At 43.5% G+C, this 144,179-nt stretch overlaps 1 protein-coding gene across 2 annotated transcripts; it reads left to right on the top strand.

The window, feature by feature from the left end:
- Positions 1-53,171: 53,171 nt before the first annotated feature.
- LOC147423310 (phosphatidylinositol N-acetylglucosaminyltransferase subunit P-like) lies at positions 53,172-130,300 on the top strand. 2 transcript variants are annotated; one of them, XM_086502097.1, is made up of 4 exons: positions 53,172-53,458; positions 129,081-129,153; positions 129,268-129,386; positions 129,718-130,300. In XM_086502097.1, the coding sequence occupies exons 1-4, from the start codon at positions 53,284-53,286 to the stop codon at positions 129,837-129,839; spliced, it is 489 nt and encodes a 162-aa protein (XP_086358223.1). In that variant the 5' UTR covers positions 53,172-53,283; the 3' UTR covers positions 129,840-130,300. The 2 variants fall into 2 exon arrangements, with proteins under 2 accessions (XP_086358223.1, XP_086358224.1); XM_086502098.1 differs by lacking the exon at positions 53,172-53,458 and having other exon boundaries at positions 129,059-129,153.
- Positions 130,301-144,179: the final 13,879 nt, after the last annotated feature.

The raw sequence follows: 144,179 nt of genomic DNA, 5'->3' as shown, positions 1-144,179 counted from the left end.
AGCTAAGCTATGCTAATATGATTGATTATGTGAGGAGATGTACATCTTTCTCGTAAGATACTCCTTCTTCCTCTCAATCCACTCTCATACCCTGCTAGCTCTCACCATCTTCGAAGGTGTGTGAGGTCTTGGGTCTGAGAACGGGGATAAATCAAGTTGTGTTTGCTAAGTGTTTTGCTTAGTGCATGAAGATTTCATCTTCATTGCACTAGCTAGTCTTGAAGGAACACAAAGAATTGTATTGTACAATGTCTCTCTTGATGGGAGAAACCATAATACAAAACCTTTTGGAGGGGGGACCGGCTCCATGCAAATCCGGTCCTCAACTGTTGTCATTAGCTTAATTTCTCTCTCTTTTGAAAGTATTGTCGATGCTATCTAACTAGGTGTTATGCTTTTTGTTGCTCTCTCCACCCAAGCACTCTTGTAATTCTCATTAGGAATCTATTCTAATGAAATGCCCACTATGTTCATGCTCATTTCCGCTACACACAAGTTATTAGGCCATTAAATGTTACAAGTGCCATCCAAGTGAAGGATATCAAAACAAGAAAAAAAACTAATGTTTTTTGAACTTGGCACACTTCTGTCAGTTATGACAACGAAATCGTAGCTCAAGACTTTTTGTTCATGCCTTTTGGAACTATGGAAGGAAATATAAACCTAGGGTGCAAGTGGATGTTAGCGACCAAATACACTACTGATTGGGGGACTGGGAGTATCACAACACAGAAACCAACTCTTACCCCTGCCACTCAAGCGATAGTCCCTGATATATCAACTCTTGAGGAAATACAACCCAAAATATTGCATGTCCAAGAGGTTGAACCATCTGTACCTATAGCCCACCAACCCTCTAGAGCTTCAACTTTTGTAGCTGAAACAAGGCATGAGACACACAAAACTCGATGTAATATAACAAAGAAAACATACAAATGGGTCTCTAAAGCTTCTTTAGTTACCATTTTTTACACTAAAAAATAGAAGTATTGTAAGAGACGCCCCACTCGCGCCAAGAAATGTAAAAAAACGTAGCGTTAGATTCTTAAACGACTATTGGAAGCCCAACGCTACTATGAAGGTAATGATCAAATCTGGGTGCCTAAATGTAAATTGTGTTCTTACCTGTCACCTATAGACCCATGTAAGTCATATCTTGTAATGATAAAGTCGATTGAAGCCGTGGAAATGGAAAGATCGCAAATATTATACACCTGATCCGGAGCTAGTTTGGGTACCCAAGCTAGAACGACTTGTATCACTCGGCTCACACATAGAAAAAACAAATGAAGCTTCTCGCTCTTCATGTAGTTCTTCTACAGAAACACAAACTTCTTCACAACTTCCACCTACCACCAAAAGTGTACAAAAAAAACAAGGAAAGAATAGCACCTCCTATTGTAAACTCATTACCTAAAACAACGTTTCAAGTAAAATCATGGGAGAGTACCTTACCACCCTTACAACTAGATGAAACACCTAGGGTGGTGAAAAACTATTGGTCAAAGTCTTCACCCATTACAACTTGGAGCAATTGGTTTCAAAAGGTGACAACATTATTCTCAAAGATATTATCTACCCAAGGAAGGGGGGATTGTTTGCTGAAATCCATTCTTTGAATTGACCGCGATCATCAACATGAACAGGTGTTTCTTGTCCATTATCATTACCTCTTGTCTTTTTTAGCATCCATGTTTGTCTGCTTTGTGATTGGTAGCACAATATTCATCACATTTTCTTAGTATGAAACAGTAGATTCAATATAATTTTATGTCATAGTCCCTTGTCTAGGTTTATGAATCAAGAAGTATGACTAAACTAGTTTGACCAAGATAGACATTAGAGATCTTCTCTTAATACCATGGGAAATGCCTTCCTAGTTATCAATGGTTACTTTAGGTTCTTAATCCGATACTATGAGGCACTGTGTGCAATGTACTAGTGTGGGCTTCATCCCTCTTGACCTTTAGCTTAAGTACGATAAAGGGATTTTACTATTGTGATGAGCTTGAGGAGGGTAACAGTGTCAATATGACCCCCCAAAGTTACAAAATTGAAATGTAGTGAAAAACAAACAAACAAAAAAACAAAAGTGCAAAAAATGTAAAATCTTAAGCTAGAAGAGAAATCCCAGCTTGATTTGTTACTTAATAGAGATCTCTAGTGCCTCTCAACCATTAAATTAGTGACCCTAGACTTGTTTATTTTTTTAACCTTTACAAGTGCTTATGCGTTTGATTATATACAATTTAATGTTTACTGCTAAAAAATTGTTTAATATTCTGTTACAATCAATTTGTGTGCCTATTCATTGCATATTCTTTTTAATTATATAAGTTCTATGAGAATGCAATTACTGTGCCATTTTTGCGTGATTTTGCAGTGTTTGAAGTAAGCTAAAGACATTTAATCTTAGATGCTCTTCCACCTCTATGAACGAGCTTCACCTCACTAGCTTGTGAGGACGGAATCTACATCATGAAGGGGGACATGTTAACCACTTACAAACACTCTATCACCTTCGACAAATGCCTTCTCACTTTATTTGAGTCATGGATCGGGCTTGTCGGTCCTATAAGTGCGTAGGTGATCGTTGATGAGAGGCACACCACTTATCTCATTTTTTGGTGTCTTTCATAATAGTCCAACAGAAAAAGCACTTTGTGTGTAAACATGCGGATGATCTATTTCTCATCATTGTTCTGTATGTAGATGGTTTGCTAATTAGCTGGTCCAAATGAGACACACATTGCTGAATTCAAGGTTGATTTGAATGCTACTTTCAAAATAAAAGACTTGGGGTTGTTGCATCATTACTTGAGAATACAGTTTAAGCAGTGTGATGGGGGTATTGCCTGGTTTCAAACAGGCTACATAGAGACATTACTATGTAAGTTTGAACTTGAGGATTGTAAACCTATTACAACTCCCATGGAAACAGGTTTGAAATTGATTCTTCATCATACTGGTGATCTTGCCAATGTCACTCCTTATGAGACTGCTATTGGATGCCTCATTTATGTATGCAATACAAGTATTCAACTTGCAATCTCACATGTCATCAAATTTATGCCTAGCCTAGGGTCTAAGAATTGGCATATATTTCTTTTTGTGTGGTTATGTCATCAGTCAATGTAAAGAAGGATTTCAAGGTTGGAGGCATTGGGAATCTCCACTTTGGATGTGCATGTTATTTCAAAGTTACTTTTATGGATGTTGAAGGAACCTTTGGTTGTACATGTTCCACCAACAATACTCTCCTTGTAGCTTAATCTTGCTAGGATAAGGCAGAAGAACTTGAGTGTTTCATTATGATATTGTCATTGAGACACCCACTCTTTACAAAGAACTTCTTCTTCATAGTATGCACCAATCTCATAAGAGGCCACGTTGTACTTTGCTTTATGATCTAGTAGAGCTATGCATTTATGCGCTTCTACCGTACATGTTGGAGGCTGGGGACTTACCAAACATTGTGCGCGAGTCACGAATGGCTACAAGCACACAACCAAACTATCCTAGTAAGCTCAAAGGGGCAATGGTGTGTCACTCGCCGCTCAATGCTTGCCCTTGTGAAGGATTCCGTGCCACGAAGAAGAGGGATCCGCCGTCACCACGCTCAACCACCTCGCCGTTGCTGATGCCATCGCAATGCTCAATCTCTCTCAATCTCTCAATCTCTCTCTCTCTCTCTCTCTCTCTCTCTCTACAATGCACATAGAAAACACACAGTAGTCATACAACAAGTGGGAGGAAAAGTCTCTTCATAATCTATGCCTTTCTGTTGTGCATAACCTTTTGCACCAAGTCAAGCCTTGTAACGATCAATTTCACTATCCGACTTACGTTTCAACTTGTAAACCCACTTAGTACCAATCAAAAAGTCCATGTGTCATTTTCTATAAGCGCATCATATTTTATTGCATGGTAGCCATCAATTTTTTAAATTATGTACTTCATCAAAAGATAGAAGTTCTTCCACATCACATAAACTAGAAATAGCCAAAGCATACCAATTTCACACATAAGATGCATGGTGAGAACCTTAATGAGTATGACTAGACATAGATGCATCCAATTTACTATCATGTAAAGTATGCACTAGCCATTTTGGCAAAGGTCTAGCCTGCTCATTCTCAGCCCTTTCCACATCAAGTACATCTGCATCAGTCATAGGCTGATCCATAGCATTTTTAGAAACCCTCATAGGCTATACATTTGCCTCGTTGGAATTTACATTCAAGTTTCCACCATTAAAAGAAGGCAAAAAACTGTCATAAATGTCATGTGAGCTTATATACTCTCTCTAGTACATGACACAAAGGCTGAACAAAATCTTCCACAAACACAACATTTTGTGAAACCAAGATAAGTTTTGTTTGTGGATGGTATAACCTGTAACCTTTGCTTTCAGTAGAATAACCAATAAAAATGCATTAAACAACCTTATCATCCAATTTTTTGCGTTGCGTTTGTAGAACCAAAGCGTAAGCTAAACAACCAAAAACGTGCATGTGATCAATAGATGCCTTTTTATCATGCCATGCTTCATAAGGAGTCATAGACTGCAAAGATTTTGTAGGACACCTGCTAAGTACATAAGTAGCACACATGATAGCCTCAAGCCAAAACAAATGTGGCACAGACTTGAAAAGGTAAACAAGTTAGGATGTGCTTTGTAGCACCACTATCAAAGTACCCATTAGGAAAAATATGAACCCTCTAGGGGCCCTTTGGGATTAAGGTTAATTAGAGGCCAGCCAATAGGAAGAGGGTGGTGGACACACTCTATACCCTCAAAAAAGTAGGGGAACAAGGTAGCCTTACACCTCTTAATGGCCTCTTACCTAGTGAAAAGGTAAGGGAGGTGGTTAGGGGAAAGGGAGGGGGGAGGGGGGGGGGACCACTTTGACCTTTTTTCCCCCACTTTTTGGCCCGGATTTAAAAATACACTAAAAATTTCAAATTTTCAAAAAAATTCAAATTTCAAGTTTTCCCTCCTTAAAAGGTCCCCTAACCTATTTCATGGTCAAAAAAGTATTTTTGACCTCCAAAAGTCAAAAACGTGCACTAAAAAATTGTAAAAAATTAAATTTTTTCAAAAAATTTCAAAACATCATTTTCCACCCTCCAAAGTCTTTCCAAACCTATTCTATAGCTAAAAGTGATTTTCTCTCTCTACAACCCATTTTCCAAGCTCTCCATGGCTGCAACAACCACATGCACCCCCTATAGTCCAACATTATCTCTCTACTAGCTTTCTCCCATCTCCATTGTAGCACCAAGCAAGCTTCTTCCCCATCTCTTCCCCTTGCCCACCACATAGTTCCACACCAAGCTAGCTCCTCTCCCTTCTCTCACCTCCATTACAGCATGAAACAAGATTCTCCTCCTTCTACTTTCATTCACTCGCACTACATGGAAACCTCTACTCCCGAAGGTGGAAAAAGCATCAACTCACATGACTTGCATACCACAAGAACAGGAGGTGTGAATAGTGCATGGGCATTGCAAGGATTCATCTCCAACATAAAGATAGAATGGTGAGAAAACTACCATTGTAGCTTACATTCAGAGCTTAAGATCATCTCCATCTTTAAGTTTATCATGCTGGAGGGAATTAACCTCTTTATGGATTTCAATGTTTAGGCTTCACACCTCATAACATTGGGTGGTGCTATTTTGTTGATGGCTTTGGTGCGCCATCTATAGTTTTGTAGCATGTGATTGAGTCTCACAATGCAAGTAAGTTGTGTTATCTATGGAGAGTCATCAAAGATTTTTCTTATAATTTATTCTTTGTATAGTTGTCATTAGATTATTAGAATGATATCATTTTGTACTTTATAACTTTGTGCTCACATAATCTGTTGTTTACTTACAGAGTCAACTTGTTTTGAGAGGACATGAGCAAGTAACCATGTGCAGAGATGGAAATCACCCTATTTTTGTTCCGTGAGGAACTTTGCACTACCGTGTTAAAAGATTTTGATAAGAATAGTAGGATTTTTGTAGAATCTTGAACCAATAGGTACTCTCTAGGAGCTCTTAGAAAAGCCATCCCTATAGTACTACTATCTTCCCTAGTGTCATAGACACACAAATACTCGTGTATATGAATCTCTAGATGAGAAAGACAAATACTTGTAAGAGAAGCCTAACAGCAACAACATTATCTCCATTTGTAATTATTTTTATGAGGCTGGATTCCTCTATAAATGCAATATAAATATTTCTTTTTGTTAAATGGTGTCGCACTGAGTGAGTATTTTATTTAGATTACTGGAGTTTCATACAGATTTGAGCAATATTGTTGATTTTTTTGGATATTCTGAATTGTCTGTAAGATGTTTGAAGTTTCAAGTCTTAATCATTCCACCATGAAGAAATTCATGCAATATTTTGATTTCAGTTTAATCACTAATGGTTATTCTTATTAAGTGGATTATAACCTTTGTCAAGATGTCCTCATTTGGGGATGTTGAATATATATCAATAGCAACATTTCAAAAGTTGAGAAAGCTAAATTCTTGCTTTCCAAAATGTTATTGTTTCCATACTATTCCTATGCCAAGCTTGACTTAGAGAAATGACAACTTGAGATGGAGGTGTAGATATATAGGGGTGAATTATTATTGATTCTTGTTTCATCATATATATTATAAAGCCTTTGAGTTTCCACCTTTTTGAGTAGTGTTGACAAGTTTTTGGTATCAAACCTTCTTAAATATTCCTATTCATTCGCTATTGGTAGCTATTTATTTGGTATTGTTAAAGATCATACCAATATCTATCACCTTGTGAACTTAATTGTTGAATTGCGGATTTGATTTTTACTATGTAGCTCATTTGGATAGAGAAAGTGTAAACATAAATTATAGATACATGCATTGTTAACATAGAAGATATGTATCACTCGAACCTATATAACTGCTAATCAAGAAACCTTAGGTTGGATACTATAACAATAGGGGTCACATGTGGTTTTAAATACCAAAGAAATGGCTTAACCAAAACATTTCCAAGAACACGAGGCACTACAAGAGGCTATTCATATTAGCGACGCTCACACAACGACGCTCAAAAAAAAAAATCCCGGCGTCGCTATGAGCGTCGCAAATTTCCAAAGAAATTTGCGACGCGCATAGCGACTCTCATAGCGACGCCGACTGGGCTAAAAAAATAACAGAGCGCGCCCAAAAACTCAGATCTCAGATCTGAGTTTTTCGGCGCCCTCAAGCAAGGAGCAGGTAATGCTCTCCCTCTCTCTCTCTCTCTTTTTCTTCTCCACACACACACACACACACACACACACAGAGACACAAACACACACACACACACAAGGAGAGGAAGGAGAGCCAGGTATGCTCCTTCCCTCTCCTCACTCTCATGTTCCCTTCCCCTATTTCTCTCTCCCTCTCTCTCTCTCTCACACACACATAGTGTTTTTGAGAGAGAGAGAGAGAGAGAGAGAGAGAGAGAGAGAGAGAAAGTACAAATATAAACAAAAACGCACACACACATACATAAACAAAGAATGCACACACATTGAGAAAGGAAAAGAGAGAGAGAGCATGCATAAACAAAAAACGCACGCATTGAGAGAGGAAAAGAGAGAGAGAACATGCATAAACAAAAAACGCACACATTGAGAGAGGAAAAGAGAGAGAAAACACGCATACGATCCAAAAAAACGCACACACATTGAGAGAGAAAGAGAGAGAAACTAATTTAACGTCGTAGGAAACTAATTAAAATAAAAATACCTAAAGATCTAGCCGGCGAGGAGTTGAACTCAAGACCTATTATTCAAGAGGGAAATGGCATAACCAATCTATCATACTTGGCATGGGTGATAGAAAGGTTATACCATTTATCTCTTTTTATTGGCACACACATCCACACACGCGCACACACACAAGAAGAAGAGAGTTAGAACGTCGTAGGAAACTATCCTAAAAGACGTTAAAGATTAGGTTAGATGTAGACTTACGTTAAAATAGATTTAGGTTTATTTAAGTTAAATTAGATTAGATTTAGGTTTATTTTTAATTGGATTTACGTTTATTTACACTAGATTTAGATTTACGTTATATTAGATTAGATTTAGGTCTCCATAGACTTCGATGCCTGCATGAAGCGGGTGAAGAAAGCCCTCAATGGAATATAGGGTATTGCTGCCTTCACTCATGGTGGGCTCCGTCGATCCAAAAGTACTGGTGAAATGTCTTCAGAAGATAGGGAAGAAGGTGGATCTTCAGGGCGGCAAGAGTCACTACATCCCCGACACAATGACCATCTAGACAACCTCTAGTCATTCAACAGCACCTTCAAAGTTAGTAACAAGAGCAAGAACGGTCTAAAGGGCCAATTGCTGTCGTCAGATGTGGATGGAGATGAGGCAGCGTCACCGCCGGAAGTTAACTCTCACATCTTTCGTGATCAGAATGCCAACTCTTGCCGAGTTATGTGAAAAATTATGTGTTAAATCAGTTTTAAGGTTCTTATAATCCCTGTTAGTTTAGTTCTTTGTTTTTAATATAACATAATTTACGTTAGATTTAGATTTATGTTATATTAGATTAGACTTAGGTTTATTTAGGTTTACCCACACACATACACACACAAGAAGAAGAGAGTTTTAACGTCGTAGGAAACTATCCCAAAAGACGTTAAAGATTAGGTTAGATGTAGACTTACGTTAAATTAGATTTAGGTTTATTTTTAGTTAGATTTACGCTTATTTACGTTAGATCGAGTCCACGCAAGAATTACTTACGGTTTAGGGTTTAGAGTTAGACGAACAGTGAAAAGATCTACTGTGAAAAGATGTTAAGATGCTGTGAAGTGCTACAGCTAGAGAAGAGGTAAAGGGGTTTTGTCCACTACATGCAGTATCATGTAGACGTGGGTCTGTAGATTTCTTGTACCCACAAATATAGGTATTGACCAATAAAGACGAGATTATAACCCGGTGGTTCTGATCTCCGTGCACCTCTAGACCGAGGTGTGCGTGGATTGGACATGACTAGAGAATGTGAGGTAAAGAGAGAGAGAGAGAGAGAGAGAGAGAGAGAAGACGAAGAATGCGAATAGAATATTAAATTTGTTGTCCAGGTTATAAGATTTTTATCCTCATTATGAGTAGTGACGAGGATGTGGGACCGTCCAACCGAAACACCTATCTCTCAAGGAGGGTCTTATGTCCTTGTAATCAATGCAAGCATGTTGTGCGACGGACAAGACGTGTTTCTTTGCAGCACGTTCGCGAATTTGGCGAGTTCGATCCATCTATTATAGATCGAGTTGTTGCCAATTATAACTCGTCGGACTCTGACGCTGGCCAACAAGCAGCAATCTTGCAACCCAATAGACGTGTTCGCAGGCGCTTTGGTCAAGCAGCATATGTGAGGCCACAAGATGTAGCCTCTGACAGCTCGGGGGATGATCATGCAGAGCACATTCCCAACGAGGCAATGTTTAAGCCCGAGATTGATGAAATGATCGAGACGATCATGGATTCAGAAAGGCTTATCTATGATGATATGAAAAGTGAAGCCGATACGCCATTGTATAATGGAGCACGTATGTCTAGATTGAAAGCACTCCTGGTTCTTCTCAACATGCAGGCAAAGTTTGGATGGAGTGACACTAGCGTCACAGTGCTTTTCAGGTGATCTATTACAATTAGTTTACTTTAATAAAACTCTAAATGTATAATGATCTGATAGATTTTTACACGACTGTATCGTATTTTTATGTTGTGTAGATTGCTTAAAGAGCACATACTACCAGCTGACAATGTGATGCCAGATTCCCGAGATGAAGCAAGAAAGATTTTGCGAAACTTGGGGATGGATTACAATTCTATCCACGCTTGTCCTAATGACTGCATTCTTTTCACAGGGGAATACATAGACATGGAGAAGTGTCCGAAATGTGATTCCGAAAGATATCGAGTAGATCTCCACGGGACAAAAATTCCACAAAAGGTTTTGCGACATTTTCCTCTGCTTCCTCGCATCAAGCATTTCTTCGAATGTAAGTCCATGGCCGCCCTAGCATCATGGCATGAGGAGAATAAATCTTCGGATGGTGTGCTACGAATTCCTGCAGATTGCGCAGCCTGGAAACATATAGATGGAACATGGTCGGATTTTGCCAGGGAAGCTCAAAATTTGCGCTTAGGCCTGGCTATGGATGGCGTAAATCCATTTGGTCAAAGATCAACATCTTACAGTGTATGGCCCGTTGTCATCGTCAACTACAACATTCCCCCGTGGTTGACTACGAAGAAGGGGCACCTATGGCTAAGCTTGATTGTGCTAGGGCGATATAAAGTGGAGAATATGGATGTGTATCTTCGTCCACTATTGGAAGAGCTACAACAATTGTGGATTGGCATAGAGGTGGTGGATATGAGCCGACACACAGGACGACGGAATGCTTTGATCAGAGGCATTCTAATGTGGACCATGCATGACTATCCCGGGCTAACCGAATGCTCAGGTGATCTATTGACACTCCTCACTCAGACACTGTAAATCTTGTTTTTTCCCATAGTTGATCTATTATCATGTGTATACATGCAGGGCTTCAAACAAGCGGATACAGAGCATGTGTCACATGTGGACCTAGACTGAATGCACGTAGGGCGCCCTCACTGAAGAAGCAAATCTACGAAGGTCATCAAGCGTATCTTCCAAAGAATCATGTGTTACGCGACGGCTTTTTGGGAAGAGAGCCACCAAGGATGTCTGCACAAGCATGGTTAGAGCAGAAGGAGATGTGCGATGACGGATTGCCTCCAGGGATGAAGAGACTATCTCTATGGTACGAGTTACGATACTGGCCCCGACTCATGATCAATCACTTGCTCGATCCAATGCACATATTCAAGAATGTGGGTAATCTACTATGGGACCATCTGACCGGCAAGAAAGATACTTTGGGAGACAGAGTTGACCTTAGAAATGTGGATCGTATGCAGCAATATTGGCCGCAAACAGCGTCTAATGGATCGATAAAACTCCCTAAAGCACCATGGATTTTCACAGGAGCCCAAGAACGCAAAGTAAAAGAGACCATTCGATCTTTGCGGACCCCCACTGGCGTAATGCACTCGCTCCGAACGTGTTTTACTAAAGACGGAAAGCTTACCGGTTTGAAGTCACACGATTGGCATAAAATGTGTCAGGTACGTTCATAGTGGACTTTAATATCATTGCATAAAATGTGGACTTTAATATCATTGCTGCACATACTTTACAGTTTATTTTACCGGTTGCCATTGAGGGATGTTTGTCTCTCGACATCCGTAACACAATCTACAAACTTGCAAAGCTGGTGCAATGGATCTCACAAAAGGAGATCAACATAGACTCCATACCATTCGCCAAACTAAATGCTGCGGAGCTTGTGTGCATGTTTGAGAAACATTTTCCTACTACCATGCTAACCATTCAGGTGCATCTTCTTGTTCACATAGTTGATGAGGTGGAAATAGCTGGCACAGTTCATTCCAGATGGATGTTCTTCTTAGAACGTTTCATGAAAACGCTTAAGGGATATGTGCGTCAAAAGGCACGTCCGGAGGGTAGCATGGCAGAAGGTTGGTTGGTATCAGAGTCCCTAGTGTACATTGGAGAGTGGCTAGACGGATTTGATAAAGCCCGGGACACGCTATGGCGAACCATAGATTATGAGCGCATATTTGGGATTGTCATGTGCAATCTTGGTGTTGAGAAGAAGATGACGGAAGATCTAGAGGCTAAAATCAACCGATTTTGCATGCTTCACAATCCAGTGATGCAAAAGTGGATTTCACAATATGAGGATGCAAAGCAAGAGCGACAAAGGGCACGAATCGAGTGGAGACGGGGAAGACGACCATCGATGCACTATCCGACGGGTCTGGAGAGCCTACCAACCTTCATGAGCTTAAGATGGTTGCACAACCAATTGAAAAGCGCACAACAATGCGGTGACGAAGTGACTGAGGAAGAGTGGGAGTACTCTCGGGGTTGCGCGACCAAGGTAAGTTTGCAATGTACGACATGCTAGTGACTTTATTTCTAAACGTTTGAACGGCCACTCATAATCTTTGTTCGTTGTAGTATAACTCATACACAGCAGCATGGTGTAAAGGTCGACATTTTAGGGTGGAACGGATCGACAAAAAGCGTTTTACTCAAGATTGTGGAATCATGGCAAAATTTGAACAGTCTAGTCGACGACGTTCCTCTGATGCAGATCCTGTGGTGACGGAACTCACTTACATCGGCACGCTGCAAGAGATTTTGAGGATCGATTACAGAGGATTTTTTGTCGACTTGTTCGACGTGCAATGGTTCAAGATAATCATGGAGGGTCGCAACGCTACTGTGCGTAGAGGAGAGTCTGGTTTTCTTGAGGTGGATTCTACTAAGAAATGGACTGACCTAAGAGACACTTTCATACTACCAGAGCATTGTGAACAAGTAAGTATGTAAATAGTTAACATCCCCCTTTTACAAGTTATGTGCTTGAAAGCTCTCATGTAAGTTATGTGGCTCTGGCAGGTAATATTTCATCCTACAAAGTCTACATCAAACTGGTGGTACGTCATAGAGGTAGCCCCTCGTAGTGCAAGGACGTATGAAGGCTACCATGTGCCAATCACAACGGCATCAATGGAGGAGATCAGAGAAGATGCTCAATCAGAAGCCGCTGCGGTGGTGCCAGACGAGCATCAAGATGCTACTACTCTCTATGGGGTGCATGCAGAGGAGCTACAAAATGAAATAGAGGATATGTGTTTAAACGGAGAGCTCTATATAGATATAGGAAGTTATGCTGAGTTATGCGAGGATGAGAGAGAGATCTCTTAAAGCCACAAATATTGTATTTGAACAATTTTGCTCCGTGTTGTAAAAGCTCTGGCTCTCTAAGTACCTTCCATGGTGTATAACGCTCTTTTCTACTCGCGCTCACATCTTTTGATTGAAAATTCTGAGTTTTCGACTTGCCTCTTCTATCACTCAATTCATTGCGTCATTGTATTTATATGCCTCATTGCGTCATTGTATTTAATGGTCTTAGCGTCATTGTCTACTCTATTCATTCAATATTAAGTTTAAATATTCGTGTGTTTAATGCAGGTATGGATGATGAGGAGTTTCTTTCTTGTTTGTCACCGCAGCAGAGACAGTGGTACGTGGAGCGTCATCGCTCTGGCGCATCATCGCGCGTTCCTACTCCATCCGCATCTCCCTCTCTTTCGGAGCATTCGGCGCGCTCCGAAGCTTCGGCGTCGACGAGACGATCTTCACACTCGTCTAGACACCGGCGCTCTAGTGGTGGCGGTGGCAGTTGTTGTGGGGATTCCGCCGCCGATGCCTCCACACTGCCTCGTGTTCGACGAGGCTCTTTACCCTCCCCTTCTTTGCCCGCCCCCACACCAGCCACAACATCGCCATCTACGCCAGGTTTTGCGCGGCTGACTGTTCCTAGCAGCTACACACCTCTACCTACTCCGCCAGGAGCCACCCCACTCGACACTCCTCGCTTCGGGGCCCAGACGCCGGTGGAGACACTTGACGTCCGTTCCCCCATCGACACGCCGCTAGAGACCCCTGCCGGGACACCCAGGTTCACGCGTCACCGACCAGAGGGCTTGCCTTACTCCGTCGACTTCAGCGGCGACATCATCATGGATGATGACGGCAAGAAGGTGATCTCGCGCATGCGTGGTCTTTGCTCTCAGCTGTTTAGACACTACATACTAAACAAATGGAGTGAAGTACCAAGTGATTTAAAAAACAGAGTCATCAGCATACTTCATTATGAGTTTTGCGTTCCAACACGAGATCAGCGCTTCAATGAAGACCTAATGAAGATTCGAATGCGCGAATACTGCAAACACAAGCGTTCCGAAGTGCAAAAAGCAATCAAGAATGGGTGGAACAGGCCAGATTGGCTGGCCAAAGAAGATTGGAAGAATGCGAAGAAAGCAGCGCGCGAGAATCCCGACAAGTGGAAGCAAGAAAAGGATGCAGCCAGAGCGCGAGTAGAGGCAGGGAGCTCGCACCACTTGGGGAGCGGTGGATGGGCATCATTTGAGGCCGATTTTGTAAGTGTTTTCGCATTGCTCTTTATGTTCGATAGTTTAGGGTTTATGAGTTTTTTAATTCTAACATAATGAGATCTTTGTATGTTTTGACGGTGGTCGATGACAGGACGTGATCCCACACCGTACGAGCGCGAGTACGCAGGCAGGAAGGGCTTAAACGCCCTGATGGACATTCTCAGTTCTCGCGGCAGCATGGTTAGTATTAGGGTTTACTCTTTTCTATTTTTTGTATTGTTTTATAAATGTCGTTATATGTTTATACTTACTGAAAGCTGTCTTATTGTCTTTTTTTGCAGAATTCGACAGATACGCCGCTTGGACGCGATGAGACGTCTGGCTAGACGACGTCAGTTTAGCCGTAGCTAGATAGCATTAGTTTAGGGTTTCTCATAGCTTATGTATCATGAGACGGATTTTATACATCTTTTTGAACCATGTATATTATTACATTTGTCACCGCAGTTCCTTTTGCCAATCAATTCTTTATGCCTATGATGTTGTACAATTGTCATTATTACATTTGCCAATCAATTCATGTTGCCTATGATGTGTACAATTGTCAATTTTACGCTTGTCAATTTTGCAAACAATGCGTCTTGTGGGTGACTATTTTGGGTCTATTATCTACCCTTGCACTTTTTTTAAAAAGTAAATCAAGTACAATATGGTTGATTGAATGCCCTGCCACCAAAAAAAAATTCTCTCGGGCGTCGCTATAACCGTCGCTATTTATGGCTCTGTAGCGTCGCTATAGTCTTCGGTGTGAACGTCGCTATAACCGTCGCTATAGGCGTCGCTATATGCGTCGCTATAGGCGTCGCTATATGCGTCGCTATTAGCGACGGTTATAGCGACGCATATAGCGACGCCTATAGCGACGGTTATAGCGATGCTCTCGTAGCGACACTATTAGCGACGATTTTAGCGACGCCGGGGGTTATAAAAACCCAGTGTATTTCCATCGCTAACAACGTCACAAGAGCACACAACCTCTTGTAGTGAGGTGAACACAAGGAAGTAAAAATTGGCTCCTTGTTTGGTTGATTTCTAGTGCTAAATGTTCTGAGTGCACAAAATTTGTGAGGCCTTTGACCTTGCGAGTTCACTAAAGTATATGTAACATAGCACATGTGTTCAACAGAAGGGAATTTATATTCTTGTAAAGCTACAGAAACATGTGTAGGTAAGGCCTATAAGGGCTACTTTCAATCCATTGTGGTGAACGGACATGATATAGGAAAATTTGACATAGTGAATACTCCGGACATCAAACACTACAACTCTATCTCATGGCCATACATTAAAACAAAGCCCCTATTTGTCATTTTGAAGCCCCAAAGACCCTCAACAAGAGGGACCACAACGGCGCATAGAATGCCCATCCAGGCTCAAATAGGGACCAAGATATTTCCAAGAACAGGGGATGGACACAAGGAAGTAAAAAATGGTTGATAAGCATGATACAAGGTTTAGGTATCTGCCATTTGGGGGGGGGAGGGGTTGCTATGAACACATTAAACTGCTCAGTTCTATCTCATGGACATGCATTAAAAAAAGCTTGTACTTGTCATTTTAGGGGCCCAGGGACCCTCAACAAGAGGGGCCACAAGGGCGCACAAACTGGCCATCCAAAAAATTTGGATGGCCAGTTTGTGCGCCCTTGTGGCCCCTCTTGTTGAGGGTCCCTGGGCCCCTAAAATGACAAGTACAAGAATTTTGGATGGCCAGTTTGCGCGCCCTTGTGGCCCCTTTTGTTGAGGGTCCCTGGGCCCCTAAAATGACAAGTACAAGCTTTTTTTAATGCATGGCATGATACAATGTTTAGCTATTTGCCATTGTGGGGGGGGGGAGTTTGCTATGAATACATCAATTTGCCCAACTCTATCTCATGGCTATGCATCAAAAATTTTGGATGGCTGATTTGCGCGCCCTTGTGGCCAAATTCTGGATGGCTGATTTGTGCGCCCTTGTGGCCCCTCATGTTGAGGGTCCCTGGGGCCCTAAAATGACAAGTACAAGATTTATTTTTATGCATGGCATGATACAATGTTTAGCTATTTGCCATTGTGGGGGGGGGGGGGGGGGGGGGGGGGGGGGGGGGGGGGGGGGGGGGGAGTTTGCTATGAATACATCAATTTGCCCAATTCTATCTCATGGCTATGCATCAAAAAAAGCTTGTACTTGTCATTTTAGGGCCCCAGGGACCCTCAACATGAGGGGCCACAAGGGCGCGCAAATCAGCCATCCAAAAATTTTGGATGGCTGATTTGCGCGCCCTTGTGGCCCCTCATGTTGAGGGTCCTTGGGGCCCAATTTTTGGATGGCTGATTTGCGCGCCCTTGTGGCCCCTCATGTTGAGGGTCCCTGGGGCCCTAAAATGACAAGTACAGGCTTTATTTTTATGCATGGTCATAATTCAAATGGTGAGTTTTTTTTTTTTTCTAAGTGTTGGACTTTTAGGCTGTTTTCAAGATCTTCTAGTGTTCAATTGGCTCTGAATTTGTCTGGGCTTGTCTCACATAAATTTGTTCATCTCGTCGCGCTCTTCGACTATCGTGTGATGCAAAAAAATCATATCCTACTCGGATTTTCCAAAAATCAACGTGCAAGTTGGCAATTTCTTAAAAAATGATATAAAACAGACATTTCTTACTTTTTCCTTAATCTACGGGCTCGAACGGGCATTAAAACCATGGAATCTGAAAATACTCAGAGAACCAATGTTTTTTATTGTGTTAAGGACTGCATTTCCTACATACAAAACTTTCTCAAAATCTCACCCTAACACCTTCAAAAGTGGCTTCCAAGGAGTGCCCTCGATCAAAAATTGAAACTGAAGGAAAACAATCAGAATGAACTCCTAGACTGTGTACAAACTTTAAAATAACCAAAATTTCCTTTTAAAAAAAGTTATTGCTAAAAATTTAAAAATAGACCACCCTTGGACTTCCCACAATGATAGAAATCAAAAGGTTCAAGGAGAGGTCTGGTGTCACAAGTGCATGGTAGGAATCTAATCGAGGCTTATTCCGTCAAGATCTCTTATACTTTATTATGTCTTCTCATGTACAATCTTACCAAACAAAAACAAACTTACACTTTAAATGACTACAAATTTTATTTAACTTATCAAACAATCTAAAATATGGTAGACCTAGAGTGCTCTTACACATCAACAAACAAAAAAGTCCAAATTTCTTCTCATTAACTTTGATAAACATACATCTGTGAACACTTTACAAGGAGTAGTGTGGTCATAGTTCTTACATCCATTCCATGACATGGTATGCTCCTGGGGTGACCTATCACATAAAAATATCTTTGGTAGGAGTGCGCTCATGTTAGGAAAGAGTGTGTTGCTGCTGATGAAAAGTTTTTGCATTGTCCTACTAGGGATCTCTTCATGTCAGCATAATGATTTTTGGTGTAGTGGGAGCCACATTGCCGCTGAGGAGAGCTTTGTGCCACCGTAAAAGCTTCATGTTATGCCAGTTCCTTGAGCCGTTCTTGCAAACAACGCCACTCAACTAGCATAGCAAGAGGTCACCTTGTAACAAAAACATGTATGAATTCAACATTTGCAAGCTATATAATGAAGACACTTGTTAAGTATATGTTGTACAAATTTGCAAGTATTTCTATCTAGCTGGGAATAAACAATATAAAAATATACATTAGGATGAGACTACCACCCCTAATAAGCATGGATTTGAAGCTCCTACCTGCAAGATGTAACAAAGAAGACTGTTTTAGAGGAAAAGTGGTGACACTTGGCCTCTCTAACCTGCAACCTTTCACTATTTGTGCATAAAAGCAACCTTTGTGCCAAGCACTACAAAACAAGTAGAGGCAACACCTTAGACTTCAAAGTTTATGATAAGAAGAACACAATCAAAAGTAAGAAGTATATTGTTACCTTGCATAAAGAGGTGTTTTATTCAAATATGTGATGGTATTGGCAAGATATTGAAGAATCGTCAACATTCATCTCACCGATGCTACGACGTTCCTGGGCTCTGCTCACCCTCACGTGCGGCCTTCGATGCAAACGTTGCGAACAAGGAGGAGAGAGTGGAGAGAGGCGAACAAGGAGGAGAGAGTGGAGAAGGAGGAGAGAAGGGGGCAGGGAGGGAGAGGGAGGAACATGGGAGGAGAGAAGGGGACAGTGGGAGAGAGGGAGAGAGGGGAGGAGGAGGAGAGAAGGGGCAGGGATGTTAGGAAATAAGACGTAGCTAAATAGATAATTGAGTAGATTACTTAATGGAGAGAGACAAATTTATATACACGAGATTATAGAGTAGAGAGAGAGAGAGTACACACGATATACGTGGTTCACCCAATGTGGGCTACGTCCACGGGAAAGCAGCCACTCAATGGCTTTAGTACTTCAAAACAAGAAGTAGTTTACAAAGGGATTATACCCTTAATGGAGCTCCCGCCTTGCTTCACTCTCACCACCTCACACTCACCTTGTTGCATCAACTTCACACTATGAAATGTGTGTAGAAATGGCCTCCTTTTATAGGCCAAAAGGGCTGCCCTCTCTTATGAGAGACAGCTATGTGTAGCCGCCCTTGTGCGAATAAGTCCAAATCGGACCCTCCAATCCGCCCATGTGTGGCCGCCCTTGAGAAGACAAGTCCACTTTTGAATTCGGCCACCGGCCATTGAATTCGGCCACCGGCCATTGACTTCTGACCACCGACCACCGGCCATTGACTTCCGACCACCGGCCATCGGCCATTGACTACCGGCCATAAGGCCAACCGACCGGTTGTTTTCCGACCACTTTTCGGCCGCCGGCCGGCCATAATATTCCGGCGAAAAAAAAAGTCTCGGGGGCCTCCGCCCCCGAGGCCTTTAAAGTTGCCCCTGATTCTTGTCCGTGAAAATTTTGGTTTTCGGTGAGTGATTTTCCTTCACGCACAATGGCTTCTCCTCATAATGGGGGCCTTACAAATGTGCGCTTTTACCACAGAAAATTACAAGGGTAAATCAGGCTCCATACTTAACAATCTCCCACTTGGAGACTGATCTCCAAACCAAACCTGTGACTGCTTTCCATTCTGGCTTCTTATCCTTGAATGCCGATTGAAGATGAGCAAAAGCTCAACTTCTCCTTGTTGACCACCTTTGTAAACATGTCTGCAGGATTTTCACTTGTATGCACCTTTCCTAGCTTTAGTTGTCCCTCTTCCAAAAGAGTGCGTATGAAGTGATATCTCACCTCAATGTGCTTTGTCCTTGAATGAAAGGCTGAGTTCTTCGCAAGATGGATAGCGCTTTGGCTAACACTGTACAAGACACAATTGTCTTGTTTGAATCCAACTCTTCTAAGAATCTGTGAAGCCACAGAATTTCTTTGCTTGCCTCCGTCATTGCTACATACTCTGCTTCCGTGGTAGAAAGTGAAACCACTTTCTGCAGCTTTGAAGCCCAGCTTACTACTGTGCCTCCAACCGTGAACACATAGCCAGTAGTGCTCCTTCGAGTATCTTAGTCACCTGCCATATCTGCATCAGCATACCCTTCTAGAAAAATATCAGTTCCTCCAAAATACAAAGCATTTGTTGTTGTCCCTTTTAGATACCTAAGTATCCACTTCACAGCTTGCCAATGCTCTTTACCTGGGTTGTCCATGAACCTACTCACAACTCCCACTGCATGTGCAATGTCTGGCCTTGTCCAGACCATAGCATACATTAGAGAACCTACCGCTGCAGCATATGGAACTTTAGACATATAGGCTATCTCCTCTTGTGTCTTTGGACACATATCCTTCGTTAGTTTAAAATGACCAGCCAAAGGTGTAGAAACTGGTTTTGCATTTTGCATTGCAAACCTTTCTAGTACCTTCTTGATGTAATCTTCTTGAGATAGCTTTATTGTCTTCTTCGTCCTGTCCCTTGATATTTTCATACCAAGTATCCTCTTTGCAGCACCTAAATCTTTCATTGAAAAAGATTTGGACAGCTCCTCTTTTAGGTCTTTGATGTCCTGCATGTTAGCACTTGCAATCAACATGTCATCAACATACAACATTAGGATGATGAATTTCCCATCTCCCAAATTCTCCATGTAGACGCAGTGATCCGAGTTGCATCTTGTGAATCCATGATCCAACATCCATCGATCAAACTTCAAGTACCATTGTCTTGATGCTTGCTTTAAACCATACAAGCTCTTCTTTAATCTGCAAACCATTTTCTCCTTACCTTTTACTTCATACCCCTTTGGTTGAAGCATGTAGATTTCCTCCTCTAAGTCACCGTGAGGGAATGCCGTATTTACATCCATTTGCTCGAGATTTAGATCATGAGCAGCCACAAGGCTTAAGACAAGCCTAATTGAGTTTATTTTTACAACAGGAGAAAATATTTCATTGAAGTCAATACCTTTCTTTTGAGAAAAACCTTTTACCACAAGCCTAGACTTGTACCTTTTCTTCCCACCTTCTTCTTCCTTTAGCTTGTACACCCATTTGTTTTGAAGTGCCCGCTTACCTTTAGGCAACTCAACCAACTCCCATGTTTGGTTGCGATGTAGTGAGTCCATCTCCACTTGCATGCTCTTCGTCCATTCTTCTTTGGATTCATGTTGCATAGCTTCTTCATATGATTCCGACTCTCCAGAATCTGAGATCAAGAGATGGTTGAAGGAAGGAACAAACCTTTTGGAGGTCTACTTGCTCTTGTAGATCTTCGGGGAATAGGTTGAGGCTCCTCATTTGGTTGACGTTGTTGCACATTGTCACCGTTTGCAGTCCTTGAGTCTTCACCGTCCTCAAGCTCCATGTACTCATCACCTGTTTCTTTTGTTTGTTTTCTTTCCAAGTAATCTTTGTACATATTTTGTTCGTTAAAAATTACATCCCTACTCCTTAAGATTTTACCATCTTCAGGATTCCATAGGCGATACCCAAAGTCTCCTTCTCCATAGCCAATGAAGAAACACTTTTTGGACTTTGCATCTAACTTTGATCTTAGGCTTCTATCTATGTGCATGAAAGCCTCACACCCAAACACTTTGAGAAATGCATAATTCACCGGTTTACCTGTCCATGCCTCTTCTGGAACTCCCCCATCCAATGACGTTGAGGGTGACCGATTGATTAAGTACACAGACGTACTTACAGCTTCCGCCCAAAGGTCAAGCGGTAGGCCTGCATGTAGCCGCATGCTTTGTGCTCGTTCCATGATTGTCCTGTTCATCCTTTCCGAAATCCCATTTTGTTGAGGTGTCCTTGGGGTTTTCCTTTGCCTTCGAATGCCATTGCTAGCACAAAAGCTTTCAAAAGCTTGGCTGCAATATTCGCCTCCATTGTCGGATCTGAGGCATTTAACCTTGGTACCTGTTTCATTCTCCACAAAGGCTTTCCACCTTTGAAATATGGAAAATACATCGGATTTATTCTTCATGACATAAACCCATGTTTTTCTAGTCGCATCGTCTATGAATGTTACATAGTACAATGAGCCACCAAGTGATGGTGTACTTGCAGGACCCCAAACATCAGAATGAACCAACTCAAGTTTTTTATTTTTTCTTTCATTTCCTGATTTTTGAAATTTTACCCTCTTTTGTTTACCATAAACACAATCTTCACAGAACTCTAAGTCCACTTCTTTCAAACCTGGTAGAAGCTTCTTTGTTTGAAGGATTTGCATTCCTTTGGCACTCATATGCCCAAGTCGGTAGTGCCACACCGCACTGTCAACTTCTGTAGTTGCTGCACAAGCTGAAGGTTGCGTGCTAACAGTACACAAGTAAAGTGTACCGACTTTTTCACCCTTGGCAACCACCAAAGATCCCTTTGAGATCTTCCACCGTTTGTTTCCGAATGCAATGTTGTGACCTTCATCGTCCAATTGTCCTGTAGAGATCAAATTTTTGCGAAGAGAAGGAACATGCCTAACATCTTTAAGCTTCCATTCATTTCCGTTAGCAGTTTTGACAGAAACTGTACCTTTGCCGACAATCTCACAAGCTTCATCATCTCCCAAGTATACATATCCAAAATTACCTTTGGTGTAGTCTTGGAAATGTTGCTTGTGTGGTGTCGCATGGAATGAAGCCCCGGAATCTACTATCCAGGAATTAGACACATTGTCTAATGAGAGAATTAGAGCATCTTGCTCTACTTTACCTGCCACATTGGCCTCCGATGTTGGCTTGTTGTCTTGAGACTCTGTCTCCTTCTTCTTCTTGGACCAGCAATCCTTCTTGACGTGGCCCTTTTTGCCGCAGTTCCAACATTCAAGAACTGACTTTGTGCGTGACTTGCTCCGCCTTGAGCGATCACGACCCTTTTGGTTTTTGAACCTCTCCTTAAGCCTTCCTCTTGTTTCCACTGATAGTGCAGCACTTGATGATTCTCCTGTGCTTCTCCTTCCCATTTCCTCACTTAGGAGAACACCCACAACATCATCAAACTTAAGAGTATTTGTGCCAGAGATAGAATTACTTACAGCCATCACAAGGCTGTCCCAACTATCCGGTAGAGATGATAGTATAAGGAGAGCTCGCACTTCATCATCGAAATTGATTTTCAATGATCGAAGTTGACTTATGTTTGTGTTAAATTCATTTAGCTGTTCTGCAACTGAACCATTCTCTGCCATCTTTAGATTGAACAAGCGCTTCATAAGAAATACCTTATTGGATGCCGATGGTTTCTCGTAGAAGGCGTCAAGTGACTTCATCAAGTCCTCCGTGGTCTTCATCTCCGAAACATTGAAGGCCACCGTTGACACCAAGCTTAACCGGATTGTTCCCATTGCCTTTCGATCAAGGACAATCCATGCTTCATCTGCCATTGTTGCGGGCTTCTTTGCAAGACCGCCTAGTGGCAAATAGAGGTCCTTCTGGTAGAGATAGTCTTCAATCTGCATCTTCCAATGTTGGTAGTTTTTGCCGTTGAACTTCTCAATCTTGAGCTTCCCTTCCTCCGCCATAACTCCCACTCAATTCAAGGAATCCTTTCCTTGAGATAATTTAGCTACGAGCAAACCTTGCTCTGATACCAGTTGTTAGGAAATAAGACGTAGCTAAATAGATAATTGAGTAGATTACTTAATGGAGAGAGACAAATTTATATACACGAGATTATAGAGTAGAGAGAGAGAGAGAGAGTACACACGATATACGTGGTTCTCCCAATGTGGGCTACGTCCACGGGAAAGCAGCCACTCAATGGCTTTAGTACTTCAAAACAAGAAGTAGTTTACAAAGGGATTATACCCTTAATGGAGCTCCCGCCTTGCTTCACTCTCACCACCTCACACTCACCTTGTTGCATCAACTTCACACTATGAAATGTGTGTAGAAATGGCCTCCTTTTATAGGCCAAAAGGGTTGCCCTCTCTTATGAGAGACAGCCATGTGTAGCCGCCCTTGTGCGAATAAGTCCAAATCGGACCCTCCAATCCGCCCATGTGTGGCCGCCCTTGAGAAGACAAGTCCGCTTTTGAATTCGGCCACCGGCCATTGAATTTGGCCACTGGCCACCGGCCATTGACTTCCGACCACCGACCACCGGCCATTGACTTCCGACCACCGACCACCGGCCATTGACTTCCGACCACCGGCCATCGGTCATTGACTACCGGCCATAAGGCCAACCGACCGGTTGTTTTCCGACCACTTTCCGGCCACCGTCCGGCCATAGTATTCCGGCGAAAAAAAAAGTCTCGGGGGCCTCCGTCCCCGAGGCCTTTAAAGTTGCCCCTGATTCTTGTCCGTGAAAATTTTGGTTTCCGGTGAGTGATTTTCCTTCATGCACAATGGCTTCTCCTCCTAATGGGGGCCTTACAAATGTGCGCTTTTACCACAGAAAATTACAAGAGTAAATCAGGCTCCATACTTAACAAGGGAGGGAGAGGAGAGGGAGAAAGGAGGGAGGAGGAAGGAGGAAGAGAGAAGAAAGGTTTTTTTTTTTGGGGGGAGTTTTTTTTTTGAAAAATTGGACTTTTAGTGTTTGTAAGTTTAAAAAAATGTCAAAAAATACTTTTTTGATATGGATATATGTTGGGGGGGAGTTTTAAGTCAAAAATAAGTAAAAATAACTTTTTTTTTTAAAAGTCAAATTTTGGCTCTTAGTGATCCACGTTTTTTATGATGTGGCCACACCTCTTTACTCCCTTCACTTTCAAAAAGCTAGAGAGAGAAGGTGACCTCTTAGGTCCACATCCTACATGTGTCTAAAAAAAATGTTAGAAAAGCCTACTCAAAACTAGCTTCTTGAATGCCCTTGTCCCCTTAACCCTATACACCATTAGCCTTAATCCCTAAAAATTAGGATTCCTTACAAGGCCCATGCAAGGTTCATATTTCTCCTAATGCACACATGGGAATTTGCATCAACTCACATACATGCACTATGAATATAAGGATCATAAGTGCACTCTACACTAAATTCCTTCTTTGCATCTACATCAATATCACAATCTCCTTTCACAGAAGATTCTACAATAGCTGCACTTGTAGTGGAACCAACCTCTTTCTTCTTGGCCTCTTTTGCCTTCAATTTAGGACACTGCTTAATCATTAGCCTTGCAATAATGACAACACATCTTCTTCTTGCCTTTTTCACCAGAATTCTGAGACGAGGTGCTGCCAGAAGCATTAGGAACATGTGATTCGCCACTTGCTGAAGAACCGTGAGAAGTATCTAAATTGTTGTTGCAACCTTTTCTTTGAGTAACAACAAAAGCCTACTAAAATGCATGTTGTTTAGCCCCTTTCTTTCTTGAAAGTTACTCTTTGTTGCAATTAGGGTTGCACAAAAACACACACGGCTTCGAGAAGACAAAGGAAGCTCAAGGCACACAATAGAGAGTGTATTCTTAGTGTGCAATGCGAAGATGAGAAAGCCCTAGAGTGATGGCCCATGGGGTAAAAAACCTCCTAGTGAGGTAAAAATGCCTCGACGGTCCTAAGTGTGTTCACACACGTCACTGCCACATGTATATGGTAACAAATCCCCCTGGGAGTGATGCGGTGAACGAGAGATGGAACATAGAGTATAGGGAAGTGACATGCCTGAGGACATGATCAATCCACAAAGGGGAGTAAGCCCAAAGCTTTGTGGAAAGCTTTAAACTTCTCACGAGACAATGCCTTTGTGAAAAGTTCTGCAAGAAGGTTGTCGTGTGTTGGCACATAAGCCAAGTTGATCTCTCCTGCTGAGAGCCTCTCCCTGACATAGTGGTATGCACCTCAATGTGCTTTGTGAAAGCATGAAAAATTGGGTTCCTCGCAATTGCCAATGCGCTCTAACTATCAGTGTAGATAGTGTTGGCAGTGTCCTGTCCAACACCTAAATCAGCCATAAGGCGTCTGAGCCATACACACTCAACCGTAGCTATAAAGATTGCCATGTACTCAGCCTCACAACTAGAAGTGGCCATAGTAGGTTGCTTCTTGCTCAACCATAAGATACATGAATTGCCGAGCATGAAACAAAAACTACTTGTGGACACTCGCGTGTCAAAACAACTGAAATGAAAAAGCATGTAAGTCTGGTGGCAATGATCCCCCCTTTGGATAAAACAAGTCGAGATGGAAAGTGCCACTCAAGTAGCAAAAGATCCTCTTGACAGTCTTCTAATGCTTAGACCATGGGCTACGCATAAATCTACTGACATGTGAGACTGTAAACTGAATATCTGTCCTCGTGCTGCATACATAAATAAGGCAGTCAATAGCAATTTGGTAAAGAGTGACTGGCAGGATCACCAACATCATGAAGACTCAATTTAAAACCTGTTTCCATGGGAGTGGCAAAAGGTTTGTAATCCTTAAGTCCAAACTTACATAGTAATATCTCTATGTAACTTGTCTGACACAAGGCAATACCACCATCACACTGCTTAAACTGTATGCCCAAGTAATGATGCAAGAGCCTCCAATCTTTCATCTTGAAAGTAGCATTCAAATCAGCCTTAAATTCAGCAATATGTCTCTTATTTGATCCAATGATCAACAAATCATCGACATAGAGGATGACAATGAGAAGTACATCACCCTCACGCTTTACATACAATGTGCTTTCTGTTGGACTATTACGAAAGCATTGTTTGACCAAATGAGTGTCAGCCTTCTCATACCAAGCATGAGGAGATTTCTTCAACCCATACAAAGCTTTCTTACATTTGCACGCTTAATCCTCTTGTTATGTCTTGGCAAAATCGTGAGGCTACGTTACATAAACTTCCTCAAATATATTACCATTCAAGAAAGCAGTAACAATGTCTGATTGATGTACATCCCAACCAAAATGAGCTGCTAGTGCACATAGAAAACGCACAGTAGTCATACGACAAGTGGGAGCAAAAGTCTCTTCATAATCTATGCCTTTTTGTTGTGCATAACCTTTTGCATTAAGTCAAGACTTATAGAAATCAATCTCACCAATCTAGCTTGCATTTCAACTTGTAAGCCGACCAATGGCCTTTTTGCCAAGAGGAAAATCTCATAAAGTCCATGTGTCATTTTCTATAAGTGCATCATATTCTGACTGCATGGCAACCATCCAATTTTTTGAGTTTTGTGCTTCATCAAAAGAAAGAGATTCCTCAACATCACATAAGCTCGACACAGCCAAAGCATAACAAACTGACTGTCATAAATGACTTTGCCTGCAGAATGAGTTTCTCATTAATATTCTTGTTACCAACAAGGAAAGTGTTCATCTCATCTTAATCATGTATAATCTTAATCATCTTTCCTTGTTACCAACAAGGAAAGTGTTCATCTCATCTTAATCATGCATAATCTTCGACTCCAACCCTTTACACAACAATGCAATTTAAGCCTCATTGCGACTTGCATAAAGACCAACTGGAATATCCCAAGCTTATTTTATTGTTTTAGCTGAGTGAATGTGAGGAGTAATAGTGTGCTTCACAAATAATGCATTCAATGCATGAGCATGCACATCTCTAACATCCCAACAAGATTGTTCATCCATAGGCAAAACAGCTCTAGCAGCAACAGTCTTGCCACCAAAACCTGCAACATCCTCAACAGAGCTTGTATCCATAGAATGCGGATGTACATCAATGCCATGCACAACATTCCAAATTCCCTTTGACACAAGAACACGCTACTTCATGTAAGCCCACATTGGGTAGTTATCTCCATTCAAAAACATCTTGAAACCGTATGTGTAGTTGTTAGCCATGGCGAGTGACTAAACCTGATGTGAAAACTGCCTAGAAAGAGGAAAACAAAGTAGGACCAACACGTGCTATGTAGAACAAGCCAAAGAAGACTATAAGGACCCGTTCTCCGTGAAATTCCATCGAAAAAAATTCTACACAAAAGGACAATATTACCTGTGCAGTACTGTCTATAGTGGAAACGGAGGCCGAAATGAGTCCAAATGAAAATTCTGAGCCAACCAAGCTCAATGAACTCACCCGAAGTATTTTTCAACCTACTGATGCTCACCAAAGCTCACACAAATTGGAGAAAGTGAGTAGGCGTGTGCTGGCAATGCTGCAACTATGCCCGAGAGGATGCAACCTACCAATTGTTGGAAATATGGTTGCAGGGAAATAAACACAACTTGGAGAAGATGAAGAATCTCAAGGCACACAACAGAGAGTATATCACTTAGTGAACAATGGAAAGATAAGTTAGCCCTAGAATGATGGGCGAATATTCAATGCACAGGGGAAAAAAACCTCCTAGTGAGGGAAAAAATGCCCTAACGATCGTAAGTGTGTTCACACCACTACCTCATAATAAGCAAGAGCTAAACGGCGTACCAACCAAAATACCCCTCACTTAGAGCACAACAAAAAACATCAAGAAAGGTTTTAGTGCCAAAAGCACTAGTCAACATCCACACACAGACTGAATATGATAGATATCGGGGGGTAAAAGGCAAAAAAACCAACAATGTTTCTTAAGAGTTGTTAACTACAAAAAAATTGTAAAGTGCACAAGGTTACTACAAAGGTCAAAGTCTTTTGTGGATTTTGACTCCACAAGTCAAAGGTTACCAGGTGCAACCAAAGGATCACAAAGAGAAGGCACAATTATTTTGTAAACACGCATCAAAATCCTTACACTCTAGATGAAAGAGACACAAGCTTACACTAAAAAGAAAGACTGCTTGCAGTCACTTCAATGGCCCGCAATGTTACCAACAAATCTAGGGCCAAACATAAACGCTACAAGGAGATCTTAACACCAAAATTCTAAATGAGTGAAATGAGCCTACGAAGACACAATGATATGGATACTTATGGAGGCCCAAAGCTTCTCAACCATAGTTAAGACCACATCACTAATTTGATAGTGGCCTACCCAATCAACAATGGTATCTATGAGATAGCTCCATACCCAAGAGAAGGCTAGTGTCATCTCTACCTCCATTGGTGTCACAAATCTAGCCAAAAAGTTCCTCATGGAGGACTTTTCTCACCAGAATCAACCTAAGATCTCAATTACTCTAAATTTTATTACATAATAAGAGCTATGTTTAATAATGTCAAGCTGACAAGGTGCAATTGGCATTATTAAAGTGGGGTAGTTCCAAATTTCAGCTATTTATGTATGTTTCTCATGCTAGAATAGGTGAGCATAAGAGCCAAAGTCTACTCTATTTTATCGTTGGGGCGGTGTAGGGTCCAACACTCAAACACAAGAGCACTTTGAGATGAGAGGACATATCCATGAAACATCCTTCCTCCTCAGGGGTGGAAACTTCTAAAGCCTTGTCTTAGTTCTTTGATAGTGACACTTTATTTTTAAAGAACTCATCAATAGTCTGTCCTTGCATAGCAGATGGTTTACCATGCACTTTTGTGTATGCATATAGATGTGCCATCATTTATGCATTGCAGACTTTTTTCATGTTTCACACATTTGGTCACCTTATAGTCAACTTAATCATATCAACGGCTCTTGCCTTAGCTTGATAGCAACGTTATACACTACCTTACCTATCTCAACATCCACATCACTCCAAGATCCATTCCGAAAGGCTTGCTACTTGGCTACAATTCACATCTTCCATTTAATTCTATTTTTCAAGCCACATCCTATCATGTAGCCCAATCTAACTATTTTAAATGTATTCTATTACTATCAATCCACTTCCTTTCAAACAAGGCCCATTTAAGAACCTCATTTTTGTAGATCAAAGTTACTTCTTTCCCACTTAATTTTTTTCCCTTTGTTTATTCAGATAAAGACACAATTCAATTATACTGGTAGTAAAACCAACTCCAAGCACTATGATAATTGATATCATAACCTACAAAGAGTGCTACACAATTGCCTTTAAATGAAAAATGACAACTATACAATAGCTCTACAACATCCACCACCTCCATTGGCAATGGAAACCATAGAAGAACATCATTCAGACCCGAAGGACGAAGAAAAACACTTTTTCTATTGGCAAACAATTGATTTTCAATGACAATCTTTCGCACCTAGGTAGCCTTTTTACAACGGCTCCTAAGGACATGCGATCTCCTGAATTTTGAATTAGTAGTGTAATAACACACACTACTCCTCCACCTTGCCATTTTCAAATGAACAGCAAGTTGCCATGGTTTGAATGGTAGTTTATTTAATAATGTTTATGTTAAGAGCTCCTTGCCATAAACTATTGAAAAGTGATGTTGGTAGGGAGCACCCTCTGAAGTAGAGGGCATGTTAATGTTGGGGATGCAACCACATAGCCTACCTCCAAGTTCGCTATTCCGGTCCTTGAATACATTGTTTGGTCAAAAGCATGGTGTAGGAATCCTGTCTCGACGATAGCTAGTGGTGTAACCACCCTCGAGCTCGGAGGGACACATATTTCCCATATTTTTAAAGAGGCATTTTTAGCTTCATTTAGCTAAATGAACCCCAAACCCACCAATAGGAGACCTAGCTCTATGGCTAGGTTCAAACAACCGGACGACACAAAAAGGCCAGGGGCACGCACTGTGCATGCGTTTCATAGCTGAATTAGTCTAAAGAAAATGACTTCACTCTAGACACACCATGGAATTGGGCAACCCCCGCAACTTGGGTGCTCCTCATTAGTGTGAACAATGGGCAGGAACATCGAACACTAGCCTTTGCACATGTCTTTTCTTCAGCGTAAATAGGAGCTCTCAGCTAATTGGCCATTGATTTGGTGTAGAATTTTTGCTTTTTAGGATGCTATTGTCTCATGTGAATAGGGGGTGGGAGGACCGTGTGAGAGAGGCAAGTTTCCTCCGCCCCTGTCTGAACCCACCTATGGCTAGGTTAAGACGGGATAGTGGTAGAGATGGAGTTAGGGGTGAGGATCTTCATTGGCGTGTGTTGATTGGGCAAAAAAGGCACACTACATTTCCAAACCCACCTTCACTTGGATGGAACCCCCCTCCCCTCCAAATTAAGACACACTACATTTCCAGACCCACCTTGAATTGGGTGAACAGCCAACAACAACAAACACCCCCCCGCCCGAAAAAAAAAACTCTTCCCATTCTCGAGCTTGGAGGTGATACATATTTCCTAGATTTTTGGAGAGGCATTTTGCTCCACTATGGGATTGTTGATTCAGCTAAACGAACCCCAAACCCACCACTAGGAGACCTAGCTATATGGATGGGTTTAGATGACCCAGTGGCACAAATGGGACAAGGGCACTGTGCATGCGTGGAATAGCTCCATTGGGCTAAAGAAATGACTTCTTTCCAGAGGTGACACCTCCCCTTAGAAGATGAACTTGGGCGCTCATGGTTAGCATGAACAATGGTCAAGAATGTTGAGCATTGGCCTTTGCACTGGTCTTGCCTTCAACGTAAACAGGAGCTTGCAGTTGATTGGCTGTTGATCTGGTGCATACTTTCTGCTTTTCAAGATGCTACAGTCTCATGTGAATATAAGGGGGGTGGGAGGCAGGGCTGAAAATTGAAGACCTCTCGTGGTATTTCATTTGGAAGACCAAAATGAAAGTTTATCTTCTGGTTTGAAACCTCTAGGTGATGGTTTGTTTTCACACAAATCCCCCAACCAATTTTAACCTTTGGGAGGCCTAATGCCTATTACCCACTACCCATTTTACACTATAGGTTGCCCATGGTTTGTGTAAAACTTACTCGCTTGTAGGTCCAAGCTTATATCAACGCAAGTTGTGGGTAAACTATTCCTAGTATGAGTGGTGGTAATAATTAATTCATGAAGACTTAGGCAAGAGCTGGGTCTTCTAATGTGGAAGATAAAAAATGCAGGTGGGTAAACTATTCCTAGTAGTGTGAGTGGTGGTAAGAATTAGTACATGAAGACTTAGGCTGGCGGAGCTGGGTCTTCCAGCGTGGAAGACCAAAAATGCAAGTGGGTTTTCACTTGCTAACCAAAACTTTTTAAAGACTTCTACAACAACTCTCGAGGTTCATGATTACTCGAGAAGACTTCAAATTTCAGCACTATATTGGGAGGACCTTGAGAGATAGGCGAGTACTTCCGTTTGAACCTGCCCTAAGCTCCCTAATGGTTTTGGGGAGGGTGACAACTTGACCTTGCTACACACAGCTCTGGTACCCAAATTTCGGTGTTCACTGCTTCTCCAAAACTCCCTGACCTTTCTCACTAGGGGTGAACGGGTGGCATACTCGAGGGCCGAGAGGCTAAGGGCTAAGCAGAGTGCGTGCACACACACCATACTTTGTCACAACAGCTAACCATGATAGCCTACTCATAGCCTAAAGATTTCCACCTTGGGTAGGTAAAACTCTGAAATGGTACTTGATCTCATTATTGCTAGCCTACTATGCTATCAGCATGGCTAAATAAATACCACAAAGAAATTGAGGTTGGTGGGTGCTGGGTGCAACCCCTTGTAGATTTAACCTCACTTGATTTACTTGGGTTGATATTAACCATTATATTGGAACTTGGGCTCAATGGGAGTAGTTCCTTTTAAACCTACTCGAACTTGGGCTTGGTAGGAGCAGTTCCGTAGGATTTTAACCTATTGGAATTAAGTGATGGGTTACCTTCCCATTTTTTCCTCATGTCACCACCGACCCCCTTCTGATGATGATGGACGTCCCGACAATACCTGTTGCTCTACCTTTTTCATAAAATCTCCCCTTAGGGCTTGCACACGATCCCGATGACGATTATGTGCCAGGAATGGCTTACAGGGAGTGGCCTTACCTGGCTTGCTGTGACGACTATTGTCATGCCTCTCTGACCTATATATTAAGGTGAGGGGTTCTTCCCTTCTCTTAGACTTGGGTTTGTCTGAGTATTACCGAGGGGTGCTTGGCTCTGCAGTCCACTACCACTGTGTTGATGATTAGCATGGCTTCCACTTTAATGGTTTTTTATTGTCCTCCTTGCTTGTTTACTTCACTCACTTTTAACCACTAATCAAGGTTTGATAACCCTGGCACTGTTAATTACACATCAATAGATGGTTTCTTTTTGCTTCTTGCCTGGTACTGTTTACATACTTACTCACTCTAGTTTTTTGGTTGCTTGACAAAAAAAGTGGCATCAATTCTATGTTTATTGAGCAGGTTGTTACCTAAATGTGGTATACTATGGTAATATGGGGAAACTGATCCAATTGTGCTGATTACTGGTTGATACTCTGAATTATTATAGGATGGTTCATATTCTGGTGGGTTATGAGGAGATTCATGGGAACTTTTGAAAAATTGATGCTTTTTTGCATTAAAATTGATACTTATGGTGAGATTGGTGGCATTACTGGTTATGTTGCCAAAATCTGAATTTGGATTGTTGCAGCTGTTTATTTGGGTATGATACATTCCATTTGCGGAAAATAATGGATCTAATACTTGATGATACTTGTAAAATAACTTTCTCTTCCATGGCATATTCCTTTGACCCTTTACAAGTTTAATCTCTTGATGGTCTAATAAACCTGCTGCCTGCTTACTGGTTACCAGCTGGCTTTTTTTGGTCTTGGATTTCTGGCCTAGTCCTGGTCTTTCTCTGACTAGATCTTACTCTCTTGATCTTGGGTGTGGTTGGAATTATCCGGATCTAGCTCTGGTGCTGACTTACAAAACACCTAACCTTGCTAGGATATCTTGCTTAGATCTGGTCTTTTACAATACATATACCACTACATCTAGTGACGATACTACCATAAAATATATTCTGGTTTTTACTGTTTGCTTTGACTTACAACAGATGAAACCTTCTGCTTGTTGCCTGGATGCCTGGCTTAGTTCTGGTCTTTTTCATATATACACTATATGGTGATGATATTGCCATGAAAACCTCACTTCAGTTTTGGCATACACTATGATTCTGATCAATATGGGTATACTATTACTGTGGCTCTCGCTGATACTTCTCTGGCTTTGGTTGGTACTTCTCTGAGCTAATGGTTCAGCTTTTATTGTAGTTTCAAAGGGAACTCTTTATAGGAATGTAGTATAGTGCTAAAAAAGATGCATAACTTGCTACAAATTATTGGATGACTCAGTGACATCTAGTTCTTGATATCTGGCTTAAAAATAGGTTAAATGATAACCCTAGTTTATTTGGTGTTGAAAGCATGGTGGCATTATTGGTTATGCTGCCCGAAATGTTATGGTTCACATTCAGGTGGGTTATATAGAGAATCATAAACCGACACCAAGTTACTTTGTGGTTTGTTTGGGAAAGGACTCAAGATAGCAGTTATATAGCTGATCTTGACTGATAAGTGATATTTGTTTTGCCCTAGCTTGTTTTTCTTTGATAGATTACTTCTCTGGTTATCAAGATATTGAATGATTACTTATTGAAATATGATAGTGCCGGGAAAACTTGGAGAATTAATCCAGGTGCTACTGATGAAGATTTCGTTTTGGTACTTAAGTATATGCTGTCAGGTAAACATGCCTATTATAGATTCTGCTAAAGTTCTGGCGGGTTAGGTGATCTGGTCTACAACACATTCTTCTGATTTTTCCTGGTCTCTGGATATGGCTAGCTTGGTCAAGTGATAATCCTAGTTGATTTTGGCTTTGAAGGGCTCGACATCGGGATATATTTTAAGGATGAAATTACATAAACTGAGCATTGCATGCAAGCTTTTTTACATACAATGATATGGATTAATCGACATTTTTTACATTAATGGATAATATATAATAAAAGAGAAGCTAAATATATGAGTAAATCTAGCAAAAATATGATGGTGAAAAATCCTTGAGACTTAACTATGCAGGACAGTAGCTAGTCAAAAAAAAATTAAGTTTGACATGGATAACAACTGATGGATTCTTTGAAGCCTGCCATACGTAGCCAAGTCTAACATATCTGTTGTCTTGACTATATGGATGCAGGTGAGAACTCTATCTTGGCCTAAAAAAGTTTTAGCTTGCTGCAGTCCGACTTTGAAAACACTTGATGATTCAACTGGGACAATTCTGATACCTTTGTATTAACTCATTTGAAATGATACTTCATTCTTATTATGTTGTATAGTTATGAATCAAAGACTGAGTTGTTTCTGTACTAATCTTTGCCTAAACATCTTTAGGCAATTGTCTTTTGAACGTCTTGTTCCTTGGTGTGTTTATCTATAAAAGTAAAACAGCTACACACACATAAACACCAGGCCCTCCCAGGCAACTGGGTGGACCGGGATGCTGGCATTGGATACTTCCTGTCTTTAGGCTTGGATTGACCCACTGTCTATAAATCCTTGATTTCTTGACAGGTATTAGGAGTTCTTTCCTTGACTATAGACTGGATTCCTACTCAGGACTATTGTAGTCTTTATGGCTCATTCGGTTTTAAGTAGCAGTTTAATCCAATTCTACTTACCTATGCTTTTGCAAATTGTATTTTGACAATTACAGGTACATGCTACCTATTACTCATATGTTGACTTTTTGGAACAAGAGGACAAGCTTGACATTTATCATCCAAGAACTACTCAATGACAACCATACTTATTTCAAATTGGCTGACAAAGCCTAAAAACTCCTACAGGAGTAATGTCTTCCTTGAGGACTATATTTGATATTGTACATACATTTCTTCCCTTTTAAGGGTCACTCCTATGTAGCTCTTCTATGCTAAAGAAATTTAAAAACTCATCTTCTTGATGAGGCAGTAGGCCCATACACAATGGGCCTATTGCCAAAACCCATTGTGTATGGCGCCTAGGATAGGGCGGTACACACACACACACTTACTCACTTACACTTTGTCACAATAGCTGACCATGATATCCTACTCATAGCCTAAAGATTTTAACGTCGGGTAGGTAAAACTCAAAAATGGTACTTGATCGCATTAGTGCTAGCCTACTATGCTATTAGCATGGCTGGATAAATACCACAAAGAAATTTAGCTTGGTGGGTGTTGGGTGCAACCCCTTGTAGATTTAACCTCACTTGGTTTACTTGGGTTGATATTAACCATTATATTGGAACTTGGGCTCAATGGGAGCAATTCCTTTTAAACCTATTGGAACTAGGGCTTGGTGGGAGAAGTCCTGTAGGATTTTAACCTTTTGGAACTAAGTGATGGGTTACCTTCCCATTTTTTCCTCATGTTGCCACCAATCCCCATATGATGATGATGGGCGGCCCGGCGATACCTGTTGCTCTGCCTTTTTCAAAAAACCTCCCCTTAGGGCTTGCACACGATCCCGATGACAATTACGTGCCATGAATGGCTTGCAAGGGGTGGCCTTACCTGGCTTGCTGTGACGACTACTATCATGCCTCTCTGACCTATATATTAAGGTGAGGGGTTCTTCCCTTCACTTACACTTGGGTTTGTCTGAGAATTACTGAAGGGTATTTGGCTCTGCAAACCGCTACCACTATGTTGATGATTAGTATGGCCTCCACTTTAAAGGTTTTTTATTATCCTCCTTGCTTGTTTACTTCACTCACTTTTAACCACTAATCAAGGTTTGATAACTCTGGCACTGTTAATTACACATCAACATATGGTTTCTTTTTGCTTCCTGCCTACTACTGTTTACCTACTTACTCATTTTAGTTGCTTGACAAAAAGTGGCATCAATTCTATGTTTATTGAGCAGGTTCTTACTTAAATGTGGTATACTATGGTAATATGGGGAAACTGATCTAACCGCGCTGATCACTGGTTGATACTCTAAATTATTATGGGATGGTTCATATTCTAGTGGGTTATGAGGAGATTCATTGGAACATATCATGGAAACTTTTGAAAAATTGATGCTTTTTTGCATTAAAATTAATACTTATGGTGAGATTGGTGGCATTACTGGTTTTGCTGCCAACATTTGAATTTTGATAGTTGCAGGTGTTTATTTGGGTTTATGATACATTCAATTTGCGAAAAATAATGGATGAAATACTTGATGATACTTGTAAAATAACTTTTTCTTCCATGGCATATTCCTTTGACCCTTTACATGTTTAATCTCTTGCTGGTCTTGTAAACCTGCTGCCTGCTTACTGGTTACCAGTTGGCTTTTTTTGGTCTTGAATTTCTGGCCTAGTCCTGGTCTTTCTCTGACTAGATCTTACTCTCTTGATCTTGGGTGTGGTTGGAATTAGCTGGATCCGGTTTTGTTGGTGCTGACTTACAAAACACCTAACCTTGCTTGGATATGTGGCTTAGATCTGGTTTTTTACAATACATATCCCACTACATCTAGTGATGATACTACCATAACTTACCATTTTCTTTGAATTACAATAGCTAAAAACTTTTGCTTGTTGCCTGGATGCCTGGATTAGTTCTGGTCTTTTTCATATATACACTACATGGTGATGATACTGCCATAAAAACCTCACTTGAGTTTTGACATAAACTATGATTCTGACCAATATGGGTATAGTGTTACTGTGGCTTTGGCTGATACTTCTCTGGCTTTGGTTGGTACTTCTCTGAGCTAATGGTTTAGCTTTTACTGTAGTTTCAAAGGGAACTCTTTATAGGAATGTAGTATAGTGCTGGAAAAAATGCATAACCTGCTGCAAATTATTGGATGACTCAGTGACATCTAGTTCTTGATATCTGGCTTAAAAATAGGTTAAATGATAACCCTAGTTGATCTGGTGTTGAAAGCCTGGTGGCATTACTGGTTATGATGCCGAAATGTTATGGTTCACATTCAGGTGGGTTATATAGAGAATCATAAACCGACACCAAGTTACTTTGTGGTTTGTTTGGGAAAGGACTCAAGATAGCAGTTATATAGCTGATCTTGACTGATAAGTGATATTTGTTTTGCCCTAGCTTGTTTTTCTTTGATAGATTACTTCTCTGGTTATCAAGATATTGAATGATTACTTATTGAAATATGATAGTGCCGGGAAAACTTGGAGAATTAATCCAGGTGCTACTGATGAAGATTTCGTTTTGGTACTTAAGTATATGCTGTCAGGTAAACATGCCTATTATAGATTCTGCTAAAGTTCTGGCGGGTTAGGTGATCTGGTCTACAACACATTCTTCTGATTTTTCCTGGTCTCTGGATATGGCTAGCTTGGTCAAGTGATAATCCTAGTTGATTTTGGCTTTGAAGGGCTCGACATCGGAACATATTTTAAGGATGAAATTACATAAACTGAGCATTGCATGCAAGCTTTTTTACATACAATGATATGGATTAATCGAAATTTTTTACATTAATGGATATTATATAATAAAAGAGAAGCTAAATATATGAGTAACTCTAGCAAGAATATGATGGTGAAAAATCCTTCAGACTTAAATATGCAGGACAATAGCTAGTCAAAAAAAAATTAAGTTTGACATGGATAACAACTCATAGATTCTTTGAAGCCTGCCATATGTAGCCAAGTCTAACTATTACCTTTGTATAAACTCATTTGGAATGATACTTCATTCTTATTATGTTGTACAATTATGAATCAAAGATTGAGTTGTTTTTGTACTAATTTTTGCCTAAACATCTTTAGCCGGTCATCTTTTGAATGTCTTGTCCCTTGGTATGTTTATTTATAAAAGTAAAACAGCTACACACACACACACACACCTAAACACCAGGCCCTCCCAGGCAACTGGGTGGACCAGTACACTAGCTTTGGATACTTCTTGTCTTTAGGCTTGGATTGACCCACTATCTATAAAATCCTTGATTGGTTGATAGGTGTTAAGAGGTCTTTCCCTGACTATAGACTGGATTCCTACTCACAACTATTGTAGTCTTTATGGCTCACTTGGATTTAAGTAGCAAGTTCATCCAATTCTACTTACCTATGCTTTTGCAAATTGTATTTTAACAATTACAGGTACATGCTACCTATTACTCATATGTTGACTTTTTGGAGCAAGAGGACAAGCTTGACGTTTATCCTCCAACAGCTACTAATGAAAACCATACTTATTTCAAACTGGCTGACAAAGCCTTAAAACTCCTACAAGAGTAATGTCTTCCTTGAGGACTATATCTGATATTGTACATACATTTCTTCCTTTTCCAGGGTCACTCCTACTTAGCTCTTCTATGCTAAAGAAATTCAAAAACTCATCTTTTTGATGAGGCAGTAGGCCCATACACAATGGGCCTACTGCCAAAACCCATTGTGTATGGCGCCTGGGATACGGTGGGTACACACACACACACACACACACACACACACACACACACACACACACACACACACACATACACACTTTGTCACAACAGCTGACCATGATAGCTTACTTATAGCCTAAAGATTTCCACCTTGGGTAGGTAAAACTTGGAAATGGTACTTGATCTCATTATTGCTAGCCTACTACGCTATTAGCATGGCTGAATAAATACCACAAAGAAATTTAGCTTGGTGGGTGCTGGGTGCAACTCCTTGTAGATTTAACCTCACTTGGTTTACTTGGGTTGATATTAACCATTATATTGGAACTTGGGCTCAATGGGAGCAGTTCCTTTTAAACCTATTGGAACTTGGGCTTGGTGGGAGTAGTCCCGTAGGATTTTAACCTATTGGAATTAAGTGATGGGTTACCTTCCCATTTTTTTCCTCCTGTTGCCACTGATCCCCTTCTGATGATGGGCGGCCCAGTGATACATGTTGCTCTGCCTTTTTCATAAAATCTCCCCTTAGGACTTGCACACGATCTCGACGACGATTACGTGCCATGAATGGCTTGCAGGGGTGGCCTTACCTAGCTTGCTGTGACGACTACTATCATGCCTCTCTTACCTATATATTAAGGTGAGGGGTTCTTCCCTTCACTTAGACTTGGGTTTGTGTGAGTATTACCGAGGGGTGCTTGGATCTGCAGTCTGCTACCACTGTGTTGATGATTAGGATGGCTTCCACTTTAAGGGTTTTTTACTTTCCTCCTTGCTTGTTTACTTCAGTCACTTTTAACCACTAATCAAGGTTTGATAACCCTAGCACTGTTAATTACACATCAATAGATGGTTTCTTTTTGCTTCCTGTCTGGTACTGTTTACATACTTACTCAATCTAGTTTTTTGGTTGCTTGACAAAAAAGTGGCATCAATTTTATGTTTATTGAGCAGGTTGTTACCTAAATGTGGTATACTATGGTAATATGGGGAAACTGATCTAACTGTGCTGATCATTGGTTGATACTATGAATTATTATGGGATGGTTCATATTATGGTGGGTTATGATGAGATTCATGGGAACTTATCATGGAAACTTTTGAAAAATTGATGCTTTTTTGCATTAAAATTGATACTTATGGTGATATTGGTGGCATTACTGGTTATGCTGCCAAAATCTGAATTTGGATAGTTGCACCTGTTTATTTATGTACGATACATTCAATTTGCGGGAAATAATGGATCTAATACTTGATGATACTTGTAAATAACTTTTTCTTCCATGGCATATTCCTTTGACTCTTTACATGTTTAATCTCTTACTGGTCTTATAAACCTGCTGCCTGCTTATTGGTTACCAGCTGGCTTTTTTTTGTCTTGGATTTCTGGCCTAGTCCTGGTATTTCTCTGACTAGATCTTACTCTCTTGATCTTGGGTGTGGTTGGAATTAGCCGGATCTGGCTTTGGTGCTGACTTACAAAACACCTAACCTTGCTTGGATATTTGGCTTAGATCTGGTTTTTTACAATACATATCCCACTACATCTAGTGATAATACTACCATAAAATATATTATGGTTTTTACTGTTTGCTTTGACTTACAACACTACAAGAGGTTGTGTGCTCTTGTGACGCTGTTAGCGACGGAAATACACTGGGTTTTTATAACCCCCGGCGTCGCTAAAACCGTCGCTAATAGCGTCGCTACGAGAGAGTCACTATAACCGTCGCTATAGGTGTCGCTATATAGTGACGCTCATAGCGACGCATATAGCGACGCCTATAGCGACGGTTATAGCGACGTTTACACAGAAGACTATAGCGACGCTCATAGCGACGCTACAGAGCCATAAATAGCGATGGTTATAGCGACGCCCGAGAGAATTTTTTTTTGGTGACAGGGCATTGAATGCCCTGCCACCCATCAACCATATTGTACTTGATTCACTTTTTAAAAAAAGTGCAAGGGTAGATAATAGACCCAAAATAGTCACCCACAAGACGCATTGTTTGCAAAATTGACAAGCGTAAAATTGACAATTGTACACATCATAGGCAACATGAATTGATTGGCAAATGTAATAATGACAATTGTACAACATCATAGGCATAAAGAATTGATTGGCAAAAGGAACTGCGGTGACAAATGTAATAATATACATGGTTCAAAAAGACGTATAAAATCCGTCTTATGATACATAAGCTATGAGAAACCCTAAACTAATGCTATCTAGCTACGGCTAAACTGACGTCGTCTAGTCAGACGTCTCATCGCGTCCAAGCGGCGTATCTGTCGGATTCTGCAAAAAAAGACAATAAGACAGCTTTCAGTAAGTATAAACGTATAACGACATTTATAAAACAATACAAAAAATAGAAAAGAGTAAACCCTAATACTAACCATGCCGCCGCGAGAACTGAGAATGTCCATCAGGGCGTTTAAGCCCTTCTTGCCTGCGTACTCACGCTCGTACGGTGTGGGATCACGTCCTATTATCGACCACTGTCAAAACATACAAAGATTTCATTATGTTAGAATTAAAAAACTCATAAACCCTAAACTATCGAACATAAAGAGCAATGCGAAAAACACTTACAAAATCGGCCTCAAATGATGCCCATCCACCGCTCCCCAAGTGGTGCGAGCTCCCTGCCTCTACTCGAGCTCTGGCTGCATCCTTTTGTTGCTTCCACTTGTCGGGATTCTCGCGCGCTGCTTTCTTCGCATTCTTCCAATCTTCTTTGGCCAACCAATCTGGCCTGTTCCACCCATTCTTGATTGCTTTTTGCACTTCGGAACACTTGTGTTTGCAGTATTCGCGCATTCGAATCTTCATCAGGACTTCATTGAAGCGCTGATCCCGTGTTGGAATGGGAAACTCATCATGAAGTATGCTGATGACTCTGTCTTTTAAATCACCTTGTACTTCACTCCATTTGTTTAGTATGTAGTGTCTAAACAGCTGAGAGCAAAGACCACGCATGCGCGAGATCACCTTCTTGCCGTCATCATCCATGATGATGCCGCCGCTGAAGTCGACGGAGTAAGGCAAGCCCTCTGGTCGGTGACGCGTGAACTTGGGTGTCCCGACAGGGGTCTCTAGCGGCGTGTCGATGGGGGTACGGACGTCAGGTGTCTCCACCGGCGTCTGGGCCCCGAAGCGAGGAGTGTCGAGTGGGGTGGCTCTTGGCGGAGTAGGTAGAGGTGTGTAGCTGCTAGGAACAGTCAGCCGCGCAAAACCTGGCGTAGATGGCGATGCTGTGGCTGGTGTGGGGGCGGGCAAAGAAGGGGAGGGTAAAGAGCCTCGTCGAACACGAGGCGGTGTGGAGGCATCGGCGGCGGAATCCCCACAACAACCGCCACCGCCACCACTAGAGCGCCGGTGTCTAGACGAGTGTGAAGATCGTCTCGTCGACGCCGAAGCTTCGGAGCGCGCCGAATGCTCCGAAAGAGAGGGAGATGCGGATGGAGTAGGAACGCGCGATGATGCGCCAGAGCGATGACGCTCCACGTACCACTGTCTCTGCTGCGGTGACAAAGAAGAAAGAAACTCCTCATCATCCATACCTGCATTAAACACACGAATATTTAAACTTAATATTGAATGAATAGAGTAGACAATGACGCAAAGACCATTAAATACAATGACGTAATGAGGCATATAAATACAATGACGCAATGAATTGAGTGATAGAAGAGGCAAGTCGAAAACTCAGAATTTTCAATCAAAAGATGTGAGCGCGAGTAGAAAAGAGCGTTATACACCATGGAAGGTACTTAGAGAGCCAGAGCTTTTACAACATGGAGCAAAATTGTTCAAATACAATATTTGTGGCTTTAAGAGATCTCTCTCTCATCCTCGCATAACTCAGCATAACTTCCTATATCTATATAGAGCTCTCCGTTTAAACACATATCCTCTGTTTCATTTTGTAGCTCCTCCGCATGCACCCCATTATAGAGTAGTAGCATCTTGATGCTCGTCTGGCACCACCGCAGCGGCTTCTGATTGAGCATCTTCTCTGATCTCCTCCATTGATGCCGTTGTGATTGGCACATGGTAGCCTTCATACGTCCTTGCACTACGAGGGGCTACCTCTATGACGTACCACCAGTTTGATGTAGACTTTGTAGGATGAAATATTACCTGCCAGAGCCACATAACTTACATGAGAGCTTTCAAGCACATAACTTGTAAAAGGGGGATGTTAACTATTTACATACTTACTTGTTCACAATGCTCTGGTCGTACGAAAGTGTCTCTTAGGTCAGTCCATTTCTTAGTAGAATCCACCTCAAGAAAACCAGACTCTCCTCTACGCACAGTAGCGTTGCGACCCTCCATGATTATCTTGAACCATTGCACGTCGAACAAGTCGACAAAAAATCCTCTGTAATCGATCCTCAAAATCTCTTGCAGTGTGCCGAAGTAAGTGAGTTCCGCCACCACAGGATCTACATCAGAGGAACGTCGTCGACTAGACTGTTCAAATTTTGCCATGATTCCACAATCTTGAGTAAAATGCTTTTTGTCGATCCGTTCCACCCTAAAATGTCGACCTTTACACCATGCTGCTATGTATGACTTATACTACAACGAACAAAGATTATGAGTGGCTATTCAAACGTTTAGAAATAAAGTCACTAGCATGTCGTACATTGCAAACTTACCTTGGTCGCGCAACCCCGAGAGTACTCCCACTCTTCCTCAGTCACTTCGTCACCGCATTGTTGTGCGCTTTTCAATTGGTTGTGCAACCATCTTAAGCTCATGAAGGTTGGTAGGCTCTCCAGACCCGTCGGATAGTGCATCGATGGTCGTCTTCCCCGTCTCCACTCGATTCATGCCCTTTGTCGCTCTTGCTTTGCATCCTCATATTGTGAAATCCACTTTTGCATCACTGGATTGTGAAGCATGCAAAATTGGTTGATTTTAGCTTCTAGATCTTCCGTCATCTTCTTCTCAACACCGAGATTGCACATGACAATCCCAGATATGCGCTCATCATCTATGGTTCGCCATAGCGTGTCCCGGGCTTTATCAAATCCATCTAGCCACTCTCCAATGTAGACTAGGGACTCTGATACCAACCAACCTTCTGCCATGCTACCCTCCGGACGTGCCTTTTGATGCACATATCCCTTAAGCATTTTCATGAAACGTTCTAAGAAGAACATCCATCTGGAATGAACTGTGCCAGTTATTTCCACCTCATCAACTATGTGAACAAGAAGATGCACCTGAATGGTTAGCATGGTAGTAGGAAAATGTTTCTCAAACATGCACACAAGCTCCGCAGCATTTAGTTTGGCGAATGGTATGGAGTCTACGTTGATCTCCTTTTGTGAGATCCATTACACCAGCTTTGCAAGTTTGTAGATTGTGTTACGGATGTCGAGAGACAAACATCCCTCAATGGCAACCGGTAAAATAAACTGTAAAGTATGTGCAGCAATGATATTAAAGTCCACATTTTATGCAATGATATTAAAGTCCACTATGAACGTACCTGACACATTTTATGCCAATCGTGTGACTTCAAACCGGTAAGCTTTCCGTCTTTAGTAAAACACGTTCGGAGCGAGTGCATTACACCAGTGGGGGTCCGCAAAGATCGAATGGTCTCTTTTACTTTGCGTTCTTGGGCTCCTGTGAAAATCCATGGTGCTTTAAGGAGTTTTATCGATCCATCAGACGCTGTTTGCGGCCAATATTGCTCCATACGATCCACATTTCTAAGGTCAACTCTGGCTCCCAAAGTATCTTTCTTGCCGGTCAGATGGTCCCATAGTAGATTACCCACATTCTTGAATATGTGCATTGGATCGAGCAAGTGATTGATCATGAGTCGGGGCCAGTATGGTAACTCGTACCATAGAGATAGTCTCTTCATCCCTGGAGGCAATCCGTCATCGCACATCTCCTTCTGCTTTAACCATGCTTGTGCAGACATCCTTGGTGGCTCTCTTCCCAAAAAGCCATCGCGTAACACATGATTCTCTGAAAGATACGCTTGATGACCTTCGTAGATTTGCTTCTTCAGTGAGGGCGCCCTACGTGCATTCAGTCTAGGTCCACATGTGACACATGCTCTGTATCCGCTTGTTTGAAGCCCTGCATGTATACACATGATAATAGATCAACTATGGGAAAAAACAAGATTTACAGTGTCTGAGTGAGGAGTGTCAATAGATCACCTGAGCATTCTGTTAGCCCGGGATAGTCATGCATGGTCCACATTAGAATGCCTCTGATCAAAGCATTCCGTCGTCCTGTGTGTCAGCTCATATCCACCACCTCTATGCCAATCCACAATTGTTGTAGCTCTTCCAATAGTGGACGAAAATACACATCCATATTCTCCACTTTATATCGCCCTGGCACAATCAAGCTTAGCCATAGGTGCCCCTTCTTCGTAGTCAACCACGGGGGAATGTTGTAGTTGACGATGACAACGGACCATACACTGTAAGATGTTGATCTTTGACCAAATGGATTTACGCCATCCATAGCCAGGCCTAAGCGCACATTTCGAGCTTCCCTGGCAAAATCCGACCATGTTCCATCTATATGTTTCCAGGCTGCGCAATCTGCAGGAATTCGTAGCACACCATCCGAAGATTTATTCTCCTCATGCCATGATGCTAGGGCGGCCATGGACTTACATTCGAAGAAATGCTTGATGCGAGGAAGCAGAGGAAAATGTCGCAAAACCTTTTGCGGAATTTTTGTCCCGTGGAGATCTACTCGATATCTTTCGGAATCACATTTCGGACACTTCTCCATGTCTATGTATTCCCCTCTGAAAAGAATGCAGTCATTAGGACAAGCGTGGATAGAATTGTAATCCATCCCCAAGTTTCGCAAAATCTTTCTTGCTTCATCTCGGGAATCTGGCATCACATTGTCAGCTGGTAGTATGTGCTCTTTAAGCAATCTACACAACATAAAAATACGATACAGTCGTGTAAAAATCTATCAGATCATTATACATTTAGAGTTTTATTAAAGTAAACTAATTGTAATAGATCACCTGAAAAGCGCTGTGACGCTAGTGTCACTCCATCCAAACTTTGCCTGCATGTTGAGAAGAACCAGGAGTGCTTTCAATCTAGACATACGTGCTCCATTATACAATGGCGTATCGGCTTCACTTTTCATATCATCATAGATAAGCCTTTCTGAATCCATGATCGTCTCGATCATTTCATCAATCTCAGGCTCAAACATTGCCTCGTTGGGAATGTGCTCTGCATGATCATCCCCCGAGCTGTCAGAGGCTACATCTTGTGGCCTCACATATGCTGCTTGACCAAAGCGCCTACGAACACGTCTATTGGGTTGCAAGATTGCTGCTTCTTGGCCAGCGTCAGAGTCTGATGAGTTATAATTGGCAACAACTCGATCTATAATAGATGGATCGAACTCGCCAAATTCGCGAACGTGCTGCAAAGAAACACGTCTTGTCCGTCGCACAGCATGCTTGCATTGATTACAAGGACATAAGACCCTCGTTGAGAGATAGGTGTTTCGGTTGGACGGTCCCACATCCTCGTCACTACTCATAATGAGGATAAAAATCTTATAACCTGGACAACAAATTTAATATTCTATTGGCATTCTTCGTCTTCTCTCTCTCTCTCTCTCTCTCTCTCTCTCTCTCTCTTTACCTCACATTCTCTAGTCATGTCCAATCCCCGCACACCTCGGTCTAGAGGTGCACGGAGATCAGAACCACCGGGTTATAATCTCGTCTTTATTGGTCAATACCTATATTTGTGGGTACAAGAAATCTATAGACGCACGTCTACATGATACTGCATGTAGTGGACAAAACCCCTTTGCCTCTTCTCTAGCTGTAGCACTTCACAGCATCTTAACATCTTTTCACAGTAGATCTTTTCACTGTTCGTCTAACTCTAAACCCTAAATCGTAAGTAATTCTTGCGTGGACTCGATCTAACGTAAATAAGCGTAAATCTAACTAAAAATAAACCTAAATCTAATTTAACGTAAGTCTACATCTAACCTAATCTTTAACGTCTTTTGGGATAGTTTCCTACGACGTTAAAACTCTCTTCTTCTTGTGTGTGTGTGTGTGTGTGTGTGGGTAAACCTAAATAAACCTAAGTCTAATCTAATATAATATAAATCTAAATCTAACGTAAATTATGTTATATTAAAAACAAAGAACTAAACTAACAGGGATTATAAGAACCTTAAAACTGATTTAACACATAATTTTTCACATAACTCGGCAAGAGTTGGCATTCTCATCACTAAAGATGTGAGAGTTAACTTCCGGCGGTGACGCTGCCTCATCTCCATCCACATCTGACGACAGCAATTGGCCCTTTAGACCGTTCTTGCTCTTGTTACTAACTTTGAAGTTGCTGTTGAATGACTAGAGGTTGTCTAGATGGTCATTGTGTCGGGGATGTAGTGACTCTTGCCGCCCTGAAGATCCACCTTCTTCCCTATCTTCTGAAGACATTTCACCAGTACTTTTGGATCAACGGAGCCCACCATGAGTGAAGGCAGCAATACCCTATATTCCATTGAGGGCTTTCTTCACCCGCTTCATGCAGGCATCGCAGTCTATGGAGACCTAAATCTAATCTAATATAACGTAAATCTAAATCTAGCGTAAATAAACGTAAATCTAATAAAAATAACCTAAATCTAATCTAATTTAACTTAAATAAATCTAATCTAATTTAACTTAAATAACCTAAATCTAATTTAACATAAGTCTACATCTAACCTAATCTTTAACGTCTTTTAGGATAGTTTTCCTACGACGTTATAACTCTCTTCTCTTGTGTGCGTGCGCTGTGTGTGGATGTGTGTGCCAATAAAAAGAGATAAATGGTATAACCTTTCTATCACCCATGCCAAGTATGATAGATTGGTTATGCCATTTCCCTCTTGAATAATAGGTCTTGAGTTCAACTCCTCGTCGGCTAGATCTTTAGGTCTTTTAATTTTAATTAGTTTCCTACGACGTTAAATTAGTTTCTCTCTCTTTCTCTCTCAATGTGTGTGCGTTTTTTGGATCGTATGCATGTTTTCTCTCTCTTTTTCTCTCAATGTGTGCGTTTTTTGTTTATGCATGTTCTCTCTCTCTTTTCCTCTCTCAATGCGTGCGTTTTTTGTTTATGCATGCTCTCTCTCTCTTTCCTCTCTCAATGTGTGTGCATTCTTTGTTTATGCATGTGTGTGTGCGTTTTTGTTTATGTTTGTACTTTCTCTCTCTCTCTCTCTCTCTCTCTCTCTCTCACACACACACACACACACACACAAAAACACTATGTGTGTGTGTGTGTATGTGTGTGTGTGAGAGAGAGAGAGAGGGAGAGAGAAAGAGGGGAAGGGAACATGAGAGTGAGGAGAGGGAAGGAGCATACCTGGCTCTCCTTCCTCTCCTCGTGTGTGTGTGTGTGTGTGTGTGTGTGTGTGTGTGTGTGTGTGTGGAGAAGAAAAGAGAGAGAGAGAGAGAGAGAGAGAGAGAGAGAGAGAGAGGGGAGAGCGTTACCTGCTCCTTGCTTGAGGGCGCCGAAAAACTCAGATATGAGATTTGAGTTTTTGGGCGCGCTCTGTTATTTTTTTAGCCCAGTCGGCGTCGCTATGAGCGTCGCTATGAGCGTCGCTATGCGCGTCGCAAATTTCTTTGGAAATTTGCGACGCTCATAGCGACGCCGGGATTTTTTTTTTTGAGCGTCGCTAATATGAATAGCCTCTTGTAGTGCAACAGATGAAACCTTCTACTTGTTGCCTGGATGCCTGGTTTAGTTCTTGTCTTTTCCACATATACACTATATGGTGATGATATTGCCATGAAAACCTCACTTGAGTTTTGGCATAAACTATGATTCTGACCAATATGGGTATAGTGTTACTGTGGCTCTGGCTGATACTTCTCTGGCTTTGGCTGGTACTTCTCTGAGCTAATGGTTCAGCTTTTACTGTAGTTTCAAAGGGAACTCTTTATAGGAATGTAGTATCGTGCTGAAAAAAATGCATAACCTGCTGCAAATTATTGGATGACTCAGTGACATCTGGTTCTTGATATTTGGCTTAAAAATAGGGGGCGGTTATGGACTGAGCTCAACGGAGCGAGCTTTGGAGAGAGCTTTTTTTTTTTCATCCCACCACCACTACCTTCCATTGCCACCCCTTAGGACCCATTGCCACCACCAACTTAGCCCACCACTGGTGGTTAGTGGTGCTAACTTACTACCACCATATGTGCCACCCCTAATCCTACCACCATAGCCCATTTCCGTCCCTCCCTCCAGTGGAGTAGCCAAGAACCTCCTCCTCCTTCTGTGTGTGTGTGATCCCCCCCCTCTCTCTCTTTCTCCCCTCACCTCTTCTCTCTCTATCAACCCTCCCCTTCCCCGCGCCTCTCTCTCTCTCTCACTCACTCACTCTCACTCTCACTCTCAGTTGGCCCCTTCCCTTTTCTCTCTCCCCCCCTCCCCCTCTCTCCCTCTCATGATCCCTCTAACCCATCCCCTCTACTGGCATCTCCTCTCTCTCTCTCTCTCTCTCTCTCTCTCTCTCATCCGCCCCTCCCCTCTTACTTCTCTCTCTCTCCATCCCTCATCTTTATCTCCCCATACCCTCCTCTCTTCTGTGTGTGTGTGTGTGTGTGTGTGTGTGTGTGCGTGTGTGCACGCGCTAATAGAAAGAGGGAAATGGTATAACCTTTCTATCACCCAAGTGTGGTAGATTGGTTATCCCAATTCCCTCTTGAATAACAAGTCTTGAGTTTAACTCTCGTATCTTTGAGGTCTCTTGGGATAGTTTCCTACGATGTTAAAATCCTCTTCTTCTCGGGTGTGTGTGTGGGTGTGTTAAAATCCTCTTCTTCTCGGGTGTGTGTTAATAAAAAGAGGAAAATGGTATAACCTTTCTATTAGCCAAGTGTGGTAGATTGGTTATGCCATTTCCCTCTTGAATAACAATCTTGAGTTCAACTCAAGTAGTTGAGGTCTCTTGGGATAGTTTCCTACGATGTTTAAATCCTCTTCTTCTTCTTCTACTTCTTTCCCTCCCTCCATATCTTCCCTCTCTCTCTCTCTCTCTCTCTCTCTCTTTGACATGGGTAGATTACCCCTTTCCATGTGACTGGAAACACCCTCCTTGTCTCTCACACGGACCGAGGTCACTCAGCTCATCAGAGAGGACTTGATTCAGCTAGACACTAGGAGGACATGGATAGAGCCTATGGTTGTGCATGGCACAAAGAGGTCTTTCTACATAGAGCATCTCCTTGAGCTTACAGAGGATGGTTTTGTGACCAGACCCGCCTGACTGAACACTCATCTATCCTATGGATTACGATGTGTTATTGGACAGATACACACATCATCACATCAGTTAGAGATTGAGGTTGGCAAATTTAGAGGAGTACCATCAGAGGCTAGGGTTGAGAGCAGCGAGGTGTGGCTGGGGGCTGGGGGGGGAGAGGGAGAGAAGAGAGAGAGAGAGAGAGAGAGAGAGAGAGAGAGAGAGAGAGAGAGAGAGAGCGAGAGAGATTGGGGGGGTGGGGGGGGGGGGGTGGGGGGTGGGGGGGGGGGGGGGGGGGGGGAGGAGGGGGTAGAAATTGTGAGAGGGGAGGGGGGGGGGGGGGGGGGGGATACCTTCTTCTCTCTTTTTCTTCTATTTATTATAAAGAGGGGAAGAGTGGGGGGGAAGGGGGTGCTTTAGGAAAAAAAAGAAAAAAAAACACCCCCTTTTCCCCCCACTCTATCCTCTTTTCAAGAAAAAAAAAAGAAGGCATTCCCCTCCTCTCCCCTCTCTCTCCCTCTCACAATTTCTAACACCCCCCCCCACCCCCCCTCCCCAAATCTCTCTCTCTCTCTCCTCTCTCTCTCTCTCTCTCTTTTCCTCCCTCCATATCTTCCCTATCTCCTCCATCTCTCTCCTCTCCCTCTCATCTCTCCTCCTCTCACTCCCACTCTCTCTCTCTCTCTCTCCCTCTCTCCTCTCTACCTCCCCCCCCGCCCCCCCCCCCCCCCCCCCTGCCCACACCTCACTCTCTCTCAACCCTAGCCTCTGTTGGTACTCCTCTAATCTGCACAGCTCAGTATCTATTGATGCGATGATGCGCGCATGTGTCCCATGTACGCGCAAGATGTGCCTCATGCTTATGAACAATAGGTGCCAACATCCGTGATAGAGATGATTCATGTGTAGGGCTCTGTAGGTCCCCCCCCCCCCCCCCCCCCCCCCCCCCCCCCCCCCCCCCCCCCTCTCTCTCTCTCCCTCACACACACAACACACACACACGCACACTAACACACACACACGCACACACACAACACAACCCTAACCTCTGATGGTACTCTCAATCTTCTCGCCGCACACCTCTAAGTGATGTGATGATGTGTGCATCTTTTGAATAACACATCGTAATCCATGGGATAGATGAGTGTTCATGTAGGCAGGTATGATCACAAAACCATCCTCTGTAAGCTCAAGGAGATGCTCTCTGTAGAAAGCCATCTTCGTGCCAAGCACATGCATAGGCTGTATCCATGTCTAAATGAATCTAGTCGTGTCTAATGAGTTGCGTGATCTCGGTTGTGTGAGAGACAAGGAGGGTGAGTCTAGTGGAGAGAGAGAGAGAGAGAGAGGGGGGGGGGGGGGGGAGGCATGAGTATAGAGTGATAGGAAAAGAGAGAGGAACAAGGGAGTGGAGGACCTCGTGGAAGGGAGGCGGGTTGCTGGAGGAAGGGAAGGCAATTATATGAGTAGATGGAGAGAGGAGGTGGAGGATGTTGGAGGAGGAGGAGCAAGGGAAGAGGAGGAAGCACATGGGCATCGAGAGGAGGAAGGGGAGGTAGGGACAACAATCCTTTAAAAAAAAAAAAAAGCTCGCTTCGTTGAGCTCGCTCCAAGACCTAACTCTCTCCTAAAAATAGGTTGAATGATAACCCTAGTTGATCTGGTGTTGAAAGCCTGGTGGAATTACTGGTTATTTTGCCGAAATGTTATGGTTCACATTCTGGTGGGTTATATAGAGAATCATAAACCGACACCAAGTTACTTTGTGGTCTGTTTGGGAAAGGACTCAAGATAGCAGTTATATAGTTGATCTTGACTGATAAGTGATATTTGTTTTGCCCTAGCTTGTTTTGCTTTGATAGATTACTTCTCAGGTTATCAAGATATTGAATGATTACTTATTGAAATATGATAGTGTTGGGAAAACTTGGAGAATTAATCCAAGTGCTACTGATAAAGATTCCGTTTTGATACTTAAGTATATGCTGCTGGGTAAACATGCCTATTACAGATTCTGCTAAAGTTCTGGCGGGTTAAGTGATTTGGTCTACAATACATTCTTCTGATTTTGCCCGGTCTCTGGATATGGCTAGCTTGGTCAAGTGATAATCCTAGTTGATTCTGGCTTTGAAGGGCTTGACATTGGAACACATTTTAAGGGTGGGAAATTACATAAACAGAGCTGATTATGGATGGGGGGGGGATTACATACATTGACAGATTCTTTGAAGCCTGCCATACGTAGCCAAGTCTAACATATCTGTTGTCTTGACTATATGGATGCAGGTGAGAACTCTATCTTGGCTTAAAAAAGGTTTAGCTTGTTGCAGTCTGACTTTGAAAACATTTGATGATTCAACTGGGACAGTTCTGATACCTTTGTATAAACTCATTTGGAATGATATTTCATTTTTATTATGCTGTACAGTTATGAATCAAAGACTGAGTTGTTTCTATCCTAATCTTTCCCTAAACATCTTTAGTCGGTCGTCTTTTGAACGTCTTGTTCCTTGGTGTGTTCATTTATAAAAGTAAAACAACCACACACACGCGCGCGTCCACATACACACGCACACGCACACACACAAGTTCTAATATAAACAAGGGAAAATTACCAAAATACCCCTCTAATTTGCAGAATTTCCCAAAATACCTGTCAAATTTCAAGAATTCCCAAAGTACCCCCCTATATTTTGTCATAAATTCTCAAAATGCCCTTCAAATTTTCCAAAATACCTTTGGTTGTGAGATTAAATTTCTTCGAAGATAGAAAAAATTACAGCTTTCTATAAGAAGACTGATTGTTTATCAATACAAGATGATAAAACTAGAATTTTGGAGGCTCATAATTGCCTTTTGTGGGAGGTAAGTTTTGACAAATTAGATGCTAAGCACTCCAAACTGGATCTCAATTGTCAAAAAGGAATAAAGATTAGAAAATCTTGAACAATCCAACCAAAATGCGTGTTTTGGGAATACTCACATGAAGATGCGCTAACCAGGGGAGCAACCTTGCGGTGCTGCAAACATCAGCGCAGTCATTCAATGACACAAAAAAAATAAAATCGCACTGACCTAGCCTCGCGCTACAACCTTGCGTTCTCAGACATTCGATCGTCGCCTCGGCCTTGCTGCCGATACCGCCTCACGGCCCTCGCCTTACCTCCCCCATTGGTCGCCAACTGCACCCCTATCTCTTGCCACAAGGGATCTTTCACGATTCCCACTAATAAACCATTAAACAAGATTCGGCCGCGTCTACTGGGAATTTTCACAAATTAGAAGGGAATTTCCCCTATAAACAAGCTTGAACATAGTTGTTGAGACAGGTTTGTTGTTTAAACTAAGCTGATGGCGGCTGACTCTTCTTCTTCTGTCGCGAGCTCTCGACGAACTCTCTCGGTGTCAAGAGAGAGAGCCTCTGTTTTTATCGTAGGAGAAGGGGAGGGAGATCGGAGCAAGCAAGGTGCCAAGCCAGCTGAAGTGTATGGTTTTGTAGGCTCCATATCAACCATAGTGGGTGCAGGTGAAACTTTGTTCCTGCATTATTTATTTGAGAGAGAGAGAGAGAGAGAGAGAGAGAGAGAGAGAGATAGAGATTTTAATAACGTCTTCTAGAGGTGGAACTCAGCCTATGAGACATACATATCAATGTACACCTGTGATATCTTCTTTGTCATCCCTATAAGACTAAATGAACAAATGTAAAATGGTAGCTGGGACTCGAAATGGACGGGGTGATTGATCGAATATACAACGACAACAATTGAAAGAGGTTGATATGAGGTGTTGTAACGAATACGGGGATGGAGCGCTATGTCTGTGGGCTCAAAATGCAAAAAAATTGCTTAGTGGCTACAAGCTTTCCTTGCACTTTCTTGAGTTCTTGGATCAAACAAGCATTGCTTTACGGATAAATTAGGGGTGTTAGTTTTGGACATCATCTCCTTGATTTCTTGCCTAGATCTAGGGAGAGAGGGCTTCTTTGTGTGTATGCCCAGCGTTTTGAGGTCCTTCTGGTGTCTAGAGGTCTTGGCCCTTTGGTAGCGTTCCTTTACCCGTTATTGTCAAGCTTGGTCAGTACTGGTCAAGAAAGTTGAAGGGAAGCATTGCTTTACGAATAAATTAGGGGTGTTAGTTTTGGATGTCATCTCCTGGATTTCCTACCTAGATCTAGGGAGAGAGGGCTTCTTTGTGGGTATACCCAACGTTATGAGGTCCTTCTGGTGTCTAGAGGTCTTGGCCCTTTGGTAGCGTTCCTTTACCCGTTATTGTCAAGCCTGGTCAGTACTGATGCCACTTGTAGAGTGTGCATTGTTGAGAGATCCAAGAAGGAGGTGATATTCATAAGTGTGGAGAACAAGAGCATATTTGGAGAAATTGCTGAAGAAGCCAGGTTCGGATTTGAAGTCCGGTGAGGCTGTAATGTGCAGCGGAAGTGAATGATGGTGTATGGCTCAGGATGAGCGATCAGTGGGGTGCTAAAGGTTCCTTTTACTGACGGGAAGGGAGAGCCTTCCTTGACTTGACAAGAGAATGTGCAATGACCAAAACAAGATAGTGGAATGCAAACTGAGTGAGAGTGCAAGAGAGTGCGAGAGAGAGAGAGAGAGAGAGAGAGAGAGAGAGAGGAGAGAGAGAGAGAGAGAGAGAGAGAGAGAGACGACACCAGATGGGGTCCCAAACCCCCCTCTCTATTGCTAGAGAGGTATTTGCTTTAGTTTGCACAAAGTCTAATACAATGCTTCTAGATGCTGTGGTGCTTGACGACAACGATGTCAACGACGACGATGATGTCGACGACGACGACGACGACGATGTGACGACGACGACGGTGTCAAGGCTGAAATCTGAGATTGCTAAGATCCAAGGCTGTGGATCTACTTCTCTTGCGAGGCAAGGGCTGGTCTGCTACTGCGGAGGCCGGCAAGGGCTGAGAATGCAAAAACACTGACTGCTTATGGCTGAAAATAAGAAAACGCTGGCTGATCTGCGTTGAATCTGCAAAATGCTGGATGGCATGTGCTGAAAACTGAAAACACTAGGCTGAAATGGGTGCTAGGGTCGTGATGGCGAGGATCTGCAATGGATACTGCGGGTCTCATGAGGCTAAGGGCTGAAAACTGAAAACGTTGGTTCTCCTTGAGAAAATGCTAGGATGCCTGAGGTGCAGCAGACGACCGACCTCCTTGTGTCGTGCTTCTTCTGCTTCTACTGAGCGCCCTGGGCCTCCTTATTAAAATATGCTGGGTCGAGAAGCTATAAGGATGCCCCCAGGATTCTGGAATAAAATCACTTATTAAAATAAATGACCTTATAAGAGGTGTTTCACGTGCAGTCGTGAAACCGGGTCCATGCGGTGGAGAATGCTCATGCTAGGTATTGGGTCATGATGTTGATGATCTCGGGTTGCGCAATCAGAGGGTACACAGCTACTCTAAATGCCTGGACATGCATGGCCCGCGTATAGGCTCACAAGGTTGCTTGAACACTTTCTATGTCAGGTGCAGTGGAAGAGAAAAAGGATTTTGCTCGAATCTAGTACTCCGCGCACAAACACAAGGGATACTTTATACTTCACTTGAAAGAACTGCACTGAACTGAACTGAATGATAGAGAGAGATGAGAGAGAAAAGAGACGACACAGGGATGTCGGGTCCCAACCCTCAAGGGCCCCCTTGCTCTGTTGTCAGAGCAAGTACTTTCTTTATTCTTGCACAAATGCTAGTACAATAACGAAGTATTGAGATGTTGATGCTAATGGATACTGATACTACTGATGCTGGGTACTGGGTACTGAGGCCCTGGAGGGTACTGAGGTTCTATGTCGAAGACAATGATGTCGACGACGAGTACTACTGGTCTATGTCGAAGACGGGGAGGTCTGCGATGGGTACTGCTGGTCTATGTCGAAGACGATGATGTCGACAACAAGTCCTGTTGGTCTATGTCGAAGACGGGGAGGTCTGCGACAGGTACTGCTGGTCTATGTTGAAGACGATGATGTTGACGACGGGTACTGCACGTCTATGTCGAAGACAATGATGTCGACGACGACGATGATGCTGACGACAATGGCGACCGTCACGAACACGACGATGTCGCCTTGACGACGACGACGCGAGGCTAGGGCTGAAATCTGAAAATGCTAGGGCTGAAATCTGCTATTGCTAAGAATCTGCTGAAATCTGGGACTATGTTGATGACAATGACGATGGTCGTGGCGACGACAACTGCTGTGTGGCGATGGCGACTGTTGCGCGCGGGTACTAAGGGCTGAAAACTGAAAACACTGGCTGATCTGAAAGGCTGAAAACTGGTGCTGATGTAAGGGCTGAAAATACGGTACTGTGTCGTGACAAGGACGATGACGGCGATGGGACTATGACGATGACGACGATGGGTTGTCGTCAAGTCCAGGACTTGCGATGACGATGACGATGTCGACGACGACGATGGTGTCGACAACGACGGTGTCAAGGCTGAAAAACGCTAATGCTGAAAATTGAAATCTGACACGATAGATGGCTTTTCGGCGAGGATCTGCCGGGAATGGAATCGGGGATGCGACAAGGCTAAAGGGATGGTACTGCTGCAAAAACGCTGATGGTTGAAATTTGCTCCAAAAACGCTAGTGTTGTTGGGGTACTGTTGTGAGAGAGACCACCTGCCGGGTGCAACACTTGGTGCACCACCCTCTGCTGCCTCCTTTCCCTCTACGGAGTGCCCAATGGGTTTCTTTTATAGTTTCTTAACAATTTGCCCTACCTATCTTACCAACAAAAGTCACTTATTAATAAATAAGTGAAAAATATGTACTTTGGCAAAACGGGTTCTATGCTCTGGAAAATGCTCATGTTGAAATGGCTGTACTGTGCAAGAGAGGGCATGCAACTATGACCGGCCTGGATATGCACGTCCTACTAGAGGCTCACAAGGTGCCAGGCTAGGTCCTACGCTAAGACTGACGCTAGACTATGGCAGAAGCATGTCCACGTGGCGCAAGTGAAGTGCGCACGTGACATCCTAGGCTACCTAAACCCTAGAGGCTAGAAGTAGGAACAACCTGTCCACGTGCACATAGGGTTAGATGTGCACGTGGCATCCCCCCCCTTTTCAAGGTGAGGTATTGGTATCGAGCTGTATGGCGTCCGTAGAGTCCGCCAATAACTCTTGTGATCCTGCGAAGTGCTCCTTGCCGGCCCACTTTTGTCACGTGACACATCCAACCCTATGTGTCCGTGGACAAGCTACAGCACGACAAGGGTTCAGTCAGTCTAGTCAGTCTAGATTAGAAGTAATCTGGTACTTTTGTGAGTCTATTCGTAGACCGTGCATGCTCAGTCACTTAGTGTAGATGCATATCCTCTGGTTGCACACAACATGATCATAAGCATACCCATCAGAATCCATCAGAATCCTTCAGGGGAATTTTCTAGTGATTTTAGCCTATTTTCCCTATTTTTGACATTTTTCACTTATTATTTTTAAGTGACTTTTGTTGGAAAGTAGGTAGGGCAAATTGAGTAGGTTTGTATATAAGCAAACTTAGACTAGCACTAATTGGTAGAAGAGGCAGCAGGAGCAACGCCACGTCATCACTTTGTGACATACCCCCCTCTTGAAAGAATTGTAATCACTCTCGATTACGCCTACAAAACAGATAAAGGACAAAAACTAGTTCGGCAAACACTGGCCCTAAGTAACGACGTACTAGAACACATATATCCAACACTTTCACGAAGATGACAATCACTGGATATTCACATTACATTCACATCACTATCCACGTCGAGATCTTAGATGAGAATCATGATCATTGTAACTTATTTAGAAATCACATCCAGACCGTGCTGATCTTTTCACGAATGCCTTGATCTACTGTCATATCCACATCTCTCCTTAGGTGAACAAGACAAAATGCTGTAGTCATTTCGCCTTTCAAACACGCATTCAAGCAAGACACGCATGAGAGAGCACATGTAACAGATCCATTTTAGGAATTCCCATTTCAAAATACTTCTTTACGTAAAGTCATTTAGCAAAGTACTTTCTACCCGTCAGTATTCTTGAAATCTGAGAAGAAATTAGTGACTTTATTCCATTGAGGTAACATGTGACAAAGGAGCGGCGTAATTCCCCTCTTGTGCAGTCCGCACCACACCAGATTCAACCTGTTGATTCGTCGCTAACTCTTGAAATATTCGGTGCTAACAGAGTTACCCGGAACGCGGAACGGGAACGGCGACGGGCCTCCCTGTGGAACGGGAACGGGCCCGGAACGGGAGGCTAAAAAAACACCCAAATATTGTTTTTTTTAGCGTTATGTGTTTGAATACAAGTAGTACTAGAGTCCTTTGACTCTAATACCCACAAAAAACACGATTCGAAGACCATTCAACCTTATCATGACTTGATTGGGATGTGCGGCGCCCAGAGTACATAACACATATACAACATTGAGCAAACACAATGCCCATACACATTGCTCTCAAATAATTGCAAGAGTAGTAGTCAGAGATAACACTTTGGAATTAATTATGGCTAACAAGCCTCAAGGGCCGCCAAGGTGCTACAGAAAAAACAAAGGGGGGCAAACAGTACCAAAAGACTGAAGGTGACAAATACCATAAAGATGCTAGTAGCTACAAATGGCAAAGAGGGCAAGGCTCAAGCAGCCATACAAAAAGGTAAGGATAAATGGCAAAAACTCAAGAGCCACTAGCCTGAGAGGCCTCCCAATCCGTAGTAGCCGGCTGTAAATCATGCACATCCTCCCATTCCTCGTCATCGAGCTCTAGGTCCGGCTCAATCTTAGCCACAGATGAAGTACCTGGTGTTGGTGGATGTGCATCTCCACCTACCTGAGGAGCCTCTTGCTCCATCTCCCACTGTGTAAAAGGATCTGTCTGTTTGTCTGTACTCTTGCAAAGCATTTTCAAATTTGCGCTGACGAAGACAAGATCATTAGCCTTCTCCACTCTAAGCCGATTCCTCTTCTTGGAAGCAATGTGGCTAAAGGTACTCCACAATTGCTCCAAGCATGAGGTACTAACTGACTGGCTGAGAATACGGATCGCCAATCTCTGAAGCTCAGGGCCATCATAGCCATAGTCCTCCCACCATAGCACTGAACCTATCTTCCTGCGATCAATCTGAGCATCTGGACTGCCAAATGACCCTCGCATCTCTTTGTACTGTCTCAACTGATCTCTGACAATGCGTCGACCATCTCTGTCTAGAACCATCTTGTTTAAGATCTTTGTAAATTGTTCATGACTTCCCTATCTGTCTCTTGCCCTGCACCTTGGAACTCTGGATCCACCATGTACGCTGCCCCGTGTAAAGGAGAGGCATATGAATTCCACCTTGAGCTGCAAAGCGCATGGATCTCCTCATACCGCTCTGCGTTCGGCTCAAGTTGTGCAAGCTGCTCAATCATGCGGTCCATTGCCTCATAAATCTTGCCAATGCAAGGATCCATGCCATCCGGAACTCGAAGCAAATGAACCACCGGTTTTACCTGTGCGTCTAGAGGACTCTAGACTCTTGAGCTCCTTCCAGAACTCAAGATCCTCTGCCTTATCCTTGCACAAAATCCCTGCAATTGTCTTTGCATAGGGGGAGGTGGTGAACTCATCACTGATGAAGACTTGTGGGCAGTTCAAAGTCATTTAGGCCCTGCATGACACTTATAGGTTGGTGGATACTAGGAAACTAACTCAACAGAGGCAAAGTGGACACATGGCGGCTCGAGGTCAATTTGCCAAGTCCAGCAGCAAGAGGGGGCGCCCAAATTGAGAGGGGAACTGATTTTTACTCATTGTGAGCTCTACAGTGTGTGTGAGAGTAGTTGGTGCAGGTGATGAAGCTTTAATGGAAAGCTTGCCTTCTCCCTTGCACTATGTAGCGCGATGATTCCGCTCTTGTGCACCTATCTCATGCCTAATTAGTATTCCATTGGCTAGCATGAGCATGTTCTTGAGTTAAAGACTCTTGGGCCACTACTCACTGGCTAATTGGAAGCCTAATTAGCATTAGAGTTCATTAATTTGTCATTAGGAACTTGCATTGGCATTTTAGGTTGCATCGTATTGAAGCCCCTCCATTTAAGACCGTGGAATCGACCTACTTGTACCTGCGAGGGATTAGCGATTAGCTAATCTAGTACCTGAACAAGAGGCTCTTGCCTCGGCATACACGCATGAAGTTTGAACCCACATAACTGTACATACAGATGAATAGCCCTCGAGCGGGGCATCACGATTCTGTATTCAAAAGGAGAGTAGAAGAGAGAGGCTAAGGATCGAATTGGTGAAATTAGGAGATACTAATCCCTTCATGGCTCTGATACCACTTACAGAAGGGAGAGCCTTCCGTTCCTTTAATGAGAGAGTGCAAATGATCACAAACAAAGTGGAAGAACACTGTGAATGAAAGTACTGAGGCTGAGAGATAGAGAGAGAAGAATACGACACCATAAAAGTTGTCAAACCCTCCTCCAAGGGCCCCTCTCTTGATGGCGAGAGAAGTCTATGCTATTGATTGCACAAATCTGATACCAGATACTGATGCAAGTTCTTGACGCAATGATGCAATGAGGATCTAGGTCGGAGACGACGGCGACGACGGCTGGCTGAAAATGCTAACTTCCTCCGGGTTGGAAATGCTGCCTTGTCTATTGAAAACGCTGGACAGCAGGGGCTGTTTTTGACCTGCTGAAAACGCTGGATTGTCTGCTACAAAACGCTGTTGTGGTAGGGCAGAAAACGCTGATTTGTTGGGACAGAAACGGCTCTTGCTTGCTGAAAACGCTGTCTACTGTGCAGGCTGAAAACGCTGTGTTGTAGTTGTTGATAAACGCCAGGGTTGTGGAGGTTCTTGCTTGAGAAGGGAGCCTGCTGCAAGTGTTTGCCTGTGCTCTCCTTTCTTCTTCTGCTTCTACTAAGTGAGTGCAAGTTTCCTTATATATTAACTTAGCAAATTTGCCCTACCTAGTTTCCCAACAAAGTCACTTATTAATAATAAGTGAAAAATGGCTAAAATAGAGAAAATAGGTTTTGTGCACTGTAAAATGCTCCTGATGGTAATGCTGATGATCATGTTGTCTGCAACAAGAGGAAATGCAACTATTGTAAGTGTCTGGTCATGCACGGCGTGCGCACAAGCTCACAAAGGTGCTAGAACACTTTCTAAGACGATATGAACCCTTGACTTGAACTAGCTTGTCCACATGCACATAGGGTTAGATGTGCACGTGACATCCTCTCCTTTTTAAAGTGAGGTATTGGTACCGAGCTGCATGGCTTCCTTGTAGTCGACCTACAATGTTGGGTAATCTTTGAAAAACTCTTCGTCGACCCACACTGCTTTGTGGGTTCGTCGATCCTTGAACTTCAAAAGGTACTCTCACTTGTTTCTCTGAACCATGACGAAACCGATGCAACAACAATTGCTCCTGCTCCATGACTTCTGCTTCATCGATGATCTCCGGCTCTTCTTCTTCGGAAATGTCCTTCAGAGGTGTTTCTTGAAACACTTTCAATCAAGAAACATGAAAAACGTTGTGTATTGACCATGAGTTAGGCAATTGCAATTTCATAGAAACCTCATTTATTTTTTTAATGACAGGAAATGGACGATACATTTTGAAAGACAACTTTGGACACTTCTTTCTAGCTTGCTAATACGTTGCTTCATGATTCTTAAGTACACCCAATCCCCTTCCTTGATCGAAACATCCTGACGATGCTTGTTAGCCTGGCGTGAGTAAGACTCTTGAGCCTTGCTAAGCCGAAGCTTCACACTCTCAGAAATCTCATCCAATGACTGACTTTCAGCATTGGCATCAGGCATTTGACTGACCAAGCGACTTAAAAGTGACTGGAATGGATGGCCAAAAGCTGCCTCATACGGAGTTCGACCAATGGCAGAGGAATAAGAGTCTTACAAAATAGCCTAAACCAATGGGAGATAGAGCTCCCAATGAGACTGCTGATCATGCACATATGACTTTAAAACATCAAAAGCCAACTGATTGTAAATCTCTGTCTAACCATCTGACTGTAGATGAAAAGCCGATGAAAAATTTAACTTAGTGCCAAAATTTTCAAAGATTGCGCGCCAAAAATTGGACGTGAACTTAACATCCCTATTTGAAACAATCGATTTTGGCAAACCACAGAGGGGGTACCAATGCTTAATGAACAACCGCGCCACATCTTGTGCGGTGATTGTGGCCTTACAAGGAATCAACATGCAAAACTTGATGAAACGATCAACAATTGTCAAACATTGAGTGCTCCTTGAATGCAAACTAGGTGGAAGGTTAGTCACAAAATCCATGAAAATATCTTGGAAAGGTCCATCGGGAATAGGCAGAGGAAGCAAGAGGCCTTGCTGCTTACCTCGAGGAGCTTTTACCTTTTGACAAATAGTACACTGTGTGACATAATGAAACACATCCGTTCGCGTTTTAGGCCAATAAAAGACTCTTTCTATTTTTTCTAAAGTGGTGTTCATTCCCCTGTGCCCACTCGTGAGGGAGTCATGTGCATCGTGCAATACGGTTGTCCTGAGAGAAGGCAACACACATAGACGGTGACGAAAATATAACAAACCATCATGAATGAGATAGTTGCTTGGCCCTTGGGAAGCAAGAGCCTGCAACCATTGCTTACTAAACTCTGACTCTGCGTATTGGTTCTTCATGCTGTCCAAAGACACACCCTGAAGAGAAACTGTGGATCGTGACTCAAGAGCCAAAATCTGTCCTTTGTGACTTAACGCATGTGCAACAGGGTTAGCTTTTCCAGGCACATACTCGATCAAACCTCCAAATTGCTCAAAAAATTGTGACCAACGTGCTTGGCGATCACTTCAATGTGCACTAGGCATAGACTGGAGCCACTTGAGGGCTTGGTGATTTGTGCGAACTGTGAGCTCTCTACCATACAAAAAATGCTTCCAATGCTTAAGAGAGTGAATGACAGACAAAAGTTCTTTATCATAAACTCAATAGTTCTTTTCTGCACTATTTAGCTTCCAACTAAGGAATGCAATTGGATGGCCATGCTGCTGAAGCACAGCGCCTATGGCGACATTGCTCGCATCCGTCCATACCTCAAAGGGGTCATCCCAAGAGGCAAGGATAAGCACGACGCTTTTGTCACCGCAACCTTGAGAGCTTTGAAAGCCTCAATGACTGCTTCGGGCAAATCCACGCGGCGTCGGTGAGTCTTTACCCCTTTCAAACATCTGTTATGGGTGCGGCAATGCGTGCAAAATTCTCTATGTGCGAACTATATGCTTGACATAAACCAAGAAAAGAACGCACATCATATGCAGTTTTGGGCAAATCCCAATTACGTACCTGTTCCACCTTCGTGGGATCTAGCTTGACGCCTTCTGCAGAAATGATATAACCTAGATAAGTAACCTCAGTGAGAAAAAATTCAGACGTTATATTCTCCATTACACAAAATACTCGAGGATATGAATACTATAACTCCACCATAGCCAATGGGATGAGTGTCAATCAAGTCTACACTAAACAATTGGCTAATCTTGTTTCTCAATTGTCTCAATTTAATGGGGCTTGACTTGGATGGGTGGAGGACCTCAAGTACTAATATTTGCATAGGTTGGACAAGTGGTGAACTTTGAGATAAACAACCCATGGTGCAACAATCTTAGCTGCAATGTACAGCTGGCACTCGTCCAAACGAGTTAATACCCTTTCTACATGCTTTTCATGTTGTTCCCACGATGCAAAAGAAATGAGAATATTATCAAGAAAGATGAACACACATACACCAACCATATCGCCAAAACGGCGTACCATGAGACGGTTAAATGTACCCACGACACCTGTTAATCCAAAAGGCATGACTACATACTCCCATTGCCCTTGCTCTGTGTGAAAAGCGGTCTTGAAGATGTCGCCTTTGAATACCCTTACCTAATGGTATCCACTCTTGAGATCGACCTTACTGAAAACCTTTGCCCTATTGAGCCTATCGAGGATATACTCAATGCGAGGCATCGGAAACTTGTTCTTGACGGTCATCTTGTTCAATGCCCTGTAATCAACACACAAACGAGACGAACCATCTTTCTTGCGGACAAACAAAATAGGAGCAACAAAAGGACTTACACTTGGACGTATGAATCCTCTGGCCACCAACTCCGTGAGTTACCGCTCTAACTCTTCTTCTTGAGTCGTATTCAAACGGTAGGGATCCTTACTGACAGGTTGTGCCCCCTCCGTGAGCTCAATGCGATGGTCCTCCGGCTGCTTGGGTGGGAAACGAGGTGGAAGATCATCTTGCAAAAAGAGATGCTTAAACTTGGTAAACAAAGCTGACTACCTATCTGGAGCCTGAATTGGAGAGGCATAGATGAATGCCACTTGTGCTCCTCGTCGTAATTCACGCTTTGCCTGCACATGAGAAATGAGAGGCAAAAAATGCACACCCTTCTCAGCACGAATGATCATAGGAGAGTCACTTTTGGCATTTAATATGAGAGTATTGTCCTCCTGATCAATGAGAGGGTTATGCTCACGAAACCATCAAATGCCCAAAAGCATATCACATCCTAAAAGAGGAGACACGACAAATTTCCTACGGAAGGCAGTTTGTTGAACTGTAAACAAAACCTTATTTATTAAGTGGGCAGTCTGCATATTTTAAAATTGGTCTGATCCTGCCCAAAAACTCAATAAAACCTTATAAGTTAAAAACAATGCTTTTCACAGCACTTCCCAAGCGTCCCTGGATGCAACCACATGCACAAATGCAATGCAGACATAGATTCATCGCGAAGAAGCGTCTGTTCTTCCGCGTATTCCTCTTTCCAGTTCGGGTTTCCTGCCAGACCAACGAGATATTCCCTTTCCGATGCTCCCATCACCCCATCACGTGACGCATCAGGAATATTCGTTTCCCGGTCTCTCCTACCGAACTAACGGTAAAATCCCTTCACGATGCTTAATGTCACCCATCATATGACGCATCAGAGTTTTCCGTTCTTGATGGCTTTTAATAATTCTAGTAGATCTACAGTTCTTAACCTTACGGTTCAAGTGCACATCTTTAAATATCCTAATTTCAATAAAAAGAAATTACTTGAGAAAATAAGAAAGTAGTCCATTTAGCAACATCCCTTTGGCTTCTAAACAATTGTCCTCAACTGTAGTGCTTATACATATCCTTTTGGAATCTTGGAATAGGATGCTAATTCTTGCTCGGTCATCCACCACTGAGCATCTAGAGTAGAATAATTCTCAAACTTTACCAAATACTTCCGTGTAATCTTCCCAGACGTAAGTGGCCGTTCCTGATGATGAATGATCTGCTCCAATTGGAGTATTTCTTCCGTTTCCTCAACCTCAGAAGGTTCTTCAGCAATAGGTTGACTAAGAGGCGGTATGGCCGGAGTAAACTAACATGGAAGCATTGTGGATCTTCCAATTAGATGGTAAGTCTAATTGGAACGTCACATCGTTCACTTGGTCGATCATCTTAAACGGCCCATAATAGTGATTGGAAAGTTTTACCACTTTCCCTTTATGAGTCGCTTGTTTCTTTAGTCTTGTCTTCTCAAACTTGAGTAAGACTAATTGACCGACTGTTAAGTCCAGATTCCTTTTGTGCTTGTCTGCAACTTTCTTATGTTTTTCTTGAGAGCACAAAATTGCTCTCTTAACTTGCTTGTAAGCTGTGTCCAAATCCCGGACAAACTCATCTGTTGCGAAAGTCTTATCCTTAGTGACGAGGATCGGTGGAAGCAAAGGCTTACCATAGAGAATCTCAAAAGGTGCTTTCCCTGTAGACGAATGCACGGTATTGTTATATGCATACTCAACAAGGGGCAAATACTTCTCCAAGTCAGACTGTCTTTCGGACACATAAGATTTCAGCATATCCAATACTGTTGAATCAGCGATCTCACTCTGCCCATCCGTTTGAGGATGATATACAGAAGAAAAATTCAACTTCGTGCCAAGGTTATCAAACAAGGCACGCCAAAAGTTGCTTGTCATGTGAGGATCTCGATCACTCACAATAGACTTGGGCAGCCCATTATGCTTAAAGATCTGTGCTAGAAAAATTCTAGCCATATGGTCTGCTTTGATTGTTTTTTTAATTGGAATAAAGTGAGCTTGCTTGCTAAATCTGTCCACGATAGTCCAGATCGCATCATTTCCAGTTTGAGTCTTTCATGGCAATACTCTCCCAGGGTTGATCAGGCACAGGTAAAGTTGGAGTAACCCAGGCGTCTTATGCCGATCATACTTTACTTTTTGGCAAACCAAGCATTCCGTGACATATTGATCAATGTCTGCTTTAAGGCTTGGTCAAAAGAAATATCTTTCCAATGCTAAGGTCGTAGGGAGAATTCCCCAATGACCTGCATATGGTGAAGCATGTGCTTCTTCCATGATTTTCTTTCTCAATGGTTCTGCTACACAAATTGCTTGGTGGTGATAGAGGTAACCATCTCGAATAGAATAGGAATATTCATCCTCTCCGTTTTGTAACTTATTCCAAGTGGAGGAGAAGTCTGAGTTATTCGGATACAACTCTGGAAGTGATTCCAATTCTTGGCGATACACAGAAGTAACTGCATTCACCCTAGGCCGTCTAGACAATGCGTCTGCAGCCACATTCTTACTCCCAGCCGTATGGAGGATTTGGAAGTGAAACATGGACAAAAAGTTGGCCCATCTCATTTGCTTCTCAGATAATTTCCGTTGCGTAAGAAAATACCACAAACTCTGGTGATCGGTTTTGATCACAAAATCCGCTCCTAGAAGATAATGCTTCCAGGTGGACAAGGCATGGATCATAGCCATAAGTTCCTTCTCGTAGATCGAGAAGGAACTTATGGCATGGATCATAGCCATAAGTTCCTTCTCGTAGATCGAGGTATGCAATTCTGCATCCTTAAGTCGTCTGCAATCATAACTTCTTGGTTAAGCATTGCATCGATGCAATCACCAGAAGCATCGCAGTGAACCTCGAATGGTTTCCTTTTGTCACCAGCGTCTGACTACTATCTATCCTTTTTGTTGATTTCTTTCTTATTATTTATTTACTTTCACTTTTTGGAAACACCCCTTGGGAAATCTAACTGCCCTGCATTGCATAGCTAGTGTGGAACTGTTCAGAGGGAGTCCAGGCCTGAGGGCAAGAGAGCACTAAGGTTGGACAAGGACTATGGTTAGCCAAAGTGGGGTCATTGACTAGCCAAAGTGGAATCCTTTGCTACAGAGGCTACATTTCAGTTCTTGGTGTGGCTGCAGTCTACAAAGAGGGTCGGATGACCTAGAAAGATACAATGGCAACATCTCCTAAAATTTAGAGAACTGCTATTTTGGGACTTGAAAATGTGTTCGCGTCATTACCTCCGGAATGACAAGGGGAACATTTTAGTACTCTGCCGCGAAGTCAACTGACGTGTCGGTTGAGATATTTTTAAGCGGCGAACCCGAAACGGGAAAATGCTTGTAAAAGCGCCAAGTGGCAGTTTTTCATGAACCTGCCTCATGCAGAAAAATGGGCGCTGATTTTTTAAGCTGGGAGAGGCCTTCATTTGCAATTTGTCACAGGTTGAGAGCTATGGAGTGCTTCCTTTCCCTCTTATGTACAGTGCGGTGCTAGGAGTGATGCCCTGCACGCTACGCACTGCCCTCTCTCTCCCCTATGGCAGTATGTTATGCCCCTCTAGTGGGCTTTTCAATTGACCAATGTACAGTTGTGTGGGTTCATGCGTGATTGCCGAGGCAAGAGCCTCTTGCACAGGTACTGGATTAGCTAGCGGATAATCCCCCGCAGGTACAGGTGATTCGGAGAGGTTTCACATGCGAAATCTCGTCCGATTCAAAGGGCAAGTAGCCCTACAGGTGCGGGAGCTCGAGGACTTGCTACGGATGCGACCGGCACGCAAAACGGAGCCCGAAACAGTGAATTGCAGCCTGCTGTGTATTTTTGCAGGTTTAGGGTTTTGGCCCTAAACGGACCCTAATACCCCCAGGAGTGTGGGGACGCAAGGGGACCGTTGTACAGGTGATCTGGCGCATTTTCGGGGCAGAAAACAGAGAATTCAGCGTGCTGCAGATTCTCGCCAGGTTTTGCAAAGTGTCCGTATGCGTCGGGAAAGTCATCCAATGCGTGGGAATATTGACTGTGAAGGGTCCTAGTACAGTTATGCTGCCGAAATCGAGCCAGAACAGTTGAAATTCAGCCAAGGTTGTGCGGGGCAGCTTGTAGGGAACCACATCATTTATTCCCTCTTTTAAAGAATAAAGAAATACCGAAAGGGGCGCCTATTTAGGGGCCAATCTGGTGTCGGTCTTCTCATACAGGTGCAATCTAGCAACCTGTATCCCTTTCCCCTTTGTTGTGTCTTGAAAGTACAGGTAAAGTGGGCGACAAATTAAATGGGTGAGAGCAAATAAGGTTTAAGTCTAAGGTCTACTGCCCTTTTTGGATTAAACAGGCCGGTTTCACCTTAAGTCTGGCACTATCAAAATAGGTCCATGGCTTAATAGGTACTTTAGCCTACCAAAGGCACCTTGTTGTCTCGATCTACACCGGAAAGGGATCTTTTTCCTTGTTAGGTCATGAAGTGGTCCCGCTACTTGAACAAAGCCTCGGATAAACCTCCGATAGTAAGAACACAATCCCAAAAAACTTCGTACATCATGTACCGTAGTGGGAGTTGGCCAATCTTGCATGGCTTGGATCTTTGCGGGATCCATTTTCACTTGGTTGTGTGAGACTATATGGCCGAGATATTATATCTCAGTGAGGAAGAACTCACTCTTCCTTGCATTCACATGCAACTCATGCTTTTGCAATTCCTGAAACACGATATCCAAGTGCTTTCGATGTTCCTTCTCGGTCTTTGAAAAGACGAGTATGTCATCAAAGAACACTCCTATGAAAGCTCGGTGTGGGCTGAAAATTCGATCCATCATTCGATTGAATGTGGCAAGAGCATTGGTCAAGCCAAACGGCATTACCAAAAACTCATAAAGTCAAAAAGTTGTGCAAAAGGTAGTCTTATGGACATCTTCAGGGGCTATGCGTATCTGATGATACCCGCTTTTTAAGTCAATGTGACTAAAGATGCTTGCTCCCTGCAACTTATCGAGAATATCATCAATCCGGGGTATCGGAAAGCGATTCTTGATAGTGATCTTGTTTAGAGATCGATAATCTATGCACATTCGAAACGTGACGTCTTTCTTGTGCACCAATAGAACTCGAGAGCGGTAAGGCGAAGTACTTGGTCGTACTAGACCTTTTTCAAGAAGCTCGTTGACTTGCTTCAAAATTTCCTTTTGTTGAGCAAGACTAACCCGATAAGGGGGTAGGTTTGGGGGAGAGCTACCTGGTACGAGATCAATGCGATGATCTTCCGGACGTTCCGCAGGTAGCTTGTCTGGTAGAGTATCCATGAAACAATCTTTGAAATTGAAAACATTTAATTTGCAAACTAGAGAGCGAACCCTCGTTAGTTTTATCTCTTTCATGTGCGAAAATCAAGTAAGCAGAAATGCACTTCTTTATTTCCTTCTGAATGAAGATATGGCTTACAATAGGGAATAGCCAATTCCTTGCATCAGCAAAATTTTTAATGTTCTTGCCCTCATGCTCAAAAGTAAGAGTCTTTTCTACATAATCTGGGACCGGTTGATTATGCTAATGCCATGGCATACCCAAGATGTTATCACATCCCTCGATAGGTGCCATCAAAAAGCATTCACGGTCCTTGTATTCACCAATTTGGAGATTGAGTCGTCCTTGCACGAGAGTTGCATTGGTGGTCAACCCCTCGAATGCCGATCCGGAAGTGACCGGAGTTTCAAGCTGAGCCGGTGTAAGGCCCGAGCGTTCTGCAGTTTCCAGTGAGATGAAGTTGTCTGTCGATCCAGGATCGTAGAGGATTAACACCCGCTGGTTATTCACAGATCCCCAGCCTTTAAGGAGCTGACGCTTCCCTTCCTCGGTTTCTGTATTCCCTTGCACATCAGGAATGGAATTCAAGCTCGGTGGAGCGGGTTCCTTCTTCGATTGTTCCTTCTTCGAAGATGCTTGTTCCTGCCGTTGCTGCCGAACAGGGAAGTCGGGCTTCATATGTCCTTTTTCACCACAGTAGAAGCACCTTCCTTGTTCTTTGAAGGTTTGTACTTGGTTCGGCGTGAGATACTTAAGCCGTTTTCCGGTACCCTCTGGCTTCTTAGACTCATCCGGGTCCTCTGGGGAACGCTTTTTGCCTTGGTTGCCATGGTCATCATAGACCGCTCTTTGCCTTGCACGGTATGTGCTATGTTCCATCCGTCTGGGGGTTCCAGTGGAATGTAAATTCTCGGCAATGATTGCCGACTCCATCATTCGTTGAAGGGTGTCGTGTGGGTACACCTTCATGCTCTTCCGAAGCGGTGGTTGAAGACTTGCTTCAAACTTTCGCATCTTTTCCTTGTTGGAAATCTTCATAAAAGGCGTAACTTTTAGAAGAACCGACCAAAACTTGTCAACATAAGCCGTAACTTTCTCTTGTTCCTTCTAGGCGAGCCAATCCCATTCCTTCCAAATGTCCTTCTCGAAATCAGGTGGAAGAAATTATTCATAGAATTCAACTTTGAATTGAGCCCAGGTTTTGGTTTGAGTACCTTCTAGAATTTTGGCTAGCCACCAGTTGCTTGCAGTCTCCTTGAGATGCATCCCAACATGACGCAACTTGGATTTTCCAGTGAAGTTTCCGTTGGCAAAAGCAACTTCAAACTGCCTGATGAAAGATAGTGCCTTGGAGATATCTCTCCGTCCTGTGTAGTTATCAAACTTCACATCCTTGTGACCGGATTTGAAAATCCGCATCTTGCGGTGACGTCTGCAGTTATCCCTCTTGAACTGGGGCTTCTCTTTAGTAGTATGTAATGAAGTAGTAGGAGTTTTCTTCTTGGGAGAAGATTTAGATACTGTATGAGAAGTAGATGTAGTAATATAGTCAGGAGAGTATGATGGAGAAGAGATAGAGACATCCTTGCTTTCGTTAAGCAGAGAAAGTTCTTTTTCTTGGCCCTTGCTCTTGGAAGGCCGTTTGTCCTGATCCGGAGATCCCTTGTGCGTTTCGACACCTCTTTCCGCACCATCCACCTGCGGGTTACTTCCATTAACAGGATTTTCCGGACGCCCATCGGCATCCGTTCCTTGCGGCTTCTTTATTCCGTCCAAAGCCTTTTGGACAGCCGGCAACGAAATGAGTTGTTGCAATTCTGCGAGTTGGGCTCGCACTTGCTGAAGTTCGTCTTCAACGGTTCTTCCGTGGCTTGTCATGGTTCTTCTCGTTCCTTCCTGGAATCGTCCTTCTTTGCAGAGAAAGAGAGGAATCCGAGCTTTGATACCACTGTCACAAACAGGAGCGCTCCGCACACGAATAATCAACAAGATGAAAAATAAATAATCTTTCAACTAAACAGAGTTGAGGGAGAAGTTCGACACAGTATTTGGGACCAGAAGATGGGCTGGTCTCCCCCCTTAAAGAGAATCCTTTATTAGGAAGAATCTTTTTACAAGCACAAGAACCGGAAAACCCCTCCGTTTTAATTCTCTAACTCGATGGTCGTTCCTTCCCGTAAGGGAAATACGAGAGACAAGCTCTCAATCCTTTTTCCGTCTGTACTCGGAGTCGGGACTCCGCAGACAAGTTTTGAATTCCGTTCCCGAAATTCCCAAGCGTAGGCCGAAGCCTTCCCGCTTCTCCTTTGCGATGAAGTACCTGCAAACATACACAAACACGGGACAACAATTCGTATGGCGAATCCACAATAGATACCTGTCACTCTTGCGTGGGAAAAGCAACATCCGTGTACGTCCGTGCTACGCATCTCGCGATCTCTTGCGTCTTCTGGCGGCAAAGTCTTCTCTTGCTGGTGCTGGCAACTCCTTCCTCTGAGCGAGGGCATGGGATGCTTTTATAGCTCCCTAGCCATGACAAGAATAACTGAGTGGAGGCTGCCCGCGTAGAGATCGCGGCGGTTTTTTTTGTTTGTGCTGTTCAACCCGAAATAGGGAGAGAGAATTCGCTGGCTGGTTTTGTTGCTTTATTTTCCAAGTGGCTGCCCACCTATCAAGTGGGCGGCCGGCATATTTTAAAATTGGTCTGAACCTGCCCAAAAACTCAATAAAACCTTATAAGTAAAAAACAATGCTTTTCACAGCACTTCCCAGGCGTCCCTGGATGCAACCACATGCACAAATGCAATGTAGACATAGATTCCTCGCGGAAAAGCGTCTGCTCTTTCCGGAAAACTCGTTAACATATTCCGCTTTTTAAGAAAAGCTTCTCAGAACCCATCTTTATTCTTGTGCTTGCATCTTTCCGTGTATTCCTCTTTCCAGTTCGGGTTTCCAGTTAGACCAACGAGATATTCCCTTTTCGATGCTCTCGTCACCCCATCAAATTAGCATCAGGAATATTCGTTTCCCGGTCTCTCCTACCAAATAGGTAAAACCCCTTCCCTATGCTTAATGTCACCCATCATGATGGCTTTTAATAATTCTAGTATATCTAGAGTTCCTAACCTTACGGTTCAAGTGCACATCTTTAAATATCCTAATTTCAATAAAAAGAAATTACTCGAGAAAATAAGAAAATAGTCCATTTAGCAACAGCTTCCTCTAGGTGCGCGGCCAATTGCTCCTCTTGCCACGCTTGATACCAATTAATGGCATCACCGGCAAGATACATGGCTGCCGTCAAAACTTTGCTATTCCCTGTCTTTTTAGTTGTCGCAAAATAAGCATTAAATTGATGCAACCAAGAATGAATAACATTAGTGTCTTATCTTACCGTCATACTTACTAAATGTCAACTTCTTTGTGACGAGGTTGTTGGAGTCTGAATCTCAACTACCTGATAATTCGCCCACGTCCTTGAGTGGCTCGGACTTCGAGGTGAGTAACTGTAAGACCAACTCTTACATGCGTTGATCTCTCTACGCCTCACGTCCTAATTCCAAGGCCGCTCGTCTTTCTTCGGCGGCCATGCGCGCTTGCTCATGCTCACGCTCCATGGCTACTCTTCTTTCTTCGGCTGCTAAGTGCGCTTGCTCGCGCTCGCGATCAAAGGTGGCATGTTGCGCCTCTTGTTGTAGCATCATATACATCATGGACTTGACCACAGCCTCCATAGGATTTGGTGCAAACCGTGGCGTAGATGGGAAAGGGGGAGGGTCGGAAAAAATTCCTGGTGGGGAAAATTCTTCTTCACCTCCTTCATGCTCATCACCTTCATGCAAAGTATCCATTCCGCCTCGGGTGATGACCATACACTGAGATCTTAGGTTTTGAAGTTCACGAGCAACTTGGGTTCTTGGGGGTCTTGAGATTCTTGAGGTTCTTTCTTTAGCTTGCAATCTGTGTGAGAGAAGGATCTTCTCGTACCCGAGCTCTTCTCTTTCCCGCGGGCGCACCCCTAGGCGGCCTTGCGCTCACACCAAGGTTACTTTTTTCCACCTCACATCGATTGGTCGGCCGCTAAGTGCACGGTCCGCTCTCAATGAGTGAAAAGAGAAACAAGGGGAGGCTGGACAAGCCCTTCTTTCTTGGGTTTCTTGTCACTCTTCAAAAACACAATTAGGAATCGACACGCCCAACTGGACTTCGGTTACGTGCGACCGCAACAAGCAAAAAAATTCTTGTGGTTCTTTCCTTGAGTGATACAGAACACTGCTAAAGCTCTGATACTGATGTAAGGTGCAGCGGAAGTGAATGTTGAACTTTGCTTAAGATGAGTGCTCCGAACTGTACTCAAGGGTTCCTTTTACTTACGGAAGCGAGAGACTTCCGTTCCTTTAATGAGAGTGCAAATGATCACAAACAAAGTGGAAGAACATTGTGAATGAAGGTACTGAGGTTGAGAGATAGAGAGAGAAGAATATGATACCAGAAAAATTGTCAAACCCTCCTCCAAGGGCCCCTCTCTCGATGGCGAGAGAAGTCTATGCTATTGATTGCACAAATTTGATACAAGATACTGATGCAAGTTCTTGACGCAATGATGCAATGAGGATCTAGGTTGGAGACGACGGCTGTGACGAGACGAGGACAACGGCTGGCTGAAAATGCTAACTTCCTTCGGGCTGGAACGCTGCCTTGTCTACTGAAAATGCTGGACAGCAGGGGCTGAATGTCACAAAGTGATGATATGGTTACCGACAGCAAAAACCCTAATTTCTGCTAGAAACCCTAGAATTCATGGAAACCCTAATTTCTGCCAAAACCCTAATTTCCGGAAATCGCGGAGGTGGATTTTTTTTTTGTTTTTTTTTGAGCGATGCAAATCTCAACTTTTGGCTACGCTTTGGAAGATAGAGAGAGAGAAAGGCATAATTGCTTTTTGTTGCTCTCATTGAGAGAGAGAGAGAATCTGCTTTTGCTTTCAAGCTTTTGGGGCTTTGCTTTTGGGCATCCCTTGTAATCTTTATATACACGGTTTAAGGGCTCACTCTGCAGAGCATCTGGACGCAGAGTCTGAGAGTGAAACCCTAACCGCTCTTTGTACTTTGACATTGATTTAGTACATAAAGACATACCGAAAGGGGCACCCGTCTTTGGGGCCAATATCTCTAGGCACGGAACTCCGCCGGGCCAGTGCAAATCTATTGTGATCTGTGAATTGTTTTGAAGTGGTTATTTGGTGCTGTCGCGATTGATTCTTGACTTGGAGTGTCCAAGTCTGTTACACTGAAAACGTTGTTTTTGACCTATTGATTGTCTGCTACAAAACGCTGATGTGGCAGGGTAGAAAACGCTGTCTACTCCAGGCTGAAAACGTTGTGTTGTAGCTGTTGAAAAACGGCAGGGTTGTGGAGGTTCTTGCTTGAGAAGGGAGGTTGGAGAGCCTGCTGCAAGTGTTTGCCTGTGCTCTCTTGCCTGTGCTCTCCTTTCTTCTTCTGCTTCTACTGAGTGACTGCTAGTTTCCTTACATATTAACTTAGCAAATTTGCCCTACCCAGTTTCCCAACAAAGTCACTTATTAATAATAAGTGAAATAGGGAAAATAGGTTCTGTGTATTGTAAAGTGCTCCTGATGGATTCTGATGTTAATGCTGATGATCATGTTGTCTGCAACAAGAGGAAATGCAACTACTCTAAGTGTCTGGTCATGCACGGCCTGCGCACAGGCTCACAAAGGTGCCATAACACTTCCTAAGACGACATGAACCCTAGACTTGAAGTAGCTTGTCCACATGTACATATGGTTAGATGTGCACGTGACACACTCTAGTGACTCTAGGACAAAGCCCATACCTTACAGGATGAACGTGCAAACAAAGGGAAGACAAAGGCAGGATTGGTTCTGGATCTTGCGTGGACGAGTCTAGAACACATGGATGAAAGTACGGAACTTTATAGAGTGTGGGGCAATGTACGCGATCTGGAAGTCTTCATATTCTTTGATGGAGGAGACAAGGTCAGCTTCATCTTGACTGAATTGGCGGCTCGACTTGGAATTACTCCTGAAGAAATGGGACCACCGATGGAGGCAATTCTAGCGGCACCATGGGGAGATGTTGCTATTACACCTACCGTAGGCAAACTTCGGTTGCATTGCCAGGGGTTAAGGACTTTTATATCATGCCTATGGAGGGGTGTGACGTCCTTTTGGGGATCCCTTGGTACCACAAGAATGGCTTCATGGTCGATTATCTGGCAAGAAAGACCACTGTGAAGAATAAGAAAGGCAAAGAAATTAATCTCGATGTAAAATTGAAGGGCGAGTGTGTCCAATTGTATCGGCTTCGGCCAATTCAAAATTAATGAAATCTAGTCTCTTTGTTTACTTGATCTACTTAAATGAACTCAATAAAAGTAGAAAGTCAAACATGTCAGACTTAGAGAAAGAAAGAAAGAAATTTATGCAAGCTAAAGCTGACTGTTTCTCTGAGGGTTTGCTTGGAGAGCTACCTCTTGAGAGACCTGAAGATCATACAATTGATTTGATTCCTGGTAGCATGCCACCGTTCTGGCCACCTTACAAACTAAGCAGAGCCCAGAAAGAGGAAATTTTGAACCAAGTAAAAGAAGTTCTTGAAAAGGGTCTAATTGTACGAGTATTTGGTGATCCCTTTTGGTCTCACAAATGCTCCTTCAACATTCAATATGATGATTTACAGGATTTGTAGACAGTACATGTCATTTGTGGATACCTTTTCGATGAGTCACGACATCATTGTGTTTTCTAAGTGAGAAGCAGATCATCGATATCATCTTTTACAGGTTTTTCAGGCACTATGGGAGCATAGATTTGTGGTCAATGGGAAAAGGGGTGAGTTTTTCCTACCAAAAATAATCTTTCTGGGACACTTCCTCTAAGCACACGGTGTATAGATGGGCCCGATTTCTCGGAAAGAGGCCGGCTCTTGGTAGAACTTTTGTTGGTTTCTTCACTCGTGGAACAGTTTCCTCCTTGCCGGATTCACTGCCTGAATCCATGTGCGCTAGGGGATCGGATCCTTTGTAGAAGAAGAATCATTTGAGCTCTGATACCACTGTAATAGACTTGGACATTACATGCTAACGATCTACAACAACACACGTGAGAAAACGGCAAACAACTTGAATAGAGGAAGAGAGAGAGACGAGGAGAGTCGACATGCATGGCGGAGTTCTGAGCCAAGACGCTCTAGCCCCAAAGATTGGTGCCCCTTCCGGTATTTCTTTATTATTAGTACAATGTCCAAGTCGCAGTGCTCCCAAGCTCATCTAGCGAGTAGGGAGGCCCTTACACACTTATAAAGGCCCTTCCTTGGCCAAAAGCATACATGAAAAGCCTTGGCACACTTATAAAGGCCCTTGGCCAAAAGCATACATGAAAAGCCCTATTCCCAAAAGCATTGGGTTCCAAAAGCAATAAACTTAAGATCTGGCACCTTGAGGGCTGCCTTGTAAAACGTGGAATTTCGTACGTTGTGCCATATCAGCAATCAACACAAAACGTGGAAATCTGTACAGTGTTGCCACGTGTCATACTCCATGCAAATTTTGGGTCTTGCTTTATGTTTGAAGGATTTAGGCCCGTTGGTCGGACGCTCGTAAGTTGGTAGGGTTAGGGTTTTAACCCCCTTTGGGCCATTCGACCACAATCTGCAAGTTGTCTGGGGTTAGGTTTTTAAACCCTAACCCCAATTGTCCTCTCGGCCAACATCTGCAAGTTTGGGTGACACATCATCAATTTGTGACATCCTCTCTTGGTGCACCTAGGCAACGAAATATGCAACGAAGACAAGAATTGGCTCGTGATCTAGAACACGTGCAATGCCACATACATGAACATATATAGGGCCAGCCTACAAGCTGTTGACCCACTCAGTCCCAGGATTGACTATAAATCCCAAAAAAAGAAATAAAAGTGTAAAAGTGGGGCAATTGGCCCCTAGGGCTTTGGGAAGGCACTGGCTACAAGGGGGGAGATACCGAAAGGATGAAGGAGCCTACATGGCTATGGAACCAAGCCAAAATCCAAGCTAAACATGGCTAGACACAGCCTGACATGAGAAACAACCTCACACTAGCTGGACACACCCACAAAACAGCCCACACTTCCTAGCACTTGTCCCTAGGAGAAGTTGGGACCGATTAGACAAACTCAAAGAGATGCCAAAACTCTAACCCCCTCTCTCAGCTCCCGGAAAGGAAGACGGATTAGGAAGTTGGAGTGAGCAATCTGCAACTGTGAAGAGAGGGTTTTGTGGACAAGGATATCTGCAACAAATCTCTGCAGTAGAAAAGTACCCCATAGTAAGAATCATCTCCTGGCAGAGAGAAGACAGGCCCTGAGGATTACCAAATCTACTCCTGCTAGCCCAAGTGCATGGAGAAGGGCTACAACATATGTGGAAGGACCACGGGGTATCTGACTCGGTGTCCCTGGTCTTGTGTGTACTCTCCATTTGCTGCTGGCTGGCTGCCCAAGAAAACGCAGATGCAAGCTGGCCATACCTAGCGAAAACGCTAGGGATGCTGCCCTCTGGCCTCGAACCACAAGCCCCTTGGGGCACCCAACGGAGGGCACTCCCCTGTGGGGCTGAAATACAATGCGTAAGGGCTCCCCCTAGGTGCATATAGGGCCAACCCACAAGCCAACCCACCTCCTCAGCCCCCACGACTGGGTATAAGTCCAATAAAAGGAATAAAAGTGCAAAAGAGGGGCAACTAGCCCCTAGGGCTCTGTGAAGGCACTTGGCTACCAGGGGGGAAATGCTATGGAACCAAGCCAAAAACCGAGCTAAACATGGCTAGACACATCTTCACACTAACCGGGCATAGACACAAAATAGCCCTCTCTTCCTAACGCCTGTTTGTGGGAGAAACTGGGACCAATTGGACATATCCAGAGAGACGCCAAAACTCTTAACACCTCCGACTACACCTACGTGGGTGAGGGTTACACCATTGTTTCTGGGACACTGCCCTTTTCCCTAGGGGGTAGACAGGGTTTAGTGTCACAAATTGCTAACGTGCCAAGCCATTGAAGAACGGAGCCAAAGTGCAGATCTTGGCCAAAGCCTAAACCCTAAGAAGAAGCAGTAAAAATTCCCACCAACTTATGGGACCCTGTCCGATGGGGGCCAAGTTTCTAAGCCTAACAAGAAAGTACCCACAGGCACACCTACACACTATTGCGTATCAAACTGATGACGTGGCAACAACTGTACGCGCACTCCATAATTTGCACGGACAAGGTGATGATGTGGCAATTGTATGAACGTCCGCTTTTTGGGTTGTAGGTTGTTGACGTGGCAGCTGTACGGATTTGCACTGGCAGCTTGCTTTTGGACTAGATGCTTTTGACTTGTTGCTTTTCATGTGACTACTTTTGGGCCTAGGGTCTTTAAATAAGACCCATGGGCTCTCACTCTAGCAGTCTACCCACAGGAGATTTAGAGTAGAGCCATTAGAGTTGTTTTGAGTTAGAGCAATATAAAGAAATACCAAAAGGGGCGCCAAGGTTTGGAGCTAGTGCTCTCTTGGGATGGAATTCCGCCACTCCCCGTCTCGTGTGTCGTGTATCTCTTTAAGTTCAGTTGTTATTTGAAGTGCTTAAAGTTGTTCAGTCTATTCTTTTCCGTTGGCACGTGGTGCCCGTCTTGTCACATTGAGGCTTGTGGTGATGGACATGAGTCTCTTCAGATTCGATTGTATGTCCTTCACATACTTTAGAGGAGCACTTTGCAGCTTGTGGGGGCAAGCTAGCCCCCATTTTGTCGTTGTGCCTTCTTTTCACAGGGGAGGAAGTTTGGATAGAGGAAGAAGTTTTATAGTTTGTACATCATCATACATCATAGAGGTTGATAGAGTGGATTGATGGGCGAGTGGATGATCTTTCCTTGAGACTGTTTCATCATGCACAGTTGCATTGGAGTGGCTTGATAGTGAGGATTGTTTCTGTCTATCGATGGTGCTGTATATTTTCAATGGTTCACCTTTGCCTCCATACTTACGAGTATGGGGGCATAACACCACTCTGCTGCTTCACACAGGTCTAGGGCACTTCCTTGTACGACTAGTGTCTCCGGGCCGCCGGCGAGCTATAGCATAGGTTGTATCTTGTCTAGCTGCTGGAGTTTGGGGCCGGTTGCCCACTTGAGTTGGGCACCCACCTTGGGCACTCGTATATATGGGGCCATGGGGGTACACATTTCATTATCATCTGATCATTGTACGGGCCTTATGTTCTGGTAGTCATGGGGGGCTGATCGCCCCCTCTTCCACATCTAGCGTTTGTGTTCTCTCTCTCTCTCTCTCTCTCTCTCTCTCTCTCTCTCTCTCTCTCTCTCTCTCTCTCGCGTTTCCGCACACGTGCACTCTCACATGGTCTCAGCAGCTTCAGGCTCTCGATGAATTAAGGCGCATCTCCACATCAGGTTTTCCTCCCAAGGGATCACATCAGCAGCGTTTTCTGCAAGATCTGCCATCGTTTTTGCAATGACCAGGCACGCGAAGAAACATGCGTTTTTCATTGTGGAGGACCCCCCTCCACCTGTGTTTTTGCAAATCAGTCGTTTTTGCTTCTAGCTGCCAGCGCTTCAATTCTGGGGCATTTTTTTCGCCGGAACATCCCTCCCTCTACTTGCGTTTCTGGCCAGCTCTGGCGTTCTTTTGGACAGCTGCAGCGTTTTTGCAGCAGGAGGGCAATGCTCAGTTTTTCAACCCTCGATCTTGCCTTTCCACACCGGCTTGGCATCCGGTGCCTTGCCGGCCCGTATCCCCTCTGTTTCCTTCAGATCTCAGCCATATACACCTGCTGTTTTCTCTGTTTTCAGCCCTCTTGGGGCTGTCCCATTGTTTTTCCACCCTCCCAAGACCCTTTGCACTGCTCCGGACCATGTGGGAGCGTACGAGCATGCTGAAATTTGCCGGACAGCAGTGTTTTTATCACCGCGTTTTTGGGTGGACAACATACACTTGGCTTGTGTTTTTCACAGAGGATGAAGTTACCTCATGCCAGGACTCCATCCGGTGGTTCTCTCAATGACTGCTATAGAACACGGTATCTTCAACATCAGCTTGATCATCTACGGGCGTACGATCCTTGGGAGATCCATTCATTCCAGCCATCATTCGGCGGTGTGCACTCCAGAGGGGGTGATGACTTGTGGTTTGCTATGGACACACCTATGCACTCATCAAAGGAGTTCACACGAGATATGACCATGCTCATGGCATGTGGGATACTGACATTCCCAGAGGAGACACCACCATCTTGGGTGGAAAGACACTTATCACTTGACCTCGACACGTCAAATCACTTGCTTACATAGGAGCATCTACATGGACTTAGGGAGAGGATCTTGGATCTCTTCTTGGACAGGTTCATTGCTTTGATCTACAGACTGGAGTGGGACTTCGGGAGATCAGGCATCATGCCGCGATTACATCCAGAGTCACCTGGAGCTTGGCTTGTATGGTAGTGCAATTGCTGTTCTACACTCCTGATCATTTGGATTGCTACCTTCAGAGTTGGTTACACTCACCCTCGGTAACCTTACAATAGACTTATCCCCTGACATGGGCAGTAGGACACTCCGAGCTCATTCACATTGAGAGCCACACCGAGTTGCGGTTTGGTGGCGTTGTTGGCGCGGATTCTGTTTTGGTTGACACCGGAGGATTGGAGGCAGGAGATACAGACAAGGCGGTGCAGACAGATTGGTCTGGCCTTTCCTCTTCTCAAAGGATATTCATAGCGCAGACTTCTTCGTCTCGCTTCCTTACCTGTACAGGATGATTATGTTACAGACAGCTTGGTCTGACCACACCTCTTCTCGGAGGCCCTTTATAGCACAGACTGCTGAGTCTGGCTTTCCCCTCGTCTTGGATTACCCTACCTACTGAAAGGACACCGTCTAGTGGTGGTCCGTGCGGTCTCCCGGTGATTGCTGCAGCTTAGGGTAGCTTCTACAGTGCAGACTATTTAGTCTGGCTTTCCTTGTTTCGGAGGATGTTTACGTTGCAGATTGCTACATCTGGCCTTCCCGGAGTTTCACACAGCTTAGCCAATTGGGCACACTCAGTTACAGGTTCATGCATTGGCAGGCTTCCGGTCATTCTCATGACGGTTCTTGGGCTTCCGCATTTTCTCCAGACAGTTTGACAGACACCACAAATCCTATTGAGCAAGACACTTGCAGGTCTATTGACACTTCTTTTACGATAAGGAATTGTTTTCACACTCAGTTCGGGACCTTCACGCAGTATCTTCACCCTATATCGGCGGAGTACAATAGTTTGCTACATTGCTCGTGACGGCACTTTACCATGGAGATTTCTTGGCGGTCACGACACCCCATACTGCTGCTACACTTGTGGAGTTCGTCGGAGTATTGTCCTTCACTGGACATCACAGCAGACATCTTCATCATTTGCCTCGCATCTTCGGCTTCACGTGGTTTGTTCATCATCAGATGCTGAGAGGGGGTGTTAAGATTTAAACCGCTCTGCTGCTTAGGGCACTTCCTTGTACGGCTAGTGTCTCCGGGCTGGCCACCCATAGGATAGGTTGTACCTTGTCCGGCCGCTCGAGTTTGGGGCCGGCCGTCCACTTGAGTTGGGCGCCCACCTTGAGCACTGATATATATGGGGCCAGGGGGTACACATTTCATTATCATCTGATCATTGTACGGGTCTTATGTTCTGGTAGTTATGGGGGGCTGATCGCCCCCTCTTCCACATCTAGCGTTTGTGTTCTCTCTCTCTCTCTCTCTCTCCCCCCCCCCTGTTAGGGAATAAAGGCCTAAGTGCCTTGTACTTACTAACTTATAAGTTAAAAGACTTATAAGTGAGGGGGCCCAAGTGTGAATGGCCCCCTAGTCACTTACTCATATACTCAAAGGAAAAGCCCAAATAAAAATATCGTGACTTCTCCCAGATTTTGACGAGCGTTCTCTCTCTCTCTCACGTTCTTCCCTGCGTGTGCTTCTTCAGCGCTTCTCTCCTCTTCTCCTTCACTCTCATTGCATAGGACAGCAAGTGGGCTCTCTCTCCTGCTCCTCCACACATGGTATCAGAGCTTTAGGGTTTCCAAGGAGAGCCATCTTCGCAACATAGATCAGAATTCTGTTCTTGCTCGCTGCGGGAAGGATATTCAACAATTTTCGATCAACTTTGTCGCGAAGGGATCCTCTCACCGTGTAGAATCGACCTCCGGTGACAGTTTCCCCAAAATTAGGGTTTCAAAAACTGGCGAACAGCAGCCTATTTCTGCTGAAATTGACCAATTTCGGGGTCAATTTGATTCAATTTCATTAGGGCAAGTCTCACAGGTCAATCTTACAGGTGTTTCCACCAACGAGGTTCTGAAAATTCAGCAAAACAGGTGTTTACAGGTCTGATTTTTGCCCTAAAACAGGGAATTTCAGCAAGCAAATGATGTATACACCTTGTGGAAACCTTTGGTAAGGGTTTGGCAGTGAATGTACGCCGTTTTGGGGTGATTTTGCGTGAAATTTGCTCGCTGTTTTTCTGTAACAGCAAGCTGTTTTTTGCCCGATTGCGCACATTTGGGCGTGTTTAGGTCGGCAAAACAGGGTTTCAGTGTTTGCAATCACTCAGAATGGCTTCTAGCAGTGAAAGTGGCAATTTGTTGCACATTCGCAAGCTTGAAGGTGCCCATAACTTTGCTATATGGAAGAAGCAATGTTATAATGTGATGTTGCAGAAGAAACATGCGAAACCTATTAAGTTACAGGGTGTGAAACCGGTTGATATGGAGGTTGAAGAATGGGAAGAAGTGGACGAGTTGGCTCGCTCCACGATCATGCTTTCGGTGTCTGACAATTTACTCTTTAATGTAGAGAATGAGCAGACAGCATGGGGCATGTGGAAGCGTTTAGACGAGTTGTATGCACAGCAGAGTGCTGCCAGTAAAGTGTATTGGCTTAAGAAGCTTATGGATCTCCGCATGAAGGAGGGCACGCACATGTCAGTGCACCTCAATGAATTCAATTCTATTTTCAGCCAACTGACAGAGCTGAAATTCACGATTGATGAGGAGTTCAAAGCTACTTTTCTGCTATGCACATTGCCCGAGAGTTGGGATGTATTCCGGACAGCTCTTAGTAACTCAAGTGCGTCACTTAAGTATGCAGATGTAGAGAGTTCTCTCTTGATGGAAGAGATGAACAGGAAGAACACCACAGGTGGGTCTTCTAATGCATTGCACTTGAGAGGCAGGTCTCAACAGAGGGAGAAATCTGACAGTAAGGACAGGACACGCAACAAATCTCGTAGGAAAGATGTTGTGTGTTATCATTGTGGAAAGAAAGGGCATTATAAACGGGAATGCTATGAGTGGAAGAAAGAGAAGAACAAGGGTGCTGAAACTGATGCAAAGGACAAGGGAAATGCCAAGAAGAGCACTGTGTTGATTGAGGAAATCAATGTTGCTAGTAGTTGTGACAGTGACAGCAGCACTGATGTACTCAATGCCTCTTCTGTGGATGCACATACCCTTGCTATAGGTTCTGATGTGGACATGCATACTTGGATTCTTGATTCAGGTGCCTCCTTTCATGTAACACCTCATAGGGATTGGTTTACACAGTACTCAGGTGAGGTGCAGGGCACTGTTTATTTGGGAGACAACTATGCATGTGACATTGCAGGTATTGGCAGTGTCCAGTTTTCCTTTGCTGATGGTATGACTTTTGTTTTGCACAAAGTGCGCCATGTGCCACAACTCAAGAAGAGTTTGATTAGTACAGGGCAGCTAGATGATGCAGGCTATCACACCACTTTTGGTGATAGCAAGTGGAAAATTTGTAAAGGGGCCCGGATTGTAGCCAAGGGTTGTACATCGGACACTTTGTATCCTTTGCATGTATCTAGTGTGCGTGACCATGTTGTCGCCGTAACCGAGCAGCCAAGTGTTTCTTTGTGGCATGGTCGGTTGGGACACATGAGTAAAAGAGGAATGGAAACTCTGTCTCGTTGTGGTTATTTGCCGTGTTTGAGGTATGCTGATTTTTCTCATTGTGAGCACTGTATTTATGGTAAGCACAGTCAAACACCGCACAAAAGGTCTCTTTCTTTGAAGTCTGATAGGTTAGACTTAGTGCATTCCGATGTATGTGAAATGCCACAGTTGTCCTTAGGGGGAAAGAAATATTTTGTTTCGTTTATCGATGATGCTACACGTAAGGTGTGGGTGTATCCAATACGTGCTAAAAGCAATGTTTTGGATACTTTCAAGAAGTTTCTTGCGTTTGTTGAGAATCAAACTGACAAGAAGCTTCGGTCTTTGCGCTCAGACAATGGGGGGGAGTATGTATCAAAAGCATTTATTGACTTTTGTGCTACTAAAGGTATTAAAAGAGAGCTCACGGCTCCTTTTAATCCCTCTCAGAATGGAGTTGCAGAGAGATTGAACCGGACTATCCAAGAGAAAGTTTGGAGTATGCTGTCACATGCTGCATTACCTTATGGTTTTTGGGCAGAAGCTGTGCAAACAGCTATTCACTTGATTAATCGCTCACCTAGCAAGGCTTTGGGTGGAAAGGTGCCTGAGGAGGTGTGGTCTGGCAAGCCACCCTCATATGCACATTTAAGAGTGTTTGGTTGTGAGGCCTATGTTCACATCCGGAGTGAACTGCGCACCAAACTAGAACCAAAGTCTCATAAATGCATTTTCCTAGGATATGGTGAGGATGGTGAAATGGGGTATAGATTATGGGATCCCGCATTACGGAAAATCATACGCAGCAATGATGTCATCTTCAATGAGAATTGCATGCACAAACAGTCCACAAAGGTCGAGGAAGTGCGCCGGGTTGTTTTTCATGAAGATGTTACATATGGACAGCCAAGAAGGCCCAATGTTCAGCAGCCTTTACATGCTGAAAATGGTGCTGAAAATCAGCCATTAGCTGCTGAAAATCAGCCCCAACAAGTTGCCATTGATGCACCACAGGTAGGTGAACAGGTTGATGCTCCTAGACTGCCCGTTGTTGCGATGCAACCGGCTGAACAGCCTGTTGTTTTTGATGGTTTGCAGGCTGAAAATCCACCTGTTATGGATCATTGGGTGCGTAGGTCTACTCGGGTGACAAGGCCCCCCGATAGATATGAACCGTCTTTGGACTATGTCATGCTTACTGATTGTGGTGAGCCGTCTTGCTATAAAGAGGCTATGCAACGGGAAGACAGTAAGAAATGGTTCAAAGCAATGGTTTCGGAAATGCAGTCTTTGGAGAAAAACCATACATGGGACTTGGTTGATTTGCCTAAAGGGCATAAGGCTCTGCCATGTAAATGGGTTTACAAGACCAAGGTCACATCTGATGCTTCTTCTAAGTACAAGGCACGTTTGGTTGCTAAAGGGTACAAGCAAAAGCATGGTGTGGATTTTGATGAGATTTTTTCTCCTGTTGTAAAGCTTGCCACATTACGTCTTGTTTTAGGCCTGGTTGCTTCTGAAGATATGGAGTTAAAGCAAATGGATGTCAAAACAGCGTTTTTGCATGGCGATTTGCTTGAGATGATCTATATGATGCAGTCAGAAGGTTTTCTGTCAAAGGGGCAAGAGAAGAAAGTATGTAGACTCTTGAAGAGCTTGTATGGTTTGAAACAGTCTCCCCGTGCATGGTATCACAAGTTTGATACATTCATGAGGTCTCAAGGATACAAAAGAAGTAATTTTGATCACTGTTTGTATATCAAAACGGCAAGTGATGGATCTCTTCTATTGCTGATTTTGTATGTTGATGACATGCTTATTGTGGGTAAAAATGTCATGGAGTTGGATGCATTACAGCAAAGCTTAAAGAATCGCTTTGACATGAAGGATCTTGGTGATGCTAATCATATTTTGGGCATGCGTATCTCTCGAGATAGAACCAACAGGCGTCTGTATCTATCTCAATGAGATTATGTTAATAAGGTGCTACATCGTTTTCATATGGATGGGGGAAAGGCACTTGGTACTCCGCTGCCTCCATATGTAAAATTGACTGCACATGACTGCCCAAACACAGATGATATGCGGGCTGAAATGGCCAAGATTCCTTATGCATCAGCCGTTGGCAGTTTGATGTATGCTATGGTTGCTACACGTCCGGACATTGCATTTGCGGTGGGAGTGGTAAGCAGGTACATGAGCAATCCTGGCAAAAAGCATTGGGAAGCAGTGAAGTGTATCTTGAGATACTTGAAAGGCACTAAAGACTTGTGCATTTGTTTTGGGAAGAGTGAGACATCTGTGCATGGCTTTACAGATGCAGATTTTGCTGGACATCCAGATTGCAGGTAGTCTACCTCTGGATATGTGTTTACATTCACAGGAGGTGCAGTTTCTTGGATTTCGAGACTGCAAAAATGTGTTGCTTTGTCTACCACTGAGGCTGAGTATGTGGCTGCCACCGAGGCATGCAAAGAAGCTTTGTGGCTCATGCGTTTGGTAGAAGAGCTTGGCATTAAGTCACCGGTTCCTGTGCTACACTGTGATAGTCAGAGTGCTATTATGCTTGCAAGGAATCCTGTTTTTCATGCCAAGACAAAGCACATAGAGGTGAAGTATCATTTTATCAGGAGTGTGCTTGATGACAAGAGCATTACACTTGTCAAGGTGCACACAGATGACAATCCTGCAGATCTTTTGACCAAGAGTCTTCCCGCAGAGCGGTTTGCATATTGCCGTCAGATGATGGGTGTTGGATGAGTAAGTGCATGATCAGCTGTTGTATCATAGTTAGCTGATTCTTTGATCTCCCAAGGTACATTGCCTTTAGGTGGGAGGTTGTTAGGGAATAAAGGCCTAAGTGCCTTGTACTTACTAACTTATAAGTTAAAAGACTTATAAGTGAGGGGGCCCAAGTGTGAATGGCCCCCTAGTCACTTACTCATATACTCAAAGGAAAAGCCCAAATAAAAATATCGTGACTTCTCCCAGATTTTGACGAGCGTTCTCTCTCTCTCTCACGTTCTTCCCTGCGTGTGCTTCTTCAGCGCTTCTCTCCTCTTCTCCTTCACTCTCATTGCATAGGACAGCAAGTGGGCTCTCTCTCCTGCTCCTCCACACCCCCCCCCCCCCCCCCCCCCCCCCCCCCCCCCCCCTCCTTACGCTTCCGCACACGGGCCCTCTCACAAAAAGGAGGTTTGCGTGTACTATCTTGTAGACAAGTCATGCTATGCACGAGGTACATTGAGATTATAGATTTTCATCAAGGCAGATGTGTCCCACTCTTGTCCCAAGATGCTCCCGGCTTTTGATTGTTTTGATTTTGAAGGAGGCAACGCCACTAGCTTGACAGTTTGCAGTATGCTTACAGGTTGATGTATGTTTAGATATTGCAAAGCAGAGATGGGTCTTGTTGCTTATGCACATTTCATGATGGACTACATGGTTTCTATGTATATTGGCTGTGGTGCATTGTCACATGCCCATCTAACCCTATGTGCATGTGGACGAGCTACTTCAGGTCCAGGGTTCAGGTCAGCTTAGGAAGTGTTTTGGCACCTTTGTGAGCCTGTGTGCAGGCCGTGCATGTCCAGGCACTTAGAGTAGTTGCATATCCTTTGGTTGCACACAACATGATCATCAACATTACAGTCAGTAGCTATCATGAGCATTTTACAGTGCACAGAACCCATTTTCCCTATTTTAGCCATTTTTCACTTATTATTAATAAGTGGCTTTGTTGGGAAAAGTAGGTAGGGCATTTTTGATAAGTTAATATATAAGAAAGCTAGCGCTAGCACTTTTTGGCAGAAGAGGCAGCAGAAGTCCTACAACTTGCAGTGCACCTTCTCAACAAGATCGGCAGAATCCCCTAGCGTTTTCAGCCATCAAGACCAGCCAGCGTTTTCTACAGCAGATCAGCCTTGGTGTTTTTGCTACAGTGCACCTGGCGTTTTCAATCAGCAGTACCACATCAACCCTGGCGTTTTTGCAAACTACAGATTGCTCTAGCATTTTGCAGTTTCTCGGCGTCAGATTAGCCATTGCATCAGCGTTTCCAGATTTCAGCACTTAAGACTCCGGAAGTACAGGCCTAACTTTGCTATCTCACCTACCCGCAGCAGATCCTCGCCGCACGGTCAGATCAGCCAGCGTTTTGAGTTTCAGCCCGCTGTTCGCAGATTTCAGCATCTGCGTTTTCAGCGCATCGTCGTCGCGTCGTCGCCATCCTCGTCCTCGCCGACACAGTGTCAGAATTCAGCAGTTAGCAGATTTGCAGATTTCAGCCCCTAGCGTTTTCAGTTTTCAGCCCGTCTCGTCGCCGTCATCATTGTGGTCGATATTGTCGGAAAGTTCATTGCATCCAAACCATTGTACCAGATTTGTGTAATCAATAGCATAGACCACTCTCGCCATAGAGAGGGGGGTCCTTGGAGGAGGGTTTGACAACAGTTTGGTGTCGTATTCTCTCTCTCTCTCTCTCTCTCTCTCTCTCTCTCTCTCTCTCTCTCTCTCTCTCTCTCTCTCAGAGCCGGCAAACTCGGTGTCAAGAAGCTCATCTGTCCTAATAGGGAGCTCGAGGCCACGCAAGCAAACATGGTGAGAAGTCGAAAATTTGCTCATCGCCTGAGCATAAAACAGAAAGAGGAAGGGGGCTAGGGGCCAACCTTGTTCGACCGAACGTGTGAGCAAGAAGCGTTCCCCTCTTCCCCCTGCCAAGAGCACCTAACAGTGCGCATGGTGTGGCCCCACCATCTCAGAAAACTCCCTAGTAACTGTCACCCACCTGGCTCCATTGAGATGCCTATCGATGGAAGGCAAACTCATGACGCCGCTCCTAAATGCTAGCCAACTCCTATCTAGCGTGCTGTCACAAAATGATGACGTGGCAGCAGGCTGTACGGACAGGCTCGAACTTTACGTTGACAGACTGATGTGGCAAACAGTACGGATTTCGGCATTATGCGTTGACAGCAGCTGATGTGGCAAACTGTACCGATTTCCGCCAATTGTGATGGCTGCTTTTTGACAGTTTTTGGGACCAGATGCTTTTTGGGACAAAGTGCTTTTGAGTTTACTGCTTTTGGGACATCCGTTGTAAGAATAATTAGAACCCTTGGGGCCTCACTCTGCAGAGCATCTGGACGCAGAGTTTGAGAGCAGAGGTCCCCTCGGGAGTTGTACTTTGCTCAAGCATCAATATAAAAAGAAATACCGAAAGGGGCGGCGGTCTTTGGGGCCAATACCTCTGGGCACAGAACTACGCCGAGCCGTGTCGACCCAAATTTTAAAGTTGTGAAGTATTTTTTAAGTAATTCTCTCGGGTGTCGTGCCCGATTTTTGACTTGGGGTGCCCAAGCTTGTAACAGTGGTATCAGAACACAACCGATTTCTCTTCTACCGGGAAATCCGATCCTCTTACCGCGACACACATGGATTCAAAAGACGAATCTCGCAAGAGTCAGACGAACCCACCCGACAACTCCGGATCGGGTGAAAGTACGAAAAATTCGAAGGGATAGTCAGAACAAGAGTACGAGCCTCCATGGCCTACGGAGTATCAATTGATGGAGTTGGAGCGTCAACAACAGATTGATGATTGTGCAAGCAGATGCTTCAGTTTGCAAAGGATCCTCAATATGCCAAATTTTTGACCCGGCACCCGATCGATGAGGTGCATTTCCATGGGCAGAAAGCCATTGATTCCCCAATGAAGTTAGCCCTAAAGAAACCTCCTATCGCACGGATTTTTATTGAAGATGAACTTTAGGACGTTGTCGAAAGACGAGGCAACCAACTTTTGGGGGCAAAGAAGAAGCAACTGAAGAAACGCAACAAGGGAACTTACTACTCTGGTTATTTGGGCCGAAAATCATCTTTTGTGAATGCAAGAAAACAGATGAAGCATGTACGCTTTGAAGGATTGTCCAGTATGTCCTCATCTTCTTTTGAGAGCTCAGACAACTCATCCACTTCTTACTCGAGTGATGAGGGCAGAAAGGGAAAGACACGACGAAAGAACCAGAGATTGGGAAAGAGCAAAAAGAAGGCCAAGAAAAGCGGATCCCGACACTTTTCTGATAGTTTTGATGAGGTTCATCCTCTTTGAGTGTTCAGACTCCGATGACCATACGTTTTATTTAAAAAGGAAGCACTTTCACAGAGCCAACCAATATGATTTTCTCGAAGACAAGAGCAAAAAGACCAAGGAATTCAAAGAGGGTGGGCAGACAATGAAGTTTGAAACCTTTCCAGGGTTTCGAGATGCTCCTAAGGCTTTAGCCTTTATTCAACATTTTGACATACCATTTTTTGGAGGCCGCTATACAGAGCACTCCAAGATTAGACGGGCAACATTTTTTTTGAAAGGTAATGCACGAACGTGGTGGTCCGCTCTTCTCTTAAGAAAAGGAGCATCGACAAAGTGGCTGAAGTTCAAGAGACCCTTTATTTCTTCGTGGCTCACTCAAGAATACGAACGAGACGCGATTACTGACTGGAATCATCTTCGGATGGTCAAGGTAGAAACATTGGATATTTACTGTGAGAGATTTTTAGATGTTTTTCTACTTGCTTCATCCTTTAAGAAGACTAGTTTCAAGCAGCAAATCAAGCGATTCTGCTGTGGATTGCCCAAAGAGATATGAGACTGCTGGCTGTAACAGAAATCTGAGTCCATACAGTAGTTGATGGGACATGCTAAGCAAGGCTTTGCTATACATTCGGATAACTTGACTCATCCATTAGATGAACCTTCAACAAGTCATAACAGAAGATGATAGAAAGATACATGATCTTGACTAAGAGAAGAACAGAAAGACGAATATTTCAAAATGGGAAAGTGTTTTGAATGTGGGGAACAAGGACATACATTTGCACAGTGCTCCAAAAAGGCACAAGAATGAGATTGACTGACAGATTGAAAATAGAACTGGGCGAGGAGACTCGTTCCAGAAGAGATACTAGATAGAAAATTACGGATGAACTGTGTTGGAAATAGGGTTGCAAGGAAACGCGCACAGCTTGGAGAAGACGAAGGAAGCTTAAGGCACACAACAGAGAGTGTATTACTTAGTGTGCGATGAAAAGATAAGATAGCCCTAGAGTGATGGGCGTATATACAATGCATGAGGGAAAAAACCTCCTAGTGAGGGAAAAAATGCCCCGACGGTCCTAAAGGTGTTCACACACATCACTACCACATATATATGGTAACAAATCCCCCCTAGGGGTGATGTGGTGAACGAGAGCTGACACATAAGTATAAGGAAGTGCCATGCCCTGAGGACATGATCAATCCACAAAGGGGAGTAAGCCCGGAAAGCTTTGAACTTCTCACGAGACAATGCCTTTGTGAAAAGATCTGCAAGGTTGACCTGTGTTGGCACATAAACCAAGCTGATCTCTCGTGCTGAGAGCCTCTCCCTGGCATAATGGTAATGCACCTCAATGTGCTTTGTGCGAGCATGAAAAACTGGATTTCTCGCAACTGCCAATGCGCTCTGATTGTCAGTGTAGATAGTGTTGGCAGTGTCGTGTCCAACACCCAAATCAGCCATAACGCGTCTGAGCCATACACACTCAACCGTAGGTGTGAAGACTGCCTTGTACTTAGCCTCACAACTAGAAGTGGCCACAGTAGGTTGCTTCTTGCTCAACCATGATATGCATGAGCTGCCAAGCATGAAACAAAAACCACTTCTGGACACTCGTGTGTCAAAACAACCAGCCCAATGTGAGTCCGGAAAAAGCATGTAAATCTGGCGGTAATGATTCCCCCTTGGGATAAAACAAGCCAAGATGTAAAGTGTCACTCAAGGAGCAAAAAATCCTCTCGACAGCCTGCCACTGCTGAGACCTTGGGCTATGCTTGAATCTGCTGACCTGTGAGACTTAAAACTGAATATCCGACCTCGTATTGCATACATAAATAAGGCAGTCTACAACAGTTTGGTAAAGAGTGACATCGGTAGGATCACCAGCATCATGAGGACTCAATTTCAAACCTGTTTCCATGGGAGTGGGAATAGGTTTGCAATCCTCAAGTCCAAACTTACATAGCAATGTCTCTATGTAACTTGTCTGACACAAGGCAATGCCACTCTCACACTGCTTAAATTGTATCCCCAAGTAATGATGCAATAGCCCTAACTCTTTCATCTTGAAAGTTGCATTCAAATCAGCCTTAAATTCAGTAATATGTCTTTCATTTGGTCCAGTGATCAACAAATCATCCACATAGAGAACGACAATGAGAAGTACATCACCCTCACGCTTTACATACAATGTCACAAACTAGTGACGTGGCATGGCCCGATACAACCCTAGAGTGGGGCAGTAGAATGGGTGCACCATGACAGTCCCGGAAGTCTGCAAATGTTGACGTGGCACAGCCGTATGGACCCTTGCAATTTGCGGCGCAGAACCCGGCGGAAAATGCGGAAGCTGATGACGTGGCATTTGCGTATGGAACAATTGCTTTTTACGGCTGCTGATATCTACGCAAGGAAGTTTGAGAGCTTTCGAGAAGTTGCTTTATTAAAGCATAAGAGCTAGAGAAGAGAGAAATTTCTTCTGCTTTATTTATAAAAGCTTTTAAGTTTTCAGCTTTTAAAAGAAGCTTTTGGGCTCTGCTTTTAGCTGCTTTTAGCATCCCTTTGTACTGTTTAAATAAGCAGGCATGTGTCACAAAGTGATGACGTGGCTACCGACAGCAAAAACCCTAATTTCTGCCAGAAACCCTAATTTCCGAAAATTGCGGAGGTGATTTTTATTTATTTTTTGGTTATTTTTGAGCGACGCAAATCCCAGCTTTTTGCTACACTTTGAGAGAATTGCTATGCTTTGAGAGAAAGAGAGAGAAAGAGAGAATATGCTTTATTTTAATTGCTCTCTTGAGAGAGAGGGAGATTGCTTTTTGAACTGAAAGCTTTTTGGGGCTCTGCTTTTGGGCATCCCTTGTAACCTTTTTATATGCGGTGAGGGCCTCACTTCTCAGGGCATCTGGACGCAGAGTCTGAGAGTGAAACCCTAACTGCTCTCTTGTACTTTGATGATTGATTAATACATAAAGAAATACCGAAAGGGGCACCGGTCTTTGGGGCCAATATCTCTAGGCACGGAACTCCGCTGGGCCAGTGCAAATCTATTGTGATCTGTGAATTGTTTTGAAGTGGTTATTTGGTGCTTTCGTGGTTGATTCTTGACTTGGAGTGTCCAAGTCTGTTACAGTGGTATTAGAGCACGGCCGATTTCTCTTCTACGGGAAATCCGATCCCCAATTTTTTTTCCGCGGCACCTATGGCTTCACGCAAGGATCAGTCGACTCCCTCTGCATCTGGAGTGCGGGCAGGGATCACAACGAAGATTCCGGCAGAGAGTATGGCCCGCCTCGGCCTACTCAGGCGGAGCAAAGAGAGATGAACGTCGTCAATTGATCGGCGATGCAACAAAGATGATGCTCAGTTTTGCGAAGGATCCGAAACTGACAAAATATATGAGCGAGACTTCTTTTCGGGAAGTGCATGCACAGTGGCAGAAAACCACTACACCCGTGAAACCCGCTCTCAAGAAACCTTCTGATCACAAACAGTATTCAGAGAAGGAATTACAAGAGGTGGTTGATGCACGGATTGCTCAACTTTTTGACGCGCAAAAGAAAGCCAAAAAGCATGGCAAAAAGCAGAAGAAAAGCACTGACTTCCCGGGATATTTGGGTCGTAAGTCGACTTTTGACAAGGCAAAGAAACAGAAGCAGCGTGTTCGATTTGAAGGAGTACCCAGTTCTTCTTCTTCTTCTTCTTCTGACAGTTCTTCTAGCTCCTCAGATTCGAGCGAAGAAGACAGGAAAGGTAAAAAGCGAAGCAAGAAACAAAGCTTCAGAAAGGGCAAGGAAAAGGCAAAGAAGGCTAAATCTCGCCCAGAGACTGACATCTCTACTGAGGACTCGTCTACAGACAGCTCAGATTTCGATGACGGAAACTTTTATGCGAACAAGAAGGGATTTTACAAAGCCAACCAGTATGACTTTCTCGAAGATAAAAGCAAGAAAGTCCGAGAGTTTAAGGAAGGTGGCCACTCGATCAAGTTTGATACTTTTTCAAGATATTCAGATGCTTCGAAGGCTTTGTCTTTTATACAGCAGTTTGACATCGCTTTCGCGGGAGGACGCTATTCAGAGCACTCCAAGATTCGAAGAGTTGCCTCTTACTTTAAGGGGAATGCTCGTACTTGGTGGTCCACGCTTCTTTTAAACAAGACTGCGCCAGTTAAATGGCTGAAATTTATGAAGCTTTTTATTTCTTCTTGGTTGACGCAAGAATATGAACGAGATATACGAGCTGCTTGGAACCATCTTCGGATGACCAAGAAAGATACAATCAATGCTTACTGTGAAAGATTCTGGAGCTCTTTTCTACCCGCCTCTTCATTCGAGAAGATCTCGTTCAGAGAAGAGATTGAGCGGTTCACCTTGGGTCTACCTACAAAGATTCGAGATCACTGCTTGGAACAGAAGTCAGCTTCTATTCAGGAGTTGATGAGTTATGCGAAGCGGGGCTTTGCCATTCACTCTGGCAGTCTGATCTACCCCACAGATGAGGCCATGACACAACGAGCCGAACAGACTTCTGGGAATGAAAGTAGAAAGAAAAAGGGCAATCCAGAGAAGAAGGATGCACGACCCAAGCTTACTCCTGAGGAGAGAGCTCGCTTCATCAGAGAGGGGAAGTGCTTTGGATGCGGGGAACATTGACATATCTCCGTGAAGTGCCTTAAAAAGGCATAGAAAGAACAGAATGATAAAGACGACGATATGCCTGAGAGTTCGAGAGCAGTTGAGGAACGTGGCAGAAAGGGCAGATAGAAAAGCAGAATTGGTACCACATGGCGTGGGACCTGCACCGAATCTAATGAATGAAAGTACAAACTTTGCCGCTTTTGGGGCAAAGTGAAGGATCAGGAAGCTCTTTTGAAGGAGCCAAGGCCAACTTCTTTTCACTTGGAATGGGCGGCTCGATTTGGAATTACGCCCGACAGACTGACGCCACAAGCGGAGGTAGTTCGACTGGCACCCGGATGGGATGTTGCCATTACACCGAGCATTGGCAAACTTCGTTTGCAGTGACAGGGGTGTTCAGGGCACGCGACTGACGTTCTACTCAGGATCCCTTGGTACCACAAGAACTATGCCGTGGTTGACTACCGGGCTGAGAAAGCGACTTTGTTAAATAAAGGGCTTAGCGATTGTACTTGATGAACTTCAATTTCTTTACTCATTCTTTTGGGAGAGAACTGAACGATGGATAAAGGTTGAATATGTTTTGACCTGATCAAAAGAACGCCAAGATTTTTCTCCACACTCATGCCAATTGTTTTTCAGAGGGCCTGAAGATCAGACCATTGATCTGATACCTGGAAGCACATGACCGAACCGCCCACCTTACCGTGTGAGCCGAGTACAGAATGAAAAGATTATGAACCCAGTGAAAGACCTCTTGGAAAAGGGTCTTATCGAGCATAGTACTTCACCGTATTGCTCTCCACTGTTGTTGGATTTGAAGAAAGACGGATCTTGGAGAATGTGCATCAATTATAGAGCTCTCAACAAAATCACCATCAAGAACAGATTTCCGATTCCTAGGATCGATGATATACTCGACAGGCTAAAGGGATCCTCGTGCTTTAGCAGGATTGACTTGAAGAGTGGATATCATCAGATCCGAATCGCGCTGGTCTACAAGACAGCCTTCCGGACGACTTTTGGATTATTTGAGTTTTTGGTGATGCCTTTTGGCTTAACCAATGCTCCTACGAAATTTAACCGGATGATGAACAGGATTTTTCAAGAGTACAGGCTATTTGTTGGCACTTTCTTTGATGATATCATTGTTTCTCCAAGCATGAGGCAGAACACAGAGATCATCTGCTTCAGAGACTTCTTGGGACACTTTGTCTCAGCAACAGGAGTGCAAATGGATCCGGCCAAGATAGACGCTATCCGTGATTGGCCCGATTTGAAGAATGTCCATGAAGTTGAAAGCTTCTTGGGACTGTGTTCGTACTACAGACGGTTCATTCGAAAGTTTGCAGAGGTTGCTTCCTCTTTGCATATTCTTGATACAGAAAGGAGTCCCTTTCTCGTGGGGATCCACAGAGGTGACTGCCTTTCAGACATTGAAAGAGAAATTGACTACAGGATCAGATTTGACTTTGTCAGACTTGCAAAAGTCATTTAAAGTATTTTGTGATGCTTGTGGTCGTAGTCTGGGTGCGGTCTTAATGCAAGAAGGCCATGTCATTTCTTACGAGAGCCGATTGTTCTCTAGGCCGGAAATGACAGCACAGATTTATGAGAAAGATACAGATTTTGCAGATTTATTTTCACACAGATACGGGATGGGGAGACAGTAGCCGGATACTCCCTTCGGGAAGGCTACTTGATGAGAAAAACCATGTTGTGCGTTACACAGCCGTTGAGGGAAAAGGTTATGACTGAATTTTACGGGTCACCGCGGCATTGCTACCACCATGAAGGGGGTAGAGAGATACTTCTTTTGGCCGATACTCAAAAAGGAGTGGAAGAGTTTGTGCGCAGTTGCTTAGTATGCCAGAAGGTCAAGTTTGACAGGCATAAGGCACAGGGATTGTTACAGCCTTTACCCATACCCACCGGCCCCTGGGAAAGTATTGCAATGGATTTCATTTTTGATCTCCCGAGAACACAGAATGATCACGATGATTTTCCGATTATATGGCACGTCTGAGACGATTGTCTCCGACAGAGACCCCAGATTTATGAGTTTGTTTTGGAAGGCAATTTGGAAGGACATTGGCACGCGATTGCAGTTCTCGTCATCGTTCCACTTGCAGACTGACGGGCAATCTGAGATTGCCAATGCAGTGGTTTTAGATTTATTGAAGTCTTGAATCTCGGATCAGAAGACTCAATGGGAAAAGAACTTACCTTTGGTGGAATTTGCCTACAATAACACGATACACTCTTCGACGGGGAAGACGCCATTTGAGATTGTTGAAAGTGCTGTGAAGGTTCCATCCTTCCTGAGCACGAAAGATTAGATATTTGAAGTGGATGAATATTCACGAGATTTGGATACGGCTTTTGCCAAGGTTCGCGAGACTTTGCAGAAGTCTCAAGAACGACAGAAAAAGGCAGCGGATCGCCATCGTCGCGACTTGAAATTGAAGGAGGATGATTGGGTGCTCTTACGTTTTGAGAAGGCACGCCTAAGAAAGAAAAAGGGAAAGGAGAGGCTTTTTCCAAAGCTTAGTATGCGATACTACGGACCTTTCTAGATTACTGAAAAGATAAATGATGTCTCCTTCCGATTGAAACTGCCAGATACTTGGATGATTCGCAATGCATTCCATGTGGGTCTCTTGAAACCTTTTAAGGGTGATGTGCCTGATGATGGGGAGCCTGATGAGCAACCTGAAGTGGAAGAAAACGAGGAGACCTTTGTTCCTGAACAGATTTTGGCACATAGGGATACGAAGAAAGGTAAAGTCCGAAGGCGGTTCTTGGTTAAGTGCAAGAATTTTCCTGCATTTGATGCGAAGTCGATGGAGAAGGAGGACCTAGCAGATACTCCTCTGATTGTGAAACTTTACCTCGATGTTTTGGTTTAGCATAGTCTACTCCAAACGGAACCTAGAAATTCAGCTTGGCCGAAGATCTGGTGCAGTGGGATACACAAGAGGGGAGTTACTCCGCTCCTTTGTCAAGAGATGCCTTGATTTTGATACTAAAGTCATTGATGTCTCTTTGAGCTTCAGGGATACTGAGAGCTGACAGCATTCTGTCGGATGACTTTATGAAATGGAATTCCTGATAATGATACTGATTTGTTCTTGACTTCTTTTGAGTGCAGGAACCGACAGACGAAATGACTGCAGCATTTTGGTCTGATTGATCTTGAATAGACATGGTTGCAATAGGGGTTAGTCAATCGGACATCGATGAGGTCCCGATTGGACCTAGATGTGATTGCTAGCTACATTGCCGATAAATCATGGTCTAAGATCCGAATGAATGTTGAATGTCATGTGATGTCCTGTGATGTCTAGTGATGTCCCGTGATGTCGCGTGATGTGATTGTTGATTTGGTACATGTGCTAGATGTGTGTCCCTAGTACGTAGGTACTAACAATCAGTGTCTACTAAGCCGGTTTATGGCTTTTGTCGGTTTTGTAGGCGTAATCGCGGTCGATTACAATGCTTTCAAGAGGGGGGTATGTCACAAAGTGATGACTTGGCTACCGACAACAGAAACCCTCCTAAAATTCCTGCAAACCCTAATTTCTACCAAAAACCCTAATTTCCGGAAATCGCGGAGGTGATTTTTTTTTTGGTTATTTTTGAGCGACGCAAATCCCAGCTTTTTGCTATGCTTTGAGAGAAAGAGAGAATATGCTTTATTTTAATTGCTCTCTTGAGAGAGAGGGAGATTGCTTTTTGAATTGAAAGCTTTTTGGGGCTCTGCTTTTGGGCATCCCTTGTAACCTTTTTATATGCGGTGAGGGCCTCACTTCTCAGGGCATTTGGACGCAGAGTCTGAGAGTGAAACCCTAACCGCTCTCTTGTACTTTGATGATTGATTAATACATAAAGAAATACTGAAAGGGGCGCCAGTCTTTGGGGCCAATATCTCTAGGCACGGAACTCCGCCGGGCCAGTGCAAATCTATTGTGATCTGTGAATTGTTTTGAAGTGGTTATTTGGTGCTGTCGCGATTGATTCTTGACTTGGAGTGTCCAAGTCTGTTACAGCAGGGCCTCTCATAACTCAGAGCATCTGGACGCAGAGTCCGAGTGTGAGCGCCTGCCTGCACTCTTGTACTTTGAACTCAGATTGATATAAAAAGAGATACCGAAAGGGGCGCCAGTCTTTGGGGCCAATATCTCTAGGCACGGAACTCCGCCGGGCCAGTGTCGAATTAAATTGTATACTGTGAAGTGTTTTGAAGTGGTTATTTGGTGCTGTCGCGGTAGATTCTTGACTGGGAGTGTCCAAGTCTGTTACAATGGTATCAGAGCACGGCCGATTTCTCTTCTACGGGAAATCCGATCCCAAATTTGTTTTTTCCGCGGCACATATGGCTTCAGGCAAAGATCAGTCGACTCCCTGTGCATCCGGAGATGCGGGAAGGGATCACAACGAAGATTTTGGCAAGGAGTATGGCCCGCTTCGGCCTACTCAGGCGGAGCGTCGAGAGATGGAGCGTCAACAATTGATCGGCGACGCAACAAAGATGATGCTCAATTTTGCGAAGGAGCCAATATTTGCAAAATATATGAGTGAGACTTCTTTCCAGGAAGTGCATGTGCAGTGGCAGAAAACCACAATACCTCCAAAACCCGCTCTCAAGAAACCTTCTGCTCCCAAGAAGTATACATAGAAGGAATTAAAAAAAGGTGATTGATGCACGAATTGCTCAGCTTTTTGACGCCCAAAACAAAGCGGAAAAGCACGGCAAAAAGCAGAAGAAAGGGACTGACTTCCCGGGCTATTTGGGTCGTCAATCATCATTTGAAATGTCAAAGAAACAAAAGAAGCGTGTTCGATTTGAAGGAGTACCCAGTTCTTCTTCTTCTTCTTCTTTTGATAGTTCTTCTAGCTCATCTGACTCGAGCGAAGAAGACCGCAAAGGTAAAAAGCGAAGCAAGAAACAATGCTTTGGAAAGGGCAAGAAAAATGCAGAGAAGTCTAAATCTCGCCCAGTGAGAGACAGTTCTACAGAGGACTCGTCTACAGACAGTTCAGACTCTGACGACAACAACTTTTATGTAAAGAAGAAGAATTTTTATAAAGCCAACCAATATGACTTTCTGGAAGATAAAAGCAAGAAAGTCCGAGAGTTTAAGGAAGGTGGACTGTTAATTTGACACGTTTTCGGGATTTAGACATGCGTCGAAGGCTTTGTCTTTTGTACAGCAGTTTGACATCGCTTTCGCCGAGTTTGTGCGCAGTTGCTTGGTATGCCCGAATGTCAAGTTTGATAGGCATAAAGCACAAGGATTGTTACAGGCTTTTACCCATATCCACCCGCCCTGGGAAAGTATTGCAATGAATTTCATCTCCCGAGAACACAACGTGGGCACGATTGTTTATTGCCCAGGTCTTCAGATTACATGGCATGCCTGAGACGATTGTCTCCGACAGGACCCCAGGTTCACAAGTTGTTTTGGACGGCTATTTGGGAGAACATAGGCACGTGGTTGCAGTTCTCATCATCGTTCCACCCGCAGACTGACGGGCAATCAGAGATTGCTAATTCAGTGAAACACGTTTGACTCTTTGATGGGAAGATGCTATTTGAGATTTTTGAATTTGCTACGAAGGTTGTACCCTTAGCGCGAAAGATAAGATTTTTCTTTGAAGCCGACCAGTTCACGAGGGACTTGGTCCGGAAGGCTTTGCATAAATTTCAGGAAAGACAAAAAAAGGCAACAGATCGCCATTATCGCGATTTGAAATTGAAGGAGAAGGGTTGGGTGCTCTTACATTATGGGAAGGCACGACCGAGAAAGAAAACAAAGGGGAAAGGAGCGGCTTCTTTGTAAGCTTAGCATGACATAGTGTGGACCTTTCCAGGTTTTCCGAAAAGATATCTCCTTTGGACTGAAGCTGCTAGAATACTTGGAGGATTCACAATGTTTTTTTTTTAATGTGAGTCTCTTAAAGCCTTTTGAAGGCGATGTGTCCGATGATGGGAAGCCAGAGGTGCAACCCGAATTGGACAAAATCGTAGATACTCGTTCTAGAACAAAAATTGGCACAGAAAGAAAGAAAGAAGGTAAAGCGAACTGACCGTTCTTGGTTAAATTCAAGACCTGCTTCGCATTGGATGCGAAGCGAATGGAGGAGGAAGACCTAGGATATGTTCCTCGGAATGTGAATCTTTACCTTGAAGCTTTTGGTTTAGCATAGTCTATCCCAAATGGAACCCAAAATTCAGCTTGGCCGGAGATCTAGTGCAGTGGGTTTGCACAAGAGGGGAGTTACTCCGCTCCTTTGTCAACAGATGCCTCGATTTTGCAGACTAGAGTCACTGATGTCTCTTTGAGCTTCAGAGATACTGAGAGTTGATAGTATTCTACTGGATGACTTTATGAAATGGAATTCCGGAAAATATGAAACTGACTTGTTCTTGACTTGTTTAAGTGCAGGAACTGATAGACGAAATGATTGTAGCATTTCGGTCTAATTGATCTTGAGTAGACATGGTTGCAATAGGGGTTAGTCAATCGGGCATCGATAAGGTCCCGACTGGATCTAGATGCGATTGCTAGCTACATTGCCGATAAATCATGGTCTAAGATCCGAATGAATGTTGAATGTCATGTGATGTCTAGTGATGTCGTGTGATGTGACTGTCGATTGGTACATGTGCTAGATGTGTGTTCCTAGTACGTAGGTACTAACAGTCAGTGTCTGCTAAGGCAGTTTATGGTTTCTGTCTGTTTTGCAAGCGTAATCGAGGGCGATTACAATGCTTTCAAGAGGGGGGTATGTCACAAACTAGTGACGTGGCATGGCCCGATACAACCCTAGAGTGGGGTAGTAGAATGGGTGCACCATGACAGTCCCGAAAATGTGCAAATGCTGACACGTGGCACAGCTGTACGGACCCCCACAAAAGAAGCTTTTGGGCTCTTCTTTTAGCATCCCTTTGTACTGTTTAAATAAGCAGGCAGGGCCTCTCATAACTCAGAGCATCTGGACGCAGAGTCTGAGTGTGAGCGACTGCCCGCACTCTTGTGTTGGGTTAAAGGCCCAAATGGCCCCTTTTTAATGTATATTTTAAAGGTACTAACCTTTGTGAACTTGGCCACTAACTTATTAAATTGGTCCTTATACAATAATAAAGGGATAGTGAGTTTTTACAAACTCACTCACTTATCCCCTTGAGAAACTTACGTGCCCTCTCTCTTCTGCTAGCGCCTCCTCTCCTGCTGGTCTTCGCCTCCCTTCTCTGCACACACACTGCACTTCCTCGCGTGCTCTTTCACTTGCACACACCGCCGCGTGCTCATCAACTGGTATCAAAGCCCGATTAGGGTTTGCCCACAAACCTGCAAACGCTGAATTTCAGCCAAGAAGGTCAACTTTCTCGCGAGATTTTGCAATTTCGTCGCCAAAGGACTCGTCCCCGGATACTAGAGAGCTCCCGGCAACCCAAATTGACCTAAAACAGGCTGAAATTAGGTCAAAAACAGGAAATTACAGGTTATGACAGCGAAAATACAGTTTTTGCAAATGATGTATTAAGGTGTGGGAATACTTTTGCTAAGTCCCCGCTACCCGAAAACCCTGAAATTGTCGAAAAACAAGCCTTAAAACAGGTGTTTTAAGCAAATTTCAGATTTACGCATGTTTTTGCAAGTGTTTTTATGGTGCGATTACATTGGGGAAAGTGCAAATTGATGCAATCTACGCACGTTTGACAAATTTTGTCTATGTATGACCATTTGTGGCTCAATTTCATGCAATTTTGATGCTACAAATTTGGGCTTTTGTGCTTACATGCTTCTAAAGGCTGTGTATTAGCCTTATGAATGTCTTCTGAGGCTAAAAAAAACTAAATTTGTTGTTTTCGAGCACAAATTCGCTCCCTGAAATTTTCTGCGCATAAATTTCAGAAATTGAATTTTGTGCCCAAATCGACCTATTTTGCCCCAAATTGCTCTTATGACCATTTGGAGCTGTAGTGCACATCTCTGTGAGGCTATACTCCGATTTTTGCGCATTTTGCCAAAAAATTCAGCGTATTATCCCTCTTATTTCGTGCAACTATGGCCTCATCTTGTGAAGAATCTCTTCGAGATTAGGAGGTTCGATGGTACAAGTTTTGATCTTTGGAAAGACAGGATTTAGGGAATCCTATTTCTTAAAGATTGCGAAGGGGCACTTGAATAGGTGAAGCCGTAGAATATGACAGATGAAGCATGGGTTAGCATGAACAGGAAGGCCGTTACATACATTAAAATGGCCATGACCGATGAGACCGTCATTGATGTGAAAGGTCTCACGACTGCTTTTGATGTGTGGGAGAAGTTAAAGGGAATGTATGCGCCTGTTAACCAGGTGCACTTGATGCGAAAGCTTGTTGGCATGCAACTAGATGAGTCCAAGAGCACGGCAGAGCACTTGTCATTGTTTGCAGGTACTTTGTCGCAGTTACAGGATTCTGGCTTGTCCCCTTTTGATGATAAGCTGAAAGCTATCTTCTTGCTTATGACCTTACCCGAGTCATGGGAAACTTTGGTGGTTTCGTTGTCCAATAACCCCAATTTGACCTTTGATGGTGTTAGGGGTTCTATCTTGAATGAAGAAATCAGGAGGAAAGCACGTGGAGAGGGAGGCAGCTTTGCCAACATGGTTAGAGGCAAGACAGAAAAGAAGAATGCTTATGCACAAAGGAGTAAGAGTAAGAGTAAAGAAAGGGGAAATGCAAGCAAAGGCAAGGGTGATGTGACTTGCTATCAATGTGGCAGGAAAGGCCACAAGAAACCCGATTGCAGATACTATAAAGTTGAGTTAGAAAGGAAAAAGAATGGCGGAGACAGAAAGAAAGAGAAGAAGGAAGTCAAGGCAGATGCACAGGATAGCTCAAAGGACAAAGAGAAGGCCAATGTGGCTTCTAGTGTCGTGATTGATGAGCTGTCAGATGTAGAGGATATCTTGTGTGCCACTTTGTCAGATGATGATGCTTATGACTTTGATGCCTTTCTTAATGTTCTTATTGATCACCAAGAGTGATCTTATTGATGCTTTGTTGACTGTCAATGATGCCTTGTCCGAGACTTGGATTGTTAATTCCGGTGCTTCATTTCACGTGACTCCTATCAAGGAGTGTTTCTCTACTTTTGATGCGGGCAAGCGTAGCCATGTATACCTTGGAAACAATCATGCATGTTCCATTGAGGGTATTGGCACTGTGCATCTCTCCATAGATGGCACAAATGAGCTTGTCTTGCATGACGTTCGATATGTGCCGGGGATCAAGAAGAGTCTGCTTTCTGTTGGTCAGATGGATATGCATGGTTACAGCGTCTTGTTTGAGAGAGGGTCATGGAAAATGACCAAAGGCTCAAGGCTGATTGTAAAGGGCACAAAGAAAGGGACAATTTACTGTATGCATGGAAAGGCCGTGTTGGGCAAGTTTATTGCATTGGCTGAAATTAACTCTCACATGGAGTTGTGGCACAAGAGGCTTGGCCATATGAGCCAAAAGGGCCTTTCTAAGCTTTGTACTTTGAACAAGCTTGATGCTAAAGGCACAAAGCTTGACTTTTGTAATGAATGTCAATATGGAAAGCAAGTAAAGCGTTCTTATTACTCTGGTAACTCGTAAATCTTGTGTGCTTGATCTTGTACATTCTGATGTATGTAGCATGCCTACTAAGTCTATGGGTGGTGCATGTTATTTTGTCTCCTTTGTTGATGATCATTCTAGGAAAATTTGGGTTTATTTGCTTAAGTCTAAGGATGAAGCCTTTGCTGCGTTTAAGAGATTTCATGCATTTGTGACCACCCAAACTGGTAGAAAGCTAAAATGCTTGCGTACAGACAATGGGGGGCAGTACACAAGTGCTGAATTTAACAAGTTTTGTGAAAATTTGGGCATTAAGAGGGAGCTTACTGTGCCATACAGCCCCTCTTTTAATGGTGTGGCTTAAAGATTCAATAGGACACTTTGTGAGAGGGTGAGATGCATGCTGTCCATAGCTAATCTCTTTCATGGATTTTGGGGAGAAGCTTTGAAAACTGCAGTGCATATATGCAATCGATCCCCTCACATGTCTTTGAAAGGTGATATCCTTGAAGAGGTTTGGTCTGGCAAGCGTGCTTCATATGATCACTTACGCATTTTTGGTTGCGAAGCTTTTGTGCATGTTAGACCTTGAGTTAAGGAGTAAACTAGATGCGAAGTCCATTAAAGGCCTCTTCATGGGATATGGTGAAAAAGGCGAAATGGGTTACAGGATTTGGTTACCTCAGCTCAAAAGGGTTGTATGCAACCGGGATGTTTTTAACGAGGCAAGGCTGCTTAAAAACAATTGTGTCTCAAAGCATGACCATAAAAGGGTGAAATTTCAGCATGACCAGCCACCTGTTAGGCCTATTTTCGACCCTCAGGATGCACCACAAATGGTTGAAAATGTAGATGATCCAGTGGTGTTTGAGCCAGATGATGTTGGACAGCAAATTGAGGCTCCTGAAGGGCATTTGTAGCCAAGAAACAATGCTGAAAATGATGTACAACAGCCCATTGTTGATGATTTTGTCGTGCCACCTGATGTAAACCCATTGCCGGATAATGTGGATCATTGGGTGAGGCGGTCTACTCGCCAAAGACGGCCTGAGTCGATATGACCCCTCTTTGCATTACATTATGTTGACAGATGAGGGAGAGCCTCTTACGTATAAAGAGGCAAAGACATGTGAGCACAGCGACAAGTGGGAGCTTGCTATGCAGGAAGAGATTAAAGCTTTGCATGCTAATCATACTTGGGATTTGGTTGAATTGCTCAAAGGAAGGAAGGCTATTCCTAACAAATGGGTGTATAAAATCAAAACTGTTGATGCAAAACCCAAGTATAAGGCAAGGCTTGTTGCAAAGGGATATGTTCAAACCAAGGGCATAGACTTTCAGGAAGTGTTCTCTCCTGTTGTGAAGATGACCACTTTACGTGTATTGTTTGCCATTATGACTGCTCTTGATTTGGAGATGGACCAAATGGATGTACATACCGCTTTCTTGCATGGTGATGTGGAAGAAGAGCTTTACATGAAGCAACCCGAGGGTTTTGTTATCCCTGGCAAGGAACATTTGGTATGTATGCTCAATAGAAGCTTGTATGGGCTGAAACAATCATGTAGACAGTGGTACAAGAAGTTTGATCGCTTCATGCTTAAACATGGTTACAAACGAAGCCATGCAGACCATTGTTTGTATACCAAACGTGATGAGGATGGTAGCCCTATCATTCTTGTGCTCTATGTAGACGATATGCTGATAGCTGCAAAGAAAAGAAGCACTGCTGATGCTCTTAAAGAGCAGCTGAAATCTGCGTTTTCAATGAAAGATCTTGGGGCAGCTGAACATATACTTGGAGTGCGTGTTACACGGCAAAGAGACCAGCGCCTATTGTATTTGTCGCAAGAAAAGTACATTGAAAAGGTGTTGGACAGATTTAACACGGCTGAAGCAAAGCCTCTTGGTGTGCCATTACAGCCATATGTCAAAATCTCCAAGGATGATTGTCCCAAGTCAAAGGAAGAAGCCAATGAAATGCAAAGTGTGCCTTATGCTTCAGCTTGTGGTTCACTTATGTAAGCTATGGTTGCTACTAGGCTTGACATAGCCCATGCAGTGGGAGTTGTGAGCCGGTTTATGGCTAATCCAGGCAGGTTGCATTGGGATGCAATGAAGTCCATTATGAGGTACTTGAAAGGGACTAAAAACAAATGCCTCTGCTATGGTGAAGGACCAATGGAGTTGAAGGGATTTTGTGACTCTGACATGGCTGGTGATGTGGATACACAAAAATCCACAAGTGGCTATGTATTTACTCTTGCGGGAGGTGCTGTTTCATGGTGTTCTAGATTGCAAAAGATTGTTGCATTGTCTACGACAGAGGCTGAATATATTTCAGCCACTGAGACTTCCAAAGAAGCTATTTGGTTAGAACGCCTATGCAGTGAGTTTGGTTTGCCTCCCAAGGAACCTATGCTTGGTTGTGATAGCCAGAGTGCCATATGTCTGGCAAAGAACGCCATACAAGTGGGAGCAAAAGTCTCTTCATAATCTATGCCTTTTTGCTGTGCATAACCTTTTGCAACAAGTCGAGCCTTATAGCGATCAATCTCACCATCCGACTTGCGTTTCAACTTGTAAACCCACTTCGTACCAATGGCCAGGAGGCAAATCACATAAAGTCCACGTGTCATTTTCTGTAAGTGCATCATATTCTGATTGCATGGCAGCCATCCAATTTTCTGAATTTTATGCTTCATCAAAAGACAGAGGTCCCTCAACATCACATAAGCTAGACACAGCCAAAGCATAACAATCCGATGCATAAGATGCATGGCAAGAACCTGAATGAGTATGACTAGACAAAAGTGCATCCAATTTACTGTCACGCAAAGTATGCACCAACCATTTTGGCATACCTCTAGCTTGCTCATTCTCAGCCCTTTCCTCATCAAGTACATCATGTACATTGCATCAGTAATAGGCTGATCTGAAACCCCCATAGGTTGCACATTTGCCTCATTTGAATTTACATTCGAATTTCTACCATTGAAAAGAGGCAAGAAAGTGTCAAGTGAGCTTACATTACTGTCTCTAGTACATGACAACAAGGGTTGAACTGAATCTTCCACAAACACAACATCGTGTGAGTCCAAGATACACTTTGTTTGCGGATGATACAATTTGTAACCTTTGCTTTGAGCACTATACCCAACAAAAATACATGTGACAACCTTATCATCCAATTTTTTGTGCTACGTTTGTGGCACCAAAGCCTATGCCAAACAACCAAAAACACGCATGTGCTCAAGAGAAGGCTTTCTATCATGCCATGCTTCGTAAGGAGTCAGAGACTGCAAAGCTTTCATAGGACACCTGTTAAGTACATAAATGACACACATAATAGCCTCAAGCCAAAACGAATGTGCTAATACTTTACTTTTGACCATACATCGTGCCATTTCAATAAGAGGTCTGTTTTCCTCTCAGCAACACCATTTTGATGAGGTGTATAGGGCACTGTACGTTGGTGTTTTATCCCACGACTCGCCAGAAATGCATTAAATTCATGAGACATATACTCACCCCTTGATCTGAACGGAGTGTGCCCATAATACATTTCGAGACATTTTCAACCATAGCCAGAAATTGCTTGAAGCACATAAACACTTCGGACTTCGCTTTAAGCGGATACACCCATGCATGCCTGGAGTAATCATCAATGAAAGTCACGAAGTAAAGGTAATTGCCCAAGGACGGAGTTTGCATGGCCCCACAAACATCACTATGCACAAGTTGCAACTTGCATGTAGCCCTAACTGAACCATGCTTTGGAAACTTCGAAGGCTGCGTCTTACCCAAAATATAGCCTTCATAAACATGTTTGACAGGTGCTTCAAGAGGCAGCAAAGAAGCAACCATATCAGATTTCTGCAAAGGTAGCAAACTGATAAAATTTAAATGTCCAAAACGTGTATGCCAAAGTTTTGCATCTGAAATAGCCTTAGAATCCACAACAACATTTTTAAAATTCTATCCACACTTGTCATACGAAGTGAGCTTATACAACCCATGGCATAAAATGCTAGATGCAACAATTTCATCACCAAATTTGAGATCATGTACTGTATGTCTGTCATCCACAAATTTGACTACAAGACCAAGTCTAGCAAGTGCAAATACAGACAAAAGAGTCTTCTTGATCCCAGGTACATACAATGCATCAACAAGTGTGAAAGAACTGCAATCTTTCCAACTCCTTGAACCGTATAAGAGGCGTTGTTGGCACAAGTGATTGAATTCTTATGAGGGGTAGACTCAAGAGAGGTAAACAAATCATGATGTAAGGTAATGTGCTTTATAGCACCACTATCAAAATACCACACACGTGAATCTGCAGCAAACTGACATGCATGCATCATGGACAACATGATCGTAAGTACACTAAGCACTAAAAGCTCACTCTGCATCTACATCAGCATCACAATCTCCTTTCATAGAAGACTCTACAATAGCTGCACTTGTATTGGACCCTGTAGTTGATCCAGCCTCTTTCTTCTTAGCCTCTTTTGCCTTCAATTTCGGATACTGCTTGATCAAGTGATCACTAGCTTTACAATAATGGCAACATATCTTCTTTTTGCCCTTATCACCAGAATTTTCAGACGAATTGCTACTAGCAGAAGCATTAGGAATCGGTGATTTGCCACTCGTAGAAGAATCGTGAGAAGTGGCTACATTGCTGTTACGACCTTTTCTTTGAGCAACAATAAAGGCCCTGTTCAATTGCACGTTGTTTAGCTCTATTTTTTCAGGAAAGTGATTGTTGCAACAGCAATGTGCATAATGCATCAACCTTGACAACTTCTGGATTTCCATGGGTCATAAGTCTCCAAGTACTAGCAAAAGTCTAGTAAGAATCTGGTAGCGCATCAAGAACAGTCTGCACAAGGGAACTGTCAGAAATGACTTCGCCTACAGAAATAAGTTGCTCATTTATATCCTTGACACCAGGAAGGAAAGTGTCCATTTCATCTTCCTCATGCATAATCTTCGACTCCAGCTCTTCACGCAACAATGCAATTTTTGCCTCATTGTGACTTGTATAAAGACGAGCTAGAATATCCCAAGCCTATTTTGCAGATTTTGATGAACGAATATGAGGAATAATAGTGCGCTTCACAGACAACGCAATCAAAGCATGAGCCTACGCATCTTTTACATCTCAATGAGTTTGCTCAACCGTAGGCAAAACAGCTATGGCAACAACAATTCTGTTATTGAAACCTGCAACATCCTCAACATCGCCTACATCCTCAGAACGAGGACGTACATAAATGCCCTGCACAGTGTTCCAGACGCCCTTTGACACAAGGACATGCTGTATCATGTAAGTCCACATAGGTTAAGTGCCCCCATCCAATCTATCCTGAGCAGCAAACATCTTGAACACATCTGTGTTGTTGTTAGCCATGGCAAATGTTGCACTTGATGTGAAAACTGCCTGAAAAGAGGAGAAACGAAGCAGGAACAACACGTGCTATATAGCACAAACCGTAGAAGACTGTAAGGGACCTGATATGCAAAGAATAGCACTGACAAAAATCCTGCACAAAATGATGGAATAGCTTGCGCAGTACTGTCTGTAGTAGAAACGGAGGCCAAAATGAGCCCGAATCAGAAATTATTACCAAAGGATTTGTGGACCTGGTGACGCTCGGCAAAGCTCACAGAAATCGGAGAAAGTGAGCAGGCGTGTGTTGGAGCTGTTGGCGTCTAAGCCTGGGAGGACGCAACCTGCTCTGATACCAATTGTTGGAAATAGGGTTGCAAGAAACGCACATAGCTTGGAGAAGACGAAGGAAGCTCAATGCACACAACAGAGTGTATTACTTAGTGTGCAATAAAAAGATAAGATAGCCCTAGAGAGATGGACGTATATACAATGCACGGGGTAAAAAACCTCCTAGTGAGGGAAAAATGCCCCGGCCGTCCTAAGTGTGTTCACACACATCACTACCACATGTATATGGTAACAAACTGGCATTGTTTTGCTTTGTGAATTTATGAATGAATAACTTTGAATTAGGACTTTTTTTTTGAAGATGACTTTTGATTTACGTATGAAACTAATGTTTTACAGAAGATCTTGCGATTTGTGAATATATAACATGATCGAGAATGAGATGATGATGAATTTGGAGCAATGACAGCTCGAGAATGAACCTGATAATGATAAGAATCATGAATTTTGAATCATGATGAGATTGAATGGAACTGTCGTGGCGCATCAAGAGTTCGCGAGGGATGAGATGGCCACACAGCTAGAACTGAATGATTAAAGCACTCTGTTCAGTACAACCTTAGTGACTGATTGATGGATTGGAATTCCATAAATGATTACTCACACATGATTGTGTTTGAGTGCAGATGGAATGTTTGACGAAATGACTACAGCATTTTGGTCTAGAGAAATCTATGGACATGATTGCAATATAAGATTAGTTAATCCGACATCAGTGAGGTCTTGTGCGGATCTAGATGCGATTGCTAAATACATTGTGTAACAGACTTGGACACTCCAAGTCGAGATTCTATTGCGACACCACAAGAATCCACTTTGAAACAGTTCACAGTTCACAATTGATTCGACACTGGCCCGACGGAGTTCCGTGCCTAGAGATATTGGCCCCAAAGATTGGCGCCCCTTTCGGTATTTCTTTTTGTATTGATCTGCAACTCAAAGTACAAGGGAGTGATCGGGACTCACTCTCAGACTCTGCGTCCAGATGCTTTGAGAAGTGAGATCCCAGGCCACTATTATATAGGTTTACAAGGGATACCAAAAGCAGAGCCCCAAAAGCTGTCCAATAAAAAGCATTTAAAAATAATGCACCACCTCTCACAAGGCTTGGTAAAAATAAGGTAAGGCTTTAAAATAAAAGCTCTCCCTCTCTCTCCTCTTGCATAGAAAAGCAAGGCAAATTTGCGTAGCCAAAAGCAGGCCAAAATTTGCCGTTGCCGTCGTACAATGCTGCCACGTGTCAGCAGCCCCACAAAACGCGGGTGTCCGTACAGCAAGCCACGTCAGCATTTTTGCGCCGTACAGGCATTTTCAAGAGCAGCCAGCGGGTGTGTGTGAATCAGCCACGTCACTGAGTTGTGACATACCCCCCTCTTGAAAGCATTGTAATCGCCCTCGATTACGCCTGCAAAATTGATAGAAGCCATAAATTGTCTTAGCAAACACTGACTGTTAGTACCGACGCACTAGGAACACACATCTAGCACATGTACCAATCGACAGTCACATCACACGACATCACTTGACATCACAAGACATCACATGACAAATCACATTCAACATTCATTCGGATCTCAAACCATGATTTATCGGCAATGCAATTAGCAATCACATCTAGATCCATTCAAGACCTCGTAGATGCCCGATTGACTAATCTCTATTGCAACCATGTCTATCGAGATCATTCAGACCAAAATGCTACAATCATTTCGTCTATCAGTTCCTGCACTTAAACAAGTCAAGAACAAATCAGTATCATATTATCGGGGGTTCTAGTTCATAAAGTCATACAACGAAAAACTGTAAGCTCTCAGTATTCTTGAAGCTCAAAGAGACATCAATGACTCTAGTATCAAAAACCGAGGCATCTGTTGACAAAGGAACGGAGTAACTGTCCTCTTGTGCATAGCCACTGCACCAAATATCCGGCCAAGCTAAGCTGAATTCGGGGTTCCATTTGGAATAGACTATGCTAAACCAAAAGCTTCAAGGTAAAGGTTCACAATCTGAGGAGTATTTGCTAGGTCCTCTTCCATCCACTTCGCATCCAATGCAGGATAGTTCTTGAATTTAACCAAGAACCGCCTTATCACTTTACCCTTAATCTTTCTGTCTTTATGTGCCAATATCTGTTCTGGAACAAGCATCTCCTCGTTTTCTTCCACTTCGGGTTGCTCATCAGGCTCCCCATCTTCGAGCACATCACCTTTAAAAGGCTTCAGGAGACTCACATGAAAAGCATTGTGAATCTTCCAAGTGTCGGGCAGCTTCAGTCGGAAGGAGACATCATTTATCTTTTCGGAGATCTGGAAAGGTCCGTAGTATCGCATACTAAGCTTTGGAAAAAGCCTCTCATTTCCCTTTTTCTTTCTCAGGCGTGCCTTCTCAAAACGTAAGAGCACCCAATCGTTTTTCTTCAATTTCAAATCGTGACGATGGTGATCTGTTGCCTTTTTGCGTCTTTCTTGAGATTTCCGCAAAGCCTCACGGACCTTGGCAAAAGCAGGGTCCAAGTCACACGTGTACTCATCGCCTTCAAAAATCTTATCCTTCGTGCTTAGGAAGGGTGGAACCTTCGTAGCACCTTCAATAATCTCAAATGGCGCCTTCCCTGTCGAAGAGTGTATCGTGTTGTTGTAGGCAAATTCCACCAAAGGTAAGTACTTTTTCCATTGAGTCTTCTGATCCGAGATATAAGACTTCAATAAATCTAGTATCACTGAATTAGCAATCTCAGATTGCCCGTCAGTCTGCAGGTGGAAAGATGACGAGAACTGTAACCGCGTGCCAATGTTCTTCCAAATAGCCTTCCAAAACAAACTCGTGAATCTGGGGTCCCTGTCGGAGACAATCGTCTCGGGCATGCCATGTAATCTGAAGATCTGGGCCACAAAGAGTGGCGCTAAGTGATCCGGCTTGACTGTTTTCTTTACCGGAATGAAATGAGCTTGCTTGTTAAATCTGTCAATGACAGTTCAGATACCATCGTGACCACTCTGTGTTCTCGGGAGATAAAAAATGAAATCCATTGCAATACTTTCCCAGGGGCGGGTGGGTATGGGCAAAGGCTGTAACAATCATTGTGCTTTATGCCTGTCAAACTTGACCTTTTGGCATACCAAGCAACTGCGCACAAACTCGTCCACATCCTTCTTGAGTCTCGGCCAAAAGAAGTATCTCTCTACCCCTTTCAAGGTGGTAGCAATGCCGTGGTGACCCGTAAAAGGTGGACAGTGGCATTCGGTCATAACCTTTTCCCTCAACGGCTGTATAAAGCACAACATGGTTTTCCTCATCAAGTAGCCATCCCGAATGGAATATCTTGCTACTGTCTTTCCATCCCGTATCCGTGTGAAAATGTCTGCAAAATTTGTATCTGTGGCATACTGATCGACCATATCCTCGAAGCTCCTATGATGTATCGTGGAAATAGCCAGAACCAACGGCTTCCGAGACAAAGCATCTGTCACCAAATTCTTCTGTCCTTGAACATGGACAATCTGGAAATGAAACTGTGACAAGATGTACGCCCACCGCATATGCTTTTCCGACTGCTTGTGTGACAAGAAGTAACGTAAATTCTGATGGTCTGTAAAGACAGTAAAGTCCGCTCCGAGTAGGTAATGTCGCCACTGAGTAAGAGCATGGATAATTGCCAAAAGCTCTTTCTCATAAATCTGTGTTGTCAATTCTGGCCTTGAGAACAATCGGCTCTCGTAGGCAATGATACGCCCTTCTTGCATTAAGACCGCACCCACACTACGACCACAAGCATCACAATATACTTTAAATGACTTCTACAAGTCCGCCAAAGTCAAAAGTGGTCCTGTAGTCAATTTCTCTTTCAATGTGTGAAAGGCAGTCACCTTTGTGGGTCCCCACGAGAAAGGGACTCCTTTCTGTGTCAAGATATGCAAAGGGGAAGCAACATTTGCAAACTTTCGAATGAACCGCCTGTAGTACGAACACAAGCCCAAGAAGCTTCTAACTTCATGGAAATTCTTCAAATCGGGCCAATCACGAATAGTCTCTATCTTGGTCGGGTCCATCTGCACTCCTGTTGCTGAGACGTGTCCCAAAATGTGTATCTCTGGAAGGAAAAATTCACTTTTCTTTGCATTAATCAGCAACTTGTGATCTCGTAATGCCTGAAAGACCTGAAGCATATATTCTCTATGTTCAGCCTCAACCTTGGAGAAAACAATGATGTTGTCAAAGAAAGTGCCAACAAATAGTCTGTACTCTTGAAAAATCCTATCCATCATCCGGTTAAATGTCGTAGGAGCATTGGTTAGGCTAAAAGGCATCACCAAAAACTCAAATAACCCAAAAGTCGTCTGAAAAGCTGTCTCGCCTTCCGACGCGATTTGGATTTGATGATATCCACTTTTTAGGTCAATCCTGCTAAAGCACGAGGATCCCTGCAGTCGGTCAAGTATATCATCAATTCTAGGAATCCGAAATTTGTTCTTGATGTTGATTTTGTTGAGAGCTCTATAATCGATGCACATTCTCCAAGATCCGTTTTTCTTGAAAACCAATTGGAGAGTAGTACAGTGAAGTTCTAGGTTGGACAAGACCCTTTTCCAATAGGTCTTTCACTTGGTTCATAATTTCTTCGTTCTGGGCTTGTCTCACACGGTAAGGTGGCTGGTTCAGTGAGGTCTGGACCAGAAGTGGCGTCCTAAGGTGGGGTTGCCCCTCTCGAGCCATGCGACTCGTAGCAAAAGCACCACCAAGAGATTGTCTCGATGCAGATGTGTGCCCTGTCCCGTGCGTCTGAGCAGGAGTGTGGGATGGGATCGGGAGATGAGGCTCACGGCCCCACCGGAGAGAGAGGAGGAACGGGAGGAGGGGGTGGGGGTGGAGGTGGGGGAGGAGGAGGCGGCGGCACGGAGGCGTCTGAAGGTGGAGGAGGTGGAGGGGGCCTCCTCAGGGGGCTCCTGTCATGAGGACGTGGCAGCTGTCAACTATGTCACGAGGACGTGGCAATTTCTAACTCTAGTTGTTGGTTTCTTTTCAATGATTTTTGTTTTATTTTTGAGACCCTCTTTTTGAAGTTGCAAAAGTTCGGACATTGTATGGCCAATGTGAACGGTAGTTTCACACGCAGACTGGAAGTTGGTCGGCACTGGAATTCGTATAGTAAGAGGATGTCTAGGCTCAGTGCAAGGTCATGTAGGTCCCCCCATCGCACTTAGCAAGTTGGTGGATACTAGGAAGTGAACTCAATAAAGGCTGCAGGCATAAAGTCAAGGTGGGACTACCAATAGAAAGTATCTGACAGTTGGGCCACATTGCAGTTTTGTGCGGTCTCAATGAGGATAGATGGTTAGATGACCAGTGGGGGGTGCAATGGAAGCATCTCCTAAAAATTAGGAAACTGCTATTTTGGGCCGTGAAATGTGTTCGCATCATTACCTTCGGTATGACCAGGGGAACACTTTACAACTTTGCCGCGAAGTCAGATGAGCAACCAATTGGGAGATTTTTAGGCAGCAGCCCATAAACGGGCAAAAGCTTGTAATCGTGCCAAGTGGCAGATTTTCATACACTTGCCCCTTACAGAAGAAGTGACGCTGAAGTTTAAGAGAGGGGAGGCTTCATTATGCAATTTGTCACAGGTTAAGAGCTATGGAGTGCTTTCTTTCCCTCTCATGTACAGTGTGGTGCTAGGAGTGATGTCCTGCACACTACACACTGCTCTCTCTCTCCCCTACGTGCATTTATGTGACACCCCACAAGAGGGCTCTTCATTTGACTGATGTACAGCTGTGTGGTTTCATGCTTTTGTGCTGAGGCAAGAGCCTCCTTGAGCAGGAACAGGGGTAGCTAGCTGCTACTCCAAAGCAGGCATTGGTGAGGGTCATAACCTCACCGTACAGGTGCGAATTCAGCGCTCTGTATGCGCTGTAAATTGACTGTTTTTCAGCCATACGGACAACAGAACCCTTGGGAATCGTGCCCCACTGGCAGAGGACAGCTAGGGGACTGTTTGGGACTGAAAACAGGGCAAAAACCAGTAAATACAGCATGCTGAATTTACTGTTTTTGGGCAGGAATCAGAGGGTATACGCTAGTGGAAGTGAGTTCTAGCAAGGGAATTGGTTTTGCGCAAGTTTTGGGGTTGTTATGTTGCCGAGAGTTGGTCAAAACTGGTGATACAGGTAAAGGATTCCCAGGACTCTACTTTGTAATTTACCCTCCTAACGAATAAAGAAATACCAAAAGGGGCGCCAATTTTGAGGCCTACAGGTTGTCAACGTCTGCTCGGAGCATTCTAGCTTCCCCATTGTGACGTAGGCGTGCTCACTCCGCTCGAAACGGTCCAAAACAGAGAATTACAGCCTGCTGTGTTTTGCTGCAGGTTTAGGGTTTCGCACCTAAACTGCAGGGAATTGCCAGTGGAGCCTCGGAAAGGCCTTGGGATGGGGCAATAGGTACTCAAAAGTGGCAAAACAGAAAATTACAGCATGCTGAAATTGACCTGCAGCTCACTGGAAAGCTTCCATACCGCAAGGGAAAGTGTCCTTGACGTGTACTTTTGACCTGCAGGGATATTTGCGTCATTATACTGGCGAAATTGGATCAAAACCTGCAATTACAGCCATGGACAGGTTTGGACATCTTGGTGAGGGCTAGGTGCAAGGGTTCGGATCGTTTATTTGTCAGGGGTGCCTTGGGAAAGCATTGGGTGCTTGTACAGGCCATTTTGGAGAGATTTCCCGCGAGGAATCTCGTCTAATTCAAGGGACAAGTGACTCTACAGGTTGGAGAGCTCGAGGGCTACCCAGAAAAGTGATCGACACGCGGATCGGAACGCAAAACAGAGAATTCAGCGAGCTACAATTTCTCTCCAGGTTTTGCAAAGAGCTCTAAAGTGCGTGGAAAGTCAATGTTTGCGGACTTGCAGAAGTCATTTGAAGTATATTGTGATGCTTGTGGTCGTAGTCTGGGTGCGGTCTTAATGCAAGAAGGCCATGTCATTGCTTACGAGAGCTGATTGTTCTCTAGGCTGGAAATGACAACACAGATTTATGAGAAAGAGCTTTTGGCGGTTATCCATGCTCTTACTCAGTGGCGGCATTACCTACTCGGAGCGGATTTTACTGTCTTTACAGACCATCAGAGTTTGCGCTACTTCTTGTCACAGAAGCAGCTTTCGAAAAAGCAGATGCGGCGGGCGAATATCTTGTCACAGTTTCACTTCCAGATTGCCCATGTGCAGGGACAGAAGAATGTGGTGGCAGATGCTTTGTCTCGGAAACCGTTGGTTCTGGCTATTTTCGCGATACATCATAGGAGCTTCGAGGATATGGTCGACCAGTATGCCACAGATACAGATTTTGCAGACATTTTCACACGGATATGGGGTGGGAAGACAGTAGCAGGATACTCCATTCGGGAAGGCTACTTGATGAGAACAACCATGTGCGTTACACAGCCATTGAGGGAAAAGGTTATGACTGAATGCCACTGTCCACCTTTTACGGGTCACCGCGGCATTGCTACCACCATGAAAGCGGTAGAGAGATACTTCTTTTGGCCAAGACTGAAAAAGGATGTGGAAGAGTTTGTGCGCAGTTGCTTAGTATGCCAGAAGGTCAAGTTTGACAGGCATAAGGCACAGGGATTGTTACAGCCTTTACCCATACCCACCCCCCCGGGAAAGTAATGCAATGGATTTCATTTTTGATCTCTCGAGAACACAGAGTGGTCATGATGGTATCTGGACTGTTATTGACAGATTTAGCAAACAGGCTCATTTCATTCCAGTGAAGAAAACAATCAAGCCGGATCACTTAGCGAGACTGTTTGTGGCCCAGATCTTCAGATTACATGGCATGCCTGAGACGATTGTCTCCGACAGAGACCCCTGATTTATGAGTTTGTTTTGGAAGGCAATTTGGAGAACATTGGTACGCGGCTGCAGTTCTCGTCATCGTTCCACCCGCACACTGATGGGCAATCTGAGATTGCAAATTCAGTGGTTTTGGATTTATTGAAGTCTTATATCTCAGATCAGAAGACTCAAAGGGAAAAGTACCTACCTTTGGTGGAATTTGCCTAAAATAACACGATACACTCTTCTACGGGGAAGGCGCCATTTGAGATTGTTGAAGGTGCTGCAAAGGTTCCACCCTTCCTAAGCATGAAAGATAAGATTTTTGAAGCGGATGAATATACACAAGACTTAGATACGGCTTTTGCCAAGGTTCGCGAGACTTCGCAGAAGTCTCAAGAACGACAGAAAAAGGTAGCGGATCGCCATCGTCGTGACTTGAAATTGAAGGAGGATGATTGGGTGCTCTTACGTTTTGAGAAGGCACGCCTAAGAAAGAAAAAGGGAAAGGAGAGGATTTTTTCAAAGCTTAGTATGCGATACTACGGCCCTTTCCAGATCACTGAAAAGATAAATGATGTCTCCTTCCGACTGAAACTGCGAGATACTTGGAGGATTCACAATGCATTTCATGTGAGTCTCTTGAAACCTTTTAAGGGTGATGTGCCTGATGATGGGGAGCCTGATAAGCAACCAGAAGTGGAAGAAAACGAGGAGATCCTTGTTCTTGAACAGATTTTGGCACATAAGGATACGAAGAATAAAGGTAAAGTCCGAAGGCGGTTCTTGGTTAAGTTCAAGAACTATCCTGCATTGGATGCAAAGTGGATGGAGGAGGAGGACCTAGTAGATACTCCTCAAATTGTGAAACCTTACCTCGATGCTTTTGGTTTAGCATAGTCTACTCCAAATGGAATCCAGAATTCAGCTTGGCCAGAGATCTGGTGCAGTGGGATGCACAAGAGGGGAGTCACTCCGCTCGTTTGTCAACAGATGCCTTGATTTAGATACTAGAGTCACTGATGTCTCTTTGAGCTTCAGGGATACTGAAAGCTGACAGTATTCTGCTGTATGACTTTATGAAATGGAATTCTTGATTATGATACTAATTTGTTCTTGACTTCTTTTAAGTGCAGGAAGTGATAGACGAAATGACTGCAACATTTTTGGTCTAATTGATCTCCAATAGACATGGTTGCAATAGGGGTTAGTCAATCGGACATCGATGAGGTTCCGAATTGATCTAGATGCGATTGCTAGCTACATTCACGGTGTTGAAACAACCAGCTTTTGGCGACGCACTTTTGGCATGAAAGAGAGAGAGATGCATTGCTTTATTTTTTTTCAATGGAAAGCCCTCAAGGGGGTTTGTGAGAGAAACACTTTTACTTTTAACTGGAAGCTTTTGGGGCTCTGCTTTTGGCATCCCTTTTAAACTTTAAATAAGCGGAGAGGGTTCTCACTCTGCAGAGCATCTGGACGCAGAGTCTGAGAGTGAAACCCTAACTGCTCTCTTGTACTTTGACATTGATTTAATACATAAAGAAATATCGAAAGGGGCGCCAGTCTTTGGGGCCAATATCTCTAGGCACGGAACTCCGCCGGGCCAGTGAAAATCTATTGTGATCTGTGAATTGTTTTGAAGCGGTTATTTGGTGCTGTCGTGATTGATTCTTGACTTGGAGTGTTTAAGTCTGTACTAGGAAATTAACTCAAAAGAGGCAAACTGGACACATGGCGGCTCCACATTTACTTGCCAGGTCTGCAAGAATAGGAGGCACCCATTTCAAGAGAGGGAGCTGATTTTTACTTCAGTGTGTGTGCTACAGTGTGTGTGAGTAGTGGGTGCAAGTGCTCACAGCTTTAATGGATAGCTTGCCTTCTCCCTTGCTCTATGTAGCGCGACGATTTGCTCTTGCGCATCTCTCTCTCCCCTTTGCACATATGGTAATGCCCCACTAGTTGGGCTTCTCAGATGACCATGTACAGTTCTGGGGTTTATGCGCGTTTGCCAAGGCAAGAGCCTTCTGTACAGGAACCGGATTAGCTAATTGCCTTCAAGTACACACAGTTCCATGGCGAAGGAATTCAAAAACAGAGAGTTTTCTCGCGTGAAAACTCGTCCGATTTGAAAGGGAACTGTCCCATTGTATGTGGGAGCACTTGAGACACGCGTAGGCATGCTCACTCCGCTCGAAACGTCCAAAACAGAGAATTACAACCTGCTGTGTTTTGCTGCAGGTTAGGGTTTCGCACCTAAATTGCAGGGAATTGCCAGTGGAGCCTCGGAAAGGCCTTGGGATGGGGCAATAGGTACTCAAAAGTGGCAAAACAGAAAATTACAGCATGCTGAAATTGACCTGCAGCTCACTGGAAAGCTTCCATACCGCAAGGGAAAGTGTCCTTGACGTGTACTTTTGACCTGCAGGGATATTTGCGTCATTATACTGGCGAAATTGGATCAAAACCTGCAATTACAGCCATGGACAGGTTTGGACATCTTGGTGAGGGCTAGGTGCAAGGGTTCGGATCGTTTATTTGTCAGGGGTGCCTTGGGAAAGCATTGGGTGCTTGTACAGGCCATTTTGGAGAGATTTCCCGCGAGGAATCTCGTCTAATTCAAGGGACAAGTGACTCTACAGGTTGGAGAGCTCGAGGGCTACCCAGAAAAGTGATCGACACGCAGATCGGAACGCAAAACAGAGAATTCAGCGAGCTACAATTTCTCTCCAGGTTTTGCAAAGAGCTCTAAAGTGCATGGAAAGTCAATGTTTGCTTGGGATTTTGTCCGTGGAGACTTCCACGGTGGTTATGTTGCCAAAATCGGGTTGGAGTAGAGGAATTTCAGCCCGATAAAAGTGGGACATCTTGTGGAAGTTTACAGGTTTTTTTTAAGTATAATAAGAATAAAGAAATACCGAAAGGGACGCCAGTCTTTGGGGCCAACAGGGTGTCGTTGTATACTTGGTAGCGCTCTAGCTGCCAGGTTGTGGTTTGTCTTGAAGTGTTGAATGCCAGTCACATGCTTATTCGTGAAGTTTCTTTGTGTGTCTAAAGTAAAGTAAAGAATTTCGGGTGAAAGCCAGAGCCTACCGCCCCACGGGCCGGTTTCAATGCCAAACCCCATGTATGGAAGTATCGGCATGCGGCAGGGTTTCAGTGCAATCAGGGCCAGTTTGGGGTGCCACAGGGTCATTTTGGCATGGCTGGTTTTCCTGGACAGCAGCCAGATATCGCACCTCTGACGCAAAATGTGAATGGCCAAGATGTGCCGATCATGCCTACTACAGTGCCCATGTTGCAAACTATTCCTTATGACAACTTGGGGGCACTGGAAAAGCCGAAAGCTTACAAAGAAGGTGGTGCTGCTGTAAAGTTCAACACCTTTAGTGGCTTCGAGGATAAAGCAAAGGCTCTCACTTTCCTCCAACAGTTTGATACAGCTTATGCAGGAGGGAATTTTACAGAGGCCTCTATGGTCAAGAAAGTTGCCACTTTCTTAAAGGACAATGCGCTTACATGGTGGACGACATTGTTAATGCAAGGGCAGGCACTCGCCACTTGGGTTTACTTCAAGCAATTGTTTGCATTTGCTTGGCTGTCGAATGAATTTGAAGCCGACGTCATGACAGATCGGCACTAGCTTACTTCAGCTACATGCAAGAGCTTGCTGGAGTGCAATCGGAGGTTTTGTAAAGCGTTACTCTCAGTGACCTCCTATAGATTTGTGCCATTGACAGAGCAGATAGAGAAGTACTGTTGTGGGTTGCCTAAAGGGCTTCGTGATTACTGTACCAAGAATAGAGTGGCTACCCTCACTCAGCTTATGGAAGTTGCTAACACTGGTCTTGCCTTGTTGAAAGGAGAGGACAGTGGGTTTGCAAGCAACGAGAAAGGAGGGCAGCAAAAGAAGAATTCAGTAAAGAAGCCCTTTACGAAAATGGCTCCTGAAGCGTCACAGGGGTTAGAAAAGGCCACCAAAGACAAGGATTCAGCCGGGACTTCTGGAGCGTAGGCAAAGAAACAGAAAAGGAAGCCTTTTGTGGGCAAGTCGCTCGAGCAAAAGAAGGTCGTAATGACTGAAAATAAATGCTTTATATGCGAGCAACCTGGTCACTTTGCTACCAATTGTACACAAAGGAAAAGACCTGCTGACTCAGATGATAAAGAAGATCAGAAAGGCAAGAAGCCTAAACCCACGGCAGGTTTGGTGCCAGATATGGTGGGTGATAGGCCCAGTACAGATGCCAGTGAGTTATGCAGGGCATGGGGTAAAGTTAGGGATTAGACGGCACTTATCTTCTTTTATCCAAGTGCCAAAGCCAACTTTATCTCACACCAGTTAGCTATGAAGCTGGGCATCAGAGCTGAAGAGATGGGGTATACAGCACAAGCAGGGTTGGCATGTCCTGGCCACTCAGAGTGTGTAACTCCCATTATTGGAAAGCTGCGTCTGCTTATCCAGTCATATGTAGACACATAAGAGTTTTATATCATGCCATTGGAAGGGTGCGATGCGCTACTTGGAATTCCATGGATGTTCAGAGTGTATGGCGTGTTGGATGTCTTCGGCAAGATGATCACACTTCAGCATAGTGGCAAAACTCATGTTTTGGATGTAAACCTCAAAGGGGAGTCTGTCCCTATTGTATCTGCTTCTGCTATCACTTCTGTAATAAAGAATCATCTTTCTGTGTACTTGATTTTTGTACGTGATGTCTCAGATAATTGTCAGTCAAATTTATCTGTGCTAGATAAAGAAAGGTCAACATTTTTGCGAGAGTTTAGTGACTGTTTCTCTTATTCATTACCGTCGCAATTGCCACCAGAGAGACCCGAGGACCATCGGATATTTTTGGTGCTAGGGTGTAGCCCACCAAATAGACCTTCCTACAGGGTTAGCGTGGCGCAGCAGAAAGAGATTATGGGCCAGGTTGAGGAGTTATTAGAGAAGGGGCTGATTCAGCATAGTTCTTCACCCTTTTGCTCCTCAGTGCTCCTAGTGCAGAAGAAGGATGGCTCATGGCGCATGTGTATTGATTACTGTGCGTTGAATAAGAATACCATCAAGAATAGGTTTCCTATTCCTCCAATTGGTGATATTCTCGATCGTTTTGAGGGTGCTGCAATTTTTAGCAGGATAGACCTTAAGAGTGGGTACCATCAGATTCGTATAAGGCCAGAGGATGTGCACAAGACTGTGTTTAGAACGACATTTGGTCTTTATGAGTTTCTAGTGATGCCGTTTGGGCTAACAATTGCTCCTGCCACGTTCAACAGAATGATGGACCGGATTTTCCGCTCGCATCAGCAGTTTGTTGGGACATTCTTCGATGACATGATAGTCTATTCGAAGAATGAAGAGGAGCATAGGCGTCATTTGTTGACCATTGTGTTCGAAGAGCTGCGCAGTCACAGGCTACTTGTCAATCCTAAGAAAAGTGAATTCTTCTTGGAAGAGATCCACTTTCTTGGCCACATAGTCTCAAAGGATGGTGTCAGAATGGATCCCGCAAAGGTCGAAGCTATTAAGACATGGCCAGACTTGAAGACTATGCATGATGTCAGAAGCTTCTTGGGATTATGTTCCTACTGTAGAAGGTTTATCAGGAATTTTGCAAAGATTGTTAACATCACCTCTTCACGCTTTGCAAAAGAAAGAGGTCACTTTCAGATGGACCCAAAAAGAGATTTCAGCTTTTAGTCTCTTAAAGGAAAAGTTGACTTCAGATCCAATAATTGTTTTGCCAGATCTCAGGAAGTCATTTGTGGTCCAGTGTGACGCGTGTGGCAGTAGCATCGGAGCAGTGCTAATGCAAGATGGACGGGTAGTAGCTTATGAAAGCTGAATTTTGCAAGGGCTAGAGAGGACTATGCAAGTTTATGAGAAAGAGCTCTTGGCTGTGATTCATGCGCTTTCTAGTTGGAAGCATTACCTCTTAGGTGCTGATTTTGTTGTCCAAACAGATCATCAGACCTTGCAATACTTCTTGACACAGTCAAAGTTATTTGAAAAGCATATGCGATGGACAAACATTCTTTCCATGTTCCACTTCCAGATTATGCATGTGGAAGGCAAGAAGAATGTTGTGGCTGATGTGTTATCAAGAAAGCCACAGATTTCAGCTGTGTCAATTCCTTATCATCATGAGCTAGATGACATGAAGGAACAGTATGCTACTGTTGAAGATTTTGCAAGGATCTTTGAACAGTTGCAAGAGGGGCAACATCTTGAGCACTACCTCCTCAGAGATGGTTTTATGATGATGCATGGCAGACTTTTTGTCACTAGGCCATTGCGACATAAGGTCATGGAAGAGAGTCATGTCCCACCGTATGCAGGGCATCGTGGTATTGATGCAACAATTAGAGCGGTAGAGACGTTCTTCTATTGGCCTACCTTGAGGAGAGATGTGGATGCCTTTGTGCGAGCATGCGTGATTTGCCAAAAGGTCAAGTTTGACATGCAAAAGGCATTAGGGCTATTACAACCACTGCCGATTCCGGATAAGCCATGGGAAAGCATTGCTATGAACACCAACAGGGAATGATGGTATATGGACCATTATCTGTAGGTTAAGCAAGAGCAGGCCCATTTTATCCCTGTCAGGAAGAAGATAAAATCTAATCAGATGGCACGCTTGTTTATGTACAATGTGTTTAAGTACTGTGGTATGCCACAATCGATTATCAGTGATCGTGATGCTCGTATGACCAGTTTGTTATGGAGAGGATTGTTTGAGAACATGGGCACCACGCTCAGGTTCTCGTCTTCGTTTCATCCACAAACTGATGGACAGTCAAAAGAGGTTAATTCTACTGTCTTAGATCTGCTCAAATGCCATGTGTCAGATAACAAGGGCAAGTGGGAACAATATTTGCCTATGCTTGAGTATGCGTACAATAATACGGTGCATTCGTCTACTGGCAAAGCACCTTTCGAGATTGTTGAAGGCGGCAAAAAAGTTCCTCCCATTTTGCATACAAAGGACAAGATCTTTGAGGCAGATCGATATGTTGAAAACGTGGATGAAATGTATAAGAAAATTAAAGCTGCCTTGGAGAAGACTCAGGCAAAGCAGATAAACGTTGCTGATCGTCACCGTCGTGAATTGTTGTTATCACATGGTGATTGGGTTCTGTTAAGGTTCGAAAAGGCAATGTTAAAGAAAATGAAGGGCAAGGAACGGCTGCTTCCTAAGCTCAGTATGCGTTACTATGAGCCTTTTCAAGTGCTTGACAAGATCAGCGATGAGGCTTACAGGCTGAAATTGCCTGATGCGTGGAAGATTCATAATGCGTTTCACGTGAGTCTTCTAAGACCCTTCGTGGGTGATGTGCTAGATGAGGATCAGCCAAAAGTTGAGGAACTTGATGAGATCCTGGTACCCGAGCAAGTTTTGGTACATAAGTATAGAAAAGTTAAAGGACAGGTTGCAAGACGCTATTTGGTGAAGTTCAAGAACTATCCGCCTATGGACGCAAAGTGGATGGAAGAGCATGAACTGTCAGAGTCACCAAATGTATTGCAGCTTTACCTTGAAGCCTTTGGGTTACAACCTACGTATGCCCCAACCCAACGTGTGCAAAGGAGGGGTAATGATGGAGCTAGTATATGAAATGTACATATGAATTCAGTGTAATGGATGGAAATGACAGAAGTATGAAGGTCTCATTAAGTCATTTGTATCTATGTGTTACGACCTTTCTTGCGGATACATGCGATGATAAAAGAGTGTTGATAGCACAAGATCAATAATGGCGTGTATTTATGGTACGCAATCGAGGACGTTTGCGATTTCAAGAGGGGGCTCCTGTCATGAGGACGTGGCAGCTGTTAACTATGTCACGAGGACGTGGCAAGTGCTAACCTTAGTTGTTGGTTTCTTTCCAATGATTTTTGTTTTGAGACCCTCTTTTTGAAGTTACAAACGGTTGAACATTGTATGGCCAATGTGAACGGTAGTTTCACCCGCAGACGGGAAGTTGGTCGGCACTGGAATTCGTATAGTAAGAGGATGTCTAGGCTCAGTGCAAGGTCATATAGGTCCCCCCGTCGCACTTAGCAAGTTGGTGGATAATAGGAAGTGAACTCAATAAAGGCTGCAGGCATAAAGTCAAGGTGGGACTACCAACAGAAAGTATCCGACAGCTGGGCCACATTGCACTTTTGGATGCAGTCCCAATGAGGATAGATAGTCAGATGACCAGCGAGAGCGCAACGGAAGCATCTCCTAAAAATTAGGGAACTGCTATTTTGGGCCGTGAAATGTGTTCGCGTCATTACCTTCGGTATGACCAGGAGAACACTTTACAACTCTGCTGCGAAGTCAAATGAGCAACCGGTCGGAAGATTTTTAGGCGGCAACCCTGAAACGGGCAAAAGCTTGTAATCAGGCCAAGTGGTAGATTTTCATGCACTTGCCCCTTACAGAAGAAGTGGCGCTGAACAGGCCTAATGGCTATATCCCGTCTGGGTGCCACTAGAACTGCCTCCACCAGTGGTCCCATCTTGTCGGGCGTAATCTCGAGCCGCGCCGCCAATTCAGGTGAAATGAAGTTGGCCTTGGCTCCTCCATCAAAAAAGATAAGGGCTTCCTGATCTTTCACTTTGCCCCAAGCGTGGCAAAGTTCTGTACTTTCATCCATCTGGCTTGGGTCGGTTGCCATGCAATCCGGTACCAGTCCTGCTTTCATCTTGCCTTTTCTGCCACGTTGCTCCGCTGCTCTTTGGCTTGTCTTCAGTCTGTCCTGGTTGTGCCTTTTTGGGGCACTTTGCGGAGATGTAGCCTTGTTCCCTGCAACCAAAACAATTCCCCTCTTTGAGATAATTATCCCTCTCTCTAAGAGTCAAACAGGGTCGTGTATCTTTCTTTTCCTAGGCATTCTTTTTCTTTCTATTTTCATTGTTCGAGGTTTGTCTGGTCCTCTGAGTCAAAATTTCATCAGTGGGGTAGGTCAAATTCCCCGAATGTATCGGGAATCCCCGTTTCGCATGACCCATTAGTTGTTGAATAGAGTCGGACTTTTGTTCAAGGCAGTAATCTCGGATCTGTGTAGGGAGTCCGCAGCAAAACCGCTCAATGTGTTCTTTAGAGGTGACCTTCTTAAACGAAGGGGTCGGTAGAAAAGAATCCCAAAACCTCTTGCAATATGCGTCCAAAGAATCTCCCTTGGTCATCCGAGTATGGTTCCAAGCGGTTCTTACATCTCGTTCGTACTCCTGGGTTAACCAAAGAAATAAAGAGCCGTTTGAACTTCAACCACTTGACTGGGGCTTTTTTCCTCGGAAGAAGAGTGGATCACCATGTTTGCGCAGGAGTGCTCTGAGTAATGCCCTCCAGAGAAGGCTATGTCAGACTGTTGGATGAAGGCCAAAGCCCTCATAGCATCTCGGAATCCAAAAAAGGATTCAAATTTTATTGATTGTCCACCCTCTTTATCACTTTGACTTCTTGCTCTTATCTTGGAGAAAGTCGTATAGGTATGCCGTATTAATCCAAATCGTATAATATAATTTGAAATACACCGTATTTTCTTGTACCAAACCATACTGCACTTCACCGTATGACTGCATAGTGACAACCCTATCAATGTCTTCTTTTGGCCTAGTACACCGCACAAACACAAGGTTACTTTACTTCACTTGAGAGAAATTGAACACAATGTGTGTGTGTGTGTGAGAGAGAGAGAGAGAGAGAGAGAGAGAGAGAGTCCCAACGACCTGTAGCAGTAGCTTGTCCACGTGGCTCAAGTGCAATGTGCACGTGACAGTAACAACCCCTATCAATGTCGCCTTTTGGCTTGCTTTGTAATCAGTGGCATATTTGCCCTCAAAATCGGAACCATCTGGGCGTTCATAGGGGTTTTTTAAGTAATAGAAATAAGCCTCTTTCTTTGCACGCGTGTACACCATAGTTACCCAGAACGTGGGACGGGAACGGCGACGGGATCCCCGTGGAACGGGGGAACGGCTAGGGGTTCGGAACGGGAACGGCGCGGAACGGGAGGTATAAAAAACACCCAAATAGTGCATTTTTTAGCTTCTTGTGTTTAAATACAAGGAGTATTAGAGTGCTTTGACTCTAATACTCACAAAAAACTCGTTTTGAAGACCATTCAATCTTACTATGACTAGATGATGTGAGAGAGAGAGAGAGAGAGAGAGAGAGAGAGAGAGAGGGAGAGACTCGAGAGAGTGAGAGGGAGAGGGAGAGATTTGAGAGAGTGGGAGGGAGAGGAAGAGAGCTTGAAGGCTTAAAGCCTTGAGCCTGAGAGGGAGAGATCTTGAGAGTGTGAGAGGGAGAGAGCTTGAGCCTTGAGGATTAGCTTGTGGAGAGAAAGGGGGAGGGGGGTGCATTTTATGAGTCCTTGAGGCCTTGCACACTTCAAAAAGAAGCCCAAACATTTACTTCAATTTTTTCAATTTTTGCCAAATTTGTTTGTAGCCGTTGGCTGTTCCAGGGGCATTCTGGAACGTTTTGGGGGCGTTCGGAACGGCCGTTCCGGTTTGCACTGGCCACCCGGAACGTCAAACGTTTCGGAACGTTCGGGAAGGGAACTGCCCCCCGGAACGCCAGAACGGGGGCTAGGGGGCGTTCCCCGGTAACTATGGTGTACACACACACACACACAATATGTAGAGAGAGAGAGAGAGAGAGAGAGAGAGAGAGAGAGAGAGAGAGAGAGAGAGAGAGAGAGAGAGAGAGAGAGAGAGAGCATTGCCTTATGATCGTGTGCTTTGATGTAGTTCTTTTCTTTGGATGGGCCTATTTGCCAGAGTCTTGGCTTTACTCCATGGGCATCACCTATTATCCTAGTCGGTAACTTTTTACTTTGCTCTATACGAAGAGATATAGGATAAATCAGAAACGAAGTGGCAAAGCTTGGAGTCTTTACTAAAGGTATGTATTGTTTCCTTCTCTCTGGATTGGCAGGTATTGGGCTGTCGCGTTTCCTGCTTATGCTATAATGCTGATTGTGTTCATCTGTATTGCTTATACAAGTTTAAATAACATTGCCACCATTCCACCAGATTCATGGAACTCCTTGTGTGGTAAGCTTAGTACTTTCTCTCTAATCAAGCTGCATGCATTTTTCTGCATGCTTATGAAGGGAGTGCGTGGATTGTTTGCATTGGTCTACTTCCTATTTGTGATTATGTTTGCTTGCTTGTTCGGTTGTTTTTCTTTGTTACCATTTTTTCCTTTCTGTAAATTTGTTTTTCAATTATCTTTCCCCCCTTCCTTCCATCTTAATTATTAGTATTGGATCTTACGAAGGTGGTTGGGTGTGCATGTGTTCGTTTGTCAGCTCATCTCTGAGTGAGTGAGATTTTAATAGATGGATGCTTGCTGAGCTTGATAATGGTGCAATGCATTTTGCAGATGAGTTTACAAGGGCTCCCGTGATGTTTCCTGCAAATAATGCTGCGCTGAATGAGAGGCCAATCGACCCTATCTCAGACGTCCCCATTACAGAAGTGAATCGCATGATGTTTGGCCTTTAACTGAAGTGTATTGAATATTTTACAAATCTCACACTGACCCCAAAGTTGATGGGACAATAGTGCACAATTCATATTGAGTTGGCCATGTTTGGCAAATGAGCATCCATAGTAGCCAGGGAGTTGTGAAACAGCTTTGTTGTCCAAAATCCGTTTATAGAAGTATAAATGTATGTGTAAAGCTCACAAGGCTAGATAAACTGAAAAGTCCACTCGAGATTGTAGATTGTTAAGATACTATTTGATAGTTGCAACTATTGTTGGATCTCTGGGATCTAACCATGAATTGATGTTGGTGAAGAACCCAAAATGTGCAAATCCCAAAGTAGTTTTTTACAGTGTGAACATTACTGTATGAGCCCCTGCTTTGGCCATCAATCCAGATATGTTCTAGGAATATGCTCAAATCCAGGTCAATGTGCTAAATCTGTCTCCATATCGCAGAAGGTCTCTTATTTGCCTTTCTCATGTGTAATTTGTTTTTACTTTTTGTTTTAATAAAAAAATTAATGTAAAGTTTATTGAAGTTTTATACTCGATTCACTTTGAAATCTTCTTGCTTCCAAATGTATACTTCGTTATCTGGAGCCTATCAGCCCTTCTATAGGTATTAAGTTAAGTCCTTTCTGCCAAATAAGGGTATACGTAAAGAGGGCTTGACGTAAAGAGGCAAGCCCTCCTTGTTTAGTAGGAAGCATTATGCCCTTGTTCTGAGGCATGGCTTCACATCCCATTCTTGCCATGCAAAAACCAGCTTGTTTTGTCTTGGTGTTTGATGATGGCCCTAAGGTCCTTGCTCCTTGGCTAGGTGTGAAGATGCCCATCATTTCTTGCAAGTAGTTTGGACCTGATTGGGTGCAATTGTCCAAGTAACTTCCTATATATATATATATATATATATATATATATATAGAGAGAGAGAGAGAGAGAGAGAGAGAGAGAGAGAGAAATGAAATGTTATATTAACGTCTTCAAAAGGCCAAAGTGACCTATGAGACCAGAAAGTTACAATGTGGTGGATCTGATACAAAGTCAGAGTCAGAGTAACAAGATGACAACAATGAAATGACAAATGTCACAATAAAATACTATGGAATCCTAAACTACTAGGTGTGAACAGCAGCTAGCTGGGATAGCTAGATCACAAGAGATCCAGCATCGGTCGCTGGCGGATCTCATCAATCTCCTCCATTGTCAGTAGTCTGACTGGGTGTCATGCACGTCGAGCCAAAGTGATCCGAATCCTCTGATGCAGCCTCCGTCGATGCTGTGTAGTCCTTCGCAGTCGTCGGCGTCTGGATTTTCCAAGCTCAGTCGCTCGGTCGATCAGTGTGCCTCTGGTGTGAGACGACGAGCTCTGCTGTGGTAGTAACTCCTCCGGGTGTCCAATGGCAGCTCTAAAGAAATCTGTGATCCGTCTCCGGGACTGGCTAGCCTCTCCTCTCATCAGGCTCTCTCTGTGTCTGCGTAGCTCGAGCAAAAACAAACCCAAGCATCTCTGATCCTCGTATTGCATGACTCTAGAGAATGGTCCAAAGCCCTCTCTGAACAAGCAATGGAAGCGGCCTTGTATCTTGTAGTAGTCGGGGCAGTGGCATGTGTAGTGCAACTCTGTCTCAGGCTCGATGTCACACAAGGGGGCATGTACTAGCCTCTGCTGGTACTCCGTTGTATCTCCCAGTCTCGATCCGCAGTTGGTGTGAAGATGTACGTATCTGGCCGATAGCACATCGTATCCCATGAGACAAGTGGGTGTCCATGTATCTCGGCCTCGTCACAAAGCCATCAACCGTAAGCTGGAGGAGATGCTCTCTGTAGAAAGCCATCTTCGTACCCAGCTCTTGTGCTGGTTGTATCCATGTCCTCCTGGTGTCTAGTTGAGTCAAGTCCTGGCGGATGAGCCTGGTGATCTCGGACTGTGTAAGAGTCAGAGAGGGTGCATCCAGTGAGTACTGGAAGGGAGGCAATCTGTCTATGCTGAACCCATGCGCCTGAAACCATGATGTCATCTCCCCATACCAGCATGCTGTATCTCCCTGCATGGCTAACTGTCGAGAGGACTCAAGTGCAAGGCGAGCATATCTGTCTCTGGGAAGTTCCCACATGCGGTGTATGAAGGAGACCGATCTGGTGAGCGCCTCAACCACTAGTGGGGGGGCAGCTAGCTCTGCTCGAACAATAGCACGTGGTACTGAGGCTTTGGCTCTAATGAGCCGCGAGATCATAGAGACCAGAGGCTTCTCCATGTCCCCCCATCCATCACTGCGGCCTGTCCTCCCGTGATGATCTAATGAAGGTCCCCAGATCTCAGCTCCATAAAGTAATGCAGAAGCCACCAGAGTGTCAAAGAGCCAGAGCTTCGTCCTAGGCTCCTGAAACTGAACCTGTGAACACATCCTTTCCAATCTACCCAATGCTGCATGGGCTCTGGTCAGTCTAGTCTCTGCTGCCCTCCTCAATGAAAATGTTGGCCCACTAAAAACCACTCCGAGGTAAGTGTACGCATCTGTATACTCCACAGTCGCCTGGCCGTATGTGAATGCTGGTGCTGACCTCCTGATCCACTGTGGGGTGGTATTAAATACCATGACCTTGGTTTTACCAAGGTTGACGAACAAACCACTTTCCTGAGCAAACCTATTCAAAGCATCCAAGTGACGTTGCATCCCCTCCGGAGAGTCGGAGATCAACACAATATCATCAGCATATAACAATAATGGAATCCATGTCCCTGCTATCTGTGCACCACTATCACCATCTCTCTCAATGTAGTCAGAAACCTTATCCACATACATACCAAATAGAGTAGGAGAGAGCGGGCAGCCCTGCTTCACCCCAATAGTGGAGTGAATCGGGGTGGATAGACCCTCTGAGGTGCGCACCTGCCCCACTACTGACCTGTATAATGCCATGACCCCCCAAATGAGATCTGTGGGTACTCCCATCTGCTGTAATCTGCGCATCAATCTAGCTCTAGGCACTGTGTCAAAAGCTTTGCGGAAATCCACAAAGCTACAATAGATCCGTTTCCCACGCGATCTACCCTCCTCAATGATGGCTCTGAGTGTCAAGATATGGTCAAGAGTAGAAAAACCCCTCCTGAACCCTGCCTGCCCGGCTGCGCGTATCCCCTCCCTCTCTACCCATCTACTCAGCTGCTGCTCAAGAATGGATGCGTACAACCGTGCCAATGTGTGTCCAATCATGATAGTGCGATAATTCCCAGGCTCCATAGGGTCTCCCGACTTGAAGATAGGTACAATAGTAGATAGGCTCCAAGTATCAGGCAAGCCCTCACACATGGCACGGTTAAACATCACTGCTAGAAGCTCTGCTAGTAGATCTCTGGCATGTGTGAAATGCTCAGCCACTAAGCCATCATGATCGTAAGCTCTCCCAGTCCTCATCATATCAATGGCCTTCCTCACCATCTTTGCGGTGAAAAAAGCACATGTGTGTGGGCATGGATCGGGGGGGTCGGGAAGGGGGGGCTGCTCAAGAATTGTGTACAAAGATGATGCGTACTGGCCCCAGTCCTCTGTAGAAGTGATGGCGGGGGGGGGGGGAGAGTGCTCCTGAAAGAGCCGCCATACCTCACGTGAGTCCTGACTCAAGAACAACTGATATAGATCCTGCTCTGGCCGAGCCAAAAATGCCCTCTTCTCCGCCGCACTAGGCGTCGGAAGTCAATCTGTGATTGTCTGTGAGTGATGTCTCCCAAAAGCACTTCCCTCTGAAGTCTAGCTCTAGTGTCCCGGCATTCCTCATCATACCAACTGTTCTGGGGCATGCTCCCCGAACGGCGTCTCTGCTCAGGTTGGGTATGTGGGTATGCCTCTGCTGCTGCATCATGTAGTGTTTGTGTCAATATAGTAGTAAGCTCCTCTAGAGGTCGCCCTTTCCCTCTGTGCATAGGCATCTGCAGATCCCATCTATGTATACAGAGTCTGTCTCCCGCGTAAAGGTGTAGTGAATAGGGGTTGCTGTCCGTAGCCTGTGTGCTACACTAAACTGAAAGGAGATGGTCATTGACACAAGAGCATGATCCACTGCCACACCAATAGGTCTGGGTCCAATCGTGAGATCCTGGATACTAGAGATGAGGCTCGGCTATGCCATGACATAGTTCTTTTCTTCGGATGGGCCTATTTGCTAGAGTCTTGGCTTTACTCCACCTATTCGGTAACTTGTTTACTTTGCTCATACGAAGAGATATAGGATAAATCAGAAACGAAGTGGCAAAGCTTGGGGTCTCTACTAAAGGTATGTATTGTTTCCTTCTCTCTGGATTGGCAGGTATTGGGATGTTGCGTCTCCTACTTATGCTATGATGCTAATTGTGTTCATCTGTATTGCTTATACAAGTTTTAAATTACATTGCCACCATTCCACCAGATTCATGGAACTCCTTGTGTGGTAAGCTCTTTGGTGATGTTTCTTGCAAATGATGCTTCGTTGAATGAGAGGCCAATCGACGCTATCTCAGACATCCCCATTACAGAAGTGAATCGCATGATGTTTGGCCTCTAACTGAAGTGTATTGAATATTTTGAAAATCTCATATTGACCCCAAAGTTGATGGGACAATAGTGCACAATTCATATTTGGTTGGCTATGTTTGGCAAATGAGCATCCATAGCAGCCAAGGAGTTTTGTCGTACAAAATGCGTTTATAGAAGTCTCACGAGAAACAACTGGTGACAATGTATAAATGTATGTGTAAATCTCACAAGGCTAGATGAACTGAAAAGTCCACTCGAGATTGTAGATTGTTAAGATACTATTTGATAGCTGCAACTATTGTTGGATCTCTGGGATCTCACCATGAATTGATGCTGGTGAAGAACCCAAAATGTGCAATCCCAAAGTAGTTTTTTACACAGTGAACATAACTGTATGAGCCCTTGCTTTGGCCATCAATCCAGATATGTTCTAGGAATATTTTCAAATCCAGGTCAATGTGCTAAATCTGCCTCCATATGTGGAAACACAGAAGGTCTCTTATTTGACTTTCTCGTGTATAATTTGTTTTTACTTTTTGTTTTAATAAAAAAAGTAATGTGAAGTTTATTGAAGTTTTGTTCTCGATTCACTTCTTCCAAATGTATACTTCGTTATGTGGAGCATATCAGCCCTTCTATAGGTATTAAGTTAAGTCCTTTCTGCCAAATAAGGGTATACGTAAAGAGGCAAGCCCTCCTTGTTTAGTAGGAAGCATTATGCCCTTGTTCTGAGGCATGGCTTCACATCCCATTCTTTACATGCAAAAACCAGCTTGTTTTGTCTTGGTGTTTGATGGTGGCCCTAACTTCCTTGGAGGTCCTTGCTCCCTGGCTAGGTGTGAAGATGCCCATCATTTCTTGCAATTAGTTTGGACCAGAGTGGGTGCAATTGTAACTTCCATTGTGGAGAGTTCAATTTGAATTCTGAACCTTGGACCTACTCCAGGCTCTCTATTGATGGATGCTTGTAGGTTTATTAGATGGAATGAGTGGGTGACCTAAAAAACACTACTAATTTTTTGTAATACTATATTACCGGTCATAAATCTCAAAGAGGGAAACCCACCAAAAAGGGAAGATTATACAATTCAGACTATGCATCAAGAGTACAAGTGGATCTAGATCGGCTTGCCAGTCGGGTCCAGCGGCGTATTGTGGATATAGGACAACCCCCCCCCCCCCCCCCCCCCCCCCCACCCCTTCCCTTTGGCTCTTTTCTTCCCCTTTGCCACTTTTTTCCCTTCATTTTTTATTGAATTAGATGTTTTGTAAGGACCCTTCTCTTTTGATTAGATTAGATGTTTTGTAAGGTTTTTCTGAAAAGAGAACCAATGTGTGACACGTGGAGGTTTCTTCTTTCCTTGAAATTTTTAAGCTCCATAAAGAAGTAGTAGAGATGTAGTATGTTGACAATTTCGAAGCAGAGAGATTAGCAAGAGTCTTAGCTTCTCGATAACATTTTATACATAGAGCCGATGCATGTGACGAGATTCTTGGTAATATCCAAGAGGTAGTATCTCTCCAAGGCATGTCACAAGAATAACCTCTCCTTCAGGGGAAGACTTACTTTTCCATACAGCTTGTAGCCTTTTTTGTCACCAGCATGTTGGTTTATTCATGTTCCGTAATGCGTTGCAATGGTTAGCAATCCAAGGATTATGTTGCATTTTTTGATAGAGATGTTTGGTTGAAATCTTCACGAGTGAATTCTCCGTAATGTGTAAATCCTTATCTCTATCACGAGTTTTGCAAGAGAAGTAACTAGCGAAGAAGGAGGTAACATCTCTTGGATTGTGTGCCATTAGGGGCCTATAATGCAATCCAAGACCATATTTGCTCACAACATTAGGAGAGGAAAGCCCTTGATCATTGACCACATCCTCAATCATCCTTACATTCTTATGAGAAATGGAGTATGCTATGGGGTGGAATGTATCCCCTTTATGGAAGAGGTTGTGGGAGAGGAGAAAATCAGCCGCAAGATGCAAGGATGCAACCTCTTTAAACACCACTCCCTCCTCCAAATCTTCCTCCGGGGTGTGTGCCTCAAGCTCCACAAGGTCAAGTAGTAAATCATCATGAGGAAAGGGAGGGAGAGCAAAATCTTCATGCGATTCATTTGGATGAGAAAGCTCTTGATCTTATGGCTAACAAGAGGGACCAAGGCTTCCATGCAAGATATTGGAGCTACATATCAGTCAACGTGGATGTGAAGATGCCGATGACCAACCACAAGAGGGATAAATAGTCGAGGATGTGAAGATATCTGCTTTAAGTATTGAATGTTTGGTGGATTTTTTTTGTCATGGAAGCCGGAGTTCGTGCATATTGAGTATTTTTGGGAAGACTATGGCTTATGGCCATGCATGCCAAGCAAGATTGGGAGAGGAGAGTTCTCTCCATTCGAGATAGAGTTAAGGCAAGGACCCATTGTGTATAACATGCACACGAGTGTCAAACCCATGTGAATGATCAAGATAGCTTTGAAAAGACATCAAGTGAAGAGGATTCTCAAGAGAATAGTGAGGAGGACTCTACTACAGATATCAGTAGCTCTAGGAGAGAGGAGGTATGTAAAATCAACATTAATCTTTATGGCATTACCTTGAATGTCATGGAAAAGGTGGGTCAAGAGGAGGACTCTCAGGGTATGTCCAATTTTGAAGATTTTAAATTCTTTACTCACATCGAAATACTGAGCATGCTAGTAGAAGAGGGTTTTTTAATCAAGGAGAAGGAGGAGTATATCAATATGTGTGCCTAATTTCCTAAGACTTTTTCCACTAGCTACAAGGATTTGAGAGGATATAGGGGGTGGAGCACACCATAAAGCTCAAGGAGGGAGCAATTCCAAAGGTGCAAAGGCTTCAATGTCTCTCTCCCATGCAATTAGAGGCTATCCAAAAAGGATGGAAAATTTTATGTGTGTACAGGTTATAAACCTCTAATGCCGCTACTAAAAGGCACTATTATCCTCTACCATTTGAACGTGAGGTATTAAATCAAGTAGCGGGCTATGAGAGGCACTTATCATGGATGGGTTGGCTATTTACAAATCACAATTGTAGAAGGAGATAGGCTGAAGACTAATTTTATCACACCATAGGGGTGTTTTGCTTATGTTAGAATGCCTTTTGGACTAATGAATGCCTATGCTAACTTTTAAGGGTGGACTAACATGGTTTTTGAGTTGTACATTGGCAAGTTTGTAAGGGTTTTTATGGATGATATAGGTTGTTTTAGTTCAAGGAATACTCACAAGGATAAGATGGAAGCATGCCTACATGCCTTGATGAAGAGGGAGAGAAACTCAACCCTAAGAAGTTTAACTTGGAACAAGTAAGGGTCACCTTATTGGGCCATGTGGTCTCACAGAATGGAATTGAAGCGGACCCCAAGAAGGTGAAGTCTCTCTGACTCATGGATCCTCCATCAAATGCTAGGGATTTGGCATCCTTTAGGGGCTATCGTTGTGAAGCACAAATGCCTTTGGGAATGAAGTTCTCTCAATGCTACCTTTTATAAGCCCTCCCAACATTGAGGATACATTCTATCTCTCTCTGAGCGTAGGCACAATTGCAATAGGGGCATCTCTTCTTCAAAAGCAAGGGAAAATTTTTACGCTCATCTATTTTGAAAGCAAAACAAAGAACCCTATTGAAGCTGCATATAGTGGATGGAGCAATGGGTCTTTGCATTTATTTTTGCATGTTGCAAGTTCAAAGTTTATCTCTTGCCAAGGAAATTTGCGGTTCTCTCTCCTTTAGCTTTCTTCCTGATGTTGTGCTGCTTCACCTAAAGCCAGGGAAGAAAATTATGAAATGGGTTTTAGGTCTTTAAGAATATGAAATTGAGTTTAAAATTGATCACACTATGAAGGCTAAGTTGGCAGATATCTTAGTGCACCAAGGTGAGGAGCTTCCTTCTTATCTTTGTGTTGATCACACCTATCAAGAAGAGGAGCCAGACATGGAGGGCGCTTTGTTTTATGGTTTGATTGAGCTTATTGACATGTGCTGCAAAAGGAAACTGGAGGAATTGTTATCTAATATCCTAAAGGTCAAATTGTTTTTTCTAAGACTTATGATCTTGTAGATGTGCTCACTAACAATGAAGCAAAGAATCTCACTTTATATATGGGTTTAAAGCAATGTTTAGATCTTGGAATTCACAAACTAGTTGTGATGCTCTTCTTATCATCAAGCAATTTCTAGGCTTATGGAAAATTAAGAGAGAGAATTTCAAGAGGCGGTTTTATGGTATAAGGAAGCTCCAACGGTAGCTTGAAGCTATTCAATTCAAGCATTTCCCAAGGAGTCAAAACATCTACTGGCACTTTAACAAGTGGCAAACTTGAAGCCTCTCTTCATGCTCTTATACAACTTGCTTTATATTCAAGGAGGGAGCCCTCTGAGATGTTATTGATTTTTTGATACAAGACAATGTGGAGAGCATATGTACAAAGCTCAAAGAAGACGTCTTTTCATGAAGGCCAATAACTATGCAATGGTAGGGGAGGATCTTATGATGCATGGCAAGGATGTCATATTAAGGAGGGTTCCCTACAAAGAGGAAATAGCTCTCATCCTTCAACAATGTCATGAGGAGAGGGGCCACCAAGGTAAAGATCAAGTTATCTTTCACACCTTGATTGCGGGTTTTATATGGCCATCTCTTAGGAGAGATGTGCACTTTTGGTGAAAAACCTATCATCCATGTCAAGAGCAAGGCAATCGTTGTCTTATGTCAGAGCCACATAAGTTTATTATTACGTAGATGCTTTGGAAAAATGTCATTGATCCTCTACCAAAGTCAAGCAATGGTAAAAAGTACATCATTTTGGCTATCGACTATCTTAGGAGGTGGAGTCTTACCATAGCTCGAGCGAGATTTCTCGAGCGATCTAGAACCCAAGCAAATGTCCAAATGGTAAGGACCCATTTTGTGCTATGTGTTGCACTCTATGTTGTGATTAGGGACATGTTTTTTGAATTCTAGTTAGTAGGCCTATGCAATGAATCAATGAAGTCAAACTTGATGCTTTAATATTTGAAGACATCAGAATGCAAATCAACAATGCTCATGCACTTAGAAAAACAAAATTAAAAAAATGAAACATTGCATTGTTTATCTAAATGAGATATTCTTGCAATTTGAATTACATGGAGTATTAAGAAAAACTAAACATTTACATGCCAAGAAAAATTGAGTCACACTTGTCTTCATCTCAAATGCCAAAACTACGTCATGTGCATCAGCTCTACCATGGTTAAGATGCTTCAAAGAAGAGGATTTTAAGGCCCTCAAAAGTTTTAAAAATCAGTATCAAGGACTAATTATAGTAAAAAAGTACGCTCCTTTAAATCTACTTGTAGCACAATGTGTTGGTACCAGGTGCCACAAGAAGAAACTCCATAGGGACTTAATTTTATAAGGAAAAACTCTACATGTGGTTCTATAAGAAGTGGGAGAAAAAGCTCCCCTTTGAGGCTTCCTATAGCATCATGTGCCGACATGTGGTGCGACAGGTAGCTCCATGAAGCACTTAAATTAGTCCCTATGAAGCTTTCTATAGCACCATGTGCCGATACGTGGTGCTACAAAAAACTTTGCAAAGGGCTTAAAGCCCCTATGAAGCCTCTTATAGCACCACATGACAACAGGTGGTGCTATAGGCAGCTCGACAAAGTGCTTTAATTAGCCCCATTGAAACTTCCTATAGCACCACGTGTCGACATGTGGTGCTATAGGAAGCTCCAAAAAGAGCTTAAATTAGCCCCTATGAAGCTTCCTATAGCACCATGTGATGATACTTGGTGCTATAGGAAACTCAGCAAAGGGCCTCTAAAGCACGCTTAAAGCCCCTATGAAGCTCCCTCTAGCATTATGTACCGACACGTGGTGCTACAGGTAACTCCACAAATTGCATAATTTTTTTTTCTTAGTCATTTAGCCCTTGTGTCTAAGAGAAAAATTTGGAAAAAAAAAATCCTTCGTACTTCCATGTACCACCATGTGATGACACCTGGTGCTATATAAAGGCTCCACAAAGGATTAACTTTGTTTTTCTTAAGACATTTAGCCATTGTGGGCAAGAGAAGCACTAAGAAAAAAAACCTCCAAAGATTCTTGTAGTACCATGTGTCGAGACATGGTGCTACATGTAGCTCTACAAGGGCTTCATTTTGTTTCTTAGATAGTTGGACCATTGTGGACAAGAGAAGAATTAGGGAAAAAGCCGCATCTAGAGCTAACCATCACGTGGTCTATAGGAAGCTCTATAAGAGGTGTTTTTCTCTTAGAAATTTATATATTGTAGACAAGAGTAGAATCGAGAAAATAAAAGCTCATCCAGACCTTCCCATGTCTTAGACATTTAGCCCAGTGCTTCAAAAAAAACTAGCTTTTAGTGTAATCACATCTATAAATTTTAAAATTTACCTCTAAATTTTAAAATAGGAGATGAGAACACCTATAGAAATTAGAGAAATTTAGTATAAAAATATTTAAATATAGCGGGCAAAAGAAGAACTGGGGGAAAACCCCCCTTTTGATTTGCCTATTGGAGCTTAATGGATATGGTTATAATTGATAAAGTTTAAATTTGAGAGAGTTAGATGTCCCTTGTGTGGGGATATTTGCGGCTAGAGATTAATGGGCTTACATGCTATGCTTAATACAAAGAAATTTTCTATTTGACAAGCGATTATTCTCCACAATGTCCATTACTCATTTAATGATCTTGGATTTAATTCATCATCTTTTTTGTCTTTGGTTTCTCGGTCTTGTACTTACTTGGAAATACTTGCTAGGGGATAGGGACTCCCCACGATGTGGGTGGAAGCTAAAGTAGTAAAAGGAATCAATGCCAAAAAGGTGACGTCTTTTCTCTATGATCTTGTTTGTTGCCGCTTTGGAATGCCCTTAGTGCTTATTTCTGATAGAGGCCCGAGATTTTGGGGTAAGTTGGTTGCTCTTTCGGTTGAAAATCTTGGTCTTCAACATCGGTTTTGTTCACCATAGTATCCACAATGCAATGGTTTAGTAGAGCATGCTAATGGAAAAATTATAAAAATGTTGACAAAATATGTCTCCAACAATCATGAGCAATGAGAAGAAAAGCTATCCAATTGTTTGTGGGCTTATTGTAGTGCTTGCAAAGTCTTTACTCATTTCACTCCTTTTGAATTGGTGTATGGAAAGGAAGCAGTCATGCCCATTCAAGTTCAAACCGATGCTCTACACTTTTTATCACGCCAAGGTGGAGATGATCAGTTGTGCTTCAACAAAGGGTGGCCAAGCTTCAACTAGCACTTGTGGATAGAGAGCATGCTATTGACTACTATGTAGAGCAAGTGACAAAGAGGGTGGCAAAGTTCAACACTATTCTCTCACCCAATCACATCAAGGGGGGAGATCTTTTCATGAGGTATAATAGCTCATCGTGGATTTTACCTTTCAAAATAAGTTTGGAAAAAAGGAAGGGTCCTTATAAGGTCATCAAAGTACATCTTAATGGCACCTACGAGTTATCTAATATGGAGGAAAACAGGCTTAGGTTTTGCATCAATGGACATCAGCTATTAAGCTAAAGGTCAAGAAGGATTAAGCCCACTAGAAAGCACTAGTACGTTGCACACAATGCTTCATAATGTCTGATTAAGAACCAAAAGTAACCGTAGACAATTAGGAAGGCATTTCCCATGGTATTAAAAGAAGATCTCTAATGTCTATCTTGGTCAAATTAGCGTAGTCAGACTCCTTGATTCATAAACCTAGACAAGGGACTACGACATAAAATTATATTGAATCTGATGTTTAAAACTAAGCAAATGTGTTGAATATTGTGCTACCAATAACACTTAAAGCAGACAAAAATGGATGCTAAAAAAGACAAGAGGCAATGATAATGAACAAGAAACACTTGTTCGTGTTGATGATCAAGAGAGAGAGAGAGAGAGAGAGAGAGAGAGAGAGAGAGAGAGAGAGAGAGAGAGAGAGAGAGAGAACTTTGGTTCTCCTCCAACATCTCTTGGGCATTGACACCACAACGGCAGCCTCCTACACTCTAAGCGAGGTAGAGAGCAAATTTAAGCTCTTCTTTGGCGTAACCTTGTCATCAACAATTATCCTTTAATAGCTCCTCAACTTCTATGATCTTACTTGTGAGGTCCCTGTCCCCTTTTTAAGGAGTGGAGTACCTTTGATAGGTCTCTAATCATGAGAAAGAAAAACCAACACAGTGAACTAGACAAAGATTGCATGAATTTCAAAATCCCAACTACTGCAATGCGTTCCGATACACATTAGAAAACACAAGGAATACCTCTAGGAGGCACATCAGTGGGAAGAGGCACCAACCTTTATTGAACACAATCAAAACAACATAAAGAACCGTACCTAAGTATTTGTACCCCCCTAGAGGGTCAAGGGAATATGATATTGTATAGATGGGCGGGTAGCCCTAAGTCAAACCCCTATCCTCATCATCATCAAGAAAAATAAAGTCATCATCAGTGAGACCATGCATGCCATCCGTGTATTCATGTAAATCTTCATCATCATTACATGCACATATATTCACGAAGAATGTCACTAGGAATGTATAGTCATTTTGCTAAAAAAGGTAAGCTTGTGCAATCGGAGAAACGTTCTTTACTAAGTAGGGATAAGTCGTGCTCAAGAGACATATCAACCATTCTAATTTCTCAAATTGTTTCTCACATGCTAGTGTATCTACCAAATCCCATTCACAGGCAAGCACCGGATAGAGTATGTGAAACACTTGTGAAAAGTAAAGAGGGTACCTCTCACCCAAGGTAGGAGTGGATGACTCTAGCGTACTAGCCATATCTGTATACATAGATATATTTTGGTAGTGTGAAAATATTATAAGGGTCATGTCAAAAGGTCGTGTCCTTGTGTATAATGTGTTATTATGATTTTTGGGTAATGTACGAGAATCTGTAGGTTTCAAGCTTTTTGTTTGGTGGCTCTTGCTCTTGTACTTTTTTAATTTTGTTTTCTTGATTATAGGGCTATATACATACATTCCCTAAGATTGAAATATTGAGAGGTCAGGGAGGAAGGTTAAGAGGGGAGCAAGTGAATGATGGATGCCAGCAAATACTCCCCCTTTCCTTGAGTAGATCATACCTTTTGGAACGATGTCGTCACCTTTTGAAACCAATTGTTCCAAGTTGTAATGGGTGAAGACTTTGACCAATAGTTTTCCACCACCCTAGGCATTTCATCTAGTTGCAAGGGTGGTAAGGCACTCTCTCATGATTTTACTTGAAATGTATTTTAGGTGATGAATTTACAATGGGAGGTGCTATTCTTTCCTTGTTCTTTTGTACATTTTTGGTGGTAGGTGAAAGTTGTGAAGAAGTTTGCGTTTTTGTAGAAGAACTACATGAAGAGAAAGAAGCTTCATTTGTTTTTTCTATGTTTGAGTCGAGCGATACAAGTCGTTTTCGCTTGGGTACCTAAACTAGCTCCGGATCCGGTGTATAGTACTCTGTGATCTTTTCCTTCCCACGGTCTTCATTCGGTTTTTTTGTTACAAGATTTGACTCACATGGGTCTATAGGTGACAGGTAAGAACACAATTTACGGTTAGGCACCCAAATTTGATCATTCTCTTCATAGTAGCCTTGGGCTTCCAATAGTTGTTTAGGAATCCAACGCAACGTTTTCTTACATTTCTTGGAGTGAGTGGGGCGTTTCTTACAAGGTTTCTGGTTTTTAGCGTTAAAAACGGTCGCTAAAGAAGCTTTAGGGACCCATTTTTATGTTTTCTTTGTTATAATACGATATGTCTCATGCTTTGTTTCAACTA

Source organism: Adiantum capillus-veneris, chromosome 26, assembly GCF_014529385.1.
Source record: "Adiantum capillus-veneris isolate H3 chromosome 26, ASM1452938v2, whole genome shotgun sequence".
NCBI lineage: Eukaryota > Viridiplantae > Streptophyta > Polypodiopsida > Polypodiales > Pteridaceae > Adiantum > Adiantum capillus-veneris.
The sequence above is the reverse complement of the archived record's forward strand: the minus strand, read 5'-3'. Positions and strand labels throughout refer to the sequence as shown.

Excerpts from the sequence above, each read along its gene's own strand:
- LOC147423310 (XM_086502097.1), top strand. The coding sequence starts at position 53,284 with ATGGCGGCTGACTCTTCTTCTTCTGTCGCGAGCTCTCGACGAACTCTC. Across the intron at positions 53,459-129,080 it reads ATCAACCATAGTGGGTGCAG|TTCTTTTCTTTGGATGGGCC; the intron begins GTGAAACTTTGT and ends GCTTTGATGTAG. Across the intron at positions 129,154-129,267 it reads ATCACCTATTATCCTAGTCG|GTATTGGGCTGTCGCGTTTC; the intron begins GTAACTTTTTAC and ends CTGGATTGGCAG.